Consider the following 136,081-nt stretch of genomic DNA (forward strand, 5'->3'; position numbering starts at 1 on the left):
AGGCCTGCAGGCTACGCTAAGGATTTAGGATTTCATCCCAAGAGTGATGAGGAGCCTTCAAGGTTTTTTGGTGGGAGAGGGGGTAATCTGCTCAGATCAGACTTCATTCAGACCACAGAGCAGAGAGAATGTAGGGACCAGGGAGACCAAAGTGGGGGCTGCTGTCGTGTCAGCCAGGGAACTCTGTGGTGTGGACACTGGTGGTGGTGACAGGCGGGGAGAAGTTGGAATCTCGAGGAGATCAGTCAGGCTGTCCTGAGACAGGGAAGTTCAACGAAGAGCCCTTCATATGCCACGGGGCTGTCCCACTTGTAGCATTGTCGGGCTGGCTTCCCCCAAAGCCAGTCCAGCGCATGTAGCTGATTTGGGAGGTGAGGGAAGTGGAAAGGGGCTGGAGAGAGTGCGTTATCCATCAGGCTACCCCTGCTGCAATTACTCTGCCCAGGTGAGAGGTGAGAGGCTTTCTGGGTTTCAGAATCCAGGTGGGCCGTGTGAACATGGCCCCTTGGAAGCGGCTCCTTGAGGTTGAGCAGCCCTACTAATGCGCATGGAACCGAGAGGAGCCTTCTAGCCAACCCCTGGCCGGGCTGCAGATCTGAGCTGGAAAGGTGACTGAAGGCTAAGTTTTGGGGGTAGTTTGCTATACATAGCATTGGACAACCCAAACACCAGAGCTTTGGGGATTTCAGGACCTATCAATTCAAGCCCTTGTAAAAGGAGGTCACAATCCCCACAAGGCAGAGAGGAGAGTCAGGGGTGACAGGAGAGTCAGACCCTGCTGTGTCCCTCAGGCACCGTAGGGGTACGACACTGGGTCCTTCTACCTGGACCAGGCCCTAGAAAGGAACTCCAGGTAAGTGTGGGGAGATCCAGAGCAGAAGGGACCAAGCCTTAGGGTTCCCAGCTGAGCGTGTGGTGAGAACCACACAGAAGAAAGGTCTAGGTGGCTCGGGAGCCCGAGACAGTCAACTGGTACAGGCTTGAGGTCCCAGATGGGTATGGCAGGAGGCACCATTATTTGGGCACGGAAAAGTAACCAGAAGGACTTCACTGCATCCCCTGTGTGGGACAAGTGGCTAGACTTTGCAGGTTCTGGTGTCCATATACTCTCCTTGCTGGTTCCCCCTGCCTGGGGGTGCCAGCTGCTGCCCAGAACCCACAAGCCTATTAAGAGAATCTTCGCTGTGGAGCCAGAGAGGACTGTGTTCAAATTCCACGTTTCCTGATTAGCTGTGTGGCCTTTTGCCTCTTGCCCCTTCTGAGCCTCTGCTTCCTTTTTTGTAAACGGGAAGCACTGACAGAGGTGTTAGAGCAAATATTTCCTAAGGGGTCATTATTATGTCCAGCATAGGATACAAATGCATGTCCGGGGTGGGGGTGGGGAAGACATTTTTTCCTTTAAAAAGCTAATTCTTACCAAGTTTTTACTCTGCACCAGGCATTTTACATAGACTGATGCACTTAACCCTCAAGTACCCCAGTGAGGTGGGTACTATTATCACTGTTTCATAGATGGGAAAACTGAGGCCCACAGAGATGAAGCAGGTAATCACTAAGTGGCCTAGGCAAGATTCGAACACAGGCAGGCTGGCTCCAGAGTTGGTGGCTGTCTCTCACTGAGGCTCAGAGAAGGGAGGGCCCTGGCTCCAGAAGAATCAGAAAGGAGCACGAGGAAGCTTACGATGAGGGGTCTGGGATGGGAGGGGTCGTTGAGACCCAGAGAAGAGGTGATCCTCATCCTTGGCTGGGTGAGAGAAGTTGGGCTCTGCAAAGGAGTCTCCGGAAGGATTTTATGACTGTGTGATAGTGACCTCCCTGTCAAGCAGGTGTGTGGGCAGAATCCAGTGCCCCCCACACCCATGTTAGAGGGCAGTTTAAAGGTGGGTGGGTGCTGGGTTCTGAAGGGCCTGAGCCGCCACAGGCCAATTGCTCATTATGCGGGCAAGGGGTCCCTGCCCATGCGTTCACACAGCATGGCCCAGGCACAACTGAAACGGGAGCCCCGAATGCCTGACCACAACCTTGCCCACTGGCCACCTTCTCACAATCTGTAGCTACCTTCCTACCACCACCATCATCAGCGCCCCCACTAGGCTGTGTCAGAAAGGGGCAGAAGCCAAACTTACTATAGGCTCCCGGCATGCAGCATTTTCTGTTGCACCTGCTGCTTCTTAGGAAGGAAGGTGGCCCAGCAGGGAGCTTGGGGACAGCACTAGAGTCCCAGCCAGGTGTCCAGGATTCCCCATCAAACAGGCCCTGCCGGCCTTGCCTTGCCCAGCAACAACACAATGCACACTTCCCAACAGCAACTGGCAGGCTCTTCCGTTTGGAAACTGAGACCCTGACTACAGGTGTACAATCCCCTCTGCTTAACATACATGACCTCGTTTAGTTCTCACAACTACCAAATGATGGGGTACTAAGGTTATGCCATTTTACAGACCCCCAGACTGAGGTTCAGAGGGTAAGTCACGGCCCGGGGTCAGAGAGCCCATTGGCCTGTCCAAGATTCAAACCTCTGTCAGTCTGGTGCTTTGGCAAGTTGGGGGTCGGGGTGGGGTGGTGGGCGGCCGTGGAGAGATGCAGACACACACGTGGGCTGGAAGCAAAATGGCCAGGGAGGTGAGGCTGAAGGCAGATGCAGAGGCTAAATCACGAAATCAAAGACGCCATCTCATTTCAGTGCGTGTCCGGGAAGGCTGCTAGGGAGGTGAGCTGAGGCTCAAAAAAATCAACATGAAGGAGATGGGTGGAAAGGAACTGGCATTTCAGGAGACAGAAACAGCTTGGGCGAAGGCCAGGAGGTGTGACAGAGTTTGAGCAACGCTGGCGCTCAGAGTTCGCGGGGAGGGTAGAGGGGTCTAAGCCCGAAAGGTCTCAAACAAAGGCTTGGAACGCCAAGCAAAACAGGTGAACTCGATCCCGGGAGCCACGGGAGGTTTTCGAGAAGAAACCCTGGCTGGGGACCCGGCCCTCGCGGAACCGCCACGCCATTGCCCACTCCGCGCACGCTGTCCAACCGCACGGCTTCAAAACTTTGGAATCGTTCCCGGTAATCAGCTATAGTATTGCCTTCACCGTGAGTCTACTTGTCCCCTTGAGTTTCCTTCTGTCGTTTCGAAGAGGAGCCCCTATACCCATCTCTAACGCGAAGGAAAACCGACGCCAAATCCCCGCGCGCGCCCCGCGGCTGCGCACGCGCCCGCCGCCACCGGGACGTGACTCGTGGAACGTCCACTCCGGACGACCGGGGTGGGGGGCAGGGAGGTGCCCCCTGAGTCCCGCTTCTGCGGCCGTCGCCGTTTGGACTTAGAGCTGGGACTCGGCCTCGCAGTTTGAAAAGTTTCTCCTGGTTTCATAAGTTTCCTAAGGAGTCTGAGGGCTTTTCTCCGTTGGCGTCTACATTCGGGCACTTACATAGCCACCCATTCACCCTTCAGGGGTCCTCGACGCCCTCCACGCAGCTAATTAAGTGACGGACGCAGTAGCCAAGGCGACCGCTTGATCGACAGGCTTGCGTGCAAACCAACTTCCGGAAGCTGCAGTCTGGGCCCGCCCGGCGCGTGGCCGGTGACCCAATGAAAGAACTGGAAACGCCAAAGGGGGCGGTGACGGGACAGCCTAGGTTGTGGCGGTTCCCCGGTGGTTGCGCGTTGAGGGCTGAGGCGTTTTCGAGCATTTGGACGATGCCGTGACGCAGCATAGCGACAGCGTTGACAGCGTGAGCGCACCCCTGTGGAGGGAGCCCTTCGGTCGCGGAGGTGGCGCGTCAAGGAGGCAGGTTGCTATTTGAGGGTGCTCCCTCGGAGCCCTTCAGTGAGTGGGGGAGGGGCGGCGGACGCCGAGCGGTCCCCTTCTGCGCTTGCGCCGGCGCCTCCGGTGACCCGGCCTACACGCACGCGCATGCCCGCTGCGCGTGGAGCCGCGGTGGCCGGCGGCATTGCGCGTGCGCGCAGAAGAGCCCGCTGAGGAGCGGCGCTGGCGGACGTCGGGCGGACGGCCCGTGACGTCGTGAGGAGCGCTTTAAAGTGCGGGCTGGGCCGGGCGTCTGAGGGTCTGGCTGGGAGTCGGGTCGGTCTTCCGCGGCGGCCCTCCGCGGCATGAGGCGCTGCCGGCGCCCTTGGTCTCTGGGACGTGGAGAAGGTGGAGGAGGAGGAAGCCCCGTTGCCGCCACAGCTGAATGACCCCCCGCCCCTGAGGCCCGACCCCGCGCCCGGTCCCTCGACGCCCCCCGCTGGGTCCCCCGGTCTCGCATGGGGGCTTGGCGCTGAGGAACACTTTTTCTCCCGGGGCGCCGGGGCGCGTCCTCCGAGAGCCATGCCCGGCCGCCCCTCCCGCCCCGGAGGACCCTAGAGCAACGTCGCGGGGGCCATGGCGGCCGCCAGCGGTTACACGGACCTGCGTGAGAAGCTCAAGTCCATGACGTCCCGGGACAACTATAAGGCGGGCAGCCGGGAGGCAGCGGCCGCCGCCGCCGCCGCCGTAGCCGCCGCTGCCGCCGCCGCCGCCGCCGCCGAGCCTTACCCGGTGTCCGGGGCTAAGCGCAAGTACCAGGAGGACTCGGACCCCGAGCGCAGCGACTACGAGGAGCAGCAGCTGCAGAAAGAGGAGGAGGCGCGCAAGGTGAAGAGCGGCATTCGCCAGATGCGCCTCTTCAGCCAGGACGAGTGCGCCAAGATCGAGGCCCGCATCGACGAGGTGGTGTCCCGCGCCGAGAAGGGCCTGTACAACGAGCACACGGTGGACCGGGCCCCGCTGCGCAACAAGTACTTCTTTGGCGAGGGCTACACGTACGGTGCCCAGCTGCAGAAGCGCGGGCCTGGCCAGGAGCGCCTCTACCCGCCGGGCGATGTGGACGAGATCCCCGAGTGGGTGCACCAGCTGGTGATCCAGAAGCTGGTGGAGCACCGCGTCATCCCCGAGGGTTTCGTCAACAGCGCTGTCATCAACGACTATCAGCCCGGCGGCTGCATCGTGTCTCACGTGGACCCCATCCACATCTTCGAGCGCCCCATCGTGTCCGTGTCCTTCTTCAGCGACTCGGCGCTCTGCTTCGGCTGCAAGTTCCAGTTCAAGCCTATCCGGGTGTCGGAACCGGTGCTTTCTCTGCCAGTGCGCAGGGGAAGCGTGACTGTGCTCAGGTAACCCACCTGGGAGGAGGGGGCGGCCCTGCATCCTGCTGCCGTAGCTGCCCACCCTCACCCGCAGGGCAGCAGCAGACAGGAGCCCGTGCTTTACAGTTCTGACCCATTCTTCTGGTTTTGGGGGGAGGAGGGTGTGGAGGGAAAAGGGGTCTGTGTTTAAAACAGTGTAGTAATAAAGTAGGGATCGGTCAGGATACCAGTCTAGAATTTTGTATTCCGAGGGCAGGTTTGGCATGATCATGCAGGCTTGACCAGGAATTGATACAAAGGCATCTTTCTAGAAGGCTGAGATTTAAGGAGGCTGTTTCTGTGCGTGATTTTAGCAAGTCACTTTTCCTTTTTCTGGGTCTCTGTTTCCAGATCTGTGCTTTTCTGAAAAATAAGTAGAACTCTTATGTGAAAGTCTCTCCAACTCTGCCATTTTCATGTTTGTTAAAAAACAAAAACAGAAAGACGGAGGATATGTGTGAGGATTTCTTAACAGAGAAAATGTGGAGGAAGGTCCCTGAGAGTAATAGATACACATTCTCTCTTCCCAGCACAGGGAGTGACTTCGCTGGAGTCAGATAGGTTAGTGCTGGGGCAGAAATAGGGTGCAGTGGACTCTGAAAATTCTGTCTGCCGAAGAGCCTGTTGGGCCTTTGTAAGAATGTCTTACCTGTTACCGGGGCCCTATGAAACCAAATAAAGCAGATCTCTTTACCTGGTATTTGGCTTTGTAGTTGCGTCAGCCACAGAACTTAGGTTCTTGGCCTGTTTTGGGTCCCAGATCCTGCTGAGAATTCACTCAGTACCCTGGCCCCCAAAAAGGTTGCCTGCTGGAACCCCTTTGTTGTTTATATAAAGTGGAATATTTGTTTGGAGGCTGTGTCCTTCCAGCCCTAGAACAAGTAACCTAGCACTGTACTTCAGTAATCCCCAAAACCTCTTAGGAGCTCTGGACTGCAGCTTCTCAGACCCGCTGCTTGACCACTGAATTCTAGTATAGGATCAGGACATGCTGAGTTTCTGTGACCCGCTTAACCTCTGAAGTCTGTGCCATGGGCCCTGGTCCTGGGGAGAAGCCGGTACCCTGGAGCCCTCTTAATATGAGGCAGGTCACCAGTCTCATTTGAGTTTAACAGCTGAGGCTGCGTCTGTATTTGGGGGTGGCAGCAGAGCCTTGTGATATCCCAGGGTCTCCTCACGGGGAAGTTTGGGAAGTCAGTGGTAGCCAAAACAGTATTTTGCATCTGAAACGTAAGACAGCCACATATCTGTCAGTGCCCCTTTGTCATTTGGGCTTCCGAGCTTGTCCTTAGATCTAAACGGTGATCCCAGATTGATGTCTTAGTAGAACCCTTTAAGGTGGGATTTCCAGGGCAGACCCTCACAAGTGGCTTACTCTGTAAGGCAGTTTGGTGTCTGACTTCGTTGAAGGGCTCTTGATGCTAAAAGGACCTCACACAAAGGCCATTTAGTCTCTTAAGGGGATAGTAATTTTCCATATAGTCACAGGTCTTTAAGGTTGTCATGAGCTGTAGCAGTGGTTGGACGTGTAATGGGTGGTCATAAAAAACAGTTTGTGACTCTGAGGCTTTCCTGTTCCCCAGCGCGTGTGCACACACACAACCCGCTGTATTGAAGAGCAGAAGTTTCAAGTTCTTAAAATGCAGGTCTGCTAGTGATCAACAGGATTGCATCATCAGGAAAATTTTCTTCATCTTTTCCTTGGGATAGTAAAGTCCTAAAGCTTTCCCAGTCTCTTCCAACTCCTGGATTCTGACTTGGCTGTAGAGTTAATGTGGGAGGCTCAGCCATATCCTGAAAAGTGCTGCCCCAGGCTTTGAATCTAGCTCAGCTGTCATTTGCTTTGGCACCTTGTGGGTGTTCTTTGAGCTGGCTTTCCTGTCTGTAAAGTGGGGGTAATGCCAACTTCCAAAACCTGTTAGAACTAAACACGGTGATTGGGTGTTTATACAGAGCCTGGCATGGAGTAGGCACCTAAGTGGATATTTGCTTTCATACACAACCATTTAATGATCTCTTGCTCTCTTGTTGGGGAAAGGGCTAGGCATTTGGTGGAGCCTACAGCATGACTCTTCCCTTCATGAAGTTCACAGCCCAGTGGAAGCCACGGGCAGTTACAGCCCAGGAGAGTAACTGCAGGAGTACTTTGAAGGTGGGGGAACCCATTTTGGAGTGTTAGAAGTTTTTAGGAGGAAATAAGGTAGAACATGAAGGGTGACTAGAAGTTAGCCAAGCAAAGAAGTTAGCAGGGAGAGCATGGAAGCTTTGGTGGCAGTAGCAGAGAGTAGCCATAGGTAAGGGGGGAGCAGGTAGATGCTAACTTGAGGCTGATGGTATTCGACTTTAGTTCTCCCATTCAACCTGGACCTGAAGTAGAGAGTCTAGCGAGGCGTGCCATGGCAAAACACTACATCAGATCTTCTCCCTAGTAGTACTGTTGACATTTTGGGTTGGCTGATGCTTCGTTTTGTAGGGGCTGGTCTGTGCATTGCAGAATGTTTAATAGCATCCCTGGTCTTTGTCTACGAAATAGCAGTTTCATCTTCATGGTGACCAAAAATGTCTCCCAGGTATTGCCAGCTATCCTGGCGTAGGTAGGGCTGCAAAAATCCTTCCAATTAAGAGCCACTGCTCTAGGGTTCTGGATGCCCCCACTAATTTTAATTTTCCAGCACCTGCTTACTTGGTGTGCTCTGTTTATTGGTATGCAGGTGGGTGAACACTTGTCTGTTAGTAGTGCCTCTTTAAGTGCTCCTTGGGCTTTTCCCCAGGCTGGTAAGAGGGGATGCTTTCTTTGACTTCCTGGTAGGTATCCCAGCCCAGAAGTGATGACCTGTAAAGCTGCAGATTGGAACATGGGGGCTGATGAAGATAGTGGTTCTCTGCGGGTGGGGAGGGTTTTTAGTAATTCTCATGTGACTCAGACATTAGTTGTTGGTGGCAGTAGAGTCTATACCCATTCCAAGGCTACATGGCAGGAATACTGTTTTATGTGTAATAGTTGTCAGTGTAGACGTTAGCATGTGGCAGACATTGACTCAGCAGTGCCCAAATGTGGGCATTTAGAGCAGTGCCTCACAGACCCTTCTGAAAGTGCTTTAAGTGTCTTTCCAAACCCAGTTTTTGTTGTTGTTGTTTTTGTAACCTTCCCATGTTGGGCCTGGTTGGGTCCCCTCTTAATACTCTTCTCCAGGGAAATAAGTATCTTTCACCTCTTTCTTTTTCTTTTTTTTTTTTTTTTTTTTAAGATTTTATTCATTTATTTGTCAGAGAGAGAGAGGGAGAGATCACAAGTAGGCAGAGAGGCAGGCAGAGACAGAGGGAGAAGCAGGCTCCCTGCCGAGCAAGGAGCCCGATATGGGACTCGATCCCAGGACGCTGGGATCATGACCTGAGCCAAAGGCAGCTGCTTAACCAACTGAGCCACCCAGGCGTCCCCTTTCACCTCTTTCTATCAGTTCTTTTCACATTCTTTCTCCTGTTCTCTGTAGGGTGAAGGGGCAGATTAAAACACATTTTAGTTGGATTAATTAGAATAATTACCTCAAGGCTAATTGCTTACTTGCTGCTACTTTTAATCACTGCTCCATGGTCTGTGGTTGTGGCGGCATGCCCAGAGACCCAGGCCTTATTAGCCACCTGTTTGGAAATGACTGTTACCACCCAGCCATGGGACATACAGAGGTGGGCACGGCCTGTGCCTTCTAGGTAAAAACTAATATTGGGTGGAGTGGGCACCCCTGTTCATTCTGGGCTAAGGGCTGATCTTATTCAGCTTTTGATAGCAATATTTAGCTTTCTGGCTTAAAATAGTTGGGAAAGTAGGGCAGATAGGTCCTGGGCCACATCTCTTGTGTGCAGTCTGATTCCATGGGAGGGGGAGGAACCTCAGGATGAAGTCAGGGCTGTGCTGTGCGTTCTTAGGGGGAGCTCTGGGCCAAGGGGATTGGCTGGCCTTGGTTCTGCCAGGCCTAACAAGAGGCAGCAGCAGCAAAGGGAAGGAGGCTAGCGGGTAAACCATGGTCTTAATCATGAAGCTCAGAGCAAGCAGAAAGTAAACAGGCCGCACAGGTTTCAAGGCTGGCTGGCCATTTTCGCCTGGGGAGTTGGTGTTCAGCCATTGCTGAGATACAGTGCTAGCTCTCTGGAGGCATGGGCTCATCTTTGCAGACTTCTTCCTTGGGGGTGGTAGGTATTAAATGTCCTTTTCTAAGGCCAGTGAGGTCCTCAGGATAGATTGGACCTTGTTACCAGAAAACACAGATGGGCTTTTCTCTCTACTTCTTATTACCTACCTCCTCCCCCAACCAAAAAACCAAAAACCAGGATAGCGTAGATACTGAAATCAAGAGTGTGATTAGAGTTCCAGCGTCACCACTTTATAATTAAGTTACTGAGGAGGGGTCAGTGGGCCATGTCACAGCTGCCAGGAAGTTCTAGAAGACTTTAGCTGTTTGACCTTGGGTAAGTAACTTAACCTCTCCGGGCCTTAGTTTTTCTCTGCAAAATGGGCTATTGATGGCATAGAGTTGTTAATGGAGATTGAATTTCACGCTGTTGAATGCTTGAAGTTTAGGTAAAATGTCTCTGGAGATGAGCTACTTTTTGTGCTTAGCTACTCTCTAATTATACCTTGATGTGGAGAGAATTGGGACCTGGAACAGAACAGGTTGACCTTCCTTCTGTATTCATAAAGTCCCAGGATTTCTCATAAAGCTAGGCCATGTGTCCTTTTAGAAGGTTGGGTCTGGTTATAATGAGCGTGAGCTCACAATCCCACCCCTGTGCCCAGGTGGCTGACCTGCTGTTCCCCAAAGCCTAAGTTTCTTAATCCTCTAGGCCCATTAGGAATGTGAGGCAAGCTTGTGGGGGCTGCCCAGAGCAGGTAGCTATAGCTGAAGGAAGGTTGTCTGGCAGTGCTGGTGATCTTGGCCAGTCCCTCCACCTCTGGTTCTGTTCTGTCCCGGGCAGGGTACAGAGTGGATGGAGAATGGTCGCTGTCTTGGAAATTTGCCTTAACACTGTCTCCAAAACTGTTCCCTAGAGGAGAGATGTACAGTCCTGCACAGTCCCTTAGAGTTTTTCAGACTCCTCATTTAACTTGCACCTAATTCTCTAAGGAAGGATTTGCTGTGAGAACTTTTTTTTGTAGATGTAGGAACAGAATAGTTGAGCCCAACACACATTTCATTTAGTGTCCATTGAGTGCAGAGATGAATAAGGCCTTTGCAGCACTTTGTCTTACGGGGAAAACACAGTTTGCACAGGGCCAGACATAGTAGTAAAGGAGGGTGGGTGGTTGGTTGGTGTGGGGGAAACCCATCCTGGGGGATTTGAGGAAAGCTTCCCTGTGGAGAGGAAAGACTCTTAAGAGTCACTGTAAGGCATAGTGCTAGTGGGTTACAGAGCCAGGTCTGTCACTCTTGATGCTTGTGGTGCTGGTCACTGCTACCTGGTGTGGGGGGAACTTGAAACAGCTCAGCCCAGGCAGGGAGCTGAAGGCTGACCAACATGAAGTATTTCCTCTTCTCCTTTCCCTGTGAAAACAAAGAGCAGGAGGCACTGGAACTTTTCTTCATGCCAAGGGTAGGGCTGGACCCAGGGCATATTAAGTTTCAAGCTGGCAGACTGGGACTTGCAGATAGTTTCTCTTGTGGTAAGTAGGTTCCTTAGCAGTAAGTAATCCTCTGTGGTCTCTGCTGAACATTTTCTGTTGAAGTTTAGCCAGAAGAGCTTCCTTGGCCAGGACTTAAAGCCTCCTGCTCCCAGAGGAGCCTGAGATACTGAGGAGGGGTCAGTGGGCCATGTCACAGCTGCCAGGAAGTTCTAGAAGACCAGTGCTAATGAGCTGTTCAGGTGTTTTCAGTGACACAGTCATTTCTGGGGTTCCAGGTGGTCTTACCTCCGTACTAGCTCTTCTGAGGCCTGTGTTCAGTGACACAATTCTGGAGCCCTTGGGGAGCGAGGGCAGTTAAGGTTTGTTTGTTTGTTTTTAATTTTAATTTAATTTTTTTATTAACATATAATGTATTGGCAGGTAAGTTTTGACAGACATCTGGGTTTACTTCTTCTTGAATGAATTGGGAGGTGAGGACCCCAGTTGCCTATAGCCGTGTCAACAGACTGATACTTATTAATAGTAGGAAGATTGCCTGTGGCCAGTACTTCAGGTTCAGGCTTTAGAAATGTGCCTTGGATTACCTTTGGGGAATTGGATTTAGCTCTTTGGGGAAGTCCTGTGTTCATTCAGGACGTCTTGCACCCTACCACCTGTATTCTCCCAGTTTGGAGTGACAAGAGCCTAGAACGAGCTCTAGAACTAGTCCTGGGGAATGGGGCCATGAGGCCTCTTCTGCTGGCAGATCCCCGCAAGAGGAACCCAGATCTCATTTCCTTGGCAATACTGAACCCACGTCTCTAGCTTCCCCAGGGTGGTCCAGGGCCTCTGGCTTGTGTCCTGTGCTTAGTAAATGGGAATGCTGTGTCAGGCACAGTGCATTATCTAAGTTAATTCTCACAACAGCCCTACAGGTTTCAGGGGTACCATACCATGTAGTCATAGAACTCTAATTCTCCCTTCAAGGGAAGAGGCAGTGTCCCCCTTTTTAAAATCTTAAAATTGGGGCGCCTGAGTGGCTCAGTCGGTTAAGCATCTGACTCTTGATTCAGCTCAGGTTCATGATCTCAGGGTCATGAGATCAAGCTCGGTGTTGGCCCTGTACTCAGTGCAGAGTCATCTTAGGATTCTCTCTCCATCAGCCTCCCCTCCCCACTTCTGTGCATCGCATCCATGGTGTCTCTCCCTCTCTTTCAAATAAGATAGAAAATCTTATTATCATTAGTGGTCATAAAAGAATACCTAAGTTGTAAAGTATAACAAAGTGAACACCCAAAACCTACTTCTGTCCTTATTTCAGATGAAGAAACAGGTTTAGGTGCCCAGCAAGTGAATTCCCTAAGGTCACAACACTAGTAGGCAACAAAACTCAAATTCTCTCTCAGGCCTCTTCAACTCCTCTAGCTCTGTGTGGCATTTTTCACTGTAGGCCTACAGATATTAATAGGTGTTATCTGAGAGAAGGTTCTTTGGTCAGTGCTCAATTAAACAAAGTCAGCAGATTCTTTTGCTCTAGTAATTCTCAGATCTCTTAACATAGTCGTGCTTTTTTTAACTCTTCAATATTTTCCACGTTGATTTGATTGTGGACACTTATCCATAGTCTCTTCTAGGACTTATGTTCACAGAGAAAATTGAAAACCTCTGGTCTAGGAGCAGCTCAGAGAAGGAATCTTTAAAGTAAAGGTTCTGGGAGCGCCTGGTTCGCTCAGTCAGTTAAGCATCTGCCTTCGGTTCAGGTCATGATTCCAGGTCCTGGGATCAGGCCCATATCGGGCTCCTTGCTCAGTAGGGAGCATGCTGCTGCCCTTCCTGCTTGTACTCGTGTGCTCTTTCTCTCTTTGTCAAATAAATAAATAAATCTTTAATACATAAGGGGCGCTTGGGTGGCTCAGGCCTTAAGTGGCTGCCTTCAGCTGGGGTCGTGGTCCTGACCAAGCCCCACATTGGGCTTCCTGCTCCGTGGGAAGCCTGCTTCTCCCTCTCCCACTACCCCTGCTTTTGTTCCAGCTCTCACTGTGTCTCTCTCTGTCAAATGAATAAATCTTTAAAAAAATCATTTAAAAAACAAGCAAGCAACAAACAAATAAATAAAGGTTCTGGGATGCCAGGGGGCTCAGTCGATTAAGGGTCTGCCTTCAGCTCAGGTCATGATCCCAAAGTCCTGGGATTGAGTCCCACATCAGGCAGGGTGCCTGCTTTTCCCTCTGCCTGCCACTTCTGTTGTGTGCACACGCACGGTCACATGCATGGTGTGTGTGTGGGTGTGTCTCTCTCTCTGACAAATAAATAAAATCTTTAAAAAATAATAATAAAATAAAGGTTTTGTCTCTCCCAGCATGGCCTCAAAGCAGAGGGTTTTTTTTTTTCCCCCTCTTGGACTTATTTTTTTATTTGTCTTGCTTCTAGTTCTTGTCCACATTGGGGCAGCCTGGCCATTTTGAGGAGTTCTTCCCAGGCCTGCAGTGTTTCTAACAGTTACATGGTTGTCTTTTTAGTTGCCCTGAGAAGGGAGCTGATGAGCAGCCATGGAGAGGAAGATTTTGCGGTCTAGGGGTGGCCAGGGAAAAGCTGAGCGAGACCAGGCGAGGTGTTCACCTCCCACTACACCTGTGGCTGAGCGTGGGTCTGGCTGTGTAGAGCCCTGCCTCAGCTCTGTGGAGGAACTTGGGGTGGGAGTGCCTCTTGGGTGCCAGGCTCCTGGCGAGGGCATGTGAGGAGGCTCAGGATGCTGAGTTTGCTTCTAGAGTTTGAAATCAGAAAGATGGTAGCTGTGAAGAGGACAGTCATCTACCCACATTCATTGGTCTAAGCAGTTTTTTAAATTGTGTAACTTGATGAAAATAAATAGATATTTGAGTGTGATGGGAATTCTTAAAATATCCCAAAACACAGCTGTCTTCAGATTTTTGGATCCCCCCAAATGGAGGTTTTTGAAAGCTTGTTTTCAAGTAGACAAATCATCTTTTTAAACATTGCAGCCTTCGTTCTCTCTGGTGACTCAGGGCTGTCAGTGTCTGTCTAGGCTTCCTCTTTGTGCTGAAGGGTGGTGGGGGGCGGAGAAGAGGAGGAGGTGGAGTTCTTGTCTTCTCACCAAGGTTTGGCCTGAGTCACTCTAGCTGCCTCCAGAGTGCTTAAAGGTGTACCTTCTTGGGAGCCTGTAAAAGAAGGGCTCTTGGCTTGTGTGGAGAGATTGCTGCTGTGGTTTATACCTTCAGGCTTGTCTTTGCCTCATCCCAGGTTTTTTTCTTGAGTGGCGTATCCTGGATCTTAACAGATGAATTCCCTTTCCACGTAGATCCTTGAACCTCTCAAAATAACATGGCAGCGGTGTCCATAAGACCTGGACCATATTTCTCTCTCTTTACCCTCTGGGAACTTTGGTTGTCTGTTCACTTTCCAAGCTCATATGCTCTGTGTTTATTTTCAGTGGATATGCTGCTGATGAAATCACTCACTGCATACGGCCTCAGGACATCAAGGAGCGCAGAGCGGTCATCATCCTCAGGAAGTAAGTGCCCCGGTGTCTGGCACCTGCAGGCCTGTCTGGAGGTGTAGGTCTGGATTCCCTTAGAACTTGGCTCCTCTGTATCAGTAGCATAGCAGCATGAAGCCTGGGAGAGGAAAAGGCTATCAGGTCTCCTACTTTTTGATTTTAATTCTTTGAGGAAAAAGCTGTTTTGTCTTTTCTTCATTGGAAAATTAAGTTCTGTGGTTGTTTAACTAGGGAGTTGGGGGCTGAGCAAAAGCGTATGCTCCCTGTGTTTATGGATACAGTCTTGAGACAAGATTTAGGGACCCCTCTTCCAGACCTCCCTTCCCCCTCTCTTTTTCCCCATCTCTTTGGTTCTGATTTGTCACATGTGATCTTACTGATTATTTTTAGACTGCGCCTTAGCAGCCTGCTTTAAAAATGCCTGGGTTTTCACTTCTGGGAGGAGCAGGGAGTGAGAAGAGGAAACGAAGGTGGGAGGTTAGGCTGCAGTGTTTAGCAGGTGTATAGCTTGTGGCTGTCTCTCCTCTCTGGCCAGGAAGTTAGGGATATACTGACCAATATCACCAGTCCTGGCCTCTTCCGCACTTCTGGTTTTCTGCTCATGGGATATGAATGGACTGAACCAAGCGGATGCTGGGTCAAGACAGGCTTGTCTTTAGAGTGGAGTGCAAGAGGCTAGATGATTGTCCAGGGTTGTACAGATGACAGTGAGGAGAGCAGAACCAGTGCCGGGACACCCCCCCACCCTCCGCACCGGCTAGAACACGGTGTCCTATAGCTTGCCATCTTTTTTTTTCTTCTTTTAATTTAAATAGGGGCGCCTGGGTGGCTCAGTGGGTTAAGCCGCTGCCTTCGGCTCAGGTCATGATCTCGGGTCCTGGGATCGAGCCCCGCATCGGGCTCTCTGCTCAGCGGGGAGCCTGCTTCCTCCTCTCTCTCTGCCTGCCTCTCTGCCTGCTTGTGATCTCTCTCTGTCAAATAAATAAATAAAATCTTAAAAAAAAAAAAAAAGGCAAATTGATAGATTATTATTAACTGAAGTTCCTGTGTATTGGGATTTCCTTAGTCTTCTTGTGACATACTTCTGTGCCAGGACCCCACATTACATTTAGTTGTCAATCACCTTAGGCTTCTCTTGGCTGTCACACTTTCTCGGACTTGCCTTATTCATGATATCACTGGTCAGATATTTTGTAGAATATCTCTCCATTGGAATCTGGAATTTTTCTCCTGGTTCTACTGGGGCTCGGGGTTTGGGGGAGGAAGACCACGGAGGTGAAGCCCGCTTGTCTTCCGTCCTATCCAGGGCACAGGACTTCTCACTGTTGACAGTGACTAGGAAACACCTGGCTGAGGTTGTGCCACTGGCTGCGCTCTGCGCTCTAGAGTTGCTGCTTCCCCTGGGGTAGGAGGGAAGTCTCTGTGCGCAGCCGGCCCATAAGCAGTGGGGAGTTAGCTCCAGCTCCCTGAGTGGGGAGTCACCACCCAAGTTATTTGGAATTCTTCTGCAAGGAGATTTTGTTTCTTCTTCTCTTGTTCATTCATTTACGTCTTTATTCAGTTGTTTACTTATATCAATATGAATTTATGGGTATTTGTTTTATGCTCCAGCTATGCCAGCTTTGGCCATTAGGAGTTCTTTCTCTCTCTCTTTTTTTTCTTTCTCTCTCTTTTAAGTACATCCTTATTTTCTGGTTTGCCATCTTTTATTTATTTTAAAGATTGTATTTATTTATTTGACAGAGATCACAAGCAGGCAGAACAGCAGGCAGAGAGGGGGGGGGGAGCAGGCTCCCCGCTGAGGAGAGAGCACAGTGTGGGGCTCGATCCCAGGACCTGAGCCGAAGGCAGGGGCTTAACCCACTGAGCCACCCAGGCACCCCTGACTTACCATCTTTTTAGCTTCAGTTTATAACTGAAAGCATCTTGGCCTTTTGGGTCTTAGAATGCCAACATAATGTGGATGAAGTCTCTTTGGCATGTCTCCACCACTTTGTCAAGTCAAAACTTCGAGTATCGGTTGTACCTGTGTGGCATGGAAATGATAGAGACCTAAAGGATGATCCTGGGGTGCAGGCAGAGCACCAGGCACATGTGGGAGCTGCAGACGGGAGTCTGTACAGGAGCTGGCAGTGTCTGGCCTCTAGCCTACAAATATTCCCAGAATTCATCAGAAGAAGGGTTTTTATTTGCCTTTCTGCTTTCTTTTCTTGTGGTTCCCAGCACAGGCCAAAACCCAGAACACGGAAGTGATGCTGTCCAGAGTGTAGCTCCCTTCTGGCCTCTTCTCCCCAGTCTTTTCTTCCTGGGCTATACTGGCACTTCAGCTGCAGCCAGGGATAAGTGCCCCACCTAGGCCAGGAGCTTGGAGAGGAACTCCCAGGGTGATACAAAACCAGAGCATCAACTTCCCAGGTGTTCCCTGCAAGGCTCTCAAAATAGCTTATCCTAGGGAAATCTTCACTGGAGGTGCAAATGAAGTGGCCATAGCTGGAGTGTCAGGTCATTCTTCCAGCTGTTTCCTTCCTCTTCAGCAGTGGCTCCCCTTACTTGACATCTCAGGCTGGCTGGGTTGGACGCTTCTCAGTGGAGTTAGGAGCCTGCACTGTTAACCAGGTCCCCCTGGAAGCTCTTCTGGCCAGCTGGGCTCCTGGCAGTGGTCTGACTTTGGAGAATGACTGTTGAAAGGTCAAAGAGCATCAGTCATCTACCAACTTGAATGGGCCCAGGAGCCAACCACAGACTGGGTTAGACGGCAGAAGCACAGAGCTTTGTTTGGTATGAGGGGGCTGGAGAGGAATGGGAGGATGGCCCTCCGCTTCCCTGGGTCAGCTGAGCTAGAATACCGCCCAGCTGTAGAGAGACAACTCGGGACCAGATGAGAGGCCCAGGATAAACACCAGGCTCCTTGTTGGGCTTTGCCTGTCCATCCAGCCTAACCTTTTGGGAGTTTTCCTTGTTGTCTTGTCCTCCACACTTACATTAAAGTATTGCAGCTCCTAGTGTGGTCCACGGGTTTGGATCCTTGCAACAGTGTGACCTCTGTTGGAAATGTTTTCCCATCAACATGTTCATCTTCCTCCACATCCTACCCTGCAAATGACCCACCTATGCACAATGAAAGTTGGTTGACCTAGCCATCCCTCAAGGCTCAGGTGCTGACTGTTTTGACATGCAGAAATTATCAGACACATACCTGTAGCCCTGTCAGCGTATCCCCTCCCTCTTTAGACTGTTAGACCTCGTATACTTGCCATTGTGAATTTCCAAATCTGCATTCTGTGGAGATGGGGACCCTGCTCATCCAGGCCCAGCACTGAGGCCCAGCCCAGAGGAGATACCAGAGGGGGACAATGCAGGTGAATGAGGAGCAGCTCCAGAGTAGCTATATGGGCTGGTCTTGGAAAAGGACGAGCTGGTGACGGGATGAAAAAGGGAGCATCCTGGCCCAGGCACTGCCCAGGCATTAAGGATGTGGTCTTGATGGGCACCTGGCTGACTCGCTTGCTGGTGAGTCCACATCTGGGTGGGTGGAATCTGGGCATTGAGCCTGGCCCTGCTCCATAGGCAGAGGGGATGGAGCCAGTCTTGCCTTCTCTTAAGTTTGGATAAAAATTGCACAGGCTGTTGTGGGAGGGCCTAGGGGCTCTGTCACCAGCTCGGGTCAGTCAGAGCTGGGACAGTCCTAAACGCCTCATGGTGGGAAATGGCTACTTGGGTAGCCACCAAGTGCTTTTTGATTCAACACAGTGTGGCATCTTTGAATGTGAGTCTTCATGTGTGTGGCACCATTGTTTGTCACAGAGAAGACTCGAGGCTGGGAGTGATCACCTGAGAGTTTCCCCATGAGTGGAATCCTTGGGCTGCAGCTCAGTACTACAATCCTTTCGGGGTCACAGCCAGTAAATGGCTGAGGAAGACCTTGAACCCGGGTCTGCTGGTGTGTAACGGAGCTGGCATTTTACATGCTAGTACACCACCACCAGAGTAAACACTGTCTTAAAACCACAAAGTGTATCTGCTGGAGCCCAGCAAACAGGAGCAGCAGCAAACAGATTTAGCAGTTATATCCAGCTTGGTAGGGGTTGGGGATGGGTTGGGACAGGATTGGTGGATCTGACTCCTGAGCTAGAAATTGCCGGCCAGGCAGAGGTGGTAAGCCTGGGACTACTAGGCGGCTCAGCCTGTTAGTGTCTGCCTTCAGCTCAGGTCATGATCCCAGGCTCCTGGGTTCGTGCCCAGCACGCATCAGGCTCCCTTGCTCAATGGGAGTCTGCTTTTCTCTCTCTGCTCCTCCATGTGTGCGTTCTCTCTCAATTAAATAAAAATACTTCAGAAACACAAAAAACAGCTCAAGGCTAGAAGGTACAAAGTATAGGGATTTCTGTAGTTGCGGGGAGATGTGGGAAGGAGGTCTCGGATCAACACTTGATCATCAGAAATGGGTTGTGGGCCTTCAGAGCCTTCAGTTGGTGGCCAGGGCACCAGTCCCTTGGCCTTCAGGAGACAACCCGGGCTGCCCTGGTCTACTTATAAGACCTTATATTCCTGCACAGCTAATCTCCAGTTAATCAGATAAAGTGGCTCAAGGCAGTGTTAATTGCCCATTTCTTTGCTTTTGGCTAAGGGAGCTCAGCGCAGTGGGTTGAAGCTGGGAAGAGCAGCTAGAGGTTCATTTGCCAAATATTAACCAAGGCTGGTGTGTGCCAGGAAGCAGTGGGGTGAGGGATTTGCATGAAAGAGATTGTAGGCAGCTGAGCTAAATGGCTTATTTGGTCCTTCAGACCAGGGGTTTGCAGGGGTCAGGGGAGACTGTTCCCGAAAGCAGAGTAGCCCAGGTATGAGGCTCTGTGATGAGGGGAAGGTGGGAATGAAGGGTGCATTCTGGGCTTCGTCCCTCGGGCCAGGGGTGGCCAGCTCTTGGCTTCTCTGACTTGGCCTGAGACATTGCCCCCATCAAGACATGTGCCATTGCTTTGTCTCACAAGATTCTCATCCCTTGGGCCAAGAGTTAGCCCACCTCAGTTTCCTGGCCCAGCGAGTATGTTTGTGCATGTGCATTTATCCTGCACAAGGAGTGCGAGAGCAGTAAGACCACCTGGAGATGAAACTGGCTTAGGCTCCTGGCCGGCCCTGCCCTGTCTTCACTGAAGACAAGCTGGTTACTTGAGCCCTGTGTTTTCACATAAATTGGGGCAGCGGTGGTGCTAGGGATGGTTAAATCGAAAGATGCCATGCCTGCTTCTGTTGGCCCCTTCCTCACCATACTGCCTCTGAATTTGATGAGTCGGGTAGGGGATGAGGAAGGCTGTGTCCAGTCAAGGTAAGATATGAGTACAGGCACAGCGAATGAGAGGAAAGGGAACCTGGAGATAGGTTGTTTACTGGCCCAGGCCAGGGAAAGCAAGCTTGTTGTCTGACTGCCTGGTGTTGTGGAGGATATCAGTTACCTTACCAGGCCTGAACGGAGCTTCCTGGGCACCCACGATGCTGGCCCTGTTGTTTGGCTATCATCTGTGCAGTACTCCCTTCTGGAGCCCTGAGTTACAAGTATGTGGTATGACATGTTGGTAATCAGGTTGAATGATTTGGAGAGGCCCTTGGGGCCTCGTTATCTTGCAGGCCTGGGTATGGAGGTCTTCTGGAAGCCTTGCTAGGACCATGGGCCTTGGGTGCCCTCTCTTTGGGTTATACCCCTTGCTTGCTTTGTAGGCTCTTTGAGACTGGTGTGGAAGCCTGCTAGGGTCAGAACTGCCTTGCAGGCAGCGACGTGTGATGTTGGAAGGAGTTTGGTGGAAGATGGGGAGTGGTGGCAGGAGGTCTGAATGCCATTGCAGGAGAGACAATGGTACAGGTCTGTGCTTTGTGGGAATCTGACACTCTGGTGCTGGAGCTTAGACCTAGAGGCCCAGGTCACTCAGTAGACAAGGGGTGCTCAGACAGGCTTGCCACGCTGCCTCTCTGCTTCGTTGGGACTGTCCGGCTTTGTAAGCGCAAGGGTGCTTGGTGTGAGGGTGGAGCCAGAAGTTGAGGGATGGTTGGCCTGAGGCGCAGGCTGGTTCCTGGTCTCCTAGAAATGGTGTCTGCCTGGACAGCAGTCTGTTTTGTTGCAGTGCAGTGAGCCCACCTTTAGAGGCCTTCATGGGATAGTGGCTGTGTGGCTTAGGCCAACGACTTGGTCTCCAATTAGTATTGCTTTCCCATCCTACAGTGGGAATAGTCCTTCTCAGCAACTTCTCCAGAAGATTAGAGGATTCAGTGAGTAATAAAGGAACATGAGGAGAGCTCCTGGGATGGTCAGCCCCCTCTCTTCATCCTCAGGTCACATGTTAATGTGTTAATACTAATGTTCAGTCATCCTCCCTTTGGTTTGGCTTCCCAAGTACCTCTGCCCAATCCCTGCTTTTGTCCTGGGGGTGTCCTGATGCCTGGGTGACCTCATATACCTGGGGTGCCTTTCTGTAACCCCTGGATGTTGACTCAGATCTCTAAGCCAGGTCTCTTTGCCTCTTGTCACCTGAGGAGACCCAGGCCCAGCCCTTACTGCTAGAACTTCCTGACTTCAGAAGTTTATGGATATGTTTGCTGAACCCTGAGGAGTCTAGCATACCTCCTTGAAAGTTAGCTGCCTTTTAAGATGGGCTGTTCTCAGAAATTAGCTACCAGTGAGCACTGGGTTGGGATCTTGCTCTAGCCTGGCTTCCTGCAGCATGGTAGCTTTTTGGAATTGGAGGGAGGGCAGAAACTCCTCCAGCTATTCTGAGATGTACTTGTAAAGTCCCAGGAGCACTTTCGGGCCCCAGAGCTTATACTGTCTCAGAAGTAGGTACAGGAGGCAGGGATTTTTTTAGTAGGGCCGCCTCCTGATCATCTCTTCTCTTGAGGCTGCATTCTGATGGCAGCGGTATTGTCATGTGCAGAACCCCTTCCCCTCCTTCAGGCAGTGAGAGAGGAGCAGAGCCAGTCTGTGTTCTTGGCCTGTCTAGTCTCATATCTGTCTCCCTAACCTCTCCAGCAGCTCTACACCCATAATGGGGGGGATGAGGCCTGACCTGCTAAAGAGGAGGTCCTTGGGCTCCAGTGATTTCTGATTCCACCCTTGTGTCTGGGTGTTACCTGGCACCATCTCTTCCCCTTAGCCTCTCTCAAGAATCTTAGACGTGAGGGGTGCTTGGGTAGCTCAGTCGGTTACGTCGCCTTCAGCTCAGGTCATTACCTCCAGGTCTGGAATCCAGTCTGGCTTCCTGCTCAGCAGAGTCTGCTTCTCCCCCTCCCTCCCTCTTTCTCTCCCTTCCCTCTGCAACCCCTCCCCTTTTTAAGTAAATAAATAAAATCTTTTAAGAAAATATTTTTTAGAGGCGCCTGGGTGGCTCAGTGGGTTAAAGCCGCTGCCTTCGGCTCAGGTCATGATCCCAGGGTCCTGGGATCGAGCCCCGCATCGGGCTCTCTGCTCAGCGGGGAGCCTGCTTCCCTTCCTCTCTCTCTCTGCCTGCCTCTCTGCCTACTTGTGATTTCTGTCTGTCAAATAAATAAATAAAATCTTTAAAAAAAAAAAAAAAGAAAATATTTTTAAAACTTTTTTTTGTGATTTTATTTATTTATTTTTAAAGATTTTATTTATTTATTTGACAGAGATCACAAGTAGGCAGAGAGGCAGGCAGAGAGAGGAAGGGAAGCAGGTCCCTGCTGAGCAGAGAGCCGGACGTGGGGCTCGATCCCGGGACCTGGGATCATGACCTGAGCCGAAGGCAGAGGCTTAACCCACTGAGCCACCCAGGTGCCCTAGCGATTTTATTTATTTTGGGGAGAGAGAAAAATGGTGAGCATGAGCAGGGCAGAGGGAGTAGCAGATTCCCTGCCGAGCAGAGACCCCGATGTGGGATTCCATACCAGGACTCTAGGATCATGACCTGACCCAAAGGCACACCGCTTAGCCAGCTAAGCCACCTAGGCACCAACCCCTCCCCCCCAAATCTTGAAAGTCCTAGCCTTGAAGGAGGCCAGTTGGTTTCTAGACTCTTAGAACTGAAGGAGGACCTAGGGACAGCCACATTTCTCCTTACTTCGTTTAGATGGAGAAGGCCCAGAGAAGGATGGTGATTAGCCTGGATTCTAAGTGGCACCATTAGGGTTGGATCTTCTTCCTTTTGCTGCTAGATAGGTCCTGGTTCCCTGGGCCTGAAGGGCCCAGAGTGGAGGCCGAGACTGGTGGGCTAGTGAGTACAGCTGACCGTTCTGGCTTCCCTGTACATAAGGCCAAAGCAGGCAGGCAGGCGAAATTGCTCTGCTGGTCTGCCTACCACTTTGGGCCTGAGGGTGTTAGAATGTTGGTTCCCAGCTAGAAGGCGCCCCCTGCTGGCTTCAGGAGAAAAACGGCTGCCCGGGGTCAGAGCCCTGTCGTTCCAGCTTGTTAGGCTTGTTTCGAATCTCGCCTGGGCTTAAACTTTTCTCCCGCGACTTCCAGGACCCGTGAATTACCATAACCTTTGGGATCTAGTTTTCCCCATCTTTTTACAGCAGGTCAGCCAGTTGGAGGTAGGTAGAGGGATCTGTGAGTTTTGCATGCAGTTGTTAAAAGAACACTGTGTGGGTTAGGCCAGGGCAGCTCTCGGATTTCCCTCCTGCTGTCTTCCCTGCAGTGTTCTTGTGAAGGTGCTCTGCTCTGACCACAGCACCTTCCTCAGAACCAAGTGACTATTTTGTGCATAGCTGCCTACAGGAAGGGTGCTTTTAGGGCCTTCTGCCAGATGTGTTCCCATCACTCCCCAAACCAGGCTTCTCTCCTGCCCCTTGCTGGTACCAGCCTGACTTGCCAGCTTTCTCTGTATCACACAGGAATTGGGGTTTCTTCGAGGTTTCCCAGGCTTATCTTCCTCCTGGCCTGGCTTTATAAAGGACTCCGATCACTGCCCCGTCCACACTTCCATGTTTTCCCTTTATTGGGCAGCCTGTTCCTTAAAACTCAGGCCTAGTGCTCAGCGGGGATTCTGTCTTCAAAACCCCTTCAGCCTTGACTTGGTTAGCATCCTGTAACCAGCAGAAGCTGCCAGGTAGCTGTGGTGAGATCAGAGCCAAGTGTGTGAATGTTGAGTTGGGCCTGGACTTTCCTGGCTCTCCCATAGCTTTAGTGTTACTGTGTAAGAGAGTGGGAGAGTCTCTTTTCCTTTTGTAGGCCTGGACCAGGGGAACCTTCCTTCCTGTCTTGATATTTCAGGAAGGATGAGGGCATCTGCTGGAGTATTTTGGGGCCCTCAGGACTCTGGCAGGTGGAGTAGAAGCCCCTGGAGAACCTCTGGGCTGGAGTAGGGTGAGTGGGGCTGCTTGTCCAACTGAGAGAGAGTGAGCCCTGGATCTTTCCCCTGGTGCAGCAGATCCCTATCACTAGAGGTCTCCAAACAGAAATGTTCCTCTTCCTACTCCTAAGCCTGAACGTAAGAAGGCAGGTGTTTGCAAGTCAGCCAGACCTAGTTGAGCTATGAAGAAACTGAGGCACAGAGCAGAGGCTGCTGGCTCCCCTCTCCCTGGCCAGAGAATGGGTCTCATGGGGCCCACTCCCTCCCCAAGGTCCACTGGTGACCCCATGCGTGTTTCCTTTGCAGGACAAGATTAGACGCACCCCGGTTGGAAACAAAGTCCTTGAGCAGCTCTGTGTTACCACCCAGCTATGCTTCAGATCGTCTGTCGGGAAACAACAGGGACCCTGCTCTGAAACCCAAGCGGTCCCATCGCAAGGCAGACCCTGATGCCGCCCACAGGTACTCAGCTTAGGAACCTTCAACAAGGGCCAACAAAGCAGCCCCATGGCCCGGCCTCAGGGTGAAATAGGTGGGGGAAACCTGGGGTATGTGGTTAGAAGCGTGGCATTGACCACTTTTCTAAGCCTTAATGTCTGCTTCTAGGTCAGTGGAATTGGCGGCATTCCCACCTAGCCCGTGACCAGCTGCCTGCACCCTCAGAGATCAGGGCTTGGGCTGAGATTCTGACAAGTGGGAAGGCTTTTTGGGCTTCCCATGACTTCCCTTGTTCCTTCCACCCAGACAAATGCTCTAATGAGTACTTAAATGTTAGGAGGGAAGCTTGGGATGTGGAAGATAGCAGACCAGGGACCCATTTCAGAAGGGTTGGGGAAGACTTCGGATGTGTTTAAGCTGAGATGAGAAGGATAAGGAAGCTGTGCGTGAAGGCCCATCTAGGCAAGAGGTACTGGGCTGAAACCCTGAGGCAGGAAAAGCTTGTTGGTCAGGGCCTAGTGGAGTGGGTGAGCAAAGCTCGGGGAGGTGATGGCGGGATTGGGCAGGGCCTTGAGGCTGTACTAGGGAAGTCCGCCTCCTGTCCAGCAGCCTTGGTGGTGTCCTTGACTCAGCAGACCCCCCAGGGTAATTGGGAAGTGTTTCAGAGACTAGGTATGGCCACTGCACTTAGTGGGCAAAGAGACGATGCCAGTGTTTCTGCCATTACCGTCCCTCCTGGAGAACCGCCAAGCTGGAGCACACCATCCCGCAGATGGTGAGGGCCCAGCGCAGACACAGAGGTGTGAGGGAACACTTCCGCCCACCCTTCCCTTGCAGGCCTCGGATCCTAGAAATGGACAAGGAAGAGAACCGGCGCTCGGTGCTGCTGCCCACACACCGTCGGAGAAGTAGCTTCAGCTCTGAGAACTACTGGCGCAAGTCCTATGAGTCCGGGGAGGACTGCTCGGAGGCGGCAGGCAGCCCCGCCCGCAAGGTGAAGATGCGGAGGCACTGAGGCGTGCCATGCACCCCTGGGAACTCTGGTTACTCCTCACGTAGCTGCCCCCTCCTTTTGTTCGTTTCGGTTTTTTGGTGTTCCATTTTGTTTTTGTTTTTGTTTGGTTTTTGTTTTCATTTTTTGGTTTTTGTTTTTTTGATCCTGAATTTTTTTCCTCGGGTTTGTTGCCTGTTAAGGCTGAAGAACAGATTTGGCTGGGACCTGATTCTCGTGTTCTCGGTTTTCCTACAAAATGGAAAGGCTGTTGGCATCTGTAGGGGACAGAAGCTCACGCTGGAGTGGCCAGTAGAGATGTGGGGGGCAGCTGTCCTCAAGTGGGGCTGTCAGGCTGGGTTTATTTAAAAGCAACAAAATGTTTTGGTTAAGAAAATTCTTGTTTTGCTTTAAATGTAAATCTTTTCAGTGTTGTAAATGAAGTTCAGTCTTCTGTCCCTTCCCCTCCCACCTGTGTCTGCGTGCTGGGTTGAGGTCTCATGCTCCTTATTGGTTCTGCTGGAGGCCTGCTGTCCTCCCACCTCTCACCTGTTCTCCAGGGCCTGGAAGCCTACACAAGTACCCTCTTCCTCCTGTAGCAGAGTTGTTCAGGATGACTGGGTGGAGGTTTAAAAAGTCCTCTGCCACCCCAAAGCTATTGGCTGAGCTCCAGGCTTCCTCCATGTTCACTGGCCTGCTCTGCCCACGGGTCCCTGAGCTGCTGAGGGGCTGGCTACAGTGGTCCTGACCTTTCTTGCCAAGAGCACACGTCTTTGCTGGGTTGCTTCTTTCAAGCATATGCGTGTAATTGTATGGAACAGTTAGATTTAACATGTTGGGGCAGTTTTAGGAATTGTTTCTAGCTAGAGGGACTGGTGTCCTTCCAAGTCTAGCATTTGGGGTATGGAAAATTGTTGTGGTGTGTGGTAGGGTTTTTGTTTTCTTTTGTTTTTGAGTTATTTTTTCATTTGATCTCCAGACTTTTTCCTAACCCTTTCCTTTCTCCTTCATTGGCCAGCTTGGGGCCTTCTCTCCATGTCATTCCCATAGGAAGGTGCCTGCCCACCTGCTCTGTCTGCCTGTAGCATGCATCCAAGGCCAGAGCTCAGGTCTGCAGACTGGGTTGGCACCTCCTCTGCCTCAGGGGCGTGGGAGCTGGGGAAGGGACTTTTAAGAAGTAATAAAAGGAAAAAGATAATAAAGTTTTTGGCAGTTCCCACTTACTCAGATCCTTGCAAGGTTTTGATGATCTAGATTCATTAGGAATGTCTCCTTGCCAGCCATGGCCGAGACCTGGGCCTGCTGAGAGCAGAGGCTTTCCCAGTCCCCAGGCTGCCACCACCCCAGGGAGCCTTGTCTTACAGAGGCCCAGGCCTGAGGCTGCAGAAGTCTGGGGCAGCCGTCATCAAGAAGCCCCCTCTCAGGGGCCAGAACTCCTTTGCCAGCGTGGATTCAAGTCGGGACTGCATAACTAAAGCAGTTGCAGGTTTATTTTTCTTACAGCTTTTTTCCCAAAAATGATTTGTAGTTGTGTGTGCAGCACTTTGCCCTGATATGTGTGCTCTACAATAAAAACCAAATCTAATATATTTTGAAACAGTTGTCTGATACTGTTATAAGAGAGGACTTGCCTTTGGTGCTTCCTTAATCCCCTTATTTTCTTAACTCTGAACCCAGGCTGGGGAGGCCAGACAGAGTCCTTTGCCCATCCAGGTCCTCACGGGAGATAATAGGGCTGAGGGCCGAAGGTGAACTTGCCCTCTGCTTACTGTGCTCTCTCCCACTCCAAGGAGGATGGACCACGTGTCCAGGTGCCCAGGATGCCGTGGTCCTTCAGGAGCCAGCATCATACCCTGCTGAATTTTGAAGCCCTTTCCCCTTGGTGTGATCAGATAGGGTATGTGCCAGTGAAGGAGGGACAGGGTGAGCAAAGGCAGGGAGAGCCTGGCCTTTGTAAAAGATAGGCAAGTGGTTTTGCTCGTTAAGCAAATTCTTGAGTTCCTACTATGTTCTGGCCAAGCCCTCATTGTGGCCTCATCAGTGAGCAAAAGTCTTGGTCCTTGCTTTCAAGATGTGTACTACAGAGTTGTGGGATACAGTTACAGGCATCAGCCAGATGTGTTTGTGTTGACTGGGGTTGGGGCCCAGAGGGTTTTAGTCCCTCCAGGTCCTGGACCTGGCTGCCAGATTCTGGTCAGCTTGGGTGTGGAGTCTCCCTCATTGATTTCCAGTGCCCAAACCAGTCTGGCCAATTCTTTGCTGTGGAGACCTGGCAAGTCACTTACCTGCCCATTTCAGAGAGGAGAAGAGAGACTCTAGAGGGAGCAGGTGACCGGCTGGGGCTCAGTCTTGCAAATCGGTGACAAGAAATGAAGGGCACTGGGGGAGAGCCTCCATATGCTCCATAGCTAGTTGGGCCTGCGGGGGTAGACAGGTCCACAGTTGCCCCAGAGAGGAGACATTAGAGCTGAAAGGGATGGTAACTTGCTCAAAGTCATCCAGACTACATGGCAGAGGGGGATACCTCCCACTCTAGGGCCCAGGCCCCTGACTCAGGCATAGAATGGGAGCTCATATGCAGGCCTGGGGAGCTGAAACTACAGTAGCTGTGACAATCACACCTGGGCTTCCTAGTTCCAAAAAGGCCCTTTGCTCTGCAGGAATAAGGGACAGAGAGACTAGGGGAAGGGGCTTCGGCCCTTATAGGTCCTGCTGTATCACTGGCTTTAGTCTCTGCCCAGCGCTGAGACTAAGCATCCCATCTCTGGACTAAACTAATTTTCTGAGTAGTCCGTAAGCCTGTGGGGATTCCATACCTGACTCCATGAATCTGACTCTGCCCCCAGCCCAGTCTTGCACACAGTAGGTGCTCTAACAACATCTGGCACCAGCCCTGCCTTCTTAGGTACCCCATCGCATTCCTCCAAGCCTCCTGTGCTGGGGGAAGTTGAGGCCCAAAGTCCCCTTCATTCAAAAATATGAGTGTCCTACTGTGTGCCAGGCTCTGTGCAGGGTGCTGAGGATACAAGACCTGGTATAGATCTCTCACACACGGCTGTTCTAAATTGTGCCAACATGAAAGATGTGTAGCACAGAAATTACGAATAAAATACACAGTACACTCTAGCTCTGTATAGCCAAGTGTTCCTTATAGAAGCCTTTTGTTGATCTTTTTTGATAGATTCTTTTATTTGTAGCGTGCCCGTGGTTGTAATTCAACCGTGATACGGCAAATGGAGTTGGATCCCATTGCTCATAATAGTTTTCCAGGGCTCCTGTAACAAATTACCACAAACTTTGTGGCTAAAACATCAGAAATTTATTTCTCACAGTTTGGAGGTCTGAAATCCAAAATTATGATCACTGGGCTGAGATCACAATTCAAACCACCCTCCTTCTGGAGGCTCTAGTCCTTGCCTCTAAAAGCTTCTGGTGGCTGTTGATGTTCTTTGATCGTGGCCTGGTAACTCCTGTCTCTGCCTCCGTGGCCACGTGACTGCCTCTTCTGTGGGTACCAGATCCCCTTCTGCCTGTCCCTCACAAGGACACTAGTGATTGGATTTAGGGCCCACCTGAACGATCAAAAATATTCTGCCCATGTAATAATCTTCAGTCACATCCGCAAAGTGAAAAAATACACAAATTCCAAGGATTAGGAGCTGAAATATTTGGGGGGTGGGGACCACTGTTCAGCCTACTACACTACTCTTTTCCCGATAGTCTGTCACTAAATCTTGTACATGGCCCTTCTCATCGTTGGAACAAACTGTGTTAATTGGATTGAAATTTCTCAGCCTCAGCACTACTATTAAATTTGATCTGCATTATTTTCTCTACTGATTCCTTAAATCTAGACCTGTGCTGTCCAATATGGCAGCCACCGGACAGTTTGGCTGTTGAACACTTGAAATGTGGCTGGTTTGAATTGAGATGTGCTTTAAGTGTCAAATACACACTAGAATTTGAAGTTAGTATGAAACAGAATGTAAAATATATCATTAGTTACTTTATATTGATTACGTGTTGAAATGACAATATTTTGGACATACTGGGTTAAATAAAATACACTTTAATTTCACCTGTTTCCTTTTACTGTTTTAAATCTAGCTACTCAGATTTGAAATCACATACGTGGTTTGTACTCTGTTTCTATTGGATGGCACTGGTCTAGAAAGTCAGCAATAAATTCAGCCTGATCCGCGGCGTTTGCCGATCTCTGTGGTGTAAACACTGGCTTGGTGGCTGGCTGAAACCTGTCAACATGAGGTCACTGAACATGGAGTCCTGAAGACAGGTGGACAGAGCACACGATTGTACAGGGTCTCAACCCCCCAGATCCCACAGATGGAAGGAATGAAAGTATACAGACTGTAGCAAAACCTTAACATAGGAAGTGCTTTGTTTTGAATACTATCTTTGTTTTTAACAAAATTTTAATTTTCAAGAACGTTTTACAAATGAATTGCAAAATTCCATAAAATTTGACAATTTGACTCTTGCGAGTAGCTCCCCATGAGAGGGTTTTGAGCAGAGGGCATGATCAGACATAGGATCCCTCAAGCTGCTGTGTTTAAGACAAGTCAAAGTCATTAAAAGATTGGTATTGGCAAGAAATTAAGGGGCTCCAAACCCAAGAGCTGCCGCCTACCATGGGGCTGGAGTCCCACTGCCCGGTGTCTGCATGCTCACCAGTGCAGTACCCCCATGCCCACAGGGTGGCAGCAGAGCCCAAGCAACGGTACTTGGTTGGAGGGTGAGAGGTGGGGAGGGGTTGCAGGGGACTGCTGTCTGGTTGGGGAGCTAAGGCCCCAGAGGCAAGAACTTAGGTTCCCCACTGCATCTGCCCTGCTCTGCCAGGACCCCAGGCTTAATGGGTGTGTGGAGGGGACCCAACTCACCGCCTCACCAGCGCATGAGCCTGTGAATCATGTGCCAGTGCCCACTGCTGTCTCTGGCCCCCACCCAGACTCCTCAGGGTTGCCTCTGGGCTCCCCAGACCCCTGGCTGGCTTCAGCACAGTCCCAAGTATGCTGTATGGTCCCACTGCTTCCACTCCAGCCTGGGAGACTAAGACCCAACTCTCCACCCTCTCCTGGACTCTGTGAGTGTGGCCCTTTACAAGCTGCCCCAGTTTATTTTCACCACAAACTCTAATACCTTCCTTGGGTCCTGGGCTCAAATCCTGACTGCTACATACTAGCTGTGTGACTTTGGGCAAATTACTTAACCTCTCTGACCTTGGTTTCTTCTTTTGTAAGATGGGCATAGGATTAAATGAATGACAGTAGTGCCTGGCACAGATGAAGTGCTCAGTGCTAATAAATGGTAGCAATTCATATTTGCCCCTATTCTGCAGGCAAGTAAACAGGCCTAGAAAGGTGCCGCGGCAGAGGCAGGACTAGAACTTGGGGGGCCACAGGAATGAAGCATAGATGAGCCTACCACAGGATCAGGCTGAAGCAGGAGGCAGGTGCACGTGAATCACGCTGTGGCGCAGTGTGAGCTGAAGAAAAGCCCAGCTCAGGATCCAGGCTCGGAGAGGATCAGGAGTGTCAGGGCTGAGTCCTGCACCCAGAAAAGGAGCCCTGTGAGCCCGTTTCCTCCCTGTAAAATGAGGACAGGCTGGGTCTGCTCCAATACTCTCCCTACTTGTTTGGCCTCTTTCTTTCACGGAGGCCCAGCACACTGTTCGCTTTCTGAGGACTGAGGGCCCCAGATCCGCTGGCCCCTCGCCTGTCCGGGCCCTGAAGAATGGCCCTCAGAGCCAGTTTCATTTTGCATGCTGTGCAGCATGAGGGGGTCTCTCCTCCCCACCTCTAGGCCAGGCTCCCCTGTGGCCTCTCAACCCCCACCCACCTTTCTCCCACCCCAGGCCCTGCCCACCCCGGGCCCCAGCCCACACTCTGCTCCAGGAATCCTCGGGCCTGCCAGGTCCCTGGAGGGGCCGCCAGGAAGAAGCTGTGTGTGTGGTTTGGGCAGCAGAGGAGGGTCGTGGCCTCAGCTGGGATCTGGGCCAGCTCCTGGAAGGCAGGGCCTGCCTCCCTCAGCCAGGTTTTCCTCTCCCTCCCTCGCTGCCCCTACTCTGCCTTTTTGGGGCTTTCCCATGTCACCCCTTCTTCCCTCCTTCCCCATTTAGGGTGGCCTTGGGCAAGTCACTTCTCTGTCCTTAGCTTACATTTACACTCAGTACAGCGAGATCGCCCTTGTACCTCCCTCCAGCGTTGCTGTGAGGATTCAAGCAGATAAAGCACAGATACAGCATTTATTGGGGGGTCTGCCTCTGAGGACGCCCTTGATGCATGCCAGCCTGGCTCAGGGACACTTCTCCTACTCTCCTGCCTCTCCGCATGCCATCCACTGCCCTTTTCTGGGGATTTGACTCCTAAGCAGTGTGGATTATTTTTTTTTTTAAAGTTTATTTTATTAAAGATAGAGTGAGGGAGCAGGGAGGGGTAGAGAGAGAGGAGAGAGAATCCCAAGCAGGCTCCATGCTCCCCAGGGACCCCATCACAGGGCTCAGGTCCCATAACCCTGAGATCATGACCTGAGCCAAAATTGAGAGCCAGATGCTTAACAAACTGAGCCACCTGAGTGTCCCAAAATCAGGGCTCCTGTGTTTTACCTTTTTTTTAAGTATTTATTTATTTAGAGAGCACGAGCGGGAGGGGCAGGGAGAGGAGGAGAGAGAATCCAAAGCCAACTCTGCACCAAGCATGGAGCCTGACGCAGGGCTCCATCCCATGACCCTGAGATCATGACCTGAGCTGAAACCAAGAGCTGGATGCTTACCAGACTGCACCCTTGAGTGTCCCTGTGTTTTTTTTGTTTTTGTTTTTGTTTTTTTGTTTAAGATTTATTTATTTGACAGACCACAAGTAGGCAGAGAGGCAGACAGAGAGAGAGGGGGAAGCAGTCTCCCTGCTGAGCAGAGATCCCGATGTGGAGCTTGATCCCAGGACCCTGAGACCATGACCCGAGCCGAAGGCAGAGGCCCAACCCACTGAACCACCCAGGTGCCCCATTTTTTTTTTAAGATCCTGTGTTTTATATTTTTAATGAATTATTTCGAACACATTGAAAAATACTCGAACAGAGAAGCCACAGGAGCACCCACTGCCCACACACGTTAATATTTTGTTGTAATGGCTTCAGATATTTTTCAAATATATTTATTTGTTTACTTTTTTTTTTTTTTTTAAGATTTTATTTATTTATTTATTTGACAGACAGAGATCATAAGCAGGCAGAGAGGCAGGCAGAGAGAGAGGAGGAAGCAGGCTCCCTGCTGAGCAGAGAGCCCGATGCGGGGCTCGATCCCAGGACCCTGAGATCATGACCTGAGCCGAAGGCAGTGGCTTAACCCTCTGAGCCACCCAGGCACCCCTGTTTACTTTTTTTTAAAAGATTTTATTTATTTGTTTGTCAGAGAGAGAGAACACACAAGTAGTCAGAGAGCCAGGCAGAGGTGGAGAGAGAAGCAGGCTCTTTGCCGAGCCTAACCCACTGATCCACCCAGGTGTCCCTTTGTTTACTTATTTTTATGTGTTAAGTACCTACTCTGTGCCAGGCACTGTTCTGGGCACAGTGGACACAGCAGTGAACAGAATTAGAAACCAGAAAGACCTTTGGAACACCTGGGTGGCTCAGTCGGTTAAGTCGGTTAACCTGCCTTTGGTTCAGGTCATGATTCCAGGGTTGTGGGTTCGAGCCTCGTGTTGGGCTCCTTGCTCGGTGGGGAGCCTGCTTCTCCCCTGCCTGCCGCTCTCCCTGCCTGTGCTTGGTGCATGCTCGCTCTCTCAGTCTCTCTCTGTCAAAAAAATAAAAAACAGGGGCGCCTGGGTGGCTCAGTGGGTTAAGCCGCTGCCTTCGGCTCAGGTCATGATCTCAGGGTCCTGGGATCGAGTCCCGCATCGGGCTCTCTGCTCAGCAGGGAGCCTGCTTCCCTCTCTCTCTCTCTCTCTCTGCCTGCCTCTCTGTCTACTTGTGATCTCTCTCTGTCAAATAAATAAATAAATAAAATAAATAAAAAAAAATAAAAAACAAAAAACCAAAACATCAAGAACTTAGGGAGCTCACTCTCAAGCTGGGGAGACAATATACACATAAAGAAGTCAAGGGTCTCCTGGGTGGCTCAGTTGATTGAGCATCCAACTCATGAATTTAGGGTCTCAGGTTATGATCTCAGGGTCATGAGATCCAACCTTGCTTCTCGCTCTGCATTCAGCGGGAGTCTGCTTGAGATATCTCTCTCTCCCTCTTCCTCTACCCTGTCCCCACTCATTCACACTCTCAAGTAATTCTGTAAAAATGAAAAAGTCAAATAGATGGTGGTTACAAAGAGGTCATCAGAAAAATCAGGCAGAGAAGGGCATTACAAGTGAGGGAAATAGGCTTCTCTGAGCAAATGTTACTTAAATTAAAACCAAAAGGATGTGAGGGATTTGGCTAAGTGAAAACCTAGGGGCAAAGTGTTCCAGACAAGGAATCGGTGAGTGCAAAGGTCCTATGGCAGAAGCATGTCTAGCACATCTGAAGCATGGTGAGGCAGCCAGCAGGTCCTGGAGAGAGTCCTAAAACCAGGTGGCTCACTAGGTCCAGAACCTGCCCCATGCTTAATTCCTGTTTGGAATAATTTCATTTAGTCCTTGGTATATTTTACAGATGAGGATGGGGGAACTGAGGCTCGAGCTGGACAAATGGCTTACTTGAGGTCATCCAGCTAGCAAGGAAATGTCTTAGGATTTGAAGCAAGACCTGAGTCTCACCTCAGAGCTAGGATAGGGCCCTGGAGTGCCTGAGGAGGAGGACGGAGGAGGGAGAGGCCACCCCACCCAGGAAATGCCGAGAAGGGAACAGTCCTTCCCTGGCCTGAGGTTGACCCAAGGCTGGAAGATTCTAAGGAGGGACCTGCTTTCCCTTCCAGTGCTCCCAGGATGAGTATGGTGCCTGAGATCACCGAAGGTCCTGTGTTCATGCCCTTGCCCGGGTTCCCCGAACCTCGGTTTCCTGCATCAAGCAACGATGTGGGGTGGGGTGGGGGCCCTATTGCCTTGGGCTACTGTAGTAGTCACAGGCCTGTTCCCGAGGAGGCTCTGGGGGAGGGGAGTGACAAAGAGTCATTAGTGCCCCAGGCCCTCCCAGCCTGGGTTGATACCCTCCCCGGTGCCATTCCTAAACCCTGCCCTGTAAGTGGTTAGGCTGGACCAGTCTGCCTGCATCTCAGTTTACCCATTTGTACCCTAGTGGACCCCCTGAGCCCCCTTCAAACTGATCGGATGAGGCCAAGCTGGTTCTCAGTCACCTGAGAAAGCGCTAGTTTAAAATCCACATTCTGGGCCCCCACACCACAGGCACTCAAATTTGGGGGACCTAGAATCTGCATTGTTTACAAATGTGGAGGGTGCATTCTGACACTTTATGTACCCCTCCTTGCCGCGGGACCCTTCTCTGTCTACCCCCAGACCTCCAGGACACTACCTCAGGTCAGATGCCTCTGCTGGGCTCCCGCAGCCCCCACATGTCTTCCATCACAGCGGAGTAAACCCTGGGTGGTCATGGTCTCCACTCAGCTCTGCACCCCACCCCCCTGCAATTGTGAGCTGGGGGTGGGGTGGGGAGGCATGGCTGCTCACTGCGCGATGACTAAGTCCCCTTTCGAAGACAGAGAACAGGAGACTGAGGAAGGGCAGGGACTGGCCCAAGGTGATGAGGGGAAGAGCTCCCATGGCAATTAGCAAGAACTCTCGGAACTGCTAACACTCAAAGGGCCCGGCCTGTCTGCCTGGAACTTCCTAAGGGCTTTACAAGTCCTAATTCATTCATCTCCATAGCAACCCCTTGAGGTAGGTACTAATAGTCTCCTCATTTTCACAGGTGAGGACTCGAGGCACAGAAACCTTAGGAAACTTGCCCTAGGCCACACAGCTTCTAAGCAATGATGTGGGAATGTAAATTAACAACTTCACACTTCCCATTGTGAGGCTTCCATTTTGCAGAGGAAGCAATTGGGGCTCAGGTCTTGTCACTCAGTCAGTGGGTGGCAGGGACCAGAACCTGGTGGCCTGAGCAACCTGTGTTGGGGTGTGGAGTGGGCTCTGCGGCCACTCTGTCCAGCCAGCTCTGCCTACAGCTTAGGTCAAAGCCCCCACTTGCCTTTGCCCATCAGTCAGCTTCCTCAACAGTAAAGCAGGGAATACTGTTTCCTCCCTCACAGATAAATTGAGAGCATTAAGTCAGTTGAAACAAGAAAGGCTTTGGAGTAGTGCCTGACACCCGGGAGGTACCCTTCAACTTTGTTCTGATCATTTTTCCCTGCACTCACCTCCCTGCTCCCCCACCCACTCCTCTTCCAGATGTAGCCCCAAGCCCAGGGAAGGGCTGAGCTGGGCTGCTGTGGGCGTGGGCGGGCGGTGGGGGGACAGCCAGGCTCCAGTCACTTGGCAGCTACCTCGGGGTCAGAAGTCAGGCCCCCGTCCCCTGACCCAGCTCTGTGGGGCTGGGCCCTGGTCCACCTGCCCACCTGCTCCTGGGAGCTCCCTCCTACCCGGTCCAGAGCCCAGGCAGCCTATCCTCAGCCTTGGAAGGAAGGGTTCAGCCTTGAGGCCATCCTCCAGATGAGAAAAGGCAGCCTGGGAGGTGGGTGGGGACAGGCCCAATGGTCCCTCGGAGATTGGGGGCGGGGTGCAGCTTTGTTTATACACTGTTCCTGTGCAGGGGTGGCCCTTCCCCCATCTTGAAGCGGCCCAGATCCAATCTCAAGATCGTCCCAAATGCCACTTCCTGAGAAAGGGCCTCTTACCTGCCCCTCTGGTTAGCTGATGGCCTGCCTCAGAATCCCGTGCTGCTACACAGAGCTATTGATGGTGGACCCTGAAGGATGTGTAGGAGTTGCCCAGGGGCTTAGGACTGAGGAGGGCATTCCTGACTGACCACCCAGCCAGGGCGAAACATGGCGGTGGGAGGTATTCTGGCACACAGGGGAACAAACTGGTGTCCCGTGAAACTATAAATATAACTCGGCAATCACTGAACCGTGTCGTAGATGGGGAAACTGAGGCTGAGAAGTCTGGGAGTTGGACGAGTCGGAACTCTCCTGGCTTTCGGGACAGGTCTGCCTCAATACCTGAATAAGCACGCTGCTCCTCGTTGGAGTACGGAAAAGTCCTCCTCCAACTTCGGAAACACCCGCCTGCCCCCTCCAAAGCTCGTCCTCAGCCGCCCACGGAGGAGGCCTGGCTCATGGACTACAAGTCCCGGCAGGCCCCGCGCCGCGGCGCATGCTCGGCGGGAGTACTTTCGCGAGCCCGGCCGAGCCCGGGGGCCCAGTCTTCCCCCATTGTCTGGCCGGTAGGGGCGGGCGGACAGCGCACGGGCACATCCATTGGTCGGCCTGCACGTCAGTCGCTGTCTGTGTCCGCCCCCGTGCAGGCCCCGCCTCGCGCGCCCGCGCCCGGGCCGCCTGGCGCCCGCCCGCGCTCAGGACCGGCGGGGCCGCGCGGCGCATCCTGCGGGCGGCGGCGGCGGCGGGCGCGGCGCCGGCAGCCGGACGCAAGATGATGAAGTTTCGGTTCCGGCGGCAGGGCGCCGACCCGCAGCGCGAGAAGCTCAAGCAGGAGCTCTTCGCCTTCAACAAGGTGCGGCGGCGGCGGCGGCGGTGGTGGTTCGGGCAGAGGGCGACAGAGGGCGGGAGGGGGCGGGCCGGGGGCCCGAGGGCCCGAGCCGGGGGCCCGGGGGCCGGAGCCACGTCGGGCCCGGGGGGAGGGGGCGCCCAGCTGGGGCGCGGCGCGGGGAGCGGGCCGCGCGCCCCTCGGCGGGCCCCACTTCTCGTCTCCTCCCCTGCTCCACTCTCGGACTCTGGGTGGGTCTGGGTCCCTCGCTGACTTTCCGAGTCAGCTCCTCCGGGTCCCTGTGGGCCTCACTGGCCCTGGCTATGCGGATCTCTGTGTACTTGGGTCTCTGTATGTGTCTCTCTCTGTGCGACTCTTTGCATGCCTCTGGGTCTCTGCCCGTCTCTGCCCAGGATCACCTCCCTATCCTCAGCCTGTCTGCCTCTGTCCCTGTGTGTCTCTGCGAATCCCTTCTCTGTCTTCCTTCATCTCTTTCTGTCTTTTTTTTTTTTTTAAAGATTTTATTTATTTATTTGACAGAGAGAAATCACAAGTAGGCAGAGAGGCAGGCAGAGAGAGAGGAGGAAGCAGGCTCCCTGCTGAGCAGAAAGCCCGATGTGGGGCTCGAACCCTGGGATCATGACCTGAGCCGAAGGCAGCGGCTTAACCCACTGAGCCACCTAGGCGCCCCTCTTTCTGTCTCTTGATCTCTGAGTCTTCCCCTGTCTCTCCTGCGTGTCTCTCTGCCTACATGCGTCTCTGTGCAGTCTTTGGGAACTCTCCCCCTGGCTCTTGCTATCTCTTTCTCTCTCTTCCTTTGGGGGACCTCAGAGCCCCTGCTCAGCCCTTGGGGCAGCCCAGGGCCCCAGTTTGTTTTGCTTTCGCACCCAGGCGGGTGGGGAGGGGTGAGGAATGGAGGCAGATGTTGTGGGGGGTGGGGCTGGGAAATCCCGTCCAGGTTCCCCTCCTCCCCTCCCCCAAGGCCCTAGGCTATGCCTTCCGGGGCTCTGACCTGCCCTACTCTGCTGGGGGCTCCAGTGAAGATGCCTGGCTGGCTGTGTAGGCATCTACACTTCAACTCTTGGGGCCTCAGTTTCCTTTGCTATGAAATGGGGCCACCTTTTTCCCTGCTGTGGGCTCTGGCTCCCTGTGTCACATGGTCCAACTGACCTATCCTTTGGGCCAAGGTGGAGGTGGTTGCTCCTTCCTTTCTTTTCCTGGGTAGGGCAAGAGGGGGCCATGGGAAAGGGGCTGCCTTCAGCTCCCTCCTCTGCCCAGCTTTTGCGCTGATGTGTGGTAGATCCAGGCCCCCGTCTTTCCATTGCTTTCTTCTGCCCTCACTTTTACTCCCAACCTCTGATTGCACAGCCCCTCACTGTTCTCAGGGATTAGAGTTATTGTTCCCATTATACGGGTGAGAAAATTCAGATTCAGAGAGGGATGATGACTTGCCCAAAGTCGCAGACTGCGCTGGGGCTCTCTGTCCTTGTGGCCCCTTGTCGACAAGATATGACTTGAGTCTTGAGGGGCAGGGATTTTTGGATGGGCTGCTGTGGTCCTGAGCCAGACACGAGGAGACCCTTGTTCAGGAGAAGGCTCTGGAATGGCTAGAGGTGAAGTGGCCGAGGTGGGAATGTCTCTCAGGGCAGGCAGGGTTTGGGGCTGCCGGGGCCTTCAGACGTGGTGGCTGAGAAGTTGCCAGGGGCCTGGGGAGCCAGAAGGGTGGCTGGTGTCCAGGGTCTCCCAGCTGGTTCCCTTGGTGCGCTGGGTGACTGTGTGCGTGAGCCCCTGTGAGATGCGAGGAGGATGGTGGGGACAAGTGAGTCAGGGACTGTGAAGTGGAGACCGGAGATAGATGGTGGGTCCTCCTGGTTGGGCCTGGGTTGGCAGAAGCCAAGGGCTCCCTGCTCAGGAGAGCGAGGCCCCATTCTGAGTGGGCAGCGTTGGTGTAGTTTGGGGCAAGGGACTTGGTCACAATAGGAGGTAGGCGATCACTAGAGAACAAATGGGTCCTAGATCCTGAGTGGTGGCGAGTGTCAGAAGCAAGCGTGGACTTTGGACTGTCTTGCATCCAGATCCCTGTCCTGCCTGCACCTTGCCCATGGGATGTCCGGTCTATGTCACTTTATATCCTGAGCTCCTCCTGTGTGAGGGCCCCCTTCTAGGTATTGAGGACACACCATAGTGACCCAAAAGGGACAAATGCCTCTTCACTTGGGGTGCTGAGGTACTCGTGGGGGAGGCAGTGAAAAGCCAAAGCAGAAGAGTGAAATATGCAGCAGTTAGGATGATGGCCAGTGTTGGGAATACAATAAAGTAGGGTGAGGGTAGGGAGTGTGGGGACAGGGAGCCGCTAGAGCAGGGTGATTCAGGGAGGGCTTTGAGGAGGTGACTCCTGAGCTGAGACCTGAGTAATGGGGAGGAGCCCTCCTTGGGGAATGCTGGGTGAAGCACTTTCCAGGTAGAGGGACAGTAGATGCAAAGGTCCCGAGGCAGGAGCCTGCCTAGTCAATTGGAGGAGAGCAGAAGGCTGTTGGGCCTGGAGTCAAAGAAGTTGGGGGAGAGAGAGAGGAGGAGGACAGAGAGGGGCCAGGTGGTGAGGTGGGAGCTCGGAGAGGGCCCTGAGCAGAGGATGGGACTGGCTAGACCTGGTCAGCTCTAGTATGGGCATGGCGAGGCTGGTGGGAAAGGGAAGGGCACTCCCCCCTGCCCCCTGCACTGCCAGCCAAATGGGCGACTCTGTCCTCAGGTGGCCTCACTGCCCCTAGTGCCCACATGGGAGACTGAGGAGGCTTGGAGAATGTGGTGATCCAAGCCAGCTACATAGAGGGTGCAGTCCCTGGCCTAGATTGGTTGAAGCAGGAGGGAGGCTGGGGCAGCAGGCCTGGGACCACGGTTTCTTTTGAAATGTGTGCCTTACTGAGGCACTGGTCAGGAGATGCCTGCGCCCACTTGTGGTGTCCCGCATTGGTGTTGAAGACAGGGTGGGACCCCCTTCAGGCAGGCCTCTGGGGATGAGTGGGAGTTCCATGGTGGATGTGGGAAGGTGGCCGAAAGCATGAGCCGGTGGAAGGAAGGACTGAGAACCCAGAGGGCTGGAGTCTGCCGTGGGACAGGCCCTGCCAGAAGGAGAGGCCCTGGGGGAGCCAGATGAGCTGATCCCGGGTGTTGCCCTCCGATCTCCAGTGGGGCCCGTGAGGAGTGCCACACACATCATACGGGACCTCAGAAAGCATGGCAGCTCACCTCCAGGAGTGGGGCACAGAGCCCCACTCTGTGGGACGGGTAGGGTCGACTTCTGTGCCTGCACCTCGGGGGTCCTGCTTCTCTCTGTTGCCAGAGCCCTGCACAGGGCGGGCCGGACGTGGGTGCAGAGGACAAGGTCTTGGCGGGGGGAGGGCCTGTGAGGTATGGGTTGCAGATGTAATCACCTGTTTCAGAGTTGGGAACACCGAGGTGCGGAGCTCAGATGGACAGGCGCCCGTCCTCACTATGCAGCTACGCTAGTCTGGAGGCTGCCTTGGGGTGGGCCTCAGGTGGGCCAGGGGCTGTGTGCCGCTGCCCATGCCCTCCCCTCCCCCTGCAGACCGTGGAGCATGGCTTCCCCAACCAGCCCAGCGCCCTGGCCTTTGACCCAGAGCTCCGCATCATGGCCATCGGCACGAGGTCTGGGGCCGTCAAGATGTATCCTTTGCGTACCGAGGCCTTCAGGGCCAGTCCTCCTGCTCGCAACCCCCTATGTGCCGACTCCTGGGGCCTAGCCCACCGCAGGAGGCCGCAGTCGGTGCCTGGGTCCTGGTGGAGTTGGTGCAGCCTCTGCCCTGAGACTTCTTTACAGAAATGGTTGTGGGGGAGGGGTCAGCTTGTAGTGGTCACAGCTGTCCCTAGCTGCGTTTCAGCCGGCAAGTTACCTAGGAGACCCTGCCGCTGCTCCAGCAACTGACCGGGAACACTGGGCCGGGAGGCTGGCCAGGCGCGGTACCCAGCAGGGGTGGCGAGTGGGCCAGGGTCGCCTAGCGGGCCTTGCCCTGGTGACCAGGCATACACGCGTGTGCGAATATGAAGACACATGTGTGCGGCCGAGGGGCTGGGGGTCGTGCCAGGCTCAGCATGGTGAGCGCGGCGCGGCCCCCACCTGGGAGCCGGCGGCTGCACAATGGGCCGTGTGAGCTGCACAAAGCGGGCATTTTCCTGCCAGCGCGGGGTGGGGGCGGGGTGGGGGCACGCCGGCAGCTGCCTGCCTCCCTGCCTGCTACGGAGGACCCCACCCCTGCTGCTCTTGGAGAAGCCCCTCGGGTGGGGAAACCGAGGGAAGGGCCCACTGGGGGCTGCCTGCCCTCCCCCCGTGCTCCGTGATCCTCCAGCTCTCAGTACCCTCACTGGGGACGTTGGTTGGCCAAAAAATGAGTCAATGCCTGGAAAGGGGTGGGGTGGGCATGGGGGCCTTCCCACCCCAGGGCCGGTGGCCGGTCGGGGTGGGCGACTGAGCCTATAGTTTGCGAGTCCTCCTTCCCTAGGAGATGTGGCGGGGCTGGGGTGCCCCTCCTCTCCCATGGACTCCCAGGGAGGCACTGTGGAGCAGGGAATGGGGTGGGGAGGGGACAGTGCTTGGATCCCTTGCCCTGAACCGCCCCCCACCAGCCCAGGCCTGCTCCTGCCCCTCTGGGTGCTGTTGTACCCTCCCTGCACGTGTATTGTGTTCCCGCAGCCCCTTGCTCAGTCCCCTGTCCAGGCGACTCTGGTAGCCGCTTGAGCTGTCCCTCCATGGTGTTTCTCGTGCACGGGCTCTGCGTGCTCACAAAGAACCTGATGTACTGGTGAGGAGACAGCCCCAGAGGAGGAGGCTGGGGCCCTCCTCTTTCCCCTCCTTCCTTCCCCCAAACTACCAGAGGCCTGGGTTGGGAAACTGAGGCTGGCCACAGCAGCTACCCCTCCCCCTCAAGGGCAGCCGTCTCCTTGGCAACCCTGGTTCCCGCCCGGCAGCTCCTGCCCTCTCTTTTGTCCCCTCTTCTTGTGTTCTGGTTCCTGCAGGGAATCCCAGCTCTAGCTCCAAAGCAACGAGCCCCTGTGTTGTTGCTGGGCAACGCTGACCCCTCCCTAGCCCTCCCTCTTGACCCCCCTCCCCACCCCCTTCGGACCCCTGTCAAACCACTGTCGGACCTGGAGCTCCCTGGAGCTGCCGTGGTGACTCTGGCACTGACCCCAGGGACTTGCGGCAACTCACCCAACCTTCCCAAGCCTCCGTGCAATGTCTGTGAAATGGGCTGGTCCCGGCCTCTCCCCGATCACAGCAGGGGCTGCTGGCTGCCAGTCGCAGGGGGAGTTCGATGTCCTTGCTTGCAGCTAGAGGTTGGCCTGGAGCTGTGGGAAGAGGCAGCCTGAACTCTGCTGTGCTCCAGGCTTCCGTGCCCAGGCCTGGCCTGGCCTCTCTGCCTGTGTGATCCCAACCTGCGGGGCCCAGCTCTTAACGTACACAGACATGCTTTGAGGCTGACACAGAATGGGAGCCTGGCCATGTGCCAGACCTGGCCCAAAGGTGTTGGGTGTATTTGTATTCTCACTTGCCCTGCATCAGCCCTACAAGGTGGGAGTGGGACTCACAAGCCCATTTTACAGATGAGGAAGTAAAGGTCACATAGTACCAACTTGCAGCGCAGAGTGAAGCCTGCTCTCTGAGCCTGGGGGTATCTTGGGGGTACAGACCGTTGCTTCTTCAAGGATGGGTGTCCCTCCTTGGACCTTGGAGGGCAGGCCTGGCGGGGGCCCATTGGACAGTTCTCAGAAGGGAGGATCTCCTGTGCCTGCTTCTGCCCTTGACCTCTGTACTCAGCTATGGTGCACCTGGTGTGGAGTTTACCGGCCTGCACCGGGACACAGCCACTGTCACCCAGATGCACTTCCTGCCTGGCCAGGTGAGCCTCTCCCCTCCACGGCTGCCCCAGCCTCTGTGCCCTGCCCAGCCCCCGACTAGCCCGGTCTCTATCTCTGCTCATCCACCAGGGCCGCCTCCTGACTCTGTTGGACGATAGCAGCCTGCACCTCTGGGAGATTGCCCACCGAAACGGCTGCGCCCACCTGGAAGAGGCTCTCAGCTTCCAGCCACCGAGTCGGCCGGGCTTTGATGGGGCCAGGTACCAAACAACTTGGCTGGGGATGAGCTGCGGGGCCTGGGGGAGCCTGGTGGAGGTGGTGGGAGCCGGCCTCTGCTGTGGGCCTAGGACCCCTGCCCTGGGCTTCGGGGGGCGGAGTCCATCGAGCTGTGCCTGGGTTCTGGTGGATTTTTCGGGTGTTAAATAGGGGGTCCCGGCTGAGTCTCAGGTGATGCTCTGGTGGTGACTAGGGCCGTTCATGGTTGGGGGTGGGATAATGGGCCGTAAAGTACATGGCTGACAGGGCAAGTCTGGGGGCAAGGAGGGTCCCACCAGGCTGTGTGAGGTGCCAGAGAAGACATTTTGGGGGCAACTGAGTGGGCCTGGACCCCTGGTGAGAGTGTAAGGGGCCTCTCGGTCCCCGGCCCTGCTGGCCCTTCCTGAAACGGTCAGTGTGGGCAAGTCCTTAACCCTTCAAGAATCCTGTACTGCCTGAGTGGGCAGCTTGTCCTGTTCCTGCTGAGGGCTGAGTGAGACCCCCCCCACACATCCAGCCCTCCTCCTGAGATGGGTCCCCCACGGGAGGTCTCTCATCCTCTGCAGGCAGGGTCAGTCTGGGGCACCTCCAGTGAAGTTGGGGCCATCCGTGGGCTGGTGACTGGGGTTCCCGGGTCAGGCTCAGGAGGGTCATGTGTGTCCTGGAGCCCTTGGTCCTGGCCTGGGCGCTGGCCTGGTTCCTGCCTTCCCCTCCTAGTGAGTGGGAGGGGCTCGGGAGTCTGTCTCCAAGACCTGGGGAACCTATTTTTATCCCTCTCCTTCCCAACATCCTGATGAATAATTGAGTGCGCTAATTACACCGTCGCCTTCCCGGTGCGCCAGCCCACTCGAGAACCTGGCCTCTGTGAGCACAGGGGGGCCGTCATGAGCAGCCCCGCCCCATCCATACCCCTCCTTAGCAGGGCCTGGGCTCACCCTCACCTGCCTCCCCTCCTCCTGTGCAGTGGCCTGCTCAGCCTTGCCCGCATCACAGTGGTCCTGCTGGTGGCGGCTGGTGACATGGCAGCCCTGGGCACTGAGGGTGGCAGTGTCTTCTTCCTGGATGTTCCCACCCTGACACTGCTCGAGGGGCGGACTCTTGTCCCGGACGAGGTTCTTCGCAGGTGAGAGACAGGCGGGCCCCCCAGCAGCTAGTCCAGGCCTGGGGGTGCTCCTGTCAGCTCACGTGAGCCCCTCCTCAGCGTGCCAGACGACTACCGGTGTGGGAAGGCACTGGGCCCCGTGGAGTCACTCCAGGGACACCTGCGAGACCCCACCAAGATCCTCATCGGCTACAGCCGAGGCCTGCTGGTCATCTGGAACCAGGCGGCACAGTGCGCAGACCGCGTCTTCCTGGGTAACCAGGTATGTGGGGGAGGCCGGCACCCCCCGCCGAGGCCCTCTGCTCACACCCCTGCTCACACTCCCCCCTGCCCAGCAGCAGCTGGAGAGCCTGTGCTGGGAACGCAGCGGCAGCACGCTGGTCAGCTCCCACAGTGACGGCAGCTACGCCGTCTGGTCCGCCGACGCCGGCGACTCCCCGATGACCCAGCCCACAGTGGCCACCACGCCATATGGTGAGTGCCGGGGAGGCCGAGGGCGGCTCCTGCCGCCTGAGCATGGGGTTGGCCCGTGACCCCAAACTCAGGCACTTGGGGCTGCCTGGCCTTGGTGGGGATGTCCAAGAGGACTGGTGGAAGGCGGTGGTGCCAAGCGCCATCCTCAAAGGTGAGACTGCTGGGGGGGGTGCGCAGTGGGATATTGGGCCTTCCCCTCGGGGAGTCAGGAAGCAACTGCGAGGTGGGGAGCGATGGAGGCAGACTAGGAGTGGGAGAAGCTTGGAGAAGTGTGACCTGGGGCCCTTCTGGTCCTGGCGAGCGAGTGAGCCCGACACTGTCCCACCCCTCCAGGCCCCTTCCCCTGCAAAGCCATTAACAAGATTCTGTGGCGAAACTGTGAATCTGGGTAGGTGGGGAGTGGGTTCTCAGACGCGGGCTGGGGGCTGTGTCTGCAGCGGGGAGCAGGGTGGGCGCAGGGGCACAGGGACGGCCTGCATCGCTCTCCCTGGGCTGGGCAGTGTGCACCTGTGGCCCTGTGGCTCACGCAGCTCCCCTGCCGGCCCTGCAGGGACCACTTCATCATCTTCAGTGGAGGCATGCCCCGTGCCAGCTACGGTGACCGCCACTGTGTGAGTGTGCTCCGGGCCGAGACCCTGGTGACGCTGGACTTCACTTCCCGCATCATCGACTTCTTCACGGTGCACAGCACACGGCCTGAGGATGGTCTGTGCCCGCCCTGGCCCGTGCTCCATGCCCCGTGCCCCCTGCCCCCTGCCACTGGGCTCACCTAGCCCTCGTCCTGCAGAGTTCGATGAGCCCCAGGCCCTGGCCGTGCTGCTCGAGGAGGAGCTGGTGGTGCTGGACCTGCAGACGCCCGGCTGGCCTGCCGTGCCCGCCCCGTACCTGGCCCCACTGCACTCATCCGCGATCACCTGCTCTGCACACGTCGCCAATGTCCCCGCCAAGCTGTGGGCCCGCATCGTGAGTGCTGGTGAGCAGCAGAGCCCGCAGCCTGCCTCCAGCTCCTCGGTATGTGCCCGGGGCCTCCTGCGGGGCGAGGGTTGGGTGGGGGTTGGAGGATGGCAGTGGTGATCCAGGCTCTGGCCAGGCCCAGGCCTGGAGTGGGGAATGTGGCAGACGTGCATAGGGAACTCAGAGGCAGTTTGGGCCCTGGGTGCCAGGCCCAGGGTGAGAAGAAGGCATTTGTCCTGACCTTCTGCTTCCAAATCTCTGCCTCCCTCTCCCAGAGCTGGCCCATCACTGGGGGCCGGAACCTGGCCCAGGAGCCATCCCAGCGAGGGCTGCTGCTGACAGGGTAGGCAGATGTGTGTTTCGTGGTCAAGCACAGGTGTGACGTGTGTATGCATGTGTGTGTGTGTGTGTGTGTGTGTGTGTGTGTTTGTATGCAGATGGGGCCTGGTGCAGGCCTCACAGGTGCGGGAGACCCTGTCCGGGGCCTGGTGGATACTGACCTGCCTGGTGAGCCAGGCCCCGCCCCTGGTGGGACCAGGCCACCCCCTCTCCTTCAGGGTGGATTAGGATGAAGCTTCCTTAGGCCCTGGTTTAAGGCCCCGCCCTGCCCTGCCTTTTGGTCTGGAACTGAGCTCCACCCACCCGGCCTGCCCTGGGACCGGAAAATCTGGGCTGGCCCACGCGGATCTGCCCTGGGCAGGTGTTGCAGAGCCCAGCCTGGGCCTGGCGGGCGCTGACGTGCCCAGTGACTCAGGCCCTAGCTTCCTGCCTTGCCTCTGCTGCCTGCCTGTGCTGGAACCCTCAGGCCTCTGGCTCCAGCGTCCCCTGCCCTGCTGGGGAACTGATTGTGGCTCTGGAAGTGTCCCAACGGGCCCCAGAGACTCAGGCACCTTTTCACACCCTGGCTCTGGGTTCTCACCACTGCGCGGAGGCCCCTGACGTGGGCCCTGCAGCTCTGTCCTGAGGCTGCACCCCAGATCTGTCTGCTCCTGCCCCCTATTTCCCCTCCCTGCTTCCTCCCAGCCTCCCCAGTTTTCCTGCTGCTCTACCTACATGGCTGCCCCATGCCCCAGCTGATCCTTCTGCGCTGTGGCTAGCTCCCGAGCGCCTTTCCTGGATGCGCCCGTAGTCCTCTCTTCCCTGCATTTTCTCCTCTACCATCTCCTGCTCATCACACTGGTGATTATTTCCACCCCTTTTCACCCTGTTTGAGAGGCCCAGGTTCATGGGGTCAGGCATACAGTGGGCGCTCAGTATGTGTTCGCTCGTTGCAGTAGATGCGTCCTTGTGTGCTGCGGGAGTCTGGTCAGTGCTTGGCATCTGCAGTGGGTGCTCAGTGAGTGGTCGCAGGGTGAGTGGCCGGGGAGGCACAGGGGGACCAGGGGTGGGGCTGACGTCGCCTTCCCCGCAGCCACGAGGACGGGACTGTGCGGTTCTGGGATGCCTCTGGCGTGGCACTAAGGCCGCTCTACAAGCTCAGCACAGCCGGCCTCTTCCAGACAGACTGTGAGCACGCTGACAGCCTGGCCCAGGCCGCCGAGGACGACTGGCCCCCCTTTCGCAAGGTGGGCACCTCCCTGAGCTCTGGGGACCTGGGCCCCGCCCGGCCCTGAGTCCTCACTCCATCCTGCCCCCCAGGTGGGCTGCTTTGATCCCTACAGTGATGACCCTCGGCTCGGTGTGCAGAAGGTGGCCCTGTGCAAGTACACGGCCCAGATGGTGGTGGCTGGCACGGCAGGCCAGGTACGGCAGAGGTGGCTTCGGGTTGAGATCTCCAAGGGCTTTCTGAAGGAAGTAGATCTGACCCAGAGTGGGGCTCCAGGTGAGGGTGGCTGGGGTGAGGCCGGCCAGGGAGGTGGAACCTGTTGGGGGCCTTGAGGCTAGACACCGGCTCTTGGGGAACCACGGAGGGTTGGGGCTGGGATCGGGAGCACAAGTGTAAGGTGAGCCCTGGGAGCATGGGGACCAGCAGGGCTCGGTCCCTGCGGTGCTCCCAGCACCCCGCACGATAACATATGTGTTCAACGGGCACTTACTGTTAGATGGCAGACCGGTGAGTGGAAAGGAGATTGCTCCAGAGGCCAGTGGCTCTTGGTTACTGCTTTGTCACTGGCACTCGTGCAGTATACAGAAGGTATACTCTGTATACCTTACACCTTATAGCTTATACCTTAAGGTATACTTAAGGCGTACCTTAATATATATAAGAATATAAGAACTTAGTAAGAAAGTACACTCTGTATACCTTATGCCTCGTACTCTGTATATACTCTGTGTGTTTAATGGAGACGGGCTTGGGGGAATGGGATACTTGGCTCATAAAAAACAAGGAAGCAGGTCTTGGTCACCATTGTGTTCCCCAGTGCTCAGTGAAGGTCCTGGTATACAGCAGGCATTCAGTAAGTGCTTATTAAGTAGATGAACTAGAGACAATACCACTGGCTAATACCCTGATGGGCTTGGCAGGCTTGGGTGGGGCCTGGCTACTCCCATCCTCCTCCACGCTGACCCCTCCGCCACCCTGACTGTGCGCTCAGGTGCTGGTGCTGGAGCTAAGTGATGTGCCCTTGGAGCAGGCGGTCAGCGTGGCCAGCGTGGACCTTCTCCAGGACCGAGAGGGCTTCACGTGGAAGGGCCACGAGCGGCTGAGTCCGCGTATGGGGCCGCTGCCGTGGCCTGCTGGCTTCCAGCCCCGAGTGCTGGTTCAGTGCCTGCCACCAGCTGCTGTCACCGCTGTCACGCTCCATGCCGAGTGGAGCCTCGTGGCCTTTGGCACCAGTCACGGCTTTGGCCTCTTCGACTATCAGCGCAGGAGCCCAGTGCTGGCCAGGTGTGTGGGGGGTGGGGCTGGAGCCTGGTGACGCAGGGTCTGTACTGCCCCCCCCACCCCTACCCCCGACCCCAGCCTCCTGTGGGAGCTCTGATGTTCCCCTACACCTGTCTGGGCCTCGCTTTCCCCTTTTAAGGTCTGAGATAACGGAGGTAGGGTGCCCTGAAAGCCCCCTGCCCCTCTGGCAGCCCTGTTCTTAGGGGAAGTGCCGCCAGGGAGTTTGAAGCCCCAGCTGCTGGGATGGTGGGGCAGCGTCCCTGGGCCTCTGGTTCCTGACCCTCGGGGCCGGCGGCTGCACGGTGGCCACTCCCGGAGTCTGCTCCGGGCCCTGCTGACGTAGCCTGCCCGCAGGTGCACGCTTCACCCCAATGACTCTCTGGCCATGGAGGGCCCGCTGTCCCGGGTGAAGTCCCTGAAGAAGTCTCTGCGCCAGTCCTTCCGGCGCATCCGCAAGAGCCGAGTCTCGGGCAAGAAGCGGGCTGCCAATGCCACCAGCAAGGTGAGCTGGTGCTCGGCTGCCTGGGTGCCGCCTGGCTGCCTCTGCAGGCTGGGCATCGCGCGGAGCCAGGCCCCGGCCCTGGCCTGGGCCCTGAGCCCGGTGTCTGGTCGCCATGGTTGCCCCGGCTGGCGTGGTGAGGACAGGGCAAGGAGGGTGCCGGGCTGTTGGGCAGTGGGCTGTGGAGGAGGCGGCGTCCTGGAGGCCTCTGCCCCTCCAGTTGCAGGAAGCCAACGCGCAGCTGGCCGAGCAGGCTTGTCCCCACGACGTGGAGATGACCCCGGTGCAGCGCCGCATTGAGCCCCGCTCCGCCGACGACTCCCTCTCCGGCGTCGTCCGCTGCCTCTACTTTGCCGACACGTTCCTTCGAGATGGTGAGACGGGGGTGGTGGGGATGGGCTGGGGGGATGGGCCTCAGCTGGCCATCTAGGCCATGTTGGTAGGGGGCACTGCACCTTCCGGGAAGGAGGAAAGCCGACCGCGTGCTGCCCGGAGCTGGCCCCCCAGGCACGGTCGGTTCCTGGTGCCTTTGTCCATTCATCTCAAGATCACCTCCTTATGCTTGGTGTCGGGTCAGCATCTAGTCAGGCCCTGCTTGGCATCTTACTTAGGGGACTTCCGGTCCCTGGGTCTGCGAGGGGAGCACCCCCTCTCGGTGTCATTTTTATGTTGGGGATCCTCTGTCCCATGGCTCTTCTCACTGGACATGGCAGCCCTCCTTACCGCGTTCTGCTGTCCCTGTGAGGCGGCCGACGGGGCACGGCTTCCCAGTGGCCGGTGTCCCTTGTCAGGGCTGCGGTGTGAGCTGCTGACTTTCCCCGGGGGTTTGGCTCCCCCTGACGGCTGCTGCAGAGGCCAGCGGTTCATCAAGGGCTCATGTCAGTGATTGGCACTTCCTGCTGGCTCCTGCCTCCGATTCTGCACGGAGGGCCCATCCCCAGAGTTGCAGCTTGCATGGGCAAAGCTGGCGAGACAGTGTCCCCAGGGGCCCCAGTGTCTTCCAGCCCCGGACCGAGGGCTCCGTGTGTGGCTGTGAGGTGGCAAGCACCCCGAAGGGGGTTGGCCACAGCCCACTGGAGCATGTCTGTGGGGTGAGGGGGTTCTGAGTCTGTCACTGGGACTGGTGATGTTGTACGGTGGCGTTGTTACGGTACAGGGGCCCCTGGTATGGAGCTGGGGGCTGAGGGTGTTGTAGGACGGGGTTTAGAGGCCCGGGTGTAGATGGGGGCCTGCAGATGTCTTCGAGGCCGTTCCCTCTCGCTGGGGCTGTATCCCAGGCCCCACATTTCATCAGCAGCACGGGGACCATGCCTTGGCCTCTGGGGAGGCGTGGGTCGGGGGAGAGGTGGTTCTGGGGCCTTGGGAGGGGAGAGGAGGAGCCGTGGGGCGTGGCTGGCAGCCTGCCTCACCGGCCCGGCCTCCCACAGCGGCCCACCACGGACCCACCATGTGGGCGGGCACCAACTCGGGCTCTGTGTTCGCCTACGCGCTGGAGGTGCCGGCAGCGGCGGGCGGCGAGAAGCGACCTGAGCGGGCGGTGGAGGCCGTGCTGGGCAAGGAGGTGCAGCTGATGCACCGCGCCCCCGTGGTGGCCATTGCCGTGCTGGATGGCCGTGGCCGCCCGCTGCCCGAGCCCTATGAGGCCTCCCGGGACCTGGCACAGGCCCCTGACATGCAGGGCGGCCACGCCGTGCTTATCGCGTCTGAGGAGCAGTTCAAGGTAAGCCCCAGGAAGACCCTCCAGGCTCCTGCCCAGACACCATTGGACCCTCTAGAAACTGCCCTGTACCCCTCATCTGCTGAGATCCCTCCCTCTTCCTGAGACACCCCTGGCTAATACAGGTACCCCCTGCAGAGCCCAGGTGGCCGCAGTCCCTCAGCACCCTCCTGCCCCCCTGAGTCCCCGCCAGGACCCTCTGAGCACTCCTTGGGGCTCTGCCTGGCTGGAGGGTGGAATCTGAGGAGGTAGCAGCCACCCGACACTCATAAGCCAGTGTGGCTGGTTTGGCTACAGGTGGCGGGGCCCTGGGAGGTGTCCCGGAGCAGCGTGGAACCTGGGTGGAGTGTGAGGAGAGGGTAGCTGGGGGCAGGTGTGTCCTGGGCGGATGTGGCCCTGTGGCCAAGTGGCGGCGCAGGCCCCGCTCGCAGGCTGGGTCCAGGGTAGGGGCTGCTACCTGTGCTTGGGACTCCAGGCTCTGCTCACAGGCCACCCGCCCGCCGCCAGGTGTTCACGCTGCCCAAGGTGAGTGCCAAGACCAAGTTCAAGCTGACGGCCCACGAGGGCTGTCGCGTGCGCAAGGTGGCACTTGCCACGTTTGCCAGTGTGGCCTGTGAGGACTACGCGGAGACCTGCCTGGCCTGCCTCACCAACCTGGGCGATGTGCACGTGTTCTCAGTGCCTGGCCTGCGGCCGCAGGTACACTACTCCTGTATCCGGAAGGAGGACATCAGCGGCATCGCTTCCTGTGTCTTCACGCGCCACGGCCAGGGTGAGGGCAAGTCTTCCTGGGGCGGGCGGCCTGAGCGGGGCTGGGAGGGTCACTGGGGAGTGTTGGCAGAGAGGGGCCCCAGGGCTGGCGCGGGACTGGCCCCAGAGGCTGGGGGGAGGGGGAGTCCACTGAGGGGATGTGGTTGGAGTCCCAGCCCTAACTGCACCCCTCTCCTCACCGGCACCCGCCTCCAGGTTTTTACTTGATTTCTCCGTCTGAATTTGAACGCTTCTCTCTGAGTGCCCGGAATATCACAGAGCCGCTCTGCTCTCTGGACATCAGCTGGCCCCGAGATAGCACCCGTGCCAGGTGCGTGGAAGGTCCAGCTCAGGAGGCCTACCGTGGGCTCTCTCATCCCCGTGCCCTGACTCTGCATGGAATGAGGGTGGCCCTCCATGGTGGCACCCCTCTCTGACCCTGGGGCCTGGGAGAGGGCAGGCAGGGTCTGACATGTGTGGGGTACCCATCATGACCCCGTCTCTGCAGCCACAGGCTCCGAGAGTCACCCAAGCTGAGCCAGGCTAACGGGACCCCAGGCATCGTCCTGGCCTCACGGAGCCGCAATGGAAGTCCAGATCCTGGCCACAGCAAGGGAGCTGGTAAGGGGGACTGGGGTGGGGAATAAAGGTGGCCAGACTTCCACACAGCTCAGACATGGGGGCAGGTTTCCGTGGGAGGCAATAGCCTGGCCCTGGCTAGAAGCCCAGGGTGGGGCAGGCTAGGTAGGAGAGGGCTGGAGGTCAGCCCATGGTCCCAGGCCTCACTGTGGGCTGGGTTTGGGTCTGGGTCCTTGGGTCTGCGGGGATGGAAGGTGGAGTGCTGAGGGTGCTCGGTGCCGTGGGGCTCCAGGCAGGGGCCTGACCACTTCCTCCCCGCAGACACCCCGGAGCCGCCTGAGGCCATGCTCTCGCCCATGTCCATTGACTCGGCCACTAGTGCAGACACCACACTGGACACGACAGGGGACGTCACGGTGGAGGACGTGAAGGATTTCCTGGGGTGAGGCACATGGGCAAGTGGGTGTGTGGGAGGGTCTCCCCAGGCTCCCTAGCCTCCTGCTTGCACCTTCCGGCCTCCCTTCTGTTGGACCTGAGCACGGAGGTCTAAGGAAGGGCCCGGCGCCAGGACCTTCTGATTACCATCCCCCTCCCCCCAGCTCTTCAGAGGAATCAGAAAACCTGAGGAACTTGGCAGAAGATGAGGCTCGAGCCTGCGCCATCCTGATCAAATAAGGTGCTGTGGGCTTAGGGCCCCGAGTCGGCCCGCTCCGTGCTGTTTGACAGCCCTGATTTTCATACCTGGGTCTTAGAAAAACAGGGCCGGCCTGTCAGTTCCTGGATGTCATAGGTGGTGTGTGGAACCAGTCCAGAGCAAACAGCTTCACAGTGCTGGCAGCTGGGGGCTTGGGGGCTGGCTTGGCCAGCGCGTTTTGCAGATGAGATCCCTCAGGCTCGCGTGGTCAGGTCCAGCCTGGTGATCCCGGGGAGCAGGACCTGGATCTGGGGTCTGCGTCAGGGGTCCCTAGGTCTGCTCCACCTGTTGGCTGTCTGGTGCCCCTACCGAGTGTGGCCCTGCACTCCAGCTCCCTCTTCCTATTGTTGGGGTTATTGCTGCCAAGCCTGACCATGGTGGGGCCAGATGTGCACAGTGCTCCGGCTCAGCAAGCCTGCCTCCGGCTGTCACTGCAGGACCCTTGTCCCTAGCGGTGGTGGAGTCAGCGTGGTGGCCCCTGCAGCTGGGCTGTCGGCCCCTCTGGGGCTCCTTGCCTTTCTCTGAGCCCTATTCTCTTCCTTTACCAGGAAGGCCAAAACTACGTGGCTCCCAACTGCCCTGCTCGGAGTTGGGATCCAGGACTCCCTGGGCCCTTTGCCTAGACCCACATGTGCTAACCTGTGGCCTCCACCAGGACCTGCCCGCCCAATCCCGGGGCGGTGCGGGGCTGTGAGCCTGGGGCTCAGCCCTGAGCCTCTGGGGCGGATTTGCAGCGGCCCCTCCTGTGGGCAGCTGGCCGCCTGGAGGCCAGGTGCCATGGGGAGAAGACAGCTGGGGCTGGCAAGCCCACACCACCTCTCATCAACACACCGTCCTTCCCCAACCCCTTTGCAAAGAGTATTTTTCTAACGCCTGTGCCGGGCTGGACGGGCATTTCTAAAACTATTTTGGTACTTGCTCCTGGGCCAGCACCCACCTCCACCCCCCAGTCTGTGCACGAGTGCGTGTGTGTGTGTATGTGACTGGGAACATGTGTGTGTGTGTGACCGCGTGATTGGGATCTAGTTAGAGGTGTGTGTGTGTGTGTGTGTGTATACACACGTGTGTGCACGTGTTGGGAGGGGGGTCGGTCAGGATGGGTTTCCCTGTAGATTGTACCTGGGTTTTTTTTCTTGTCATTTTGTTAAGATTAGCGCTGTTTTAATATTAAAAATACTGATTTTTAATATTGAAAATAAAAGCATTTAATATCTCTTAAAAGGCAACCACGCTGCTTTCTCTGTGGTAGGGAGGGGGCATCACACAGTAGCTCTCCCCAGAGGGACTCCAGCTGCCCAGACCCCTGAGGGCCTGGTTCTGGGCATCCGCCCTGGTGCTGCTCAGGCTGTGCAGCTGGGGACCGCGGCACTGGGGGCCGGGTGGCCGAACAGGGGCTGCCACCCGCACACAGCCTCTGCCAGCGGCAGTGGACGGACGGGCCACCCCGGCCCCGAGCTCGGGGCTGCAATGCGAGTGCTGTAGATGGGGGGCGCTTGCTGTCCTAGGCCAGAGCCTGGCGGAAAGTGCTCCAGGCGTGGAAGCAGCGGGTGAAGGCGTGCTGCTCGTTGCCCTTGCGGACCAGGCGCAGGCGGCGTGGCTGCTCGTGCTCTTTGGATCGCATGTGCTGGATGTACACCTGGCCGGCCGGACAGGGCATGAGCCGGGGCGGTCCTCACAGACCCCACCCCCACCCCACCCCTGGCCAGGGCTTAGCCTGCCCCACCAGCTGGCTCACCTGGCAGGCCTTTAGACTCAGTTTGATCTCCACCTGGCTTGTCTGGGTCCCCACCCACATGTAGACCTGTGGGGACAGCAAGGCAGCGGGTCTCAGCTTCCCACCTAGCAGTGGGTGGGCCCCCTGGGCAGCCGGATCAGCGGGAGGAGAGGGGCCACACCTCTTGACCATTGTCCAGCAGCATGATGTCATCATCCGCCAGGTCATCCTGGCAGAAATCTGAGCACTTCTCCGTCACCGCAAAGTAGCCCTTCTCATTGGAGCACCTGCAGGTCGAGGGTCAGGGAGAGGCTGTGCGGGTGGCAGGCACAGCCGGCCCTAGGGGGAAGTTGGGGGGTGTGGGGTCTGGGTCCTGGCCTCACCGGAAGAGCCTGGTGTGCTTCATGTACTCGGCATCATCATCATAGGGCTTCTGGGCCCCGATGCCCACCCAAAAGAAGTTCTCGGGCTCCTCGCCTTCGTTGATGACCTGTGGGAAAGGGTCTGTCTAGCTCAGGGCTTGGGTCTGCTCCCATGGGACTGACTACCGGCTCGCCCACCGCCTGCCCCCGTCACCTGCTTGCTGTAGGAGGCGTCGAACATGGTGTTCAGGATATCTTCCGCCAGCTTGGCCTCATCTGGGTCTGACGCCCTGCCCACCCACGCGTACACAATGCCCTGGTTGTCCTCGCTCTCAAAGGGAACCTGAGAAGTGTGCAGGGGAGTTCAAGTTGGGGCCACCCCACAGCCAGTGACCCTGCTCCACAGTCCCTGCCACACCCACAATCCCACCTTGAGAATGAAGCAGAACTCGGAGTTGAGGAGGCTGGAGTCAGTGTTGATCTGGATGCACCTGTGGGGTGGGAGGTGTCAGCGAGGGGTCCCTGCTGCCCACTGACCCCCGCCTGCCCACCACATGCGCCCTCCCCCCAGTCAGGCACCGGGTGCAGAGGGCGCTGCCATTGGTGCGAATCTGGTAGAGGCTGGGCTGCTGGGCAGCCTGAGCCGCCTTCCTCTTGCCCCGATGGATGATGAACTTTCTCTTGAAATGGGACAGGAACTTGGGGTTCTCCTGCTGCTGTGTCATGCGTACCACCTGGAGGTGTGGAAGCATTAGGGGCAGCTCCCTGGGCACTGCCTCCACCCCCCACCCCCACCACGCCTCCCGAGGCTATGGGGGCGCGGCCTGGAGCAGGTGGGGCGTGCAGGCACACCTCTAGTTTGCCAGGGAAGAGGCTCTCGAACTTCTTCTGCAGGCTGAAGGTGAAGGTGAGCCAGCCCATGTTGGAGGCCTCCCGGCCCTGCCAGAAGTACACGATGCACTGGAAGTCCTCCTCCGGCTGTTTCTCCTCCGCCTCAGCCGCTGCCTCCTCGCCTTCTTTGCCCTCCGCTCCCGCTTTTTCCTCTTCCTTCTCTTCTTTCTTCTCCTCCTCCTCCTCGTACTCCACGGGGACCCAGTACCTGGGGGGGGTCAGAGGATGGTGAGTGGGGCTGGGGCTCGAGCCCCTAGCATTCGCGGAGGGGCCAGGCGGCGCGCTGCAGCGGCACCTGCAGAGGAAGACGTAGCAGTCCTGCGTGTAGAAGTGGCCGAACTCCTCCTCCGGCAGCCTCGCGAACTTCTTGCCCTCCAGCACGAAGCCCTCCATGCCATCCAGGTCCTCGTTCCACTCCTCCATCAGCTGCTCCGCCTGCACCGGGCAGCAGCAAGTCACAGGGCAAGGGCCCCCGCACGGAGCCCCCTCCCACTACCGCAGGGTCCCGCCCCCCCCCAGTCCACCCGCCCCGGGCCCCGCCCCCACCTCTGCCAGCGCCATGGGCGGCTGCCTTGGCAGGAACAGCGCGGTGAGGTCAGCCTTCATCTGATCTTTCTTCTCCGCGTCGCGCTTCACCTTCCCAGTGAGTCCCGGGCCCTGCAGCACAGCCTCCGCGTGGCGCGTGTAGTCCACTGTCAACACGTCGTCCCAGTTCTTGAACTTGGCCTTGAACACCTGCCGAGCAGAGCATGGATAAAATTCGAGCTGGCCAGGAGGCTTGGGGGCGGGGCCTGGCTGGGCCGAGGGGTGGCTCCCAGGGGGCATGGCCTGTGCCAGCTCGGCTGGACTCCGCACCTGCGCCTCAGTGCCCTCCAGGCTGCGGCTGACTGTGGCGTGGCGCGGCCTGTGCAACATCCCGCACAGCTCTTGGCCCAGCTTGAGGGCGGCGGCGCGCACCAGGCGTGGGGATTTGCGGCCCAGCCAGATGAATACGTCGGACCAACAGTCCAGGATGTATACGCAGCGTGTGTCCAGCAGGCTCTGCAGCTGCAGGGCAAAGGCTGGAGGTCAAGGCCCTCGCTGGGCCACCAGCGAGGGATCCCGCCCCGCACTCTCTGCCCTCCATGTGTCTCACCAGCCGCATCTTGGGCAGCAGTTCCACCTTGGGACGGGTCTTATGTTCCACGGAGAGCTTGTAGTTGATCTGCGGTAGCTCCAGATAGCCCAGGCCCAGGCCCACCTGGCAGCAGGAAGGGATGGGTGTGGCAGGGGCAGGCTCTGGAGCACAGGAGCCCCACTCCTAGCAGCCCCCTGCTTTGGAGTCCAGCCGTTTCCCTGCTGTGGGAGCTCAGGACCACTGCCCGCTCCTTTCCCAACCTGTTTCCTCCCTCCACTAATGTTTGAAGGACATTCTATCAGTGGAAGGGCTTTTACATGATGCCTTCCCTGCCTGCCCTCTCCAGGTCCTTATTGTCATTCCTAATTCTCTTCTTGCTCGCAACACCCCTAGGGGCTTCCTATCACCTTGACAATCAAGGCCAGGTTCTCAGGCCTGGCACCCAGGCGCCTTGCAGCTTTCCTCTCCAGCCCCACCTTCCTGGAAACGCACAGTCTAACACTACTTCTCCTGGCCTCACTCAGAGCCAGCCTCCTGATCTTTGCTCCAGCTACTTCCTGCCCAGAAGGTGGCACCCTCTCCCCACCAAAGTCCAGATGAAGACCACAGCCACCACCGTGGTGCCAGCGGAGGAAGTCAGGCCAGCACTGCCTCTCGCACCACGGCTCACCTTATACAGCTTGGGCTGAGGTGGCCAGAAGTCATCCGGCACGTGCTTCTTGATCTCGGAGGGCTCCCCGCCCAGCGCCTCCCAGAACTCTGGGGGCTCCTGACCTTGCACCAGCAGTGTGATCTCTGCCTTCCCTTTCCGCTCATTCTTGTTAATTTTCTCAGCAAAAAGCCTTGTGAGGGGAGTGGGAGTATGCAAAGCCTTTAGTGAGTCCCGTGCCCTTTCTTAGGTGACAATCTGTCTTTGCAGAAAATACCCCACCGTGTCCTCATACCTGGCCTTGGTAGTGCTACTCAGTGTGGCCTGGGTCCCCCGCCACACGTAAATGTCCAGCCCTCGATCCAGCAGGAAAACAAACCTGGGCAGGAGGAGCAGTGATAGACAGGGACAGCAACTGCCCTCATGCCCTTGACCCTGCCCCAAATCCGTTATGGGGTTTCACGCCTTACTAGTCCTGCCAAGCTCAATGAGACAGGGGTTAAAAGGGTTTCTGAAGGTCTTTTTTTTTTTTTTCTAGAACCCAAAACTGCTCCCCACTAATGGGAGGGAGTGTGGGCTCAAGTACTCCCCCTGGAGGCATGGGGGCCTACCTTGGGTCCAGAGAGGACCCCTTGAGAGGCACGGGCTCCAACTTGATGTTCTTTTTCCCATACACGCGGTACATCCTGGGGGCCAGAGCAAGAGTGACTGGGGAGGGGGGCAGGGAGGGGCACAAACGGGCCGATTCAGCCCTAACACCCTTTCGCCCCATCCTTCCCACCGGAGTGCAGCCCAGGGCCAGCCACGCCCACACTCCCTCACCTGGTGACATAGTGTGTGTCCTCCACAGTGTAGAAGCCACTGGCTGTTCCACCCTCGATGTAGGAGATGTCATTGTCAAACACCTGTGTGTGTGAGTGTGCGGGCCTTCATCACTGAGCCACCCCTTCCCCCGCCAGACACCCCCGACCCCCGTCAGTGGGCAGAACTGTCTACAGGTGCCTCACGTGTTATATATCTGGGATGAAGGTAGGGAAAAAAAGGAATAAGACCCGTGTCTATAAACAAACACATGTTAGAGTGTTAGGATGTGTAAAAATACGTGTTTGCTGGTGTTAAGGTTTAGAAATGCACAGCATGCTTAGATATGCCTGAATCAGGCGCAGGACCAAGCAGATTTATGCAAGAGGGCAAGGGGTTAATCAGGGTAGAATCCTGGGTGTCCAGCCGGCAGCCCCACCCCCTCCGTGCTATAGCCCCAGTTCCCCATCTCTGTCTTGGCTCCCCTAGCCCAGGCTCCCCACCTTTTGCATCTAGCCCTCCTGACCCTGCTGTCTGCTTGAGGTTTCACCCTCCCCACCCCCCACTGCCTATCCCTCACCCCTCCACCTCTGCTCTCAGCACTGTGAGCAGAGGTCTTTGCCCCGCCCACCAGCCCCGCCCCAGCCCTTGCCCACGCCCATTTCCCCCCACCCCGCCCCGCCTCGGGCCTTCCCCTCCAGCAGGCACCTGCAGGAACTCCTCACTCTCTTCGCCCATCTCCTCCCGCACAGTGCGGCACTCGGCGCCCAGGTAGTTGCGCAGGTTCACGGCGTGGATGGCAGAGCAAGCCTTCTTGTCCAGAGTGGCCTCCCCGCCGATCCAGTAGTAGATCTCCCAGTTCAGAGAGCCACTGTCATCCAGAAAGGTCTGCGGGGGCGGGGCACAGGCCGAGTCAGGCCTTGACATGGGGTCCTGGCTTCCAGGCTCACCTTCAGAGTCCTCTGGAGCTGCCACAGACTCCCCTGCCCCAGGGCGGGGGTGATGCACTGATGCACCCTGGCCTGGGCCACCACCATCCTGCCCCCTTTGCAAAGTCCTCTCTCTCCCACCTTCCCTCAGTAAACAAGAGAGTGGAGCTGCGGATTCGGAGCCAATTGAGATAAGGTTCCTGGGGGTCCCAAAGCTCATGCCAACATGCCCGACCCTCACCTTGAGCACAATGTAGCAGTCAGCCTCATAGAACTTGCCATGGAAGGCCTCCTCCACCAGCACAGGCACAAAGTTCTCGATTTGCCAGATGGTCAGACCGGGCAGCTGGCCCACATCCTCCGTGAAGAACTCAGAGTAGTCAAGGCGTGGCTTCTCCAGGCCCTGGTCCCAGCGCCGTGCCTTGCCCCCAGGGGCTCGGGCATCAGTACTCTCCTGGGGTCACAATCAAAGGCATGGCTTGCCTTTATACAGCCACTCAGTCTGGCCTCTTTATTTGCTACCCACCTCAGGGCCTTTGCACGGGCTATTCTTGCTACTCAGGACCCACTCTCCCTCTTGGCCTGGGTTGTACAGTCTGTTTTTTGTTTTGTTTTGTTTTTTAAGATTTTTATTTATTTATTTATTTGACAGACAGAGATCACAAGCAGGCAGAGAGGCAGGCAGAGAGAGAGGAGGAAGCAGGTTCCCTGATGAGCAGAGAGCCCGATGCGGGGCTCGATCCCAGGACCCTGAGATCATGACCTGAGCCGAAGGCAGTGGCCCAGCCCACGGAGTCACCCAGGCGCCCCTGTACAGTCTGTTTTAAGCAGAGCCCAGGATCACCTGCCCCTGTCCCAGCCCCTGGCCTGGCTTACCTCCTGCGTTTTGTTCTTCTCCTGGGCCACATCCGACATGCCCTTCAGCACCTGCTTAGCCTGGTCATCCTGGGCTGAGTCCTTGCGCCTCCGGAGCCGCATCTTGCGAGCCAGGGGGTCCTTGGGCCCGCTTCCTGCTTAGTGGGGGAGTAAATGGCTGGACACTAGCTGGGCCCACCCCCTCGGGCATACAGGCAACCAGGGGCCAACCGGATGCACAGGGATCCAGAAGCCATGTATGTCCCACCCAATGTACAGATGGGTAAGCTGAGGTCCGGAGAAGCACCCCCGTGGCATCCCGGCCAGACCTGCTCTGCTTACCAGCTGCTGCCGCTGCCACTGTGGCAGGCGAGGCCCCTGCCAGCCGCAGCTGGTTCTGCAGCGAGAAGTCGATGTTGTACCACTCAGCAGCGCGGTCCGCAGGCTTGGGAGGCATGACCAGGCTGGGGTTCTCCCGCACGTCTAGGACCTGCCTCGCAGGGTGAGGCAGAGGGGGCACTGAGCCTGAGATCTACCTTGCGGTCATGCTGGCCCGGCTTTCTGGCTCTTGGCATCCAGGGGCCTGGGCTCGCATCCCAGCTCCGCAGCTGCCCCTCTGGGCTCTGCTTTTCCTATCTATGGAGTCAGACCTTGCAGGCTGGCCGCGGGGCTTGGAGGATGCTGTGGTGCACAGCATGGACACCGGGGTGTGGTTTGCCCTCTCCTTTCTGTGGCACTGGCACCCCTCCAGGGGCCTCTGCCAGACCCCCCTCCCCGCCGCACTGCAGTGATACTGCCTTGTTTAGTTTTCCCCTGAGGGGCCATCGTCACCTCCGGCCTCCCCCTCAGGTCCCTCCTCCCTCTCCACAGCAGCCCTGGCCTGCCCGGACCTCGATCTCCGTCAGGAAGTGGATGGCCTCCGGGAGGGTCACCAGGCGGTTCTTGTTCAGGACGAGTTTCCTCAGCTTTGTGCACCTGTGGGGACAGAGCCAGAGCCTCAGGGAAGTGACAAAGTGTGGGGGGAGGCAAGGAGACCTCCAGTCTTGGAGATGGGGGACTAGGGAGGGCCAGAGGAGCCAACAGCCCAGCTAGCGAAGACACCAGTGGGTTTAAAGTGGCCGTGCACGGCGGGAGAGGCCGCGCAGCTAGAACAGGGTCCCCGCACAGCTAAGCGGCTGGAAAGGACTTTCAGTGACCACTATGGAACAGCACTTTTCAGAGTGGCCTTCTGCAGAAATAAAGGCCCCTGGGTATGAACCACAGGATGCTAAAATACGTATTCTATCCTTAGATTAACTTGGAAGGTGCTGAAGGGCTCTCTGTTCTCTCCGAGTCCTGAGGAGGCCAAGCTAGCGGGCACTGTCACCACTAGAGGGAGCTGTACATGGTGCCGTGTCCCAAACTCTCATGGACAGGGAGGCCCTCCAGGCCTCATCCCTGCCAGTGTCCTCCCACACTGTGCCGCGGGGCACCCACATTGGGAATCACTGGCGCAGGACTGTGTGTGCTTCCTCCCCAAAGCTGAATTAACCCATCCGTTTTGCATGCTGTGCAGCAGGTGCAGGGTGGGCTCTGGCTGAGATGCTGGGGTCTTCTGTGCCTTAAGACCCCCTGCCCCCACTCGCCCTAGCACCTGCACAGGCTCTCAGGGATCAGCTCCAGGTTGTTGTTGGCGGCCATGAACTCCTCTAGGCTAGTCAGCTTGCCGATGCCCGAGGGCAGCCCGTCGAAATCCAGCTTGTTGGAGTTCAGGTACAGCTTCTTCAGCTTGGTGAGCTTGCAAATGGCAGACTGGAGGGGTGACCCGGGCACGGGTTGGGGGGGTCAGGGGCAGGAGCCAGGGCAGCTTGGAAGCCTTCCCTTTCCCACCCCAGGCCTGCACGTACGGGCAGCGAGGTAAGCTGGTTGCGGGACAGGTTTAAGGTCTCCACGTGCACCCACTGGTCGATGCACAGGGACAGCTCAGTGATCTGGTTGCTGCTGAGGTTGAGACGGCGCAGGCTGGGGAGGGTGTACAGGCACTCGGGCACCCGCGTCAAGTCATTGCAGGACAGGTCCACATCTGGGGTGAGGGTGGGGCACATCACCAGGGGCCCCCATGGCCAGCTCCAGGGGCAGAAACCCGAACATGAGCCCCACCTCTGCCTCCTCCAGGCTCTGTGGTCTTGAGCAAGTGACTTAATCTCTCTGAGCCTTGGTTTCTCTGTTTGGGTCTAGGCATCAAGCTAGTGGTCGTAACTTGGGAGTTAGCACTAGTTGTCACAGTAATGAAAGAAATGATCGTAATGTAACTGCGTCCTTTTCCCTCTGGGAGGTGGCCAGGGAAGCAGGGTCAGTGCCTTCCTCCATAAGGAAGCCGGGGACCTGAAGGGACCAGAGCCCGCAGAGACCACCCAGGGATTGCCCACCTGCAAGGTTGCTCAGGCCCTCCAGGCTGGTAGGGAGGTTGCTCTGGGTGCGCTGTGTGTTCCTTAAGTGCAGGGTCTGCAGGGCCGTCAGAGCCGGAAGCTGCCTGCAGGGAGAGTCGCGAGCACAGGGCTGAGCAGGGCTGAGAAGCTCAGGTCAGGGGCGGCTGTGGCGTGGGAGGGGGGCTGGGGGACAGAACACCAAACTGAGGTAGGGCCTGACACTTTGGAAGGATGGGGTCTGCCCCCATCGGAGGGGTGGGGGTGTGATGGGGCCAGGGCGGGCTCTGCAGGGCTGGGGTATGCAGAGGCACCCACCGGAGCTGCGCGTGCAGCAGCGGGTTCCCGTTGAGCACGAGTGTCTGCAGGTGCACCAGGCGGCGCATCTGTGGGGGCAAGCTCTCCAGGCGGTTCTCACTGAGGTCCAGGTACAGCAGGTCGGTGAGGTTGATGAAGAGCTGGTTGGGGATGGTGTCGATGCTGCGGGCGGGTGGGAGTGAGGCAGACAGAGGGCGTCAATACCAGACGCACAGCTCCGGGGCCCAGCGCACCCACTGGGCCACAGTCCGGCCCCCACCCCGCCCCACCCCCACCCCGCCCCCGCTGACAGGTACCTGTTGTGGCTGAGGTTCAGCACCAGCATGTTCTTGGCGTTCTCCAGCTCCCGCGGACACTCTGTCAGCTGGTTGTAGCTCAAGTCCTGGGCAGAAGTGGGACAGCCAAGGGAGGGGGTCTCAGGCCCAGTGCCACCCTGCTGGGCCTCTGCCAGCCTTGGGGATCAGGGAGAGCACTGAGCAAGGAGTGGATGAGGGGGTTTCAGAGCCAAAGGGAGGCAGTCAGGACCCTGGGAGAAAGGGTGCCTGGGTTAGGGCTCTGACGCTGTGAGCGGGCTCGGGCAAGGCACTCTACACCTTAGTTTCTCCGTCTGTAAAATGGTTTACCAGGGGCTGCAGGGACCACTCTAATAGATGAGGACTGCCTTGTGGGCCAGCACAGAGGCCAGGTGGGTGGGGAAACCACTGACCAGAACTGAGAGGTCGTCCAGCTTGAAGATGTCATCGGGGACCCCGGAGTTCTTCAGGCTGTTGGCTCGAGCCACAATGGCCTGGGAAGAAACCACGAGAGTCCGTGATTTCCAGCTTCCACCCCCAGGAAGCAGCAGAGAGATCAAGGAAGGACAGCACCTTGGGAAGCCCACCAGAGGCCCAAGTGCTGTCCCAGCCTGGCCTTTGCTCATAGTCCCTCCACTTGGTGAGCTCTTCCTGACCTCCTGACGAGCTCCTATCAACACCTTAAAGCCCAGCTCCCGTGTGTCCCAGAGCCCAGCAGGGGGCCCTCAGGGAACCTGAGGAAGAGCTTCCCCATTCCAGAGGGCAAGATAAGGGAGTAGCTCTGAGGCAAAGATTCTGGGACAGAGGGAGAGGGGTGGACCACAGCGAACTCAAGACTGTGGACCAAGAGCAAGTCTGTTTTGTATCCTGTCAGGACTGAAACCTCAGAAAGTCTGAAGGGGAGAGAGGACAGGCCACAGGATGATGCCACGACCGTGAGCACCAATGGGGCTGCTGCCACCTTTCCCTCTGCTGCAGCGTCTGTGTAGGACCACACTGCGGCTTCGTAGCTGTCACCAGCTAAACCCTCCCCAGAATGCGGAAGGAACTTGTCACGCAGCCAGGAAGCAGTGGGGCCCAGATCTGAACGCAGGCCGCCCTGGTCCAGAGGCTGTGCTTTTAACACCTGAGGGCTCTGGCCTTGGATAGGATCAACCCTCACCCAGGCCCAAAAGGTCTAGACGGGGCCTGAAGTTCTGGGATGTCAGAGGCTCCGAGCGGCGACAGGACCACCCTGACTACTTTCCATCAAGGCCAAACCCCACCCTACCCCAGTTCTTGCACTGCATGGCTGTGTGACCTCAGCCTCCGGCAAGGGACCTGGCTCTCTGGCCAAGCATCTTCATCTGTAAACTTGGTGAAAGTCAGGATTATATGGAATCAACCAGGAGGAAGAGCTGGAACCATGCTCAGCTGGTATCAACTGTTCTTATGACACCTGTCTAAAAGCGGGTGGGAGTTTGGGTTTTTTACCTTTTTTCTCCATGTATTACTGACCATGGGGCATCATGGTATCCCTTCGCCTTTAGGAACAGGCACCAGAATCCGACATTGGACAGGCAGTGGGGCTGGTCCACGTGGGGTCTGGACCTGCCCTCACACCACCCGCTGGACTCCGGCCCCCACCCCCGAGCTCAACGGCCCACCGCAGCACTCACCCTCAGTGACGGCAGGCTGGACAGCTCCCCATGAAGTGTGGTCAGGTTGTTGTGGCTCACGGACAAGTGCTCCTGGGCCAGGACAGGGGAGCAGAGGCTCAGCACTGTGGGTAGGGCACCTACAGAATCCCCAACTGCCACCAAAACCTTGCACCACCCAGGGGGCCCTCAGCCACAGAGGCCTAGGACACCTTCTGCAGCCTCCCTCCCCAACACAGCCTGTCTCTTCTTGCACACCTCCTGGGACAGGGTGCTCACTCCCTTTCTGCTGGCTCTTGTTCATGGCTGTCAGAGTCTTCCTCTAGGTCATCTCCCTTCTGCGCTGGCTCTGCCCACCTGGCCCAGCCCCATCCCCAGAGTCCCTCCCCGACTGCCCAAAGCCCCTTACCAGCTTCTGCAGGGCGGCCAACTCCTCTGGCAGGTAGCAGAGGCCTGTGCGGTTCAGCTTCAGCCACCGCAAACTGGTCATGGCCTTGACATTCTCAGGAAAGTAGCCACCCTGGGAGGGTGGGTATTATGATGAGACTGGTCTGGGCGAGGGGTGCCCCTGCTCTACCACCCTTGGTGGCCCCCATGCCATGGGAGCCTTTGGAGGACAACAGAATCACCTCTCACCAGCTCCCTGGACAGGCCACCTCGCCATTCTGTGCCTCAACCTCATCAACGGAATGGGGCAAATAAAAGCCCCCCATGCCAAAAGTGTGAGGACAGACTAACAATCATGATGGCTGTTGGCCTAAAATCTCTTGTTGGATTCTGACCCCTGAATGGTCCAGGATGGAACTGGCTTGTCCCCAGCTCGGGTCAAATACCTCTGCCTGCCATTCCAGGCCCTCAGTAGGCCACCCAAGATGGGGGTACCCCTGAGTTTCCACCAAGGCTCTGCCTATGCCCCCACTGGCCATCAGCATACAAGCCGTTCTTGGCAAGGTCCAAGCCCATGTGAGGCCCCAGGTCCCCACCAGCACAGGCACAGCCTCATACATACCCTCATGAACACCTTCAAATGCCCGCTGCGGTACCCCCAGCCCTTAAGGGCAGGCGATCTCATGCCCTTGAGGCCCTTGGCGAGTGTCCCCAGCCCCCTAGAGCCACATTCCAACCTGGTGACTCAAGACTCTGGCGAGCTCAATGAGATGTCAATGAGACCCCAGGTGAGGACGGTGGGGATGGGGGCAGAGAAAAGTGGCATGTGCACATGTGGGTAAATGCAGGAAGACCCCACTTGCCTCTTCAGCAGTGGCCCAACCCAACCCCAAGGAAAGCCTGGCCCCCCCACCCCTGCAGACCCAGGCTGACCCTCCCTGTACTGGACCAGCTCTCACTTCCACTCCTGCCCAGCCTGTTCTGGTCACCAGCACTGTTCACCTCATTCCTGTCCCTCTAGAACCGTCTCCTCGACCAGCTGCCTGAAGGCTGGGATCCAGTTCTCGGTGGCCCTCCTCTTATCAGTCCCTACCACCCGGCCAGAGGCCTCACACCTGCGCGAGGGTCTCCACACCAACTAACCCATGCCCACAGCAGGGCTACTTGATTGCCCCTTCACCGAATGAGAAAACCCAGGCTCTGAGAGGGGAAGTGACTTGCCCAAGACCACACAGGATGGAGTGGCGGCGGCAAGGCCGGGGCGGTGATGAGTGCGCTTCAGACCCGCCCCCCGACAGCCCGGTAGCAAAGCCGGCCATGAGTCAGGGCCTGGCCTGGGCGTGTGACCTCAGAGGGGCGGGGACGCAGGGCCGGGGAGGCGGGAGCAGAAGCTCGCAGACCCCCAGGCCACTCTCCCGCCCGGGTGGGGCCCAAACCCCCGGACTGGGACACGGGGTAGGGGCCCCCAGCTCTGCCCACTCCCTGGCGTGACTTCGCGTCCCCAGCGTCCGCCGGGCCCTGGCCGGCCCCGGTCTTCCCGTGCGGGCCCGGAGCGGAGGCACTGGGGTCTGTTCCGGGCGGGGTCGCGAGCGCCGGGAGGAGCCGCACCCCGAGCCGTCCGCGGTTCGCGGCGGCGCAGGGCCCGGAGGAGGGCGGGACAGGAAGCGGAGACCGGCGCGGGCCCGAGCGGAAGAGACGGCCTGGAGGGAGGTCGGCCCCACGCCCGGCCCGCTCACCTTGAAGTCGTTGCCGCTGAGGTCCACGCCGCGGACGAACGGCAGCACTCCGGTGGCCTCCATGGCGCCGCTCTCGCTGCGGGGCCGAACAGCGCGCGGGGGGCGGTGGGGCGAGCCGCGGGCTGGGCCAACGCCGGCCCCGCCCCTTTAACCCGCCTCCGCCCGGGCCCGCCCGGCAGGCGGAGCCCCGGCGGCGCCCCTAGCCAGCCAGCGCACCCGCTTGTCGTGGGGAAGCACCGGGCCCACGGGGGGCTTTGGGCCTCCCTGGGCCTCAGTGTCCCCATCTGTCTGTTCGCTGGCGGGGGGGGGGGCTTCGAAAAGTCCGGGCTCCCTCTGTGCTCCCGCAGCTTTCCTAGGCTAAGTTCCCGCGACCTATGGGGGAGGGGCAGAGTATTACAGACCCTGCAGGTCCAAGCACTGTCCCCCGGGCCGCTGCAGCAGCTGGCCACGGCGTTTGGAGAGATTATGGACCCAGGCCTGGGGGAAGACGGACCCAGGGGTCTCTATCCCCTCACTGGGCCCTGCATGGCGACCAATGGTAGCAGGATGCCTTGGTCCTTGGCTTCTAGGGCTCTGGGCAAACCCCTGGTCGGCTCCTGGCCTGTTCCCTCATGTGTGAAATGCTTCCTGAGGTTGTGGCCGGAAACAAACGCAGGTGTAGGTCGTGGCATACAGCAGGCACTCAATAAGTGGCATGTTATTATTCCTGCTTAAAGTCAACACCCACCCCCTTTCTGTTTATTTCCTCGATCCTCCACCAGCCGGCACATGGTAGTCCCCAATAAATAAACGAGTGAGCCCCAGGTTACACGCACAATCATCCTTCGTAGGGGAGGAGGGGGCCTACCCATTTCACAGGAAAGAAAACTGAGGCCAGAATGGAGAAGTGGCCCGCTCACGGGCACATGGAGCAGGGGGCAGGGGTAGCCTCCTGAGTCGCGCTGTGTGCATGGCTGGCCAAAAGATAAAACGACAAAGCCTCCACGCACATTCAGGGTGACCGAAAGGGCCAGGCAAGTGGGCCTTCGGGCCAGGTATCATCTGTTTGCCTCGCCCCGGAAACAACGTAAACCCAGACTGCTTTCTCTATACCGCTGCCTCACACGCAGCACACGCGCCTTCACAACGGGCCCTAGGGACCCATTCATTCTGAACTCGAGTCACCGCCCCCACACCGCCTTCTATCTAGTCCCGAATTCGGCTCTGCGCCTTTAAATCTGGAGTACGTCCGAGAGTCCCGCCCTCGAGGGACCCTGTTTGTCGGTGAGGGGGCGTGGCCGGCTCATCATTGGCTGAGCCGCTCAGTATTTTGGAACGTGGGAGGGGCCTCGGGCGCACCGATTGGCGCTTGTCTGCGTGCGTCGGGGGTCAGTGGCCGCCCGCGGGGCCTCGGTGTTCGGTTCCCGGGTCCTCCGAGTTCCATTCCCAGGCTGGTCTGGGCTCGGGGGCCCAAGCACAGCCGCCGTGTCCTCCGGTCGCTGTGCTGAAGCCGCGACGCACGTACAGCCGGAGTGTGGCTGGGCGGCCCTTGCCACCCAGGTCCGGGCGTGGAGCGTGCGTCGGACACAGGTCGGGGGCGTGGTCTCCGCCGGGGCCCGCAGTCGAGGCCCGGGAAGGAGGGAAGGGCTTTGGGACCCAGGCTGGATTTCGACTGTCTAGCCTGCCCCTTCACGTCTTGGGCATATCACCACGTTTCTCGGGACCTGGGTGCCCTCCCCGTGAACCGGGCCATCACGGGCCCACCAGGGGTTGCTGCGCGGCCTGCGCAGCCCCGGCCCCGGGCAGCAGGTGTGGCGGAGGAGGGGAAGGACGGGAGGCATCTCAGGGCGCTGAGTGGGGTTATTTTTAACCACCCGCGCCCTCTCGCCCTTCCCCGAGTTGGAAGGCTTCGGTTTGGGCCCTGCGCGACCCCGCCAGGGGTTGGGCTGAGTCCGGTTTAGGCAGAAGGTAATTAAAGCGCTTTACAGTTTCCAAGTGGATTCTTGGTCTGTCTGGCAGTATTGATCAGCGATGAGGAAATTAAAAGTGGCTGCAGGGCCTTGGTGGGTCACCCACCACCCCCAGCCTTTGACCAACCAAGGCCCCAGAGCCCTCTTGTCCTATTTTTAGTCTGGGCAAATTGGGGGCGGGGGTTGGGGCTGAGTCTGGCGGTGATTCAGGCTTCAGCTGCTCTAGGCATCTCGTCACCTGGCAACGGAGCCCTGGGCACCCACAGCAGAGCAGACAGGGCACAAGTCCTTGGTGCCTGAGCTAGTCTGAGCCCAGGGTCATCTGCTGAGGCATCCGGAGACAGACAGCTCTGCCTGGTATCTGACTCTTTCCCTGAGTTTGCACCTCGCTCACCCCCTCCCCCCCAGCTCTCTGGGCTGGAGGGCAGAACCTGAGGCTGTAGTGTGGTGGCCTGGGCCTGGGAAAGATATCTGTCTTCACTTCCCAAGCTCCCTGCCCTGCCCAACCTTACAGTTCTGGGCTTCCCACTCGTAAACCCTTTTTCACCACAGCTGTGCCATTTTACAGGTGAACAAACAGCTTCGGGCTCTCATCGGCCTTTGTCTGTTGCTTGGGCTTCCAGCCTCTGAGGACAGCTGCTCTCCCACCCCCGCTGCCCCTGCTATTGTCCCAAACCTTAGGGGCCCAGAGAGTCCCCTGCCCAGAGGCGCTGGGCTAGTTCTCTGTTGGTGGGGGGGGGGGGGGAGAAGTGTCCTTTATTATTTATTTATTTATTTATTTAAAAGATTTTATTTGGGGCGCCCGGGTGGCTCAGTGGATTGAGCCACTGCCTTCGGCTCAGGTCATGATCTCAGGGTCCTGGGATCGAGTCCCGCATCAGGCTCTCTGCTCTGCAGGGAGCCTGCTTCCTCCTCTCTCTCTCTCTGCCTACTTGTGATCTCTCTGTCAAATAAATAAAAATCTTTAATAAAAAAAAATAAAAGATTTTATTTTTATTTATTTGACAGAGAGATCACAAGCAGGCAGAGAGGCAGGCAGAGAGGAGGAAGCAGGCTCCCCGCTGAGCAGAGAGCCCGATGCGGGGCTCGATCCCAGGGCTCTGAGATCATGACCTGAGCCGAAGGCAGCGGCTTAACCCACTGAGCCACCCAGGCGCCCCATATTATTTATTTATTTTAAAATAATCCCTATGCTGAACGTGGGGCTGGAACTCAGGACCCGGAGATCAGGAGATCAAGAGTCACACGCACTCCCTACTGAGCCAGCTGGGTGTCCCGTTGGGGTCTTTAGAGTTAAATAGCTTGCTGCCCCCATAACCAGGCTTTCAGTCTTGACTGGCATGTGCCTCCCTGGGCAGCTTGGGCCCCCTCACTCACCCTGTCCTTTGGGTCGATTGCTTTCCCTCTGGGGGCTACCCTGATTTGGAGATTTGGAGGGGAGATTGTGCCCTCTGAGCATCGCTGAAGTCCCCTCAAAGGCTTGAGGGGCTCTCTAGGGCAGGCTGTCTGGGAACCCCAGGTTGTGTCTTCTCCAGGCCTTGGTTAGGAAGCAGGATGAAGCCGCCTGGTGGAGCTAGCTGTAGGCCCCGAGAGACTGAATGGAATCCAGGAGTGGGCCAGAGTCAGGACGCTTTGCAGTCATGGGTCTGGGGCTCTAAAATGCAGGTAGCAATGATAAGACTCACTTCGGGGTCTTAGGTGATGTCAGGAGTCCCTGAGGGTGGGATGGAGAAGCTGGGTCTCCTTTTCTGACCTGCCCCAAGTCTCGGGGCCTTTCTACAGGAGCTCCTCTATCTAGGGCATGAGTGAGCTGTTTGCAGGTTTGGGGGAGGGAACTTGGGCAGCTCCCCATCTCCTAAGAACCCCCTTCTGAGAAATTCCCAGGAGCGCCCCTCACGGGCTCTACCCGTGGCAGCCCCGACATGGTGGGGTCTGCCCTACTGGCCAGCCGGGCCCCCCCCCCTCCAGAGCTGTCTCTGTGCCTGGGCTCTCTTACAGGCAGACGGACCATGGCAGAGTTCTCCCAGAAGCGGGGGAAGCAGCGTGACGAGGTGCTGGGCGGCACCGTGGACTTCCTCCTGGCTAATGCCCGCCTGGTGCTGGGCGTGGGTGGGGCCGCTGTGCTCGGGATTGCTACCCTGGCTGTGAAGCGGGTAAGGCTGGGCTGAGCCGTGTACCCCTGGGGCTCCCAGAGGAGGACAACAGGGCTGGGCTGCCACGGATAGTGGGGACTGCCCAGGGTGCACACCTGCTTCTCCACCCCAGCAACCTGCTTGGCATTGGTCCTGGCTTTGGCATGGCTGCCCAGACCTCAGAGGCTCTGCTCTGTGTCACTCTGCCTGCAGCTAATTGACAGGGCCACCAGCCCTCGAGATGAGGATGACGCCAAGGGAGATAGCACATGCCTGGAGGAGAGCTGGAAGGAACTGAGCCTTCTCAAGGCCACGCCACGTCAGCAGGCCCGGAGCCCACCTGCTGCTCTCAGCCAGCCCTTGGCACTCCCTGCCCCGTCGCCGGCTGCCGCAGGTGAGTGGCACCCCTTCCCCTCCAGCCTGGGTGGGTCCCCCTCTGGTGGTCCCATTTGGGAGATGGAACCCAGGTTCTGTATTGACGGCCTGTGACCTAGACAAGTCCCTGCTCCGCCAGGACTGTGGCCTCTTGGCATGTTTTACAGTGGCCTGTTTTCTCTGCCCTCCTAACTTCCTGGGTCGTGCCAAGGCTCCTGCCACTGAGACATAGGTAGAGCTCTCTTGGCTCCTGATGGGGGTCTGCTAACATGGTCCCCGACCCCTTCGTTCTGCAGAGGGGCCCACAGACACCCGTCCTCAGATGTCGCCTCCACTTAGCTCCCCAGCACCGCTGTGCCTGACGTTCCAGGAGAAGCTGCTGGCATTCGAGCGGGACCACGTGACCATCCCAGCGGCCCACGTGGTTCTGGCCAAACAGCTGGCCGGCGACATCGCCCTTGAGCTGCAGGCCTACTTGAGGAACAAGTTCCCGGAACTGCCCTTCGGGGCGCTGGTGCCCAGCGGGCCGCTCTATGACGGGCTGCAGGCAGGGGCGGCCGACCGTGTGCGTCTGCTGGTTCCCGTGGTGCTCGAGGAGGGCCTCTGGAGCCTGGTGCCTGGGCTGGACACTGTGGCTAGGGACCCTCGCTGCTGGGCTGTGCGCAGGACTCAGCTGGAGTTCCGTCCCCGCGGGAGCAGCCCCTGGGACCGCTTCCTGGTGGGCGGCTATCTCTCTTCCCGAGTCCTGCTGGAGCTGCTCCGCAAGGCCCTGGCCTCCTCCGTCAACTGGCCGGCCATCGGCAGCCTCCTCGGGTGCCTGATCCGGCCCAGCGTGGCCTCGGAGGAGCTGCTGCTCGAGGTGCAGCACGAGCGCCTGGAGCTCACGGTCGCTGTGCTGCTGGCGGTTCCCGCCGCCGCCACCGAAGATCCCCTCCTTCTGGCCTGGCCCCTGGAGGGGCTGGCTGGGAACCTGTGGCTGCAGGACTGGTACCCTGCAGAGGCCGCCAGGCTGCGGGCCCTGGATGACCGTGACGCCGGGACCCGCCGGCGGCTGCTGCGGCTGCTGTGCGGGGTCTGCCGCGGCCACCCGGCCCTGGGGCGGCTGGACCGGTGCCACCTGAGCCAGGTGGTGCTACGCCTGGGGGAGGCCGAGGCGGACTGGGCCGAGGCGGCCCTGGGGGAGCGCTTCCTGCAGGCCCTGGAGGCGCTCATCGACAGCCTGGCACGGGCCAGCCTGCCCTGCCACTTCGACCCTGGGGTGAACCTCTTCGTCAGCCTGCGAGCAGAGGAGATCGACGACCTGGGCTTCGCGCTGTACAGCGGTCTGCAGGCCCCCGAGTGGCTGCTCTAGCTGGGTGGGGACGGGGCGGCCGACAGGCGTTCCGACGCGGGTGAGCGGGGAGCACCTCCCCTCCGGGCCTTTGGAGAGCACTTTCCCTTCTGCTTTAGCCAGAGTGAAAGAGGGTGCGTTCTGTGAGCCCACAGGGTTAGCATGCATGCGGGCAACGGTCACGGGAGCCCCCCACCTCCCAGTCCCTGAGAGCTCGGTTGGCTGTCCCCAGAGGCAGCCCGAAGCGCCGGCCATGCACACATGCCCCGTCAGCCCTCGGGCTGCCCCAGGAGCTTGGGCCCAGTCCTTCGTCACCAGCAGTGAACGCACGGACAGAACACGGCTTCTGCTGTCCTAGGCAGGGGATAAAGGCAGCTCCATTTTCTGCCCAGAGGGTGAGTTAGCGCTTTCCTCGGGTGCCAGCTCCAGGCATCTCGAGGCTTCCGGTGCTGGATGCTAAAGACTGTGTGTTTGTTTCGTCCACCAGGGGTCGGAGTCGCCTGCTACCCTGTCCCCCCACCGGATTGCAGCTCTGGGGCAGATTTGAAGGCTGTGTCTCCCACTGCCACCTGCGTGTCTAGGTGGCTTGTCGAGCTGTTCCCTCTAGCCTGGAGCAGGGCTCAGTCCAACGTGCTGCCCACCTCGTGCCTCTGGGGAAGGCCCCTTTCTCTCCACCTGGGCTCTTGCTCTTTGGGAAGCGGAGGCCCCTGGGGGGGTGGAGGGAGCAGAGGTTCCCTGTGCTGCCCGCCTTGCCTGGAGCCAAGGATGCCCCTCGGCCGGAGAGCAGAGGCTGTGCGCCCCCCCCCCCCACCCCAGAGGCCGCCGGGGCAAGCCTGGCCTCCACAGTGCCACCATGAACTGCTTCCTGCTGAGTTCTCACTAAAGCCTGGCACGGGGCCAGGGAGTTCTGCCTTGCCTCCCAGGCATCCCTTCTGGCTTTGGTATCCTTCTTGCTGAAGCAAAGCTATGCCTCAAAGAATATGAGTAAGAATAAAAGGAAAACTTCCGATGTCTGTGTGATTGGGGCTGGGCTCTTATACACAGCTCTTTGGAGTTCTGGAAGCTCAGTCGCAGGTCTTGGGACCAGTCTGGAGACGTGAGGGTTTTTTTTAATTTAAAATTTTTAAAAAAGGTGTTATTTATTTATTTGACAGACAGATATCACGAGTAGGCAGAGAGGGGATGGGAAACAGGCTCCCCGGTGAGCAGAGAGCCCGATGTGGGGCTCGATCCCAGGACCTCGGGATCATGACCTGAGCTGAAGGCAGAGGCTCAACGCACTGAGCCACCCAGGTGCCCCAGAAGTGAGGGTTTAATTGGGAAAGTGGATTATGTGGAGAGATATTACAAGATTTGTGGTGTTTCGCTTTAGTGAAAGGGACCCACGAGTGAGGGACTTCTTTTCCCCCCGAAGTCTAAACTCTCAGGCCCCCACTGTGCCTTCTGTGGTGGGTATGGCTGACCCCAAGCCCCTCGGGGAGCAGTCAGCATTCAGAGAAACATGATGTCTCTGTGTCCACAAGTGGGGGACAACCCCCACCCCCAGACAGGGAAGTGACAGCATCTCAGGGTCCCCGCAGGATCCTGAGCCATGGCTGGGCTCCCTTTGTAACCACAAATGACAAGTGGAGCCTGGGGAGGGCTCTGGGCCATGAGTATCAGTACAGCCGCCGTTCGCACCCTACTCTTCTTCCCATCCCGTCGTATTTCCTGAGGCAACCCCCGCCCCTTTGTGCTGAGTACAAGACGGGAAGCAGGATGGATGCCTCCCATCCCCCACCCTCCACTCTGAGGGCCAGCACCTGGGACTGATGGGCTGTGTCTGTGCACCTCTGGGTGCAGGACCAGGGGCTGGCCCCAGAGGTCATGAGGGCTGTCTGCCTCGGGCACCTGTGGCTGGATGGCTTGACGGGGAGGCTGTGGTGAGGGTCAAAGGGTGGGAGACTGGCTTAGCAGAGGTCCATTCAGATCACTTGGCTTGGGGACCGGTGCACAGGGGGCTTTGAGCAACTGTCATGGTGGCTGGGTGTGGGCAAGGGAACAGCTTGGAGGCAGACAGAGGCAGGCCTTGGTATTCTTTTATTTTAAGATTTTATTTATTTGACAGAAAGATCAGGAGGCAGAGAGGCAGGCAGAGAGGGGGAAGCAGGCTCCCTGCTGAGCAGAGAGCCTGATGTGGGGCTCGATCCCAGGACCCTGGGATCATGACCTGAGCTGAAGGCAGACGCTTAACCCACTGAGCCACCCAGGCGCCCCTGGGCCTTGGTATTCTTGTCAGAAAATGGGGGATTGTGTAATACCAACTTCTCAGGCAGCTGTGTGGCATAAAGACTGGTATGCAGTGTTAGCAGTGCCTGGCCCAAAGGAAAGCACTCCTGAACCCGACTGTGGGCCCCTGCTGCCTCCCCCACTGACCAGCGTCACAAAGCCTGAGCGCAGCAAGGGGCACCAGTGCCAGGCCTGCGTCTGACCAAGGCCGTGTTCCCCAGGACCCCTGGTGAAGGGCTGGCAGGGCATGGCCAGGGGCAGCAGTCTGGGAGCCAGCTGGGCCCAGACACCCACTTCTTCGATGATCAAACCCCAACACGTGGCCCCCTCTGTGGGGGCCTCGTGCTTCAGGTGGCTCTGAAGTTCTCAGACCACCATTCCAGTAAGAAAAAATCAGGATGAATTAAAAGGGAGAAAAAGGAGGCACTCATGGTTACATCACCTCCCTAAGGTTAATAATGTCTGAGACCTCGGTTTCTAGCTGGAAAATTGGAAACATCATAATTTTGCTAGGGGCTGCCCAGAGCAGTTGTTTGGCAGTTTCCTTCACCCCTTTCATGCAAGGACGATTCCAAGTCACCGTGGTCTCAGCACACGGTCTGAATGTCTTAATACTTACACTCTGGCCGTGGTGGCAGACACATGTCCATGTCCTCGGTGTAGCTTTACCAAGGGACCCAAAGCCAGGAGTTCAGACAACTGGGGTACGGCAGAGATGACCCCTGCTCAGAATGAAGGCATCACCGGTGCAGATAAAAGACAAGCCCCCTATGGCACACAGAAACTTACTAATATGAAATATGCCACTGCTCGCTCTTCTACCCTAACTCTGGAATAAAACTTACCATGTAGAAAACATTTCCTTTCTGTACACCCCTTGTAGGCCCTTCTCTTCAGGAGCACTTAGCTGTAGGATAATCTCTCAAGTGGGGGTACCATTCATTCCCTAGAGCTGGCCTCCCTGGTTGTTTTGATCTTTGCTCCGATGGCTGTCCCCCAACCTGCGGCTTCCTTTATCCGCCATCTCAGTTCTGCATGGCCAACTACAGACCAGGAACAGATGATCCTCCCCACGTATCGTGTCCATAGCAACGCCTCACACTGGGGCACCACGCCATCAGTCTCCTGCCGTCATCCCGCAGGCACTATGCCATCTCACGTCCCAACGAGAAGAGGAGTGGGTACGGTACGATGCGGTAGTTGGGAGAGGGAGAGCCCACGTTCACGAATGTTTTATTACAATATATCGTTATGGCTTTATTATTAGGTATTGTGACTTTCTTACTGTGCCTTATTTAGACATTAAACTTTCTCATTCATATGTAAGTACAGGAAAAGACATAGTCCAACAGTGTATATAGGGTTTGGTACTATCTGCGGTTTTAGGCATCCACTGGGAGTCTTGGGACATATCCCCCAAAGATAAGAGGGGGAAACTGTACTTAAACCAACACACCCTGGGGCGCCTGGCTGGCTCAGTGGGTTAAGCCTCTGCCTTCGGCTCGGGTCATGATCTCAAGGTCCTGGGATTGAGCCCCACATCAGGCTTTCTGCTTGGCGGGGAGACTGCTTCCCCCTCTCTCTGCCTGCCTCTCTGCCTACTTGTGATCTCTGTCAAATAAATAAAACCTTAAAAAAAACCAAACCAAAACAAAAAACCAACACACCCTGAAGAAGTCTCTGTGCACACAAACTATGGCACAGACATTCCTGGGAGTGGAAAGTATTCAGTGTCCAGACCCTGAAGGAGCCAAACTGCATTCTGGAAGGACTTCGGTCAACAGGCCAGAAAACCAGCCCGGAGCCCCGGGCGGGCAGGAAGGGGACAGCAGGTGGAACTGAGAGGGAGGAGCCCGGGGCGGTGTGGGGCGAGCCCGTCCACCCCCACCCCTGCTGGCTCCCAATCCCCTTTCTGCAGACTTGATGACTTTGAGCAGACAGCGGAAATCGAGGCACACTCCCCTGAGCTGTGCCTGCTGTCTGTAGCTCTCCACACCTCCCTGGAGTGCGGGGCCAGGGTGGGACGGCGGAGGGGAAAACTGTCACTTTGGCAACCGCCACCGGTTGCCCGAGCTGGCACCCAAGGCAGGCAAGGAAAGCACTGCCTGAGTTTTGGTGGCGAACAGCCCTTCCCCTTCAGACGGGAATTTGGGTAGCTGGCCGTGTCTGTGGCTGGCGAGGCCCAGGAGGGCGCGGGGCCCAGGAGGGCGCGGGGCCCAGAGGCTGAGGCGGGGCTGGAATGGCTTTGCTCCAGCCCAGTCCTGCTCTCCCTAAAACGAGGGCCTTCAACCTGGTCCATCACCTGTGGTTCACGCACTGGCATTTACCATAAGTACACTTTTGGAGTCAGAACAATAAAGATAATAAAGAAAGAATAACCACCACCCAGCACCATTACAGTTTGGTGGCACTCGACTCAGGGAGGAAGCCGGGAAGGCCGCAGTGGACCAAGCCCAGAGTGTGTGCTGCAGACACCACGGGAAATGGTCCGGGGAAAGTGCTCTTGGGCCCTCTCCGCGCGGCTGCCTGGGGCACCACCTCCCAAGCAGAACGGCAGCGGTGTCAGGCAGGGATGGGTGCACACGTCTGTCCCTCGGAGGGACAGCCAGTGGACAGCAGTGATATCCCCAGAGGGGACCTGTGCCGCCCTGGCGGTCTAGTTCAGGGAAGTCGGGCTCCATGATCCCACAGTCTGAACAGCGGCCGTTGTGGGCTGCACAAGCAGCCTCGGAAGGAGAGGGGGCTGTGAGTTCACCCCCTCAGGGCAGCAGGGTCTCCTCCCGCTGTCCCAAAAGCCAGGGCCTGATGGTGTGTGGTGCTGTGCGGGGCACAGGGCCTGGTACACGTGGCGGGGCTGGGCGGGGGGCTGACGTGGCTTACGGCTGCTCCAAGACTAGTAAGCATCAGAGACGGTTCTCTCGGAAGGCAGCAGCTGGGCGGGGAGGCCCCTCTTAAAGACCTTCAGACCGGGGCAGCCCAAGGCAGCGGTGGGGATGTGTGTGTACCGGCCAGGCTTCCTCTTCTCTGAGGGGTGGCAGGTGGCTCCGCCCCCGCTGGTGGGTTCCCACCTCAGCGGAGTGGAGAAAGGTGTGGATTCTCTGGGAACTTCCAGGGTTGGCCGTGGCGGCTTACAGGGGAAAGCATTTCCCGTTGGAGCCTGGGTCTCCACCAGCAGACGGCCCCGGGCACTGCCTCTTGGGGAGGCTGAATGAGAAATGTGGTGCATGACCCACCTGGCCTGGTGCTAAGTAAGCTGGGGTCATTTTCACCTCGGTCCCGCACAGCACAAGCTGCAGACGGGGGTCATTTCAGAGGCTCAAACCTTTCCAGGCACCATTAGGTGCGGGAAGTTTAATTTCTCATCACCTAAACGCTGCCAACACTCCCTCACGGTTCTGCTCGGCAAGTTCTCCTGCCATCGGGCCCAGCCGTAACCTTCTACCAAAGAGCCTCCAGGTGCGGGCCACCGGCCTGTTACAAATGGGGCCGCTCAGGCTCGGCGGCTAAGGTGCAAACCCAGGGACAGCCAGGACCCGAGCCGGGTCTGACCTCACTATAATCCACCCCCACAGATTTTGGTTTTGGCACGCACAGGAGTTACCTGTGGGAAGATTAAAATCCCCAAATCCGTCTAAAATCCAGAATCTATAAAATGCAGCAACAAAACCACCCAGTGGGAAAATGGGCGAAAGACAAAAAGATGTTTCTCCAAAGATCCACACATGGCTTGTCAGTACATGAAAAGATGCTTGGGACCCGTGGTCATCAGGAAAATGCAACTCAAAACCACAACACGAGAACACTTCTCACCCCTTAGGATGGCGCCAACAAAAATCAAGAAAAATTGCACTGGCAGGGAGGTAAAGCCTCAGGCACTGTTGGTGGGAACGTGGAACAGGGCAGCCACTGGGAAAACTGTCCACACAGAATTACCATTAAGAGCCCGCGGATCCAGTCCCAGGCATGTACCCCAAAGAACCGAAAGCTGCTTTTCAAGTCTTGCACACGTGCTTATGGCAGCACCGTTTGCAACAGCCGCGATGTACGAACGACCCAAATGCCCACCAACTGGCCGGGTGGACACGGTGCGGTTCATCCGCGGGTCTGGGCTCCACTCAGTCTCACAGAGGAATCACGCGCAGACCCAGGCTTGTGGATGAGCCTTGCAGACGATGCGCAAAGGCAGAAGCCAGGCAGAAGGTCACACGCTCTGTGATCCCATTTATACGGACTGTTCGGAGAGGTAAAGCCACCAAGATAGAAAGTAGACAGGTGGGAGCCAAGGGCTGCAGGGGAGGGGACTAAAACACAAACGCGGGGCCAAGAGCCACCCCACTGCTCAGATGCTCCAAGAGCCACTGTGTAACTGGAGGGCACGGGCCGGAGTCCGACAGTGAGGACGGTTCATTTCTTCACCGACCAGCAATGCCTCTCGGGGCAACCCACACCCTTTCTAGCTTGTCTCCTAACCAGAAAAATAAGGCCACGTGGTTACGTATCACTCACAGGACTGCTGTAAACACACACAAGGGACGGGGCCACCTATGCACAGCGCAGAAGCACATGGTCTCATCCGGTCCCTGCTCTGCTCGGCGGGGCAAGCTGTCCGTGGGGCGGGGAGCAGCTCGGCTCAGCGCCCACCGCATGGACAGGGAGGAAGGGCTGGGGCTGGGAGGAGAGGCCAAGAGGGCCAGAGGTCAGCGAGAGGTCGCCAAGCACTGGCAGCGGTCCGTGCCCACCCCTCTGCCACCCGTCGCCAGACACTGCACCACACCCACGAGGGCAGAGAGCAGGATTCTTTATTAAGGCACATGAGCTGTGCCCTGGCCGCAGCGGTGTCTAGAGAAAGAAAAACAAAGCTTCTTCAATAGACACGATTTTAGGACAAGAACCACGTTCTCGCATTGCACCCTCCTTTCTCAGAATGTCTGTGAGCGGAACCTCATCCGGGCCGCCCGGAGCCTGGACCAGGCACGCAGGTCCCTCGAGGGAACCTTCCAGAAGGGAAGAAAGCCCCGGAGGCCACAGCGAAGAATGCGCTCAGCCCGCCGCTCAATGCTCCTTGGCACCAGCAGCGAGGAGCCCCAGGCCGAGGGTCACCATCCACCTGAGATGGATTCTCCAGGTGGGGTCTGGATCCTGACTCCCCAGCACAGGCAGGCCAGGCTCCCAAAGCCACTGCTTTCCTCAAGGCCTCCAGGGCAGGGAAAGTTCTAGTGAAAATAGCTTATTCCCGAGAAGAAAGGGGCAGGTCTGAGGAAGCGGCCCTTTCTTCCCTCCCCTGCCTCATCTGTTCTGGGGACAGAAGGGACGGGTGTGTCCAGGCTGGTGGCAAAGGCTGCATTTCCGGGGTTTCTTGGGCACGGACCCCGTGTCTGTGGAACCAGCCCGGGCTCTTTTGCTTCTGGCCTCTGGCCCCTGGGTTCCTCCTCTGCTTCCCGGCCAGCTCAGGGCTCTGAAAGTCCCTGTGGGAAGAGTCAGGGGAAGGCTGAGTTCAGAACAGACACACCAAGGAGGCAGAGTGTCCCCCCCAGCCTTTGTGTGGCCGCGACCACCTACAGGCCAGGCTGCCTTCTCTCCTATCACCTTCAGTGGCCCCGACGCCACTCCCTAAAGAACCCAGAGCCTTTGGGCCACAATCACTACCCTGGTAAGAAGAGTAGTGCCGTCACATCATGCACCTCTTTTCCACCCACTTGGCAACACCCCGTGACCAACAGCCTGCTTTCCACCTTCCGTGCAAGGTCACTGAGCTCTGGATCCTTCCAGGCCTCAAACAGACCTCTTAATTCTGACTGCCCTGTCACCCAGGACAACTGATCAGCTGGCCTGGAGGTCAGACAATGCTTCCTTCCAACAGGGGGACAAGGGAATGTTGTGCACCTGAAGGGAGTGCAAGGCTAGACCACATCTCACACGCTTTGAACGTGAGCCTGTCATGACAGTGACGCCGTCTCCGGCCCCTTGCCGGCACTGGTAGCCAGCCCTGCGCCTTACCAAGCCTTCTGGGTTCTTCCTGTACGTTCGGAGCTAGCAGCTCGTATGTCAGAATCATAGTCTGAGACTGTCTAATGACTTTTAAAAGACAAGAACCCTGAAAAAGGCAAGCAAGTGCTCATCCTACTGAGTAAACTGTGAGGCCGCGAGGCCGAGCCCTCTGTTCAAGGTTCCACAGCCACGCTTTGGGCCCAGCTCTGCCACAAAGCTCCCACCAGGCCTCTCAGCCGCTCTGGTACATGAACTAAGCGTCTGCCGTGCACTGGAGTGGGCAGGGACCGTTTCCAAGGGCCTCTGGGTGCATTATCCCCCTTGCTCCAATGTCTGGGGGCAATTCTCACCATATCTGGTTTTGGGGCACCAGGCCCAGGCTGTGGAACCCCGAGCAGGTTCCCAGACATCCCCAGGGCCAGGCTCCACATCTGAAGGAGTGTGGCTGATGACGAGGACCTCCCGAGCCCATGGAGGCTAGAGGAGCCCAGGGCTGTGGGGTCAGGCCGACCTCAGGCCGCGTGGCTATGAGACCCCAAGCACAGGCAGCTCATTTCCCTGGGCCTTCAGCAGCCTCACGGTGCTGAGCTGATGGTGGTGAAGACACATAGTGGGTGTTCTTGGCACACCACCGGGCACCAACCGGCAGGCTGCTCCAGGAGCTGCCCCAACCTTTCCTTTGGAACCTCCCACCCCACCCCTGCCCTCTTCCCTCCCTCCCCCGCCTCGGGGCTCCGCCTGGCCCAGGAGCCAAGTCCCTGCCTCACCTGGAGCCACGTTCTCGTCCACCCACTGAAAGAAGCCGCACTGCTGCTCCCTGGGCTTGGCGCACGTGTGGAACTGGCGGCCTTTGTTGGGCCCGTCCTTCTGCACAGTCCGGGTGATGGCGGGCTGGCTGCACAGGCAGGACATGCTCCCCCCGCTGCCGCCACCGCCGCCGCCATCCCCGGGTTGGCCAGACCAGCCCCGGTGGTCCCCTGTGGCAGGCGGACGGCCCAGTGAGCCACCAGGGGGTCTTGAGGCGGCGGAGGGAGGCCCCCCAGCTTCGGGGGGGCCGCTGTCGGCCCATAGGAAGAAGCTGCAGCCGCCGCCGTTGCACTTGTAGAACTGGCGGCCCTGGTTGGGGCCCTCCTTCCGCACAGTGAGCAGGACGGCCTCCTGGCCGCAGTTGCAGGTCACTGAGTTGCTGCCCCCTGCAGCAGTGGCAGGCGGGGGTGGCATCCAGGGGGCGCTGTCCATTCTGTTCAGGGACTGGCTAGCCTGCAGGTAGTTCGAGGGCTGGCTGGCTGGCTGGGAAGCTCTGGGAGGGCCCCGTGAGAACCTCAGGTCCAAGATCTCCCGCAGTGTCTCGTCGCATCCGCCGATGCAGCCGACAAACTCCAGGGGCATGGTCGGGGGAAGGCTGCCGCGTTTGAACTTCAACTTCAATCTAGCGGGACCGGAAGATGAGAGAAAGTCTTACTACCAGCCGCAAGCGTCTTCTCCTTGTCCATAGAGGGCTGCACCCACCAGGCACCTGCCAGCCATGAGCCCCTCCGGGTGTCGAGAGCGCGCAGAGTGGAGACGTAGGAAACGTGAGACCCTGACTGATCTCCAGAACAGACAGCTCAGGCTGCCGGGGGGCTCAGTTGGTTAAGCGTCTGCCTTCGGCTCAGGTCATGATCCCAGGACCCTGGGACTGAGCCCCACATTGGGCTCCCTGCTCAGTGGGGGCCAGAAACCTCGGAAAGGTTCACTTCCTATAACCAGTGGTTCCTGGGCCCCTGGACACTCCTGGTGAGGCCAGAACTATTTTGTAATAAGGCTAAGAAGTTACATCTGTTGTGCTCTCGTCCTCCCATGTTGTATGCATGAGTTTGCCGGAGGCTACAGCCCATGAACCAGCCCAGCAGACTGACTGGGAGCAGACACGAGAGCCAACAGTCTCTAACGAGACAGATGCTAGACTCAGAAAGATGGAAAACGTTTCCTTTCTGTTTTCTGCTTTGCAAGTAGGCATTTTCTTATCTTTCTGCTTTAGAAATAGGTCAAAATACTATTTATGTTAGCATGCATATTATAAAAATTTACAAGTACATTTTTATTTACCAATTGTTAGATTTTATTTATTTATTTGATAGAGCGATAGTAACAAGAGGGAACACAAGCAGGGAGAGTGAGAGAGGGAGAAGCAGGCTTCCTGATGAGCAGGGAGCCCGATGGGGGCCTCGGTCATGACCTGAGTCGAAGACAGACACGTAACAACTGAGCCACCCAGGTGTCCCAGCAATTACCTTTTTAAAGTGTCTCCACTTTGGGGCGCCTGGGTGGCTCAAGTCGGTTAAGCCTCTGCCTTCAGCTCAGGTCATGATCTCAGGGACCTGGGATCGAGCCCCTCGTCAGGTGCTCCACTTAGCAGGGAGCCTGCTTCCCCCCTCTCTCTGCCTGCCTCTCTGCCTACTTGTGATCTCTGTCAAATAAATAAATAAAATCTTAAAAAAAAAAAAAAAACCAAACACCCATGTGTCCACCTTAATGCAGAATACAGTAGTACTGATAAACTTAAGCCACAATGAATGCTCTCTGGGTTCCTTCTTTAATGATTTTTAAGAGTGTACGGGTCCTATAACGGAAAGGTTTGAGAACCAGTAGTACAGAGGGCTCTGGGCTCTTGGGAGGAGCTTGGAAACGCTATCCGACAGCGGGATATTCACTTACCGAGAGCCTACTGGGCAGCAATCTAGCTGGAAAGGTCAGGGAAAGGGCGTCCTCATGGTTCTTCAGATGCGTGGCAGGCGCCTCCCGAGCTGCCCGAGAACCTGCCCCCAGGCCCAGCTTCCACACCACAAAGGCAGGGATGGGACCCAAACCGATCCAAGACCACCAATGCAACTGCTGCTGAGCATGGCGAGTACCCCACAGCCTTGCAGGGGCCCTGCTCACCTGTAAACCGGATGTGGTTGACACACCGGACACACGCTCTCATCCCTGCTGGCCTCCAGCACAGAGTCGGGGAACCACACGGCTGACCGGCATTCTGGGAAGCCCGTGCAGCTGAGGTAGAACCTGGGGAGGGAGCACAGGGAGCGGGGTCGGGCCGGAGCCACCAGACCCCAGGAAACACACATTCCTGGGACGCTGCCCATCTGGCAAGGAAGCTTTTCGCCGGCCGATTAAAGGACACATTCACTTTTTTGGAGAACATATGAATGGATATATGCAGTCACTGGTACTGAATGACTAAGCAAAACTGGCCTGCATTTATTTTTCATCTCCCTAAGAAAAAGAAACCGCCATTGCTGACTCTGTTTTCTACTTAGAAACCAGCAACCTACCGACCAACTCCTGGGCCATAGCAAGGCCCAGCCCCAAGGGCTCCGCTCAGGCTCCGGGCTGTGCGCTCTCACACGCTCCCTGACTGCCCCACACGACAGTCCTCAGGTCATAGCGGGGCAAACAGGCAGGGGGCAGTCTGGAAACCTGCCTAAGGAGGCAGGCGCGGTGGGTGGGGGCGCTGGGAACAGCACCCTCGCTGTCTGATGACGGGGTCTTCCCTCCTGACACCTGAACCACATTGTTCTCGGCCAACGGTTTATGGCTTCCAGTCACGAACGTTAGAGCCAGAGAAGCCAATGGGAACACGATTTACAACAACCTCTGAGTGTGCCTGGGCATGACTGGACCAAGGAAAACCAGCCCACTGAACCTCAAACCCCAATTACTCAAACAGCAAATCTACAAAGTCAGAAATAAAAACTGCCAGATAACCCCCGGAGTGGGAAATCCCCCAGGATGATCTCCCGGGTGACCAAGCACTTGGAGCACATATGAGTTAACCCCATAGCCCGTGGCTAAGTACTTACACGGGCCACCCTGCACTGTGCTAAGCCCGCCCCGGCACTGGCTTCTGTGCTAGTGGGCAGCCCAAGCCCCAGGTCAGGCCCACTAAGCTCTGGCTTCTGAGATCCAGGCTGGCCGCCTCTGCGCCCAGGCCAGTGACATGTTGGTAGTCAGGGAACCCAAAGGGGTCGGAGTAATGAATGGGTGGGAGGACCTAGGATCAAATTCTGCCTTTCCTGACCAGGACTTTGAACACATTTCACCAAATCCTCACCCTTCCCATGGTAGATAGCACTGCCCTAGGCTTATAGAAAAGAAAATAGGGGCACAGTAGCTAAATAATCTGCTTTGGAACACAAAACCTGGGTGTGTGGCAGAAGCGCACAGGGTAGGCGAGGTCCTATCCACAAAGGACGCGGCAGCACCATCATCCCCCACCTCCTCTGAATCCCAGAGCACCTGACGCCTCCAAGGTCAGCTACCCTTCTCTCCAATACCTAGTCCAGCAGCAGAGCAAGGCGCTGTTAAATAATGATACAAATGACAATGTCCAGCCAACCCAGCAAGTGCTGGGCAAGCAGACGTGCAGTGCAAGCTGGGCACTGACCCGCCGTTCTTCTTGGTCTTGAGGACCATGTCCTTGTTGCACTGTGGACACTTCTTGATGGGCTCCGGCATGCTTGGGTAGATGGCTTCCTCCTGGGCCACCTCGGCCCCTTCCCCAAAGTACTGGGCTAACGCCTCGTCCAATCTGAAGAAAGAGCAAAACATTCACAATATTCTTTCTTTCTTTTTTTTTTTTTTAAGATTTTATTTATTGGGATGACAGGGTGGCTCAGTCAGTTAAATGTCTGCCTTCAGCTTGGGTCATGAACTTGGGGTCTTGGGATCGAGCCCCACGTCGGGCTCCCTGCTCAGCAAGCAGTCTGCTTCTCCCTCTCCCTCTGCCTGCCGCTTCCCCTGCTTGTGTGCTCTCTCTCTGACAAAATCTTTTTTAAAAATAAAGATATTATTTATTTGAAAGACAGCATGCGTGCATGAGCAGGGGCAGAGGGAGAGGAAGAGGGAGAAGCAGACTCCCCACTGAGCAGGGAGACTGATGTGGGGCTCGATCCCAGAACCCTGGGATCATGACCCAAGGCGAAGGCAGACGTGTTAACCATTTGAGCCACCCAGCTGCCGCTACAATATTCTTATGTGCACACAAGCTGAGTGTGACCAGGGATAGCAGCTGGCTGCTCACCATAGGCCTGATGCAGAGAATAGAGGCAGACACGGCTGGGTCGGCCAAGCAGCCCTGGCTCCTCTCTGGCCCCCGGCAGCTCCCAGGAGTGACCCAGCTACACGCAGGTACTTCCGCTTCATCACACCCCACATCAAACAAAACTGTACAGAATCCCTGCACGGGCTCCTGAAGTGTCTGTCTGGGTTTACATTTAAACGAGCTCATCTGTTTCTTTTTTAAAACATTTTATTTTGGGGTCGCCTGGGTAGCTCAGTCTGTTGGGCGCCCAACTCTTGATTTCGGCTCAGATGCTGATCTCTGGCCTCAAGCTCCGTGTTGGGACTCTACCCACAGTGTGGAGTCTGCTCGAAATCCTCTCTCTCCCTCTGTCTCTCCCCGCCTTGCATGCGTGCTCGCGTGCACTCTCTCTCGGGCTCTAAAAACAAACAAGTAAATAAAATCTTAAAAGATTTTAAGTACTCTCTACCCCCAACCCGGGGCTGACCTCAATCCCCAGATCAAGAGTCACGCGCTCTACTGACGGAGCCAGCCAGATGCCCCGGCTCGTCCATTTCTTTCCCGAGGGGGCGCGGGCAGAAAAGGTGTTTTCCTAGCGGCGTGCACGCATACTGCTTGCTACATGGTCACCTCCACACACTCCACAGGACAGTGTCGTACAGCAGCCCTGAGTTTACGGACTTGGGACTGTGTGCCTGTTAACTCAAGACAGAACTAAAATCCAGAGGACAGCATCTCTAGAGCCAGGTGCCTGGGATAACTGGCCCAGACTTGTCTGCTCACCGTTTCTAAGCTGACACGGCTTTCCAGGAAGGAAGAGGACTCAGGAAGAAAACCGGAAGGGGGAGGAGCTGCACGTGGACCGCCCTACAGGAGGCGAACCGGGCTGGGGGACAGTCAAGCACCCATGGGCCCACCACCTACTTTCCGCTGAATCGGCCCCATCCGCTCCCCCGGCTCAGGGAAAGGTCACGGCCCAGGAGGCAGAGCTGAAGGACCTCGCGTGCAGGCAAGCGGGGTCTGGACTCACTTCTTAGCTTTGGCCACCGCTTCAATGAAAACCTGCTTGTATTTCTGGACTTGCTGCCTTAGAACCACCCACTTGTCCTTCTTGCCTTCACAGATCAGCTTCAGGTCAGCTTCCAGCTCAGCCCGGAGATCAGGCTTGGACATCTCATAGCCCATGGAGTCATAACCTGCAGGGAGAAAAGCAGTGTTCTGTGGGGCCCTGCGCGGCACCCCTCAGGGGCTTTAGCCGCACGGCTCCGCGACCACCCACCTCGAGTTCCTGCTCACCTTCCACGAGCCCCATGCCCAGATGCCCCGGGAGAAACCGCTTGTCCGCCGTGAGCCCGACGTACATCCGGGCCTTGATTGTCTCGATGTGCTCCGCGTGAGTGGCATCGGTCCCTGAAAGCCACTTCCGGTTACTCAAGGCCATGCAAACTTTGCCCCTGCTGTCCCATGGGTACCTTCCTCTGCCTGGACTCCTCCACTGCATTGGGCCCACGCAGCAACCACATCTCCCCTCACGCCCGCTCACTCACTACAGCTGTCCACGCCAGCAATGAGCCTCCTCTATGTCTTTCTCCTCTGTTCTGCGTGGCAGAGCCACGGCTGGAGCCCACATCACGTCCTCTGCATCAGGACAACGTGTTCGGCCGCTGCCTTTCTGGTCCTATCCTCCATCCAACCCCTTTCTTACTCTGTGGCCACAGGGATCTCTGAAAACGAGTTCTGTCATTGAGGAGTTATAAAATCAAAACCACGAAGAAATGCCACTTCACACCCACTGGGCATGAAGCATCAGCAAACAGCACAGAGAACAAATGTTGGCGAGAATGCGTGGAAACCTCAACCCTCGTGCGTGGCTGGAGGAGTGTAAAATGGGGCAGCCCCCGTGCAGATCGGTCCAGAGGCTCCTCAAAACATAAACCCAGAGTGACCACCGGACCCAGCAGGTCTATCCACGTAAGGGAACCGCAAACCCATCCACACACAAACCTCCACACAAGTGTGTACAACTGCCCCAAACCGGAAATGACCCCAATGTCCATCCACCGATGAACGGAGAAACCAACTGTGGTCTCAGCACACATGGGAACTGAACATAACAGAAGCAAGTACTGCTTCATGCTACCATGAGCATGTGCCTTGAGAACACGTGGTCGAAGAGGCCAGCTACAGAAGGCCACATGCTTTATCACTCTATGTCTACAAACTGTGTAGAACAGGCAAATCTTTTTTTTTTTTTTTTTAAGATTTTATTTATTTATTTGACAGACAGAAATCACAAGTAGGTGGAGAGGCAGGCAGAGAGAGAGAGGAGGAAGCAGGCTCCCCGCTGAGCAGAGAGCCCGATGCGGGGCTCGATCCCAGGACCCTGGGATCATGACCTGAGCCGAAGGCAGAAGCCTTAACCACTGAAGCCACCCAGGTGCCCCCCCACTTTTTTTTTTTAAAGATTTTTTTTTTATTCATTTATTTGACAGAGAGAGATCACAAGTAGACAGAGAGGCAGGCAGAGAGAGAGAGGGAAGCAGGCTCCCTGCCGAGCAGAGAGCCCGATGCAGGACTCAATCCCAGGACCCTGGGATCACGACCTGAGCGGAAGGCAGCGGCTCAACCCACTGAGCCACCCAGGCGCCCCTAGAACAGGCAAATCTACAGAGGCAGAAAGATCAGTGGTTGTCCAGGGCTGGAGGGATGGGAGGGAAGGGGGAAATAGGGTGTGACTTCTAAGGGATACAGTGTTTCTTTCTGAGGGGATGAAAACATTCTAAAATTAATTAAGGTGATAGCTGCATGATTTTGCGACTGTACTGAGCACCGACTGTATATCTTAGATCAGTGAATCGTACAGTACGTGAATTACATCTCAACAATGCCGCTAATATTTTTAAGAAATGTAGCTCTCTTTGCTCCTTTCCTCGGAAATCTTAAATGGCTCTCTGCGAGCCACAGGCCGGCACCCAAGCCCCTCAGGCCAGCGTGCCTGGCCCTGCAGTTGGGCTGCAATCATCTTTCCAGCCTCGCCTTCTGAGACCACCCCGTCTGCCCCGGCCACAAGGACATGTACTCCTGGTCCCTGTGTGCCCCCTCGGACTCTGCCTGTGCCAGGCTGGCTCAGTCCCCAGGAATTCTTACTGTGAGGTTTCAAGGTCCTTGTCCGGTCCCTGCAGAACCCAGCAGGCTGTGTTTGTGTTGCTTTCATCTGTTTCTCCTGCGAGATGAACCCTTGATGGAAACGATGGGAAGGGGATGCCTAGGCCCTATACCTCACTGTGTCCCAGGGCCTAGACCGAGGTTTTAATGAGTACATCCAGATGGGCACACAAACTCACACAGACAGGCTCTCTGGACAGCGTGACAACAGCCACCAGATTCCAGAAGGGGCCCTTCATTCGAAGTCCCAGAATGACAAAAGCCACTAATGGGTCATGAGGGGGCCATGCCCCAGGGGGAACAGCTTGCTTCCGAGATATGCCCAGGGAGCCCCACTTCCCCTTCCCAGCACTTCCCTCTCCATCACGCTGCCGCCTCTCTGAACTAGGTTTGGCAGAGACGATCCTCAGCGTCGTGATAAAAATGGACAAGGGGCAGATCAGTCACAAGGGACCTGCTTGTAAACTGGGGGCCAGGGGACCTATTGTGGAAAAACAATTCTGGCCCAATTTCTTGTTTAACCTCATTTCAATTTCTAAACAATTAGGGGAAACGCTTTAACAAATACAGCACAGCCACCTGTGGCTAGCTGCAGGGTGGCCGACCCAGACGCCACAGGGGCCTGGCATGGAACGAGCAGTGAGAGAAGCCAAGTGAGCAGAGACAGCTGTCACCCCAACTCAACCGACTGCTTCCACCTGGGAAGGAAGGCTTGGGCTGCCAGACCTCCCAACACTTCCCAAGACAAAAACACAGATGTTTATGTGGAATCCCTCAAGTTTTAGATGTTGGTACCTTATTCAAAATAAAAATAAACCCCTGCATGGGCCAAAAATCCTGAGTCCACGGACAGGACATGGCCAGGGTGCTCTCAGTCCAGACCCCCCGAGTTCTGGGACACATCCACGTCCTGATCTGGCTGGCGTGGAGCAGAGGTTAAGAGCGTAAGTGTGGACTTATTCAGACCAAGGTTTTAATAACTTGTACAGTGGGGTGCCTGGTTAGCTCAGTGGGTGGAGCGTCTGACTCCTGATTTTGGCTCAGGTCACGATCTCTGGGTCACAGGACAGAGCCCCACACTGGGCTCCACACTGAGTGGAGTCTGCTTGGGATTCTCTCCCTCGGCCCCCCGCCTAAATAAATGAGCCTCCCTTCAGCTGTAGAGGGGGTGAAAAAGAGGACACCTATGGCACAGCTGCTGCAAAGACCAGAAGTACAAGAGCCACTGGTCACCAGGGCGACAGGCTACTGACCAATGCCGTGCTTCTCCATGAGGGCGATGAGGTCGGCTTCGGTGAGCAGCTGGGGTGGGCTGGTCTCCCCGTCCACCATCTCCACAGTGCTGGGCTGGAAGCGGGCGCCTCTCTCGTAGACAGGGAGAGTCTACAGGGAGCAGCAGAAGTGTCAGTCCGATCACTCCTCGTGGTACTGAGGCAAAAGACAACTGCCATTTCAAAGAGCATGGCCCTGCTCCAGCATACCGCACCAGGGCTGGGAACACGACTGTCTTCCCCTCTCCCCAAAGGCCCACGGGGGACGTGAACTCTGACCTCTGACTGGGCCTGTGCTTTATTACCTTGTCACTCCAATGGTCATACGGGTACACGTCCAGATAGTTGCGGGCCAAAATCACGAGGCCATGAGCCACGAAGCGTTCCTGTGCGATGTCGATCTCCACGGTGGTCTCTTGGCCCTGAGCATCCTGGGAGCAGCAGGCCAGGAAATGGCGCACTATGAACTCATACAGTCGCTGCTCATCTCCCTAGGAAGACAAGAGAAGAGTCTGCAACTCGCTCCAGAATATTACCGCCCAAGGGCCACAGCCTCACTGGTAATCTGGCCTGGTTTACACCACCTTCTTGCCTCGAACTCTGCACAGAAGAGGGCACAGGGCTCCTGTGTAGGTCCTGCACCCATGCAGAGTGCCGGGCTAATCTTTTTATGTAAACCCATTTTTTTTTAAGATTTATTTATTTATTTGACAGATCACAAGTAGGCAGAGAGGCAGGCAGAGAGAGAGGAAGGGAAGCAGGCTCCCCGCTGGGCAGAGAGCCCGATGCGGGGCTCGATCCCAGGACCCTGAGATCATGACCTGAGCCAAAGGCAGAGGCTTTAACCCACTGAGCCACCCAGGCGCCCCATTTTTATTTTTTAAACCGAGCTCAAGGAGAAAACGAGAAAAAAGCATAACAGCTAACAAGAGACCCCTTGTATATTAGACACAGGAAAGTTGTAGGCGGCAGCCCTGGCTCCCAGGGTTTGTGGTGATTTTCTACCAAATAAGTAATCAAGGGCCTAGTGAGGCTCGATCAGTCACACAAACATTAACTGTCATCACGTCTCAGAAAGCTGGAAGCAATTTATTCTTAAAGAACAGATTTGGCAAAATAAATTATGGTACATCTATGCAATTGTTAAGTGTTGTACTTGAAAATACTTCAGCAGAGTGCATATGGGCAACGTTCAGCATATGGGCAACGGCAAATGCCTCTTCCTTATAATCTTTTGAATTTCTTAACATATGATAAAATGAACATATCATCACATTTAAAGCCAGAGAAGAATAGTGCGTATTAATAAAAGAAGGAAACAAAGACCAGACAGGACTTAGCTTTGCGCTAAGCCTGCAAATCGGCCCAACCAGCTCGGCCTCATGGAGCGCATCCCCCCGGCTGAGGAAGAGCCACAGGTGAGACGCCTGAGGTCTCAGGGCTGCCTCAAAGCCCTGCTGCTACTGGCCCTTGACAGGAGGCCACCTGCGTCAGGACGGCAGTGGAACTCAGCCCAGTCTGGGGAGGCTGGGGAGGGGGCGGGTGCCTCTAGTTAACGAGGGGCCGAGAAGACCAAGCAGTTCTGTGGGGGCCCCGTGGGAGCTGTGCAAGGGCACGGGGAAGGGGAACCGCCCAGCCCGCTGGGGAGGGTCTGACAGAGCAGGAAGTGGGGCTGGACAGAGAAGAGCCCACCCCCGGGCGGGGGTGGGGGGCTCAGGGAAGCCAAGCGGGACGGTGAAGCAGAATTTTGACACTGACGTCTCTTTGCTAAAATGGGAGAGCTGTTTCAAAATAACTTAGTTCCTAAAGTAAGAGCCCACAGAGTATATTCAAGTGCTACTGGCCCCTTGCTTCCCCTTCCCCTTGCTGGGTTCCAGGAGGCAGGAGTTAGGGAAACCGACCTGGAGGCTGCCGGTGTATTTGGTGGGGTGGATGGGAGGGTGAGCTTGGTCAGATTTGTTCCCATTGCGTGGAGTGGGGCCACCCCGCTCCAGAATGCTCTGGGCGAAGGCACCCCAGCGTGGATCTGTAATCTGCTGCTCCACCAGCGCGGTCAGGTTCAAGTCTTTGGGGAAAATGTTTGTTTCAGTGCGAGGATAGCTGATGTACCTAGAACAAAGGCAAACAAACAGAAGAAATTGCTACAGTTGCTCTGGAAACAACTGAATTAGACTGGAAACCCCCAGAGACACCTGCTGTGCCCCATCTGCCCTAGTGGGCTCACCTGAAGGCAACCTAGCTTCCCTTTGCTAAGGGAAGTTCTCACAAGGGGCCCCCAGTGGGGTGAGCAACAGCAGGGTCGCTTGCTGAAGACACTCCGAGAAGCCAGAGAATAAGTGAGAGAGGAGGCACGGGGCAGGACACACTCCTGCTCGGCCCACCAGCGGCTGTGTGGCGGGGGACAGAGTCCCGGCCTGATGCATCGTTGCTCTGCCAGAGACCTCCACGGCCTCGATGGCAGCAACAAAGCACACTTCTATGACTTTGCTTTGAGCACAGAAAGAATAATGCTGGGGCGCCTGGGTGGCTCTCAGTTGGTTAAGTGTTTGCCTTCAGCTCAGGTCATGATCTCAGGGTCCTGGGATCAAGTTCCAGGTTGGGCTCCCTGCTCAAAAGGGAGTCTGCTTCTCCCTCTGCCACTTGGCATGAGCCCTCTCTCTCTAATAAATAAAATCACTAAAAAAAAAAATTAAAAAATAAATGCTAAAAAAAAGAAAAAAAATAATGCTGCCTAATAAACCATAATGTGGACCCTCCACGTAATTTAACATTTTTTTGTTGGCCACTTAAATGGCATTAATGAGATCATTTACGTTCTTGTTTCCATATAAGTGTTCGAAACCAAATGTGTATTTTACACTTAAAGCACGTCCCAATGAGCACTACTCCAATTTCAAGTGCTCAGTAGCCCCCTGTTGTGAGCAGCTGCCACACTAGTTAGTGTGGACCACACTATCCCCGGACAGTGTACAATGGGAAACGACTCCCAAAGGTGCTGTGTGCCACCAGCCAAGGCCCTGGGGCCAGCTGCTGAGAAGTCAACGGTGGGATGTGAATTTACTCTGTGGGCTCTTATTTTAGGAAGTGATTTTGAAATGCCTTTTCCATATCAGAGAACCCAGCATCAAAATTCTTCTACTTCGGAGCTCAGGGGACATCTAGACAGTCTGTATTTCCCCGTAAGCTCTAAAATGTTTTACTCTGGGGCCCCTGGCTGGCTCAGGGGTGGAGTGTGTGACTCTTGATCTCAGGGTTGTAAGTTCAAGCCCCATGTTGGGTGTAGAGATTCCTTAAAAATAAAATCCTTTTAAGAATTAAAATAAAATAAAGGGGGGGTATCTGGGTGGCTCAGTTAATTGTCTCTTGATTTTGGCTTAGATCACTGTCTCAGGGGTGTGTTGGGTTTCACGCTGGGTGTGGAGCCTTCTTAAGACTCTCTTTCTCTTCCTTTTCTCCCTCCAAAAAAATAATTAAAAAAAATAAAATATTTCACCTTGACAAAGATGCACTGAATTCTATTCCCAAATGTGGAATATTTACCCTTGAGTGTAGAGCTTTTCGGCAATCCTCATGGTTTCTTTAGCATTTATTCTCAACTTTCGAGAAGCCAGCTTCTCAAGTTCCTGTTAAACGTGTCACAGGCAAGTTAGGGTGTACTGTGGAGTCAGAAGGCACGACACTGCCACACAACTCATCTATACAAATGCCTGGCCTGTCACTCCAGCTGCTGTCACACAGAGGGGGAAAAGACTGTGCTGAGGGAAGCTTTCTCAGCCTGCTGGGCAGATCTGATGGGCAGAAAAACAAGCATCACCCAGGAAGCCAACAGATTCCCGGACTCTGACAGAGGAGGGTTGGGATTGAGGCCAGAAATCTGCATTTTCCAGCAAGCCAGATAATACACAGATTCTAATACAGGTAGCCTAGGAACCACACTTTGGGACTACCACCCGGGCCCTAGTAACTTCTCCTGGATAATGAGTACCATTCTTCAAGAACTCTGGGAGGTAATGGCGGTTCTGCCCTTGGGGACATTCCACCAGTGCTGCTGGCTATATGTCAAAGCATACTTAGCCAGTGAGGAATACTACACTTACGTCTGTTATAGGAAATCAATCCATAACTATCCCCTTGTCGATCCAACCACACACACACACACACGTCACAGATAAAGAACACCTTGCCCACCAGTCCCTGCACACTTCTTTCAGCTGCTTATTCTGTATTTTCAATCTCCAGAGTGAATCCCGACAGAAACTATACTCTGAATTTTCCTGCAAAGTGGTCACTGGGAAAGGGCACCCCCCCCACGGTAGTTAACTCTAAGCTATGTCTTGGAGGGCTCTTCCTGGATCTCAAAATTTGAAAAACTCTGTTGCTTTTAAGGTAGGCTCTTAATGCAGATCTTTAAAAATGATGTTTACACAGATTATGCAGAAACATTAAAAAAAATGCTTAGGCAGAAAAAAAAAAACCAAGCTATTCCAATTACAACAATGTAAAACACAACCCGTGTGAAAAAAAACAGGAAGACACTCAGAGGGGTGATGTGTCTTCCTCTTTTTATTTCCCAAACCCCACAGAAAGCAGCTATATTGCATTTATTAACTTAGGGGGAAAAAAAAACCAACCAAGCAAACAAACCTAGCATTAGAAGACTAAGTGGGCCCTGTTTCGGGGTTTTTGTTCTTCCCAAGCACCTCCCTGCACGGCCCCATGAAGGGCGATGCTTCCTGCCTCCGGGTCCCAACCACGGGAAGTCAGAGCTCCTGCACGCCTGGCGCACTCTTCTGGAACATACCACAGTGTCCAACGCTTGAGGCCTCCACTTGCTCTTTGCTTTAGACCTGACCTCCACCACGGTTGCCCTGGGATCCTAGAAGCCAGAAAAAGCAGAGGCCATATGAACCTGTTGGTGCACCTTCTCCGGCTTTCCTGGGCAGCCTCAGCTCACCATTCTGGACACCACCAGCAGGGGCATGAGAGGACCTCAAGGCAAGTCGGCTTGTAGCCCACAGTATGGTGGAGACATCACCCCTTCCCGCTCAAACCAAGGCTTTGAGGGGCGACTGCACCAGCCCTCACAGCAGCTGGTGCATCTCTGAAGAACTGTTTCCTATCTACGCATGCAGTGGAGATTTTTTTTCTTTAAAATTCAGAGTAATACCAAGTTAGAATTAGGAAAAACTACACACTACAAGCTGGAGAACTCAATCTTTTTTTTTTTTTTTAAGATTTTATTTATTTATTTGACACAGAGAGAGAGAGAGAGAGATCACAAGTAGGCAGGGAGGCAGGCAGAGAGAGAGGGGGAAGCAGCTCCCTGTTGAGCAGAGAGCCCGATGCGGGGCTCGATCCCAGGACCCTGAGATCATGACTCGGGCTGAAGGCAGAGGCTTAACCCACTGAGCCACCCAGGCGCCCCTGGAGAACTCAATCTTCAGACTGACTTCGCACTTTTTTTTTCTTTTTCTTTTTTTTTTTTAAAGATTTTATTTATTTATTTGACAGAGAGAAATCACAGGTAAGCAGAGAGGCAGGCAGAGAGAGAGGAGGAAGCAGGCTCCCTGCTGAGCAGAAAGCCCGATGCAGGGCTCGAACCCAGGACCTGGGATCATGACCTGAGCCGAAGGCAGCAGCTCAACCCACTGAGCCACCCAGGCGCCCCTTTTTTTTTCTTTTTTGAGAGAGCGAGCGAGCAGGGTGTGGTGGGGCAGAGGGAGACGGAGAGAATCTTAAGCAGGCTCCATGCCCAGCGTGGACCCCGATGCAGGGTTCAACCTTTTAACCCCGAGATCCTGACCTGAGCTGAAATCAAGAGCTGGATGCTTAACTGCCTGAGCCGCCCAGGAGCTCTGCCCAACTTCACACTTTTAAGAGACTACAAACGGACAAAGAGCTCAGCCTAACTGATTCATCGATGAGGACATTTGTGTTTCAAAATCTGTATTTCTCTGCAAATGGGAGTTGGGTCCAGGTGCTCTTTACGAGGAACTCAAAATATCCAACTGGCTAGGTTTTCCTGCACCATATCCCAGTAAAGGAGAAAAAGGACAGCTCTCTTTTATCGAATAGATAAATGCACAGTGTCACAGACGTGCAGGGTGGCTGTGTGACCTCAAGGGTCCAAAGGGTGGTGCAGTGTGGAGTGTGACTCCTGGGAGGCAGTGCGGTCTGCGGAACGGGCTGGAGAGTCTGATACCCTGGGATCCAGCCGTGCTCTGCTCCTTACTGGCTGCAGAGTGTCTGGGCACAAGTTACTCACATCCTCGTGCATCACCTGAAAGGTGGGGACAGTACCACCGCACCCACAGGCACCATCTAGATTGAATCAAATTACATAACATACGGAGTGTCTGGTACTGTAGCAGGTGCTCACAAGTTACCATCCCCCCCCATAAACAGACATAAACCTGAAGGGGGCACACGTGCCTCATGCAAATACAGATGTCTGAGCTTTCCTTGACACCAGTGTATGCAGCCGCCTTGGTAACTCTGGCAAGTATGCGCTGGCCAGACAGCATCAGTGTCACAGCATAGACGATGGGTCTGAGGGCTGCAGCTTGGCCGCTGACCGGCCGGTGGCCCTCTGACGTGCTGCTGCCTCCTGACCCGTGCTCCCCCCAGGCCCTCCTGTGGCTGGCCGCCTCCTGCTAATCACCTGCACCTTCACTGTGAGAGGCCTTCCATGACCACACGCCGAGAACAGTCCCGTCCCTGCTCCCGGGCTCTGTTCCTTTACCCTTTTACTTGCCAGCATCAGTTCCTGCAGGAAATTCACTTGTTTGTGACTTTCTTCTCTCTAGATCTCCTCATCTGACCAGTGGAAGAGGGCGCTGGACCAGATGCTGTGCAAACCCCTTTCAGCTCTAGGAGTCTCTTGTTCTAGACTGGTCTAGAGGCTTCTGAGTTATCTCTGGTGACAGCATTCTACTGCAGGGAGAGATTGAAGCTATACAGTTCTTACTTTCTGACTTTATCTAAAAGGTCTACAGACCCTTTACTTTCACACTGTTTAGCGTTGTTTTTACGGACTTCCAGTCTTACTGGTTCCCCAAAAATGATATCCTGAGAAGCAAGCAGAAAGCTTTGGTTCAGCGGGAAAACAGAGCAGGATCACCTCCACTAACAGAGAAGGAGCGGCTTGGGAACCTGCAGAACGAACGGTCTTCCCAGATCATTAAAATTCCAAATATTTCTTACCTCCATGCACAGCTGGTAGAGGACAAGACAAGCCGTGTGGTTAAAGAGACGATGCCTTTTCCAGTTGAATTCTACGACTCCATCTTTATGGTCATGAGTTACTGTATTGGGGACAGACGAACAGGAAGGCTGTGACTTACAGAAGCCACATGATAGGACAGACAGGACAAAGTACATTGAAGTAAAAGTCCAAAAGAATACGAAACATTGCTTTGGGAATATTCTGGGTCTCTAAGAAAACTAAGTGGATTCTGAACCCCATAATGGGTGGGAGGAGGGACAGCAAGGCTGAAAGACTTACACATTAGCACCATTTATACTCCCGGGTCTTCCCGGGCCTTTGGGCTCCATAAATAACTCCCCCAGCCTTACCTTTAATTTTGTGGAAGATTTCCGGCACAAAAGCCTGAATGGCTTTGAACCTCTCCACCACGAACCCCAGGGTCGGGAACTGGCAGCTGCCGTAACTGATTAGCTGCTCTGCCAACACCTCGGGAAAAATCCTCTGAAGCCTCAGGGTCTGGAACCTAGTGAAGGCAGCTCCTACAAAGGGAGGAAGAAGGAAGGAGAAAATGGGGGACTGCAAGGGCAAAGCCAGCTGCACATGCTTACACAGAAACCTCGTTCTCAGTTCCGTAACCCGACACCCGCTGGGCCACGTGGACCCCCAAAGGAGCTCGCCAGCGGCTCACCGATTCTCAGGTCCAGCTCCTGCCGCACGTCCACGGCATCGCTCACTCTCTGATCGGGCTCCGTCAGGTTTTCACAGGCCGCCCGGACGGCTCGGGGGGTGATCTCTGAGAAACGGGCTCTCAGTACCGGCAGATTGGGCTTCACTGTGGAAGTCACCAAGGTCAAAGTCAAATCACGGGCCGTTCCAGCATAAAAGGCTCATTTTTCTCAAACCACCTTGAATTGAAGGTAAACCATCTCGAGATGCTGTGAGGCACCCAATTCTCTGATTAGGTTAAATAAACAGCACGCTAGCCACCGAAGAGGAAAACTTCACCATGACCGCTAAATTTAGTGTTGTCAGAAATGTTAACAGTGGTGTGAATTTTAGCGATTCAAGTGAGTTTCAGCTCTTCTCTTGGTGAGCCTCTCAGGATCCTCATCTCACCTGCTCTCTTAGACTTTTATGGAAAATTAAAATGCTGTCAATTAAAAGATCCTGGGGGGGGGGAGTTTCATGTCCTAGCGTAGAAATAACACAGGACGCCTACACTATCCCTGAAAGTTAATGTACTTAAATTCTCAGGAGTCATTACAGCTTTCAACACAAACATATTTCGGGAAAATGGAAACCGTCTACTCTCTGAAGTCTGAGAATGGGCTGTGCATCACTTCCTCTAAGTTATCCGAAATCATTGGTCTTGTTAGAGTCATTCAAGTTCATTTCAATAAGTATGTATTTTTTTAATACAATTTTTTTTTTTAGATTTTTATTTATTTATCAGAGAGAGAGAGAGAGAGCGAGCGAGCACAGGCAGACAGAGTGGCAGGCAGAGGCAGAGGGAGAAGCAGGCTCCCTGCAGAGCAAGGAGCCCAATGTGGGACTCGATCCCAGGACGCTGGGGATCATGACCTGAGCCGAAGGCAGCTACTTAACCAACTGAGCCACCCAGGCGTCCCTCAATAAGTATGTATTAACATCCAGGCACTGTGCAAAGAATAGAGCAGACAAACAAACACAACATTCTAGAATTATTCTTTGTGTGTCAGACTGGCCGGACTTTCCAGAATGCCGAGGCTCCTGGGAGTTTAATAACTTGCTCCGGGGCACATAGCTGGGGAGAACTGATGGATCCGGGGGTGGGGGGAGACTCTCTGGGGAGGAACTCAGCCATGGCCCGTCCACGCAGGGGAACCGTCTACTTCTGTGGTTCCAAACTACAGGAACTCGAAAGCCACAGCACTTACCAGCCCTGCACACGTGGATAATTTCAAACCCGATATTTTCACCTTCTCTATCACAGTCGGTCCAGATCACCAGGGCCTGGCACTGCCGAGTCTCTCGTTCCAGAGTTTTCTGAAATTCCCAGCGGAGAAAGAGCAGTGAGAACACAACTGCAATCACTTGACACCTCTATGCTAAAGAGACTGGACGAAGATTAGGGATGTTCTTAGAATACGGCAACTTGGCAAGACGGGAGAGATCTGGGACACTGCTCTTACCTCCTCTAAGGATGCCAAGGCCACTAGTACAATCCTCCAGCTCAGAATCACAGACCTGTAAGTGAGCTTCTAGAAGCCTGAGGGTTTAATACAACTACCCTAGTCTGAAACTCCGTTCTAACACACACTTGTAACTCTCACGGTTCTGATAATGTTCTGGTAAAATAAAATAAAATCCCTAAATTGAGTTTTACCCCAAGAAGGCTTCCCAGTCAACAGTGAACTAATTACAGGTGCCCTGAGTGCTTGAGAACTTGTAACTTGCTGTCAACTGACCTTTCACACCTTGTTGTCTCTCCATGCTAGTAAGGGCTAGAGTCTAGGATTAATCACTTGACAGTATTATCCCCAGGATTTAAACAACCGCTACTACAAAAAGGCTTACTTTAGTTCCTTGGCTACGTAGTTTAAATGGCTTCATTTATATAAGTGGGAGTAATTTTTAAAATCATGGTACTGGGGCGCCTGAAAGGCTCAGTTGGTTGAGCATCCGACTCCTGGTTTCGGCGCAGGTCGTGATCTCAGGGTTGTGGGATCGACCCTAGAGTGTGGGGCTCCACACTCGTTGTGGGGAGTCTCCTTGGGATTTTCTCTTCCTCTACCTCTGCCCCCTCCCCCAACTCACATTCTTTCTCTAAAATAAATAAAATCTTTAAAAAGCATGCTAAAAAGGGGCGCCTGGGTGGCTCAGTGGGTTAGGCCTCTGCCTTTGGCTTGGGTCATGGTCTCAGGGTCCTGGGATCGAGCCCCGCATGGGGCTCTCTGCTCAGCGGGGAGCCTGCTTTCCCCTCTCTCTCTGCCTGCCTCTCTGCCTGCTTGTGATCTCTCTGTCAAATAAATAAATGAAATCTTAAAAAAAAAAGTATGCTAAAAAAATAAATAAAATCATGGTATTAAGTGTGGTGGGAAACTTGATCTCTGAATTCTAATGCCTTCTGAACACAGGAATCGCAGGTCAATTATTTTCTACTCAAAGCTGCTCAACTCCAGCACCACACGTCTTCCAGAACATCCTACCTTGATGTCTACAAAATTCTCCGGGCAGTACTTTTCAATTTCTGCTTCAAAGAGGACCAGGGGATTGCAGCTCTGCCTAGAAAAGAAATGAAAACAGAACACATCCAACCTCAGCACGGGACAGAAAGTCCCCCATTTTCATGAGAAAAAACTGCTCCAGAGTCCTCCCGGATGGACCCCCAACAGAAAAAGTCCCACATGAGACCACCAGAGGGGTAAAAGCAAGGCTACTACCCTCTGCACAAAGTATTTTCCGCTTTCTGTGACAACAGGAGTGACCTATGAGAAATTCTGGAACTCTTTTGTGCATGTCTGCAACAGGATAAATGTAATCCAGTGGCTACGTGAAACAGGTCTGGCTATTTTAAGGGAAATACACTTCCGAGTGGTTGTTCATTCTAAAATAGTACGGCAAAATTCACAATGGTTCAGCTGATCTTAGGCCACCGCTGTGGTCTCTATAGTTTGTCCACTCAACACTCCCATGTTGGAATCCTAACTCCAGTGTGATGGTGTTAGAAGGTGGGGACTCTCCTAGGTGATGATGTCACAAGGGTGATGGTACCTCATGAACAGGTTTAGTGCTCTTAGAAAAGAGGCCTCACAGAGCTCCCTAGGTCCTGCTACAGGTGAGGCCACAGTGAGAGGTCAGCAGTGCAATGGGAAGAGAGCCCTTCACCTGACCGAGCTGGAATCCTGATCTCCTACTTCCAGCTGCCAGAACTGGGAGAAATAAATTTCTGTCATTTACGAGCCCCTCCAGTTGATGACATTTTGTTAAAGCAGCCCGAAAGGACCAAGACAGTCGCCTGAGTATTGTAAGCTCTGCAGTGAGATCGACACGCCTCAAAATTCCTGTAGCATTTCGCAACTTATGTAATAATCAGAAAGTTCTTCCCCCGGGAATTGTACTGACCATTTGCGAAACTGCATCTGGAAATCATGAGCCAGCAAATGTCCAGAAACTGAAGTCATTATCATGGTAACGTTCTGAACGATAACAAAATTTGAGTTAGTCTCCTAGCAACTGTATCTTCCCAAATCTTCCAAATAAAAGGGAGAAACGTCTATTAAAGAAAAAAAAGGCGGGGGGTTGCCAGGGCCTTGGTGGGGAATGGGGAGGGAACAGACGGAACACAGAGGACTTTAGGGGCAGTGGGAATAATCGCATGGTGTTATAATGACGGATACACGTTACACTTTCATCCAAACCATAGAATGTACAGTACCAAGAGGTGACCCTAATGTCAAGTATGGATTTGGCTGCTATGATGTGTCAGTGTAGGTTCGATGGTACAAATACATCGCTCTGGTGAGTGATGTTGATCATGGGGTTGGGGGAGCTGGTGGTGTGTTTTGTGTGTGTGGCGGGGGTGGGCGGGTGGGGGTGGGACAGGAATTCTATAGGGAATCTCTCCACTGGCCTCTCAATTTTGCTCTAAAAACCCAAAATGGCTCTTAAAAAAAAAAGTCCATTAAAAAAATAAAACCAAACCTAGCTGATCAATAAGAAATGAACATAAATACATTATCTTTGAAGCCAAATGCCACAGTTACACAATCACCATTCTGATTCTAGCACTGGATGACTTGGATGGGATTTAAAGTTTCCTCAAAGTCTTGTGTATTGGCTTCTTTCTTGTTATAAAGAGATGGGACCACATTTAATTAAAAAGTGACTTCCTTACAAATTATAAAACGGTCACCTGTCATTAGGGATCTTTAGGTCATTATTCTTAAAAGATTGTGACTTATTCTACAGCGGCCAGGGTCATTCTTCTCGATCGAGTAACTCAATACAGAAACAATTCAGGGACGACGTGTAGTAAACAGCTACCCTTTTTATAGCCACAATGAAAAACTCCAGAATGTACCCCAAATGGCCCAGGGATCTGAAAGCACACTTCAGCTATATGAGAAATATTATAGCACCTACCTGGCCATATAGATGATAATCAAATTCATAGATCTTGTTGAATTTTGAAAATCCTTCCCTCTATAACAAAACAGAAATAGATCGACTGAAAACAAAAGATTCCTCAGCCTTAAAGATGAAACAGAGCACTGGTAAGCAGTAAGACTGTACATCCTAAAGTACGTCCTAAAGACAAAAACTAGGCTACGTTACTAAGACCATTTATGAAGTAGGTCCTCGAAACAGTTCCAAGCACGACTGGTAGAGTCCACGGAGTTTTTACGCTGGAAGGTAACCTTGAGGTCAGCTAAAGTCACATCTTCTCGTAAGTGAGAATGGAAGTGTCCAAGGTCGTATCACAGATTAAAGGCAGAAGAAGAATTAGGACATAATTCTCTCGACATTTTTGGGACGCCTGGGTGGCTCAGTTGGTTAAGCGGCTGCCTTCGGCTCAGGTCATGATCCTGGCGTCCTGGAATCGAGTCCCACATCAGGCTCCTTGCTCCCACATCAGGCTCCTTGCTCGGCAGGAAGCCTGCTTCTCCCTCTGCCTACCACTCTGTCTACCTGTGCTTGCTTTCTCCCTCTCTCTCTCTGACAAAAAAAAAAAAAAAAAAAAAAAACTAAAAAATTCTCTCGACATTTTTCTCCTTCTTCCCCATATACTTGTACTAATTTCTGGCTGTCCAATTATACCTGACAACTGTGAGCACAAGCAAGTCGTTCGCTTTTATGAACATCAAATTGTTTTTGAATAAAGTTACCTCTGGGTTCTCCTCTGGCTCTAAAATCCAGTAATACTGGGGCACCTGGGTGGCTCAGTTGTTAAGTGTCTGCCTTTGGCCTGGGTCATGATGCCAGTGTTCTGGGATCGAGCCCCACGTTTTCGGCAGGAAGCCAGCTTTCTCTCCACTCCCCCTGCTTGTGTTCCCTCTCTCAAATAAATCAATAAAATCTTTATAAAAAAAAAATCCAGTGATACTACGAGCCCCAGTCAGAACTAGAACCCAGTCTATAAAACAATTCTTCAGCTTGCAATCATGGATGACTAAGACCCTCTCTGAGTAGATCCCACATTCCTCCACAGGGACATTAAAAGAAGTTACACATGTGAGTTTTGCACCAACACTAAGCAGAAGATAAGAAAATGGCCTACTGGGAAGTGGAAAAATATTCAAGGGCCAATAAGGGTCAGTGTCGAGAAGATTCTCCTCTGTCTTACTATTTTTTTGAGTGGAATTTTTCTAAGTGGAATACTAAATGAGGTTCCCTTTGAGGCATAATCACAATCCTTAAAAAATATTTATTTATTTGCAAGAGATCACATGAGCAGGGGAAGGAGCACAGGGAGAGAGAACTCTCAAGCAGACTCCCTGCTTGAGGGCCAGACATGGGGCTCGATCCTAGGACCCCGAAATCACTACCCAAGCCGAAGGCAGACGCTCAACTGACTGAGCCACCCCAGTGCCCCCAGATTGACAAATTTTAAGAGGGAATTTACTTTAGTATCAGATACTTAAGAGTTCACTGGTTGCCAATATCACCAAGAAAAAAAATTCCCCTTTACAAATTCTAGTTGCTAGTTAAGCCTTTTAGTAATAGAGATTAGAAATTGTCTAATCAGTAGTTTCTGGCTTTTTTTTTTTTTTTAATCAGAAGCAGTGTCTGCATCTTTTTTTCCCCAAGAAAGTGGTTTCTGACTTTTTAAGAAAGTTCTGAAACCTTCCTTAACAAACAGTAATATAGACCCTGATATATAACAAGGCTAAAGTCTGCTTACTCACCTTCTCCCCAGCCTAGCCCCAAGTAATTCCTAAGGTGCGCACACCCATTGTCCCTCGGTCTCTTGGAAACGCAGACAAAAAACCACTGTTCTAGATACACTTTTCAAGAGAAATAACTTGTCTGATAACATTCGTGTGACCCCACAACAGGGCTCATCCAGGTGGTCTCCTCTCCCAGTGTTAGCCTCGAGGATGTGAAATGCATTTCAAACATGCCCCCCAATAATTCCCATCTGAGGATGGAACGCAATTATGTGCAAGTCCCCATTTGTGTGAGGTGCTCAGGGAAGGGTGGATGGTCCCAAATTACAGTATTTCTGGAGTCTGGAGAAAGAAAAGAAAAAGAAAAAAAAAAAAAAAAAAAAACAACCGCCTGGTAGACCAAGAACATAGCTTTTGTGCTTTCTTTTGCAGTGTCGTCCACTCTGTTAAAAAAAAAAACAACAACAGGGGCGCCTGGGTGGCTCAGTGGGTTAAGCCGCTGCCTTCGGCTCAGGTCGTGATCTCAGGGTCCTGGGATCGAGTCCCGCATCGGGCTCTCTGCTCAGCAGGGAGCCTGCTTCCCTCTCTCTCTCTCTCTGCCTGCCTCTCCGTCTACTTGTGATCTCTCTCTGTCAAATAAATAAATAAAATCTTAAAAAAAAAAAAAAACAAAAAACAACTCCTTCTCTAAGTGCACTGTAGGAACTGTCACACTGCTGACACTAAATGCACCGCAAGATTAAGGTTTATCTTTCTGGGGGCGCCTGGGTGGCTCAGTGGGTTAAAGCCTCTGCCTTCAGCTCAGGTCATGATCTCTGGGTCCTGGGATCAAGCCCTGTATCGGGCTCTCTGCTCAGTGGGGGGCCTGCTTCCCCGTCTCTCTTTCTCTGCCTGCCTACTTGTGATCTCTCTGTCCAAAAAAAAAGATTTATCTCTCATATTCATATTATCTCATTATTCATATTAAAAAAAACATGAAAAAACTGTATACACATAGAAGGTTGTAGTTTTCAATTTGTGGGTGTTTTTGTTTGTTTGTTTTTAAATATTTTATTTGTTTATGTTGAAAGAAACATCTAGAGAGGGAACACAAGCAGGGGCAGAGGGAGAGAGAGAAGACTTCCTGCTGAGCAGGGAGCGTGACTCGGGGCTCGATTCCCAGGACCCCGCGACCATGACCTGAGCTGAAGGCAGACACTTAACAACTGAGCTACCCAGGCACCCCTCAATGTGGTTTTTTTTTTTTTTAATAGATTTTATTTATTTATTTGACAGACAGAGATCACAAGTAGGCAGAGAGGCAGGCAGAGAGAGGAGGAAGCAGGCTCCCTTCTGAGCAGAGAGCCCGATGGGGGGCTCGATCCCAAGACCCTGAGATCATGACCTGAGACGAAGGCAGAGGCTTAACCCTCTGAGCCACCCAGGTGCCCCCCTGAATGTGTTTTTGAACGCTATTGTAAACGGAATTGTTTTCTTAATTCTCTTTCTGGATTGTTCATTGTTACTAATTTGTGTGCGTTGATCTTTGCTGAATTTATTAGCACTGATGGTCTTCTGTGGCTTCTTTAGGATTTCTATTCTATAAGATTATGTTGTCTGCAAATATATTTTTAATTCTTTTTAATTCACATTTCTTTTTCTTGCCTAATTGCTTTAGTTAGAACTTCTAGTAATTTTGGATAGCAATGGTGAAAACAGGCAATCTTGTCTCATTCCTGATCTCAGAGGAAAAGCTTTCAGTCTTTCACCCTCTGGCTAAAGTTAGTAATGGGATTTAAAAAAAATACCTTTTATCATGAAGGGGATTAAATTTTTATCAAATGCGCTTTCTACATCAATTGAGACAAACAATATAGGTTTTAAGTGGGGGATTACTGGGGTCGTATCTGTGTTTTATAAAGTCACTTTGGCAATGGAAAATTTCAAGAGTGAAAGGCGAGGGAGAAAGCTACTGGAGTTTTCCGTGTGAGGGGTCAGGGGCCTGAACTCTACAGACACAATGTCAGCTCTTGCTCCCACTATCCACGAGCTAGAAATGGAGGTCTAATGACCTTGGGATGTTTAAAGAGAAAAGGGCAGGGAACTTCTGCCCCATACTCTTAGAAATGGCCTTCAGAAAACCATTTCACGATCCACCTTATTTATTTCTTTAAAAAGATTTTATTTATTACTTGTCAAAGAGAGAAAGAGAACACAAGCAGGCAGAGAGGCAGGCAGAGGCAGAGAGAGAAGCAGGCTCCCCGTTGAGCAAGGAGCCCAATGAGGGACTCAATCTCAGGACCCCAGGATCACGACTTGAGCAGAAGGCAGTGGCTTAACCAAATGAGCCACCCACGCGTCCCTCATGATCCACTTTAATTGGACAGATTTTTCTGAACAGTTTTGCTGCCTTTGTGCCAACTCGTATACAAAATCTTTTACCTTCCCCTTCCTGAGCACCTGCGGTGTGTCTAGGACACATACTCATCCCTTACTTGCCTGTTCTTGGAGTTTGTACTAGTGGGAATAGGGCTGAGCTTCCCTCTAATCCCAAAAAGCTAGTTAGCTGGGAATGCTCGGACAGGGCTTGACTGCCAAGTTAAAGGACTCTGTTCAGTGGTTCCCAACAACCTGAGTTTTCGAATCACAGGGACTAATGTTAAAATACAGACTTCTCTGATCTCACCCCAGACCCGCAGAATAGGCGGCGCCCCAGCTGGTTCCGATTATCAGACAAGTTTGGGAACCGCTGCCGTGGACAAGGAGCCACAAGGTTTTCAAGTACACGGGCGAAGCGTCTTAACTATATTTTTGCACGCCTATCACTGGGAAAAGACAGGAAGCGAATGCAATGACCCAGGAGTGAGATAAGTGGGGTCGGCTCCCGCACCCGCACAGCTGATCGGAAATACGCCTCCTTACCCGCCTCATGCGACCGTTGGACAGCAGGTCGGCTATCCCCTTGGCCGCGTCGTTTTTCTCGGCCACACAGAGAATTTTCCGCACGCCTCGGAAGGCCACCGCCATGGCAGCGCGGGACAAGGTCCGGGCTCCCGGCCGTTCCAGCCAGCGGAGCGCGCAGCGGGCGACCGGGAAGATCATCCCTAGGCCCCGCGCCCGCAGCCGGCCGCTCGGTGCTCACGCATGATGGAGGAGCCAGACGTGAGGTTCACCCGGCGCCCTCCTTAACGAAACTGGGGCCTCCGGGAGCCGCCAGCGCCACCTTCCGCGGCCCGTCAGGTCCCCTCAGGCCGCCGGAGTTCAGACCCGCTGCCTCTGCCAGGAATCCCGCACCGAAGGCGTCCCGTTTCCGCCCGCCTTCTCGGGCTACATCCGCCGGGCACGAGCGCCCCGGGACTGCGAACTACAATTCCCAGACCTCCCTGCGCCCCTCGCAACTTTCCGCTCTTCCGCCACACTTCCTTCGCTTTCCGACAGCGGTTGGCGAGTCGACTCGTCCTTGGGAGAGGCCGCTGGACGGTTCTGCCCCCACCTGTCGCGCGCTCACAATCTTTTTCTGTCCCGCTCGGAAGCCTACGCGGACGCTTCCGGGTCACGCGGCGCAGAAACCGCGAGTCATGTGACACCAAGATGGCGGCGCCGCGGTAGCTGGCTCCGGGTTGTGGCGTCCGAGGAGCCGCGACGGTTTCTGCCCTCGGGCCGTGGGGGCGGCAACGCTTGACTGGTCCTTGCGGCGCCTCGTAGCCCCACGTTAGACACCGGTTTAGGGCTGGGCTGTCGCCGTCGCGGTGGGGTCCGGGGAGTGCCGGTGACCTCGCTGCAGGTGTCCTGCGCCGGACGCTCTCGCCGGAGGAGGAGGAAGAGGAGGACAACCGGCCCACCTGGTCTTCTGGACCTGCGGAGTCCATGGGCCTCCGAGGGCTGTAGAGGAGCTATACCTCTCAGGGGACTGTGGGAGTTCGAGTCTTCGAGTCTGTGAGGGGCAGCCTGGTACCCCTGAGGGCGCAAAGAAGACCGCAGGGACTTTGCTTCCTCTTCCAGAGGCCTGACTTCCCTGCGTTGATTACCCCTTCATTCTTTCTCACTTCCTCTCAATGTTCTCTCCGTACATCTGGAAATATGATCAGCGCCCCTGACGTGGTGGCCTTCACCAAAGAGGAGGAGTACGAGGAGGAGCCTTACAATGAGCCCCCCTTGCCTGAAGAGTACTCGGTGCCACTCTTCCCCTTTGCCAGCCAGGGAGCCAACCCATGGTCCAAACTGTCCGGGGCCAAGTTCTCTCGGGACTTCATTCTTATTTCCGAGTTCTCGGAGCAGGTGGGACCCCAGCCCTTGCTGACCATCCCCAATGACACCAAAGTTTTTGGTACTTTCGATCTCAATTATTTCTCCTTGCGGATCATGTCTGTGGATTACCAGGCTTCCTTTGTTGGCCATCCCCCTGGTTCTGCCTACCCCAAGCTGAACTTTGTGGAGGACTCCAAGGTGGTGCTGGGAGACTCCAAGGAGGGAGCCTTTGCCTACGTGCACCACCTTACTCTCTACGACCTAGAGGCCCGGGGCTTTGTGAGGCCCTTTTGCATGGCTTATATCTCAGCGGACCAGCACAAAATCATGCAGCAGTTTCAGGAGCTCTCGGCTGAATTTTCCAAAGCTTCTGAGTGCTTGAAGACAGGCAACAGGAAGGCTTTTGCGGGAGAACTTGAAAAAAAACTGAAAGACTTGGATTACACCAGGACAGTGCTGCACACGGAAACGGAGATCCAGAAGAAGGCCAATGACAAAGGCTTTTACTCATCTCAGGCAATTGAGAAAGCCAATGAACTGGCCAGTGTAGAGAAGTCTATCATTGAACATCAAGACCTGCTGAAACAGATCCGCTCGTACCCGCATCGAAAGTTGAAGGGGTCTGCTCCGTGTCCTGGGGAGTCGGAACACACCCAGGATCAGGCCAGCCAGGCAGCCGCTACCTCTAACCTCGATGAGTCTGCTGACACAGACCTTTACACCTGCAGACCTGCTTATACCCCGAAACTCATCAAAGCAAAGTCCGCCAAGTGTTTTGACAAGAAGCTGAAGACCTTGGAAGAGCTCTGTGACACTGAATATTTCACCCAGACCCTGGCTCAGCTCAGCCACATAGAGCACATGTTCAGAGGAGACCTGTGCTACCTCCTGACCAGCCAGATTGACAGAGCACTTCTAAAACAACAGCATGTAACAAACTTCCTCTTTGAAGATTTTGTGGAGGTCGACGACAGGGTGGCAGAGAAAGAAGAGCGTGCACCCCCTAGGCCCGGTCCAGGCAGGCCGCCTTCCAGATCTTTGGAAGAATGTCCGATTCCTCAAGTGTTAATTAGCGTTGGTTCTTACAAGTCCAGTGTGGAGTCTGTGCCCATCAAGATGGAGCAGGAACTTGGAGATGAGGAGTACAAGGAAGTGGACGTGACAGAAATGAGCAGTCTTGACCCCCAGGAAAACTTGGACTACTTGGATATGGATATGAAAGGGAGCATCAGCAGTGGTGAAAGCATCGAGGTTCTGGGCACAGAGAAGTCTGCCGCTGTGCTGCCTAAGTCTGACAGCCAGGCCAGCCTCACGGTGCCACTGAGCCCCCAGGTGGTCCGGAGCAAAGTGGTCAGCCACAGGACCATCAGCGAGGACAGTATTGAAGTCCTCAGCACCTGCCCCTCGGAGGCCCTCATCCCTGACGATTTTAAGGCCAGCTACCCAAGTGCCATTAACGAAGAAGAATCCTATGCAGATGACAGTGACGGAGCCATCCACTTCCGGGCCAGCATCAGCCCGCCGGAGCTGGGTGAGGCAGAGGAGGGCAGCTTAGAAACCCCCCCATCACAAATAGACACCTCCTGCTGTATTGGGAAGGAGAGCGACAGTCTGCGGGTGCCCCTCTCCCCTCCAGCCCACACGCCCTTGGAGCAGGACGGAGTGGTGAGCATCCCCCCGCAGCGCTATAGGCAGAAGGATCAGGGGTTCCATGTGGACTTTGCAGTGGAAAATGCCAACCCTTCCCGAGACGACAGTTCCGAAGGCTTCCCTGCTGATGAACTGGACCCAGACCGCCTGCTGGCAAGCCGGGACGTCAGTAAGACCAGCTTGGACACCTGCTCGGACACTGCCAGCAACATGAGCAGTGTAACCTCCACCAGCTCAGACCGGACTCCCGCCTCTGCTCATTCCAGTGGCTCCTCTTCCGAGAGGCATAAAAAGAGGGCCGGCCAGAACGCCTTAAAATTCATCCGTCAGTACCCCTTTGCCCACCCTGCCATCTACTCCCTGCTCAGCGGAAGGACACTTGTGGTCCTGGGGGAGGACGAGGCCATAGTGAGGAAGCTGGTGACGGCGCTGTCCATCTTTGTCCCCAACCACAGCCGTTACGCCAAACCGGTGAAGCACTGGGTCTCTTCTCCTTTGCATATCACGGATTTTCAGAAGTGGAAGCTTATCGGCCTGCAGAGGTAACTGGTTGCCCATAGGGGCGGGTAGGGAAGGGCCCCGTCCTGTTAGAGACGAGGCTTCGGACGTACAGCCCTCTGGGGGAGGTGCACAGGTTCACGTGGTGGGCCCAGAATTGGGGCACCTGGCTTCCAGACTGGGCCCTCGACACCAGCTCCTTCCGTAGCTTTCGGCAGAGCTTTCTCTGGTCTTCTGTTTCGTCATCCCTCGCAGGAGGGATTGCCGTTCAGTGCTGGTTGCCAGCCCTGGCCTGCGACCTGCTATGTCAGAATTATTTAGGAGAGTTTTCTAGATCATGGAGTTCTGGGTCATCCCCCTGCCCCCCACAGAGGTTCTGGTTCAGTTGGTCTAGGGCAAGACCTGGAGTTTCTCTGGTATACGGCAAGGTTTGGGGAACAGCCAGACTTCTAGATCTCAGATTCTCTCTGATTCTCAAATTCACACTCTGGTGTAAATGATCGAGGAGAGGTCGGCTTCTGAGAAAGGGCTGTGGTAGTCCTAGAAGGTGGCAGCCATCACTGTGACAGGGACATCAGTGGACTCCGCGGCTTTCATTCCACTGTCCTTAGAAGGCTGTCTCCCCCCCACCCCTCGCCTCCAGAAATGCAAGAGCCACTTCTCTGCTTGAATGCTTTCTATTTCATTTCCCCACAATGCTTGTGTTGCAGTAGACTCATTGTCTTTTTTCCAAATACTGCTTGACAAGTTGTCTGGCCCAAGGGTCTCTTTCCCTCGGAGTAGGCACGGTGTTCTGTTTCCTCGTTCACTTCTCTGCACCCACTTGGCACATCTGTAAGACAGCTGTGCTGACACAGCCAGCCTGTGCTTCCCATGCCACATGGGAAGAGAGAAGGGATTTCTGCCATGCTGCAATCAGCAATCGTTTGTTCCAATTTTCCGACTCTCCTTTTGCATTGGTCCCTAGTATCAGCGAGGTCCCTGTCACTTGAGTGGCCTTGTGTTTGCCCCTCTTGCAGGAGTCACCCCGCCCTCGCTCTAACCCTTGCTGTATTAGGCTTTCCTCGGGGTTGTGGCAGTGGTGTTTAAGCAAGTGGCGCCTCCACGTCCTGCCTTGGCTCACTGACCGTGCTGGTGGGTGCTGGGGGGTCATCTGGAGGTGCCTGAGCAAGGGCACTGGCCTGGAGGAATTCATAGTTCTCCAGGGGAGGGGAGTGCCAACAGCAGGTGCATCGTGTGTTCTAAGGAAACAGAGGGGGCGACTGAGTGACGTGTGGGAAGTGAGGGAGGGGGTGCCTGGGGAAGGCTGGGGGTCTTCGGCTGAGGCACCAGGAGGACGAGCTTGCCAGTGTGGGAAAAGAGTGATGACATGGGGACTTGGTGTGACATGGCCCAGACCCCTGGAGCAGCCCCTTCTTCGGGCCGGCCAGGAGACCGAGCGGGGCCCTTGCTTATGGGTGCAGACACAGGCTGGGGAGTGAGAGGCTGCCCCGGGGCGCCCTTGCAGACTGTGTCCTTCCTCCCAGGATCCGGTCCCTCTGCTGATGCCATCTCTGTGCTCGGGTGTAGCCTGTCTGTCCCAGCAAGGCAAGGGCTTTTCAGGGATTGCATTTGCCCCTGATCTTGGTGGAAGAACGGGTTCATGTCCCTTGCATACACATACCACTTTTCCGAGTCTCTCCCCTCGCCCCAGCCCTGACCCCTTTCCATTTTTCTCCCCCAAAAGATGGAGAATGTAAAATGCACTTCAGTCTGTTGTCAGCTGGCTTATCCGGGACCAGGCTCAGGACAGTCTTGCCCTTCCCAGAGGCTTTCCCTGAAATTCCCTCCTTGAAACGGGCTGGGATGGCAGAAGAAGTTCTCTCTTCCGCCGGCTCCGTTCCATCGGGTACCCATCTGGAGTGTGGCATTGAGGGTTCTGAGGCCTGGGTGGCTGCCTTGGGAAGCCTGCTGTAGTCAGTTCATGAAGCCTGTGGCTGCAAGACAGGGTAGCTGGTGGGTGGGCTCCCTGAGGTGGAGGAGAAGGCAGGAGGTGGTCTGAGTCCTGGGCCAGCCCTACCAGTAGTCAGCCACTGTGGGCACATGAACAAGTCCCTCCTCCACTATGAGAGGGTCGGATCACTGAATGATCATTAGCCAAATATTTATAGAGGACTGTGAAACGCTAGCCCCTCAGCCCACAGCCAGAATCATACGGTGAGTCAGCCGTGGTGCGTCCCCGTGACAGGCCAAGCACCGTCTTCGGGGTGGGGGAGGGTCCCTCACACCAGTCCCCTCTCTGTCACCATACTGTCAGCTTGACCTCTGAGGCTCTTTCTGTCTATAGACGGAGTTGCCAAGACCTGTCTCGTGAGAACGGGTGTGGAAAGGCCCATTGCATCTGGTCCGTGTCTGATCAGTGCGAGCGCGTCTCTGATAACCTGGCTGAAGGGAGGCTGGCGAGGGCCGCCGATGCTGAGTGGGGCCCTCACCAGCCCGCCTTCAGAGCCTTTAACCAGCCCTCTGAGAAGGCGAGAGGCCCATCAGAAGTGACAGACAAGAGCATTGCAAACAGCCCCGAGAGGGGGAGCGTCTCCCAGTGCTCACCTTCTCAGACCTTCTAGATGTTCACAGATGTTGGGGATTGGCAAGGGCTGCCTCCAGAGGGTCCTGCTCTGGTGTGAGATACAGTGTGCGGGGGCTCGAGGCCTTGTTCGCTAGGGGGCATGTCACTGGAGTGGGGACTGGATTTGTCACAGCTCTCCCGAGGAAATCCTGGGAGGTGGGTGGCAGACACTATCTGAATGTATCCAGAGACAAAAGCCATGGAGTTGTGGCCCGGGGCAGGTAGGGAGAGGCGCTGTGGGTCCTGATGCTTCCATGATCGGCCCTGTGGATTTTTGGACCAGGCCTCTCCTGTCTCTCTCATTCGCCCAGCAAAGCTTGTTGAACGTGCCTGCGAGCCGGGCTTCCCGGGCTCCGTGTGTGGAGAGCTGCAGGAAGGGGTCACATCTGGAAAGAATGTAACGCCCTTTGAAGAAGTGCTCAGAGCTATGGGTATCAGTGGTGAGTCACCTCAGCTGGCAGAACCAGTGTTGAAACTGGGAGGCAGGAGGACGCCCATCTGAGGATGGGCATTAAAGAGTAGTCGTAGAAGAGGGGCCTTTGTGTGGCCGTGAACTTCCTTGCCCAGGGTGGGGATGGGAATGGGGGGAGCTCCGGTCTGGGGGAGCTGGGTTAACCTGTGTGCTGGGTTAACCTGGAATCTGAGAACTGAGACCCAGGAGAGTCTCTCCCCATTCAGGTGCTCTGGACTGCCTCGAAAACCAGCTCTGATGATGAACCGCTTTTAAAGACTCCCCCCTCCACAGCTGCCAGCTGCATTAGCGCTTGACTTTTTTTCTCCCTAAAGTAGGCCTTCTGCCTAGATATGCTCATGCACTGGATCCATCGCTTGTGGGTACGCGATGGGCAGATAACCATGTTGGTTTCCCATTATTTTAAATCAGAATGAAGGAGAATTGTATCGCTTGCCAAGTCGCAGGAACAAGCCCCAGACAGCTCAGTACGGATGGGAGGAGGTGCTAGGAGGGGGGTCAGAGGCCCTGGTTGAGTCCCGTCTCAGCCATTTTGCAGCTGGGGGACCTTGCGTGAGCCATGGCCCCTCTCTGGGCCTCGGTGTTCGCATCCACCCAGAGCCTACCCCTGGTGTTGGGATGGACGGTAAGGAATCTAAGACAGGTGTGGGAGGTGAAGCCCAAGGCTCTCAGTCACCTTGCAGTGTCACCGGGACCAGAGGTGTGGGCTTGCCGCTTTCCATGCTGCCTTGCCCCCTTGTGAGGAGTGTTGTGGGAAGACACATGTGTGGGGAGATGTGGGGTGCCAGAGCTCCCTGGGGACGCCGGGCCTGAGGCCGGGTGTTCAGCACGACGGGGGCTGGAGTGGAGGGGCAGGAGCATGGGGTGAGGAGGCCTGGCTTTGCCGCCGTGGCAGAACCTCGGAGGGGCCGGATGTGCCCGGCTCAAGGGGGCATTTGGCTTATGGACGGGGCCCCTCCTGGGGTGGGAGTTGCCTGAGCACGTTGGTAGCGTAGCTGAGGAGGCCTGGGTCCCCGAGAAGCCAGGGAGCCTCCTGGCCTCATCACCCATATGACGGGGGCCACAGCCCATTGCTCGCCTCATGGTTTCCAGGACGCATGGCCTGTGTGGCTCTCTGTCTTCTCGTCTGTGACCCTTCTCTTGTGTGGTCCGGATGCCGTCCCAGGTTCTCGGAGCCCACCTTTGTTGTAAGGCCCAGCTCTGAGGCTGTTCCTCCAGAACCTTCCTGGCCCTGGTGCTCCCTCTTTCACTCGGGGTCCCCTGGGCATGTCTTATCTTCCTGGCCGACCAGGCTCGTACCTCACTCCCTCCTCTGTCCCCAGGTTGCTGCCTGGCATACAGCAGGTGCTGCTAACTGTACAAGGACATGACAATACCCAGGAAGGAAAAAATATAATGAGATTGCCTTGGCTCCCCGAGTGCCTGTCAGTCCTCTGTATGCAGTACCTGAGACCTAACACAAGCTCTGAATTCCAGACGTGTGTCGGTCTGTGAAATCTCTGGTCAGCCAGATCTTTGCCAGACTGCAAGGCTGGCCGACTCTGGCTTCTCTGGGAAGACTGATCTAGAGGGTTTTAAAGAGCTGCTTACTAGGGCGGGTCACCCTGATCCCTTTCCTCGCTGGGCTAGCCTTGCCTGCCTGTGCTCTGTGAGCGCGGTAGTGGGCACTGGGCCTGAGGCGAGTTCAGCCAATCCCGGCCCGCAGAAGCACCATGCGGTGAGAGAGACAGGAGATAAATGGCCGTCCCCATACTGTTCGGTGCCAGGCTGTCGAGACTGAAGGCCAGGCACTGTCCTAAACACGACCAATTTTGTCTGCGCAGTGACCAGGTGAGGCAGGACTGGTTATCTCTGTGTTACAGATGGGGCTCAGAGTGGGTAGGGAACTTGGCCAAGGTCACAAAGCAAAAAAGTAGAGAAGCTGAGGGAGGGGATCAGGGGTGGCTGGGTAAGGTTTAAGTTGGCGTAGAGGCAAGCACAAATGGGAGGGAAGGGTCCTCTGGGCAGAGCCTACAGGCCCGGGTTTTGAGGCCCTACTGAGAGTGTGGCATGGCTTCCAGGAAGTCATCGTGGAAGTCACAGATGGGGCTTGAGAGGCCCTTGGGCCACGCCCAGGCACTCAGACTTGGTCGCAAGGGTGGTGAGGACCCCTTTGAAGGGCATCAGGGTCAGATTTGCCTTCCAGAAAGAGCGAGGGAGCGTTGGCTGGCCGGAGCTGGCTGAGCCCAAGCCTTTCCTCCTGACACTGGCCTGTGTGTTTCAGGGTGGCGTCCCCCGCTGGCACCGGCAGCCTCCACGCCCTGAGCCGCTACAGCCGCTACACCAGCGTCCTGGACTTGGACAACAAGGCCCTCCGCTGCCCCCTGTACCGGGGCGCCCTGGTGCCCCGGCTGGCCGACCACCGCACGCAGATCAAGCGGGGCAGCACCTACTACCTGCATGTCCAAACCATGCTGACCGAGCTCTGCTCCAAGGCCTTCCTCTACACTTTCTGCCACCACCTGCATCTGCCCGCGCACGACCAGGAGACCCCGGACGTGGTTGCCAGCCGCCAGGCGAGCTTCCTGAAGCTGACCCTGGGCCTGGTGAACGAGGACGTGAAGGTGGTCCAGCACCTGGCCGAGCTGCTGAAGCTGCGCTACACGCAGGAGGCTCCTGGGACCGGCCGCCCCATGCTCAGGTTCGACTACGTGCCCAGCTTTTTGTACAAGATCTGACGTCCGCCCCAGCCACTGTGACCGAGACCTGTGACTCAGGGTACAGGGAGGGGAGGGGTGGGCGTGAGCGAGCGGGCCTCTGAGCTTTTGAGACTTCTGGTGTCATTGGGGGAGGGAATGCAAGGTGGCAGCCCCGGTCCCTGGGCAGCATCAGGCGGTCTGGGAGGTGGACTCGGGCAGAGGCGGGTGCCTGGGTCTCGGCTTCAGTGAGGACAGCGACAGACCCCACTCCGCCTAGCAAGGAGTGGCCCCTGCGGTCGGGAGGGGCCGCTTGGTTTCCTGAGGACTGGGCAGCGGGCCGGGAGGGAGCCAGCACTCTCTCGATGGGGCGGGATGAGGGGCGGAAAGGCGAAGCCCAGACAGGAGGGGCGCACTGGCAGAGTCAGCTCCCAAACACTGGGCGGCCAGATCAGGGGAAGCACCCTGTTCCCTGGAACAGTTTAGTGGGAGACAGGACAACAGACCATCCAGATCCCACCTGGGGTCCTTCCTTCCGGCCCCCTAGAGCCCTCCATCCCAGAGGAGGCCTCTGGATGAGTGAGGTGGAGGGAGGCAGCTCTGCCTCAGCTGGGTGCTGGCAGATACGGAACCTTCTGGGCCCCGAGGCTGTAGGGAGAGCGAGCAGCACCCTGTCTGGTCCTGGCTTCCCCACTAGGCACAGAAGTGCCCGTGGGTGGTCTTCGCGGCTGCTTTCCCCCGGGGCAGCTGGAGTGGCTAGTTAGGCGCTCGTCCCTGCTCGTGATTGAGAACCACCGTCGCAGCTAGAGAGCCCGGGAGACGGGCAGGGCCGCGGGGCCTGGAGGCCGGCAGCACTGTGCAAGGGTTGGGGAGCCAGCAGGCCTCTGGGAGGCTGGAGGCCGTGAGGCCACACTGTGCTCTCGGGGACGGTCGGCAGATGTGCTGGGACTTGGCCGAGGTCCCCCTCCCTCCCCGAGTCCTCTACCCGCAGCAAACCTTTGCAACCACTTCACTACCTCTTGCAGGGTCTCCTGGGCACAATGACAGCGGGGTTCTGCCCAGCTGGTTGGTCTGGAGAAGCAGCCCAGCTGGCCAGAACCAAGGGCCGGGGTCTCCTCCGGGAAGGAGGAAAGCTTCCTTGTGTGGCTGTCTTCGTGGACCTGGCCCACGGGAGCCTCACCACTGCTCGCTCCTGCCCCCGCGCCACCCCCGCACATACACGCACCTCACCCCTGTTCACTCCCACCGCACGCGGGCCCCCCAGATATGGTTACCTCACTGCGGCCACTCACCTCGCAGCGGCTCACTCCCAGCCCCACGTGAGCCCTCCCCCCAGGGAAGGAGACAGTCCCCGCTTCACCTCCCTGACGCCCCTGACACAGTTGCTATTGGTTTGTAGGTGGAGGGTTTCTTGCAACCTTGCAATTTTTATACTTTTTTTCCCCCGTTTTTTTAATGGCTGCTTTTTTCCTCCAAGTAGGGAGAACCGTTAGTATGACTGTTTTTTAACATGGTCCGAGAGAATTGTGTGTTAGACCTGGACCGGCCGGAAGGCAGTCGCTCCTGGGTGTGCACGTCTCCGGGTGCTGCATACCATGTCGTTGGGGTCTTGCTGTCAAGATCGGCCTCCCAGGCAGCTTCGTGGTGCACCACGGAGGCTGTGTAGGGCAGGCAGGGACCCGAGACGAGTGTTATGTCATGTCACTCCCATGGCCCCTTCCTGACCTGCCTCCTCCGTTGGCTCCCGGCCGTTGGCTTCTGTCAGGGCTCCCAGTCCTGGCAGGAGGTGTGTGATTTTGCTTCTGAGGCTGGGACTGAGAAGAACCTTCTGTGGCAGACGGTCTGTCTACGTCCCATGGGTTTTCTTTGTACCTGTGCCCGTTGCATATGTTCCCACGCAGAAGAGTCGCCAGGAACGACTTGGCAGCTTTGAAAGGCGAAGCGTGTGTTTGCACGTGGGGAAGGCTGTGTTAGGAACCTGTTTCTCTCCGTGGGCTCCGTGCTTCATCGCTGCCTCCAGCGCCCCTCGTGTTCAAGATGCTGTTTTGTTCTCTAACTGGGTGGCTCGCTGCTGTCTGCTCATGCCTCCAGGGACGTGACCTTACGACACTTTATCTCCATGGCACGGGAAGGTCTCTGGGGTCCACTGACGAGACTGAAAGCGATTGTTGGTACCATTGTTACTTTTCTTTCCTGTGTCACACCATCGTGGACTGCACAGTGATGTCACCGTGCTGTCACCTGGGAAACTGATCAAGGCAGAAGGTCAGTCCTCCATGGCATTCCAGCAGCAAAAGCCATCACTACCATGCTCTAAAGTAGATGTCACTTTGTTGGGGGTTTGCGTGGAAGCTCTGTCTCAGGGATGGTTACAAAGGCCCCAGGATGCTGAGGCAAGGGACCAGGCGGGGGTGAACAGAACAGGTGTGTCCCGTCCTGGGGCCGGCCTCCGGCGCAACTAAGGAAGGAGTTTCCCCCTTGAGCCCTTCCTGCATGGCTTCATGGACCAGTAGGTAGATTCCAGGTTTTAAATTTTGGTTAAAGTCTAACTTTCCATTGTGGCCGTTTCAAAGGATGGCTGGATGCCAGGGGTGTTTCTTTCCAGAGGGATTTCAAAGTGGTGCTGGGACAGAGCCAGTTTGGGAGGCGCTGGAGACCGTGGACCTGCCCTTCCCAGACCCACTCCACTTTGGAGAACCCACTAGAAGTCCTGCATCTAAATCTGAAGGTGGGGGGAGCCCTATGCAGTGGGACTCCTCTCTTTAAGAATTTTCGTTTGAGGTTTGTCTCAAATAAAACGTGTTAAAAACACTTCGCAGAAAATAGAGGACATCTGTGCCTCTTACTACTTTGTCAGTCCTGACTCCCTTTGAAGTCCCAGGCACCATAAGTGTGTCTGGGGTTTATTTTGCCTTTATTTCCGATCTAGTCACACTTCCTGCCCCACCCCCAACCCTTTCTCAAGCAGGTTCAGGCCGAGAGCAGGCTGATCAGCTAGCAGTCCTGCAGTAGTGATTTCTAGAAACTCCACGTGACAGAGGAGTCAGAGCCTTTGTAGCGCCGCGGCCCTTGGGATGCTCTGACCTGAGCCGCTGCCTCACACCTCACTGTTTCCTTTAGGGATCTTACTCCTTTGGTGGAATTTTCAGATTTTAGAAATCGTGACTTGTCCATGATTTACTGCAGTGGCTGAAGTTACGTGACTTGCACCAGAATTTGGAAATGGACCATGGTAGCCCCCCTGTCATTTCCCATCCAGCTTTCAACTTCTTTGTTGCTATATTCAAGGTACAGTAGGTTTCCACCTCAGACAAAGAACACAGCCCAGTTCAAATCCCAGGAAGGTCAACAGATTGTACCCCAAGAGCCAGGGTTGCGACAGTTCCGTGACGTGTTTCAGAGGCTGAGAGCAGCAAAGAGCTCGCCTACACACCGACCACCCACTTCCGCCAGCGCTGGATGCACGCCCCCACCTCCCTGGGCAGCTTCTCGTGCTGCTGCCCAGCTGGTAACACTCAGCTGGTGGGGAGCCCATCCGCAAGTACCGGCCACCTTCCAAGGAACCCATCTCCCAAGCCAGCAATCCGGTTTTACTTCCCATCTCCCTAGACAGCTCAGAAGAAAGTGCCTTGGTTTGTGCTCTGAAGCCCACCAGCCAGCTCTCTGGCTCTTCTCCAGTACTGTGATAGAAAGTGACGGAACTGGAATCTTCCAAGGAGATACGGTATTAACAGACCGCAAAACAGAAAAAGCATCAAATTTTTGCTTCTGGCTGGAAAGACCACCGGTCTCAGCTGCAAAAGTCTGAGCACACCAAGTGTTCCTGAGCCCTCAGAGAAAGCTGTGAGCCCTCATCTAATCTGGTCTTACCGGTCAAGGTTTGGTTATGGCCGTGGGGAGGAGGAAGTGGGGGCTGGGGCGGAGGGGAGCCCCGCGCGAGCACTTTGCAGTGAATTAAGCTGCTGCTAGGGAGCCCCAGCTTCCTGGGAATAACTGTTCAGTTCCAAAATGGAGGCCACGTTGTGAGGGGATATTGGAGGTGGTGTTTTGTCTTCAGTTCCGGGTGGGGGAGCCAAGACTGGCTTGGCAGGATCATGGCTCCCAAAGTTAAAGCAGATGGGGACTGGTGTGTCACCCACCCGCCATGGAGTCTGCAAGCAGCCCGTCCCCACTCGTGCTAGAGTGAACACCAAGAATGTGCTGGACCCCAGGCCCCACGGGCGCCCTCCAGGCAGGACCACGGGGTGCCTCGCTCACTGACTGCCCAACCCTGGCTGGCTGTACAGCTTGGGCTGAAAAAAAAAAAAAAAAAAAAGCCACCTTTTAAAAAGGCCGCAGTGAAAAGCGTAGTCTGTGATGAATTCGTATCTGTTATTTTTGGAGAGCTATTTTATTACTGCATGTTCTTCTGTCCACGCGTGTGAACGCTGAGTCCCACCACCTTGTGAGCTGTGCTCGTCCCAGCACGCGCCCCTCGGACACCCGCGTGATCGCAGCTCCTGGGTGGGGCTGCACTGGAGTTCAACCAGAGTCAATGCCAAACAAATAGTCTGAGAAGTGTACTTTTTAAGAAATTAATTTATTTGAGTTCAGATATTTTTGAAATATAAAAATTGGTTGTATTTTTTAAAGCTATTAATTCTTGTAGACATTCTGTGGTTACAAATTTGATTGTGCTTATTAAAAATGGTCATCTATGTTTTGCACTTCAGCTTTGTGAAAAATAAAGTTTCTCTGGGAAGGTGACATTTGGTTTCCTGATTATAGGAGGGAGCTGGTTATCCTGCACAGGGCAGGGAACCCCCCCCCCACCTCCGCCATGGCTGGTTCTCACCCCTGATAAGACCTAGCACACCCCCCCACAAAGGGGTGGGGGGGTGAAGGAAACTGTTTTAACAATGTCCTGAGCTGCTGTGGATAAACTCCCACCATACTGGGCGGCACCTTGTAGAACTCACCAGAAGCTTCAAAATTTCTATTCTTAGTAGTGACAGCCGTCAGTCCTACTTTGGCAGCCCTCCACATAGTAAGATACCAAGAAGGGGCAGCTCTGAATTTGAGTGGTTGTCTATCACAGTGTGGGGGAACCCAGTAACTCAGAGAACGGTGAGTACACCTACTGAGGTCTTTCCAGTTGCCTGCCCTAAACCCAGTCTAAGTATTTCATTTTTTCCAGAAGAACTATTTATACAACTGAGAGAAAGGGTCAAATGTAAACACCTTGATAACGTTGTCCCAAAATTACTAAATTACTAACAATGGGTCTTAAAAACAAATTTTGATTCGTGAATTCGTGAAGGAGGTTAATTTGAGGAAAACCCAAAAAGAAACCCCCTCAGAGAGCATGGAGAAGTTGATGCAGCTGGGTCCTGCATGGGGCCACTCTTCATCTCATCTCAGAAGGGCACCAGGTTCCTGGGCAGGTGTGGGTGGGCGGGCAGCTCCTCTAGAACTCAGGCAGGCCAGGCAGAGGGAATAGAGACGCGAAGCTCTCCACTTCCTCCCTGAGCGCCCTGATGGCCCGTTGGTGCTTCTCGTCCCCTGCCAGTTTCTCTCTGAACTCCTTCAGGGTGGCCTTGGCCCCAACGTCGTTCTGTATCTGCAGAGTCAGTTCTATTCCTGTGCCCGCAGGAGACAAAATGAGTCCTGTGCAGGCTGGCAGACAGCCACGATTTTGCCCCCATCTATGCCTCCAGAATCCCTTCGTGTCTATCCCCAGAGCCCAACTACCATGCTAGAACTTTGGCCCAAGAAATATAACACAGGAGAGGTACAGAAGCAAAGAGCGGTGAGGATTCTTACCTGGACAGGTGTTCTGATCCCAAGCAATAGAACAGGCTTCTAGAACTGTGCTGTGCTGCAGCTCAGTGGGCCCAAGAACACACCTGAGGCTCAACTATCGATGTGTGCCCAGCAGCAGGGGTCTTATAGCCGTAGGTGTGAAGCTAGACCTCAGAAATGATTATTGTGTGCCCCCTTCCTTGGGCAGGACGAGTGTACCGCGCTCTCAGACTACACGGTTTGTGTTTACTATCTCTTGTCCCCCACACTCCGCCTGGACATGGACTGTCCTTCAGCGGCTAGGTCTCAACTGCTCGGTCCCAATCAGAAACCCCGGACGCATCGGAGTGGCCGACTTCCAAACCTTTATCCTCACCTCGGTGAATAAACTGGGCTACTTTCTGGAACTCTTTTTCCAACAGTCCTCTCGATGTCAGGGCTGGAGTCCCCAGACGCAGTCCGCTGGGCCGCAGTGCGCTTTTGTCACCTTCAAGATAAACAGGCTCTGTCCCTGGGCCGTACCTGACTCACCACTGACCGCTGTGCATTTAAGACTCTTAGCCAAGGGGCGCCTGGGTGGCTCAGTGGGTTAAGCCACTGCCTTCGGCTCAGGTCATGATCTCAGGGTCCTGGGATCAAGTCCCGCATCGGGCTCTCTGCTCGGCAGGGAGCCTGCTTCCCTCTCTCTCTCTGCCTGCCTCTCTGTCTACTTGTGATCTCTCTCTGTCAAATAAATAAATAAAATCTTAAAAAAAAAAAGACTCTTAGCCAAAAAAAGTGGCCTATGGATGGCGGCTGTTTCTAGGAAGCAGAGTGCTGCCAGCTGAAATGCCAGAGGCAGGAACAAAGGCACAGGGAGACAGCCGCGCATTTTGGCCACTGTACTGAAATAGGAGGTTGCTTTCCCTGTCTTAGCCCTTGCTCTGCAAAGCAAGGCTAGCATCTGTGTTAGACGCATCACCCACATTCTTACAACCCCCTGAGACATCCAGCCTGTCCCAGAGGCCCCTGCTTCCCTCACCCAAATGCCTGTGACACCTGCAAGCAGCCCGTCTCAGTCCCTCCCTCTGTTGCCAGGAGGGTTCAAGCTGTGTCGGAAGCAACAGGCTGGGAGACAGCCACGATGTTGCCACAATGTTGCCCCCATGTATGTACCCCCTCCAAAATCCCTTCATGTCTGTCCCCAGAGCCCAATTACCATCAACTAGAATTTTGGCCAAAAGAAATGTATTTGGCCAGAAAGATTCTTACCTGGACAGGTGTTCTTATTACAGGCAATAGAACAGGCTTCTAGAACCTTCTCAGCCCTTCCGCCATCTGTGCCTTTGGAACGGAGATCCACGAGGATCAAGTGGTTGTCAGAACCACCTGAAAAGCCAAGTTGGACATGCAGGAATAGAGAAACCTGATTCCATGCCAAGTGAAGGAGTCTTCCTAAGAAGCGAGGGTAAGGCTGAAGGAGGCCCAAGCAGAAGTCAGGAAGGTGAGCACCCCACCATGTGTGCTGGAAGGCTTTAATCCCCTGCCAAACAAAAGATGCCCCAGGGCTGAAGGGTACAGGCTGAGGGGAACCCCCAGTGGCTTTCCCAGCCCACTGCTGTGCCCCAGCACCTGGCATGGGCCAAGGGCCTGACAATTTGTCTGGGAAGTGACAGCTTATTCAGTGCCAGTGGTAGATCCCACTGGTTCTGACACATCATTTGGGAGTTCCCCATGTGTCCCTGAACTCCATCGACAAGACCCCCTCAAAGGCAACCTCAGAGTAGCAAGGAGTGGCTGACTTTGGGGAGCAGACAGGCTCTGCTGGGATGCCTTGCATTTTATCCCTAATCCTGCCAGGTTGACAATGTTTACACTGTTATCAAAGTGGTACAGATGAGGGGTGCCTGGGTGGCTCAGTCGGTCAAGTGTCTGACTTCAGCTGAGGTCATGACCTCAGGGTCCTGGGATCAAGCCCTACATCGGGCTCCCTGCTCAGCGTCTGTCCCTCTCCCCCATACGCACACTCTACCTCTCTTGCATAAATGAATAAAATATTTAAAAAATAGAAAAAAATAATAAAAATGAAAATAAAGTAAAAGCTGTAATTCAGAAGGCTCTTGCGAAGTTTCAGTATGGTGCCATCTGTAGCCCCCTGCCCGCACCAGGCACAGAGCATGTTATCAAAAACTCTGGCTTACAAGTCACCATTATCTGCTTCTGCCACTTGCACTGTATCCTCAGAACACAGTGAACTAGGGATGCAGGCAGGCCTGGGAGCTCAGGAAGGTGGAGATGTCTCTCCTGAGACCCCCGTGAGGCCTTGGGCAGCACCGGGCTGCCACATGCTGTCTGTAGCCAGAGGGAGTCTGGTCTAACTCCGCCCAGTGCCAAGTGCGGTTCCCATGCCAGCATCCCTTAAGAGCCGGGTGACCTGCTGAGTCAGACCTGCACTTTTACAGAGCCTGGGGGACTGCGTGCACATCCAAGTTTGACAAAGAGTGACCCAAGGGACCTTGAAGGTCACAGTCCACCTCGAGATTTCCAGGGCTTTCTTACGGACAGAGGAGAAAAGGAAAGAAAGGAAGTGGAGAGAACCAGAGAAGCGTGCGCCCCAGGATTGCTGAGGAGCCAGCGGGCGAGGCTTCAGCATCACCCCAAGGAGCAGGGGCGCCTGCCCAGGGATTCGGTCGGTACCTGTCACCACTTTGTAGCCCAGCTCCATCAGGGTCTGCGCTAGCACCTGGCAGTTGGCCACCACCTGTCGCTGGTAAAGTCTGAACTCCGGAGTCAGAGCCTGCTTCAGGGCCACAGCGACCCCTGGCGGGAGGAGAGGATGCGTCAGGAAGGCAGGACAGGACCAGCTGGCCCAGCTGGAGTCAGAGGACACTCCTTGCTTCCACTCAGGCCTCCTTGTCAGTGCCCCACAAATGGTATCTATTTTTAACCCTACAGCTACCCGGCTAACCCTGCAGACCTCTCCTTCTCGAGGAGCATGGAAGTTTCGTGCTAATATCATTACCACAGGGAAGCTGTTCTTCTGCAAGATGGATTTTACCGTCCTTTTTAAGTTCAGTGTACAGACAGGAGAACTCAGCTGCCCTAGATGCTTCTGCTCTGGTGCCAAATTATGCAAATCTCCCAAGTAGAGGTCAGGGGAGAGGTGCCAGCCTGTTCTACCAGGCATCCAGACTCCTTCGTCTGGTCCCTTGTTCAATCCCAAGGGCCACTGAAGGGGGCAGAGAAGTGAAGGAGAAGGCAAAGTAAGCATTGCTATGTGCGGGTCCGGAAGCCTCTTGTCAGTGTTGGTGGAAATGACTAGAAAAGGCCCAGAGTGGCTGGAGAGCGGGTGATCCCATCACTCAGGGGTTGGAGAAACCACAGACTCAGGGTCTGGAGGCGTAAAGGGGGTACTGGGAAAACACCCTGTGGAAACCCGCAGGAAACCCTCCCGCCCCCTTCCCACGTCCCCTCTCCCCCCTTGAGAAACACCGGGGCTTCTCGACGAAGGCCCTATGTCTTCATCCTGGGCTTCTCTACCAAACCGCTCTGTTCCACAGAAGATGCTGGAATGACTCTGAGATCACCACACATCTCTTAAGCCATTTGTACAGAGAAGGAGCAAGTCACTGGCAGCCTACTGGGTGATCTCAGTCAGCGGTGCTAGGGGCAGGATGTCGGGACAAGGTGACTTGTCCTCTCAGGGTTCGCACACTAACCGCTCACCCCGTCTGCTGTGTCGCCTCCCAATTGTTCAATTCCTTTCCTGCTGTTTCCTGACTAGGACCGTGCCATGGGTGAGGAGGGTGCTCCCCACCCCCAAGCGCCACCTGAGGCCTCAGGGTTGGCTCTGGGGACATTTTACCAGCAATGGCGTGGTTGTGGGGACCGCCCTGCAGGCCTGGGAACACAGCAGAGTTGATGAGCGACTCTAGGTTGTACAGAGTCTCTTTGCCCGTCTTGGGATCCACGCTGCGCACTCCTGGATGAAGGAAAACAGCAGAATGGGAACGTCAGCCGGGCTGTCGTCTGTTTCCTCCCAACCGGGACTCCAACTCACACTGGCTGTGGGGCCCTAAGCACAAGCCTGGCCTCTAGTCCTGAGGCGAGGCCTGGTCCCTCATGCTATAGAGCCCAGGGGCCCCTTGCTGGCAGAGGCGGGCTGACCAGGGCTGACCACCCTTTCGTAGATGAATCAAAGGATAAAAATTTCCCTCCACCAAGACTGTAACAAAGACTATGCCTCGGGCACATTTCCTCAAAGACGCATCCAAGATAGCGGTCTTCCCAGATGATGACTATGAAGAAGAGAAAACTCATTTGTATAATGATATATATTAATTATATAATAACAGCTCTAATGGGGACTGGGAGTCCTTTCTGAAAAAAATGTTAATGCACTGTAGTAACTAATGTCTCTACAGAGCTTCTTGGGAGCGAGGAACCGCTCGAGGCACTTTACATAAATTAATGAATGAATGCTCCCAGCACTGGTCTGAAGGGACGGGTGCTCTTATTAGGATGCCCACTCTGGAGGTGTGGAAATGAGGCACAGAGAGGCTGGACAACGAGCCCAAGATCACACAGCGTGGATGTGCCAGATTCAGGAGTCACTCAGGCTAGCCACACACCAGGCTCCTTGGGAAGGAACACACTTCCCAGCCAGGTGGGAATGGCTACCTGCCTCAGAACTGTTGACACAACAGAAAAAGGTCCTCAGAGACAACAGCACACTAAGAAGGCTCGTGGGCATGTGGGCGTGTCCAGCCCCAAGGAAGGGGGCCTGACTAGGATACTGTAGGGGAGAGAGACTTCATGGGGGAGGTGTTTTTCTCTGCCGGTGGGCATGCATCCAGTCTCACCACAGGCCGAATGATCTCATCAGAACCTGGCTTTCCCAGGTGTGGGGATCCCAAAATAAAGGGAGTTCTTAGACCTGTGGGCTGCAGGCATTCAACTGAGCATCCTCACTAAAAGAACTACAGTGATAACTGTGGTTTATATATCAGTGTCTTATGGTTTGTTTACTGTGAGTCATCCTCTGCAAAAGGCATGCTCTACCAGCGTTAAGTTTGCCAAAGTAAGGCTGCACCGTGAGGGCTCTGGTAGCCCCTGGCCAGCCATGCACACCCTCCATTCACCTCTTATAGGGAGGACTAGTTGATCCATAGCACAATACCCTTCCTCCTTCCCCAGCACCAGCCACCCAAGGAATGAAGCAAGAGCCGTGCTCAAAGCTTGCTTCTAGATCTCCTCTGCAGCCCTGCCATTGCCCCCTCCTGTGTAGCTCCTGCAGGAACCCTTCAAGGGATCCCAGTTTTCCTAGCTGAACATGAACCAAACATGAACATGAACCCCAGAGGAGAAAGGCCAACACCAGTACCCCGCCAGTACCTCACCCCCTGGAGCCCACCTCTCCTATAGAAGATCATGCCGGCTCGGCAGCCTCTCAGGGTTTTGTGGGTGGTGGTGGACACCACGTGGCAGTGCTCAAAGGGGGAGGGCACCACACCAGCCGCCACCAGCCCACTGATATGTGCCATGTCCGCCATGAGATACGCCCCGTTCTCGTCCGCAATCTTCCTCAGTCGAGCGTAGTCCAGGTTTCGGGAGTAGCAGCTGGTTCCTGAGACAGCAGGGGTGACACAGTCAAGTAAGACCTACCCACGGCCAGCCAAGAGTCGCCGGAAGTGCAGACCTGTAAAGCGGCCTCTGGGTAGGCATATCCGACAGCCTGGAAATTTCTCCCTCTAACATCCCTGAGAACGGAAATGGAAAACCACCTCCCCAAAACATCTTGGTGCCAAAGGCCACCACTCTGACCTGCCTTTTGAGGTCAGGGGCCTCTTCACGGTGGTTGGGACAGCCGCTAATTATTATTACCTCCGCCGATTAGACGGGGGTTAATATTTCTAGATGCTTCTAACAGTGATATTTGTCCTGAAAGAAAAGAATCTACTTAGACCCCAGAAGGCCAGCCCTTCAGACAGGGGCTAGCAGTGAGCCAGGGAACATCTCCATGTCTTCATTTAATAAGAAGCATGAGGGGCGACTGGGTGGCTCAGTCGTTGGGCTCAGGTCATGATCCCAGAGTCCTGGGATTAAGCCCCACATTGGGCTCTCTGCTCAGCGGGAAGCCTGCTTCTCCCTCTCCCACTCTCCCTGCTTGTGTTCCCTCTCTCACGGTGTCTCTCTCTCAAATAAATAAAATCTTTCAAAAAAAGTAAGAGGCATGGGACCTGCTGACAAAGGCGGATCCTTTACCCCCCACTCATCACCTGCGATAATGAGCTTCGGGTGGAAGAGGCGGGCATTTTCCTCCAGTTGGTCATAGTTGATGTAGCCAGTGTCTGGGTTCACCTGTGGGATGTCACAGAGACCAGGGGCTCGGGTGGCGTCCTCCGACACACCGGGCCTGCCCTCCCACTGGAACTCGAGCCAGCTATCAAGGTAAGATGACTTTCTGCACCTGCCCAAAACCTGTTTGCTCCCCTCCACCATGGATGCAGGAAAGCTGTCCCAGGATGAGACTCGAGGGCGAGATGGGGTACCAGTGTGTCTGGCTTGCACAAGTGGTGTGGACAACCAGGCATTGCTCACGGGGGCAGGATGCCCTGAGGGGTCCCCAGAGGAAAAGGGAGCCCCTGGCCTGGGGCTCTGCCCAGGAGGACAAGGAACTAAAAAGCCACCACGGAATAAAAGAGGAACGACAAACATGCACCATGCAATGCGGATGCTGAAACGCCGTTACCTTTGGGAAAGAGACAAGCTGCTGCTAACAGCTCTTCTAGTCCAAATACAGAGAGGCAAGAGAAAGAAAGACACAAGGATCAGAAGATGTGAAAAGCTGACATTACTCACAGATAGCATGACAGCATGCTCGGAAAATCCAAGCTTCTGGTGGCACGCTATTAGAATTAGTAACTGAATTTAGCAGGGTCCCTGGATGCAGGTCAAAACCCCAAAATCAGTTACATTCATGCATATAACCAACAAAAAATAGGAAATGAAATGTTAAGAACATTACATTCGTTTCAAAAGCCATGAAATATCGAAGCTATATAAAACCTCCACACATAACATTTTTTAAAAGATTTATTTATTTTAGAGAGAGAGAGTGTGTGAGCAGGGGGAAGGGTTGGGGGGGGGAAGAGAAGCAGACTCCCCACTGAGCAGGGAGCCCCACCTGGGGCCTGATCTCATAACTCTGAGATCATGACCTGAGCCGAAATCAAGAGTCAGGCGCTTAACCAACTGAGCCACCCAGGCGCCCCCACACAAAATATTATTCAGAGAAATTAAAAAACACATAAAGCTATAGTGATTAAGGCAGCACACGTTTGTGGAAGGACAAGAACAGAAGAGAGCCCAGAAACAGGACACCTAGTGACAGAGGGTCATCTAATCGAGGACAACAGTGATGCTGCAGGGAACGATTGGTCTTCCGGGATGTGGAACTAGGTCCACTGGACGTCCACGTGGAAAAATGTTGTCTGGATGCCCACCTCACCGCCCCCCACAGAATCAATTCCAGACAGGCTGTGGATCCACGTACCTATGAAACATCAAACATTTTTTCCCCTTTTTGGTGACACGTGTCTTAGTAAAATCAGTGTATTGAAGTTGCATTAAAGCATTTGTGCCAAGGGGAAGTAAAAATCAAAGGGAAAGATTTTAGGGGTGTGGGGCATGGGAGCTCTCCAGAGAGGAGGTGGTGGGAGAAGCCTCTGCCCCCGGGGGGCAAGGCTCGGGTCCCGTGGCCACCCTTTCCAGTGAACATGATTACAGAAGCTTGTGTGCAACCAAGACCTCACTGGAAAGGCAGGCAGAAGCACCGGCTGTGGTTCTGTTGCAAAGGGAATGAACTACTTCTTTCCAGTCACCTGCACTTGGCAGAGAAACTGTTACCTTGAAGAAAATCAACAGCTGAATCGCAGTGAAAAAAACAGACATAATTCTAAAAAAATTTTTAAAGACATAATTACCCACCCCTCAAAATATGTTGCTACTCTCCCTTCCACATTCTGCTTTTTAAACTTAAGGGATTAAAAAATTTTTTTTCTCTTTTAGAAAATGCTAAATATTTGACAAAAGAAAACTCCGCTCCAAGGAGAATTCACGGACATTTGTCAGAAACTGCAGAGGGGCTGGAGTGGTGTAGAGGGATGGGACGAGGGCCTCCCTTCTGTCACTTAGGACCTTCAGAGAGGGGACTACTTGGACACAGGAGAGACAGGGGGACTGAAGATTTGAGGTGCTGTTTCCCCACAGAGATGAAATGCCTAGCTATGTGTGGGACAGTTGTCTGGAGGGTAAGAACCCGCCGAGGCAGGGCAGGGAGAGGATGGGCAGGGAGGCAGGTTCAGGGGCAGAGGAGAGGCGTGGCAGCTGCTGCTGGAGGCCAGGCAGGTCTGTGTCTCCTTCCTGCACACGGCCGGTGCCTCTTTGGTGGGTGAACTGTGTCTCCTGCTGCCCAAGCTGGCCAAGCTCCTGCCACTCCGCACCCCTGCAGACCCACCACCACTGAGCCTCCAGCCTGTACCCAAGAGACTCTTGGGAAAAGGGGGGCTGGGTGGCTCAGTGGGTTAAGCATCTGACTCTTGATCTCAGCTCAGGTCTTGATCTCAGGGTCGTGCATTGAAACCCCACTTGGGCTCCGTGCTGGGCGTGGAGCCTACTTTAATTAATAAGGACATTGGGCTAAAGAGTAAGGCTGCCCAAGGCCTCATCTAAGATCAGAAAACAAGTCTGTGATTCCTCTCTGCCACTGTTCTATCCACAGTGAAAGAAACTGTAGAAACCAGCTTTTGAGGGGAGCCTGGGCGGCTTGGTCGGTTAAGCATCTGCCTCCAGCTCAGGTCATGATCCCAGCATCCTGGGATCGAGCCCCACATTGGGCTCCCTGCTCAGCAGGGAGTCTGCTTTCCTCTTCCCCATGTTCTCTCTCTCTTTTTTTTTTAAAAAAAAAGGAAAGAAAGAAACTGGCTTTTCTGTTATACATGCAAAGGCTGAGCACTGCGTCATTACTGTCATGTTTCAAAATCCACCTTCAGGGTCAGAGCCGGCCGACGAGGATACCTGTGGCCAGAAATGCCTGGGCTTTCCAGGAAAAGCAGCGAACCGTCACTTGACACAAAAGCACACATGCAGTTACGAGGACCGAGCCAAAGGCCGACAAATGGTGAACAGACAAGGGTACTCAGCACAGGCCACGGGATGCCAAGATTGAAGGAACACTTTCCCTAAAGGAATAGGGACTTTCCCTAAAGGAGTAAAATCCCATGTCTGACCCTCAGCCAAGCTCAAGGAAGCGCTGCGACCTTTGCACGCCGTGGGACCCGTGAACTAGCTGGGGACTGCCCACGGGACAACAAACAGCAGGAGGAAATGGTTTCTGGACACAAGAGAGAGTCACCATGCACAACGGCTTCCCCATAACTGAGTCCACGGGTTACTGCCTTTGCCCCCAACCCCGGCATCAAGTTCACATATCAGCCCACGCATCGTCCGTACGCTGTTCCAACCCAGCTGTTTGTAATGACGAAGGCCCCACGTGACTACGTGTCAGTTGCAGGCCGGGCCTGTGGCTCACACAGGCTGTGGTTCACTGACAGATCTATGAGGGGTGGTAGGGTCCCAAGCACGGGGGTCAGGCTGCAGCTAAAACCTCTCCTACCCACCTCCCCGGGCTTCCACTGCCCCCGGCGTGCCCCAAATGCCTGAGGAGTCCCAAGGGCAGGAGGGGACAGACAGCAAAAAGCAGGGACTTCCTGGAGCATCTCAGAACAGGGCCACCTAGAGACCCACTTACCTTATAGGGCATAGACTCAAAAAAGATGGACGTGGCGGAGATTTTCTTCTTGTCTGTCATGAACCCGTGGGTCAGGTGGCCACCGTCGGGCAGGTCCAGGCCCATGATGCGCCCGTGGGGCTCCACTAGGGCGGTGTACACCGCGAAGTTGGCAGGGGAGCCTGGAAGGCGAGGCCAGAGGATGTCCCGGGAGGCCCCAAGCAGGCCCCTAGAGCTTGGCCACTAGGCCGTCAACCAGGAGTGGACAGAACAGGCCTGGCCCCCCACTGTGCAGCCAGCTCCCCAGAGATTCCCCCGCAGCAAACCCCAAGAATACGGAACAGGTGTGTTCAGGAGGGGTGAGTTGGGAGGCGCCAAGGGCGATGGAGAGAGATGCACAGACCCATCTGTGGGTCTCTAAGCCCCATTAGGGGTTTGGCCCATTTTCCGCTTCCGTTTATGGGCTGTCCTTCTTGGGACTGCCCTCCGTGAACGCCAGCAGGCAGGGGACGGCCCAGGCCCGTCTGGATGTGGCAGTTACCTGAGTAGGGCTGGACATTGACCCCCCAGCACTTGGGGTCCAGACCATAGACTTGCAGCGCTCGCTTTTGACAGAGGATCTCCAGCTCGTCGATGAACTCCGTCCCGCCATAATACCTGAGGAGAAAGTCGGCTTAGGCCCCTTGTGGCCCTGGTCCTCTGTGCTTTGTACAAAGGCCAAAGAAGCTTCATGCTGGGACAGAAGAATGAAAGCTGAGGGGCAGTGAGAACGAGTCCCCCGAGACCCCACGGCACTCATCTTCCATCCGTGCTCAGTCGGCTTCATGACAGAGCAAGTATCTTCTCATCTACAAGAAATTTTGACAGAGGCTGCATGGATGAACCCTGAGGACCTTGTCATCATGCTGAGTGACATCAGCCAGTTATAACCGTGCGATCGCCCTTGCATCAGGTTCCAAGAGCAGTCAGAGCCCCAGAGCCAGAATGTGGAATGCGGCTTCCTCGGGGCTGGTGGGGAGGGAGAGGTTCTCCTGTTTTTTGTTTTAACAGTTCTAATAAAATTTTACTTGCTGTTAATAATTAGTATAAAGATTTGTATGTTTTTTTCTCTGATATTAATAATCGTAGTAACTCAATTCAGTAGACATTTTTAACCATGATGCCTTGTGGTCGGAGACAACCTTAAAAATTTTAAATTAGATATATATATACTCTTTTTGGGGCACCTGGGCGGCTCAGTCAGTTGAGCACCCAACTCTTGATTGGGTCATGATACTGGGGTCATGGGATCGAGCCCCGCATCGGGGTCCCTGTTCAGCAGGGTGTCTGCTTCTCCCTCTCCCTCTGCCCTCCCCACCCCCACCCTGTGCCGGCTCACACTCACTCTCTCTCGCTTTTGGGATGCCTGTGTGGCTCAGTCAGTTAAGCAGCTGCCTTCGGCTCAGGTCATGATCCCAGTGTCCTGGGATCGAGTCCCACATTGGGCTGTTTGCTCTGCAGGGAGCCTGCTTCTCTCTCTGCCTCTACCTGCCACTCTGCCTACCTGTGCGCTCTGACAAATAAATAAAATCTTTAAAAAAATAAACAGATAAATAAGTTTTTAAACACACACACACATACACACACATACTCTTTTCATTCTAGTAAAGAACACACAGCACAGAATTGACATCTTGACCCTTTCCAAGCATACATCCCGATCGCATTAAGTACCTCACGCTGCCAAGTATATTCCCACTGTTGTGCAACAGACTTCTAGAACTTTCTCATCCTGTGAAACTGAAACTCTACACCCGCGAGGCAGCAGCTCCCACTGCCTCCCCACAGCTGCTAGCAACCATCGATCTCTGCCTCGCAACGGTCTTGATGATTCTAGACAGCTCTCAGTGGCACGAGGCACTATGCAGACTTTGGAGACTGGGTTACTGCAAACAGCTCAAGGTCCTTGTGGTTCACCTTCGATGTAGCACGTGACGGGAACTCTTTCTGTTTTAAGGCTGAAGGGCAGTCGGTTATATGGATCGATCACGTTTTGCTTATCCCTTCATCCACCCACAGACTCGTGGGCCACTCCCAGCTCTTGCTGTTGTGAATGCAGCCACTACAGAGTGTGGGAACTGGGAGAGGCTTCATGGAGGGATCTGAGGGTCCCTTCCAGCGTTACATTCTCTGCTTTGTCACCAAAGAAAGGTATGGTGTCCTCCGAGCTTGAAGGAGAGCTGCCCATGACTGAGGAAGGGTGATGGACTTTCAGGAAGGTCAGGGCTGCCAGGGGACTTAGCAATTAGCCATTTTCCAGGGAAGCAAACACAGGACAGGGATTCACAGTCACGGTGAGACCCCAGTGCCCCTGCCTGCCTTGCCCCAGACCCCTGCAGAGGCGGCAGGGAGCTCTGGGAAGACCATGCGTGGCACAGACCTGGATCTAGAGGACGCAACCCTGGTTCTGCTCTTTACCAAAGGACTTGGAGCTGCCTCCTTCACCTGCCAAGTCCGATCCTTATCTGGAAAGGGGGTGAGAGGGCTGACTTTGCAGTCAGGCTGTGGGATACTCGAACATGACTGTGGTCACGCTCAGCCTGATGTCTAGACCACAGCACTGACTTTCACTCTCCATTTGAAGGCCACTGTCATCTTCCGATCGCCAAGAAAGACAGAAGCGTTTTCGATGAAATGATGAGATGGGGTCAGTCAGATTAGGGTTAGAATTAGTGCCAATGCCCCAGGCTAAGAACCCAGGTTCACGAGTCCGCCCCCACTTCACACACCAGCCACAAGTCCTGGGCCCCCCAGGCGACCCACACCACTGTCCCCCTTGGCCACAAATTTGGGGATGCCCACAAACCTCCTCTCAGGCTCATTCATTTCACCAGAACAACTCACAAAACTCAGGAAAGAAGTCACTGAATGTCAGTGCGTCTTGGCTTCCTCATCTGTACCATGTGGGAAAACAGCCCCCCCTTGGGGCTCTCCCGAGATCCCATGAGCTACGGTTGTGAAAACACCAGGGGAACCCTCGAAGGCACAGAGGAGAAGGTAGTTATTGAGGGCAGGAAAAAGACTGTGTCTTCAACCTGATTCTCAGCCCTTCTCCCAAGAGCTTCAGGGGCATCTTGGAGTTGAGTGGTAGGCAGCGGGTCGAGGGGGACCCTTCTTTTCCCGTGGCCTTTGGGACACAAATAGGCAAATCTGCAAAAACCATACATCAGATTCTGTGATCGCCATCTTTGCTGATGACTGTAAAAAACCAAAAATGACTAGAACTTCTTGTGGCTCTCAGGGGGAAGAACTGACCAAATCGAACGTTTCTAACACAGCCACGACGGAGTCCGGTGTCGCTTCCAGGTCACCCCTGACAGAAACTCCATGACTCACAGAGCCACAGCCACCTTCCATGACGCCCCTCACAGCGCTGACCTTTCTCTAGAGCCTCAACAACGGCCCAGCAGCTCCAAACTCCTTAGGGACTGGCCTGTTATTCTAGAAAGCCCCACAAAGGGACTGCTAAAGACGATGAGGACAGCTGCTCCAAGAACACGGGCGCTGCCACGTGCTGGGAACTGCAAAGGAGTTACGACAGGAGCAGAACAGGAATTCCCTTGTTCTGTAGGCTCGAGACTGACTCGGTAGCTACCATCACTGTGTCAGAAGCAGGCCTGTGATGGCACTCACATACCTCTGGCCTGGGTACCCCTCAGAGTACTTGTTATTTAAGCAAGAGCCTAGGGCCTCCAAAACTGCCCGGCTGGCGAAATTCTCTGAGGCGATCAGCTCCAGTCCGACCCTCTGCCGGTTACTTTCTTTCTTGATGATGTCGTAAACCTGATGAGAGAAAAGGGAAGGTAAGCGGTGAACATCTGGCCGATTCAGGTTAGCGTTTTGCTCTGATCCAAGCCATAACCGGGGGCACCTGGGTGGCTCAGTGGGTTAAGCCTCTGCCTTCTGCTCAGGTCATGATCTCAGGGTCCTGGGATCGAGATCCGCATCGGGCTCTTGGCTCAGTGGGGAGCCTGCTTCCCTCTTCCCCTCTGCCTGCCTCTCTGCCTACTTGTGATCTGTCAAATAAGTAAGTTAAATCTTTTTTTTTTTAAAAGCCATAACCTAGTAAAGAGATGGGACACTAGGACAGATTCATATTTTGCCTACAGAAGCCAACTGAAACCCAAACAACCCAACTGAGAAGACTCCCACAGCACTTAGAGAAGAGATGAAATCTTCCTTGGATTTTAGCACTTAGGGAGGAATTCACAGAAGACAATGAATTAAGGGAAACAAAATGACTGAAGAGAAAATGCTCCTTCAAATAAGCATCCCACTGAATTTTTCATTTTGTACCCTCTTGTTATTTTCATCCCTATATTTCATCAAGTTTCTCCCT

The 136,081-nt window shown here is 55.2% G+C and overlaps 7 protein-coding genes across 17 annotated transcripts in view; 4 read left to right on the forward strand and 3 right to left on the reverse strand.

The window, feature by feature from the left end:
• Nucleotides 1-3,585: 3,585 nt before the first annotated feature.
• On the forward strand, nt 3,586-29,066 carry ALKBH5 (alkB homolog 5, RNA demethylase). The gene is made up of 4 exons (XM_047707367.1): nt 3,586-5,141; nt 14,201-14,281; nt 23,866-24,021; nt 24,835-29,066. Exons 1-4 carry the CDS (start codon nt 4,372-4,374, stop codon nt 25,010-25,012), a joined length of 1,185 nt encoding a protein of 394 aa, XP_047563323.1. The 5' UTR covers nt 3,586-4,371; the 3' UTR covers nt 25,013-29,066.
• Nucleotides 29,067-36,435: 7,369 nt separating this feature from the next.
• On the forward strand, nt 36,436-53,537 carry LLGL1 (LLGL scribble cell polarity complex component 1). 4 transcript variants are annotated; one of them, XM_047707196.1, is made up of 23 exons: nt 36,436-36,621; nt 40,181-40,278; nt 42,425-42,506; nt 42,595-42,725; nt 43,685-43,843; nt 43,922-44,084; nt 44,161-44,296; nt 44,630-44,684; nt 44,847-45,001; nt 45,084-45,307; nt 45,526-45,593; nt 46,662-46,815; nt 46,889-46,993; nt 47,788-48,080; nt 48,432-48,579; nt 48,830-48,950; nt 50,004-50,296; nt 50,801-51,065; nt 51,260-51,374; nt 51,552-51,664; nt 51,944-52,064; nt 52,222-52,298; nt 52,865-53,537. In XM_047707196.1, exons 1-22 carry the CDS (start codon nt 36,541-36,543, stop codon nt 52,295-52,297), a joined length of 3,156 nt encoding a protein of 1,051 aa, XP_047563152.1. In that variant the 5' UTR covers nt 36,436-36,540; the 3' UTR covers nt 52,298; nt 52,865-53,537. The 4 variants fall into 4 exon arrangements, with proteins under 4 accessions (XP_047563152.1, XP_047563151.1, XP_047563150.1 ...); XM_047707195.1 differs by having other exon boundaries at nt 44,164-44,296; nt 48,797-48,950; XM_047707194.1 differs by having other exon boundaries at nt 36,437-36,621; nt 48,797-48,950.
• Nucleotides 53,497-66,568, reverse strand: FLII (FLII actin remodeling protein). 2 transcript variants are annotated; one of them, XM_047707193.1, is made up of 30 exons: nt 66,411-66,568; nt 64,697-64,807; nt 64,309-64,380; nt 63,064-63,144; nt 62,654-62,739; nt 62,358-62,519; nt 62,043-62,146; nt 61,521-61,696; nt 61,268-61,425; nt 60,525-60,609; nt 59,977-60,124; nt 59,656-59,789; nt 59,021-59,233; nt 58,559-58,738; nt 57,872-57,954; nt 57,661-57,735; nt 57,345-57,428; nt 57,071-57,242; nt 56,419-56,523; nt 56,139-56,330; nt 55,830-56,018; nt 55,579-55,718; nt 55,245-55,491; nt 54,972-55,126; nt 54,823-54,883; nt 54,607-54,735; nt 54,414-54,520; nt 54,212-54,317; nt 54,052-54,117; nt 53,497-53,952 (listed from the first exon to the last, which is right to left on the reverse strand). In XM_047707193.1, exons 1-30 carry the CDS (start codon nt 66,471-66,473, stop codon nt 53,818-53,820), a joined length of 3,819 nt encoding a protein of 1,272 aa, XP_047563149.1. In that variant the 5' UTR covers nt 66,474-66,568; the 3' UTR covers nt 53,497-53,817. The 2 variants fall into 2 exon arrangements, with proteins under 2 accessions (XP_047563149.1, XP_047563148.1); XM_047707192.1 differs by having other exon boundaries at nt 59,656-59,792.
• A 1,171-nt stretch (nt 66,569-67,739) lies between these two features.
• On the forward strand, nt 67,740-73,205 carry MIEF2 (mitochondrial elongation factor 2). Of its 6 annotated transcripts, none has more exons than XR_007123510.1 (5): nt 67,740-67,979; nt 70,358-70,512; nt 70,705-70,885; nt 71,163-72,591; nt 72,684-73,205. XR_007123510.1 is itself a non-coding variant. In XM_047708401.1 (5 exons), the coding sequence occupies exons 2-4, from the start codon at nt 70,369-70,371 to the stop codon at nt 72,215-72,217; spliced, it is 1,380 nt and encodes a 459-aa protein (XP_047564357.1). In that variant the 5' UTR covers nt 67,740-67,979; nt 70,358-70,368; the 3' UTR covers nt 72,218-72,257; nt 72,684-73,205. The 6 variants fall into 6 exon arrangements, 5 of the variants coding, with proteins under 5 accessions (XP_047564357.1, XP_047564358.1, XP_047564356.1 ...); XM_047708401.1 differs by having other exon boundaries at nt 71,163-72,257; XM_047708402.1 differs by having other exon boundaries at nt 67,740-68,082; nt 71,163-73,205.
• Nucleotides 73,206-79,246: 6,041 nt separating this feature from the next.
• TOP3A (DNA topoisomerase III alpha) lies at nt 79,247-107,341 on the reverse strand. The gene is made up of 19 exons (XM_047708769.1): nt 106,928-107,341; nt 102,282-102,341; nt 101,262-101,335; nt 100,346-100,421; nt 99,074-99,182; nt 97,846-97,989; nt 97,526-97,696; nt 97,154-97,254; nt 94,752-94,826; nt 93,491-93,573; nt 91,852-92,059; nt 90,256-90,441; nt 89,933-90,062; nt 86,811-86,924; nt 86,545-86,710; nt 84,879-85,022; nt 83,375-83,497; nt 81,220-81,881; nt 79,247-79,929 (listed from the first exon to the last, which is right to left on the reverse strand). The coding sequence occupies exons 1-19, from the start codon at nt 107,105-107,107 to the stop codon at nt 79,751-79,753; spliced, it is 2,985 nt and encodes a 994-aa protein (XP_047564725.1). The 5' UTR covers nt 107,108-107,341; the 3' UTR covers nt 79,247-79,750.
• A 119-nt stretch (nt 107,342-107,460) lies between these two features.
• SMCR8 (SMCR8-C9orf72 complex subunit) lies at nt 107,461-120,721 on the forward strand. The gene is made up of 2 exons (XM_047708770.1): nt 107,461-110,445; nt 115,742-120,721. Exons 1-2 carry the CDS (start codon nt 108,086-108,088, stop codon nt 116,193-116,195), a joined length of 2,814 nt encoding a protein of 937 aa, XP_047564726.1. The 5' UTR covers nt 107,461-108,085; the 3' UTR covers nt 116,196-120,721.
• SHMT1 (serine hydroxymethyltransferase 1) overlaps nt 120,714-136,081 on the reverse strand; it is a 24,387-nt gene continuing 9,019 nt past the window's right edge. For both annotated transcript variants that reach the window (XM_047708772.1, XM_047708773.1), the window contains exons 3-12: nt 135,380-135,525; nt 132,245-132,360; nt 131,725-131,885; nt 128,192-128,273; nt 127,327-127,539; nt 125,779-125,895; nt 124,611-124,733; nt 123,186-123,302; nt 122,311-122,421; nt 120,714-121,772 (exon numbers count right to left, since the gene is read on the reverse strand). In XM_047708772.1, the coding sequence (XP_047564728.1) occupies nt 121,600-121,772; nt 122,311-122,421; nt 123,186-123,302; nt 124,611-124,733; nt 125,779-125,895; nt 127,327-127,539; nt 128,192-128,273; nt 131,725-131,885; nt 132,245-132,360; nt 135,380-135,525 (1,359 nt within the window). In that variant the 3' untranslated portion in view covers nt 120,714-121,599. The remainder of the gene's footprint in view (nt 121,773-122,310; nt 122,422-123,185; nt 123,303-124,610; nt 124,734-125,778; nt 125,896-127,326; nt 127,540-128,191; nt 128,274-131,724; nt 131,886-132,244; nt 132,361-135,379; nt 135,526-136,081) is intronic.

Source organism: Lutra lutra, chromosome 16 (genome assembly GCF_902655055.1).
Source record: "Lutra lutra chromosome 16, mLutLut1.2, whole genome shotgun sequence".
Lineage (NCBI taxonomy): Eukaryota > Metazoa > Chordata > Mammalia > Carnivora > Mustelidae > Lutra > Lutra lutra.

Coding starts and splice junctions, on each gene's coding strand:
- FLII (XM_047707192.1), bottom strand. CDS start 66,473: ATGGAGGCCACCGGAGTGCTGCCGTTCGTCCGCGGCGTGGACCTCAGC. Junction 60,125..60,524: donor ACTTCCTGACGGAGATCGAG/GTCCGGGCAGGC, acceptor CCTGCGAGGCAG/GTCCTAGACGTGCGGGAGAA. Junction 57,429..57,660: donor GGGTCCTCTCTGGACCCAAG/GTAGGCCCCCAT, acceptor CCTCCTGCCCAG/GTTTGTTTTCCTGCTGGATC.
- ALKBH5 (XM_047707367.1), top strand. CDS start 4,372: ATGGCGGCCGCCAGCGGTTACACGGACCTGCGTGAGAAGCTCAAGTCC. Junction 14,282..23,865: donor GCGGTCATCATCCTCAGGAA/GTAAGTGCCCCG, acceptor TTTCCTTTGCAG/GACAAGATTAGACGCACCCC. Junction 24,022..24,834: donor GACCCTGATGCCGCCCACAG/GTACTCAGCTTA, acceptor CTTCCCTTGCAG/GCCTCGGATCCTAGAAATGG.
- MIEF2 (XM_047708402.1), top strand. CDS start 70,369: ATGGCAGAGTTCTCCCAGAAGCGGGGGAAGCAGCGTGACGAGGTGCTG. Junction 70,513..70,704: donor CTACCCTGGCTGTGAAGCGG/GTAAGGCTGGGC, acceptor CTCTGCCTGCAG/CTAATTGACAGGGCCACCAG. Junction 70,886..71,162: donor CCCGTCGCCGGCTGCCGCAG/GTGAGTGGCACC, acceptor TTCGTTCTGCAG/AGGGGCCCACAGACACCCGT.
- LLGL1 (XM_047707194.1), top strand. CDS start 36,541: ATGATGAAGTTTCGGTTCCGGCGGCAGGGCGCCGACCCGCAGCGCGAG. Junction 45,308..45,525: donor AGCCTGCCTCCAGCTCCTCG/GTATGTGCCCGG, acceptor TCCCTCTCCCAG/AGCTGGCCCATCACTGGGGG. Junction 51,066..51,259: donor CTTCACGCGCCACGGCCAGG/GTGAGGGCAAGT, acceptor ACCCGCCTCCAG/GTTTTTACTTGATTTCTCCG.
- SMCR8 (XM_047708770.1), top strand. CDS start 108,086: ATGATCAGCGCCCCTGACGTGGTGGCCTTCACCAAAGAGGAGGAGTAC. Junction 110,446..115,741: donor AAGCTTATCGGCCTGCAGAG/GTAACTGGTTGC, acceptor TGTGTGTTTCAG/GGTGGCGTCCCCCGCTGGCA.
- TOP3A (XM_047708769.1), bottom strand. CDS start 107,107: ATGATCTTCCCGGTCGCCCGCTGCGCGCTCCGCTGGCTGGAACGGCCG. Junction 86,711..86,810: donor GGGCATGGGGCTCGTGGAAG/GTGAGCAGGAAC, acceptor TTCTCCCTGCAG/GTTATGACTCCATGGGCTAT. Junction 85,023..86,544: donor GCGGTGGCCAAAGCTAAGAA/GTGAGTCCAGAC, acceptor CTCTTTCTTCAG/ATTGGACGAGGCGTTAGCCC.